Source organism: Eptesicus fuscus, chromosome 14 (genome assembly GCF_027574615.1).
Source record: "Eptesicus fuscus isolate TK198812 chromosome 14, DD_ASM_mEF_20220401, whole genome shotgun sequence".
NCBI classification, from domain to species: Eukaryota; Metazoa; Chordata; class Mammalia; order Chiroptera; family Vespertilionidae; genus Eptesicus; species Eptesicus fuscus.
This window is the reverse complement of record NC_072486.1, coordinates 74,682,615-74,826,793: the sequence shown is the minus strand read 5'-3', so window position 1 is coordinate 74,826,793 and position 144,179 is coordinate 74,682,615. Positions and strand designations below refer to the sequence as shown.

The window sequence follows — 144,179 nt, the reverse complement described above, 5'->3', positions numbered from 1 at the left end:
CATGCTAATGGAGGGACACAATAATCAATAAAATTACAAGTAAGTCTATAGTTATGAATGGATTTAATCTACAGTAAATTCTAAATTTTGTATTAACTCTGACAAAAGTATATCCAAAATAATCAAGGCCTTCCATTAACAACAGAAATTACTGCAGGGACTGTCAGCTCCATAGTTTGTTTGGACTTAGTTTAACATTTATCTCTTAAAAGTGTCATGTTTTCTATTTTTGTCACTTCGTTTATCTGTAAGGATATCTGTGAGGTGTGTGTGTAACATCTATGTAAATTAACTTGACAAAAGGCTTTGGAAGTAGCTAAACGTAGCTAAAAACAGCATCAAGGCTGTATTCCTTAGGGATCTTGTGGATCAAACGGGTTATCCAGTTGAAGAGCAAAGCAGTCTTAATTTTGTCCCAGCTGTTTCCAAAATTCTATTAGCTTTTCCAAATGGGTAATTTCCACAGTCAATTTAAACCAGGTCTTCTTAAAACAAGGTGACAGGATCCTTTAATGAGTGAAAAAAAACAACACCACATTGTTTGTGTCTGAACAACTAGAAAACATAGATTAGAGGAAGCTTACAACCTTCTATAAACTTCAGCAACTTTATAGAATTTCAGCTTTTCAGAAGGTTTAACTCATTTAAATTTTGTAGAAGCAATGATTTGTATTTCTTTTTAAGAATTGCATTCATTTCTTTATCAAATGTAAACATTTAGGACTTGGGCAGTTTATGTCTTCATTTCTTTTCCTAATAACAAACGTACTAAACCAGAAGAAGGAGATGCATCCTGAGTGACTAAGAATTCAAAAGCACGCTGTGGGGATGGTCCCTCTCTGAACCAATCACCTCATGACCATCTTAACTCTGTTTCCCAACCACCCACACTGTTTAGACCAAGAGACATACTCCTCACTTACCCTACTCAGCCCACACATCCTAAATGTTAAGTTATGGATATTCAGGAAAAGCACCAGAAGGGTATGTGGTATTTCTGTGTCAGCTGAGACAAAAGCATTTGACACATCCCGTCAGATGGCATTGACTCAGGCGTTCTAGGCTGCCTTCAATAATGGGATGTGAAGGCAACAGTAAAAGCTAGGTGGGGGGGAAAGTCAAGTTTTACAAATCCACAATTACCAAAGAATTTGAACCTGTCAAAACACCTTTCAAACTTTCTCATAACCTGCTTCCTAAGTTATGATCCCAGAGGAAAATCAGCTGGAGAGAAACGTTCTGCTGTTCATGGTTTGTAGAGGGGTGCAGGTAATCAGGGCCTGGCAATTGATATCGCTCCATAGTATGTACAGTGCAGCATTTGTATAATTTATTTCTTCATACATATTTCATTATTATTAATCATCATAAGTAAGTTGCATCTTTTAATGACAAAGGGGTTGAAGAAATAGGCTGTGTCAGTGTGTGACAGGGCTGCACAGTCATCATTAGGGGGATTTATTATTTTGGAAAAAAGCAAATTAAAAGACTCAGCCCAGTAGTCAAAAGCCCAATTTAGGGTTTATTGTGTAAAAAATGAAATAAAGTGGAAAGAGTTCTTCTGAAACTGTTTAACATAACATGCAATTCAAACAACCTTCTCTCCAAGGCCTTTGGTGCATTCATGCTAGGACAGCAAAGTTCTCTGCCCCAAAATTAGTCCTTTAAAGCTTCATAGTTTAAGCACAACCTGAATACCTTGGCCACAGGAATTCGCAGAAGCATCAGACACTGAGCTCAGTGTTTCTCCTTCAAATAGCAGGATTCTGGTAAGACTCCTTTTACTCCCTTCAGAGGCAATTAATGATTTTGAATATACCTGGGGATTATTAATTCTGAAAGTGACCTCCAAGCTGCATATCACATTTCACTTTAGTCTGAGAGAGAGAGAGAGAGAGAGAGAGAGAGAGAGAGAGATTTTTTAAATGCAGGCAATTTTTATTTTAATATATTTTGCCTGCGAACTGTTCTAGCATCCTTTGGCAAAGAAATAAAAATTTTCAGTCTAGGGAGCTTAAATGTATTATATGAATATTACATTTTTACTTCAAGTGTTTCAAACAGGGGGGGGGGGGCAAATGACATAGAGCGAGCTCAAAGAGCCCATGCGAGACAGGGTGGTGTGGCTCTCTGGCGCGCACCTGGAGAGATGCCCACGGACAGAGGGCCAGTGCACATGAAGGAGCGCTCTCTTTTCAAGGCTGCTCTACGATCACGGGCTCCAGCCCACAAGCTCAGCATGGGCTCAGGTGCTTTTGATTTCTGGTTTGGGTCACAACTGAAGAATGGACAGAATATATCAGCAGTTTTGTAAGGTGACTTCAAACTCTTCCAAAAAAATTGCCCTCTCGCTCAAAATTTAAATATGTATTTCTTACTGGACTGTATAATAGGGTTGACTCTAGACCAATGTTCTCAATCCTAACTGCACATTAGAATCCCCCAGGGAGCTTTTCCAACAGAAGAAATGTCCAGTCCCGCCCAGTATCTGATTTTAATTGATCTGAGGTGAGGCTCAGAAACTTTTTAAAAGCTTTCTGGATGATTCTAATGTGCAAGCCAGGGTTGAGAACAATTTCTCTAAAAACTTAGAATAAGGATGGAAATTATTGTGGTTATTTTTTCAAGTGTATTTCATGTTTTAGCTTGGGCGAGTGAAGAAGGGCATTCATAGATATATTGCAACATCTTGATTCTTAGTGTAGAAAGCTTTGAGAAAATGATTTGTTTACATTCTTTCCATATTCTCTCCCTTTTTAGGTGTTTCTTCACCAAACAAATATTTTTCCCTGTCTCTCCAACACACGCACACACGTACATATACACACAGGCATTTACAAACACTTCTGGTGTCATAATTGCACTTTAAAAACACTAAGAATATATTATCTATGAAAGTGCCTGTTAGTTCTTTCACAATAACCCAAAATCTTATTCTTTCTTTTGCTCCCTTTATTCTTTCTTCACCAAAAACATATTTTTACAGCATCATGTAATTAATTAATTCAGAGATGGGGAAATATTTTTCCATCACATGACAAGAGGAGATGGCAATTGGACACTTTTAAAAACAATACTGAACACAATATTGATGCACCAGCCTAGAATTCAACAACAAGTGGAGGTAAATATCACACAAAAAAATATTTACTCCCCTAAGTAATGCTACCGATTGTAATGAACTTGGGTACTATTTTTGCTTGAGTTATTTTGTCAATTTAATATATTTTTGAGCAATTTAAGTGATCAGAAGTAATTTTATTAGCCAAAGTAAAGAATGAGATGATGTGTGGTTTATATTGGAGGAAAAAATGAATTTCCTAGATTTGTAGAGAAGGAAAGCCCTTTGTAAATCATCAAGTTTATTTGCCTTCACTTTATAAATAAGAAAATTGAGGCCAAAAGAATTACCAGTTTTTCTCATTATTTCTTTGCGTATATTAAGAGCAAAAGCATTTGGCTTCTCTAACAAAAGTGAAGTTTACAAGTTAGAGAGATTTACATTTAAATGACTTGTTTTATTATGAGTGCAAATTAAAGAATATCCAAATGGCTCTGGCACTAAATGTTATACAAATGATCAATTTTATATTTAATAAAGAAAACTAAATACAGATATTTGATAATGTTAATATCAACAAAATTAAAAGTACTTGAAAATGTCTTACAGCCCATGTTGTGTGAAAGTGTTTCTATGTAATTACCTGGAACTCTGAACCTCGTAATAGAGAGAAGGTAAGTGCCTGTGATTGGTCCCCATTATACATCCTGAACCTATCACAACACATCTGATCTTAAAATGGGTTTATAGTAAAAATTACTTTTATCAAAATGTATACTAAAATAAATATTTGATTTTAAATTTATAATGATAAAACGAATTTAATCACAAACATGTTATAAATAGATTCTATGTTCCAACAAATACTGAAATTAAAAAAGATGTGTTTGATATATGATCATATCCTGATTTTTCCCCTGTCATTAATACTAAATGCTCAAGAGTTTGGCACTATATTCCATCCTCCAATTAAACATTTTCATGTCCAAAAGACAGAAACTTCAATACATTGTTACCTAGTGAACATTATTTAAAATATTTTAAGAACTATGCATATCCAGCAGAAGCTTTTATTCAACACCATGAATAAAAGATGTGCTCCTGTTTGCCAGTGAGATTTGGGGAAAGAAGATTAAAACTGCAAAATACCTTGTTCCTTGGATACATAGCTCAAGACTAGAATATAGCTAGAAATACTTAAAAGACCCTGAGATGGTCTTCATCTTGGGGAACCAAATAAGATATCTAGATAAGGTTAAAAGCTTCCCCAGACTCTGCGACACAAATACTGAAATATTTTGAGTAATTTTACATTTAACTGGTAACTGGAACCTACTCAAACATGAATTATTTATTTGGGTGTACAAACAGAACTAGAGTCTTTTGAAAGTCCTTTGGATTTTCAAAAAATGTAGAAATGGCTCAGTATTCTTGCCTCATTTTGGTTTGGAATAGAACCTTGGGCCCTTTCTGAATATACCCAGCCGCCCAAGAGAAGGCTAGCATGAGCCTGGCTTCTGCGAGGAATTGCAACAGAGTCATAAAAAAAATGGGCTTTGGGATTCTACAGATCTGAATCTTGGTTTGAACCCTAATTTCTTTATTAATAAGTTTTAAAATATTGGCTAAATTGTTTAATCTCTGTAAGCCTTAGTTTTCTCATCTGTTAAATAGTAACTGTAACATCTAATTTAAAAGGATTTTTTAAGGGTAAAATAAGATCATGTTATAGAGAGGGCTTCACATAGCACCAGTCATGTAGTAAATACACAATGATTTCACTCTTTCAACAAGTGCTTCTATGGATCAGTAGGGTAGTCTACATAATTTGTAGGAACCCAATGAAAAATGAAAATGTGGGCTTCCTTGTTCAAAAAGCAGGAAAAAGTTCTATTAAAGGTATAAAATATAGAGCATTATCTTTCTTTAGTAATCTCTTTTTTTGATATATCTCAGATTTCATTTCCCCCCAAATTATTGTTCTAAGTAAGAAAAATTAAAATTTTAAATTAACAGCATGAATTTTACCATTCATTCTTATGTACTGCAATACCAATTTTAAATGAAAATATAAGGACATTTAATGCATGTCTGGATTCACAAAAATTAACAATTTGTATATCACAGCTTGTACATGCATATTCAGGGTGGGGCAAAAATAGGCTTACAGTTGTGAGTATGCAAAACACAGAGTTTATTCTTGTATTATTAATTATTGTATTATTTTCCACATGAACAAGTATAACCTACTTTTGCCCCACTCTGTATGTATTTTGTTCTTACAAAAGAAATACTGCACAAAACTCACTCAAACATATTTTACTTCTGTTTTCTATTTACATTTTATATTGTTGACACTATTGCAGGTGTCTGGTATTTTCCATCTCTTTGCCCACCTCCACCCACTCCCTACCACCCTTCCCTTTGCTCTCCCCACACCATTATCCATATCTATGAGTTATGCACATATGTCCTTTAGCTAAATGCTTTACTGTAAATATTTTTCTCTTTTCTGCATCCAGCGCGGCTAGAGAGCGGTCTGGTTCCTGAGTAGGGGCGACGGGGGATTGAGAAAATGAAAGAAAGAGACAGACACAGAGATGTAAGGAAAAAGCTGGGGCCTGGTGGGACCACTGTCCTCTGATGGAGAGACAGGGACCCAGAGCCAATACAGAGTGTTTATTTTATACAGCAAAAAACCAGGAAGTTTTACTAAAAGTCAAGACAAAGGAGATTATGTGCATTCTTGGGTGGGCCTGAGTCATATTCATTCCTGGTGCTTGGCTGGATTTAGATAACGAAACCTACCCCCTGGCGCCTGGGCTGAAGGTCAAGCTGACAACACTCCTGCCTCTGGCTAGGCCTGTTTCCACGAGGTGGCTCTGCCATCGCCACTGGATTCAGCTGACAATAATTAAAGAAATGCTCACGTGCCTTCCCAGGTGCTCTCTACACTTTATCTTCTTTTATCCAGTCTCTCCCACTCCCTTCCTCTCTGACTTTTGTCAGTCTATTCCATGTATCCATGCCTCCTGTTCTATTTTGTTCATCTGTGTTTTCTTCATTAAATTCCACACATTAGTGAGATCATATGGTGTTTGTATTGCTCTGACTAGCTTATTTCACTTAGCATAATACTCTCCAGGTCCATCTGTGTGCTGTTGCAAAAAAATAAGACTCCTATTTTTTATAGCTGCATAGTATTCCATTGTGAAATGTACCACAGTTTTTTATCCACTCATCTACGGATGGACACTTGGGCTGTTTCCAGATCTTGGCTATTGTAATAACACTGCTATGAAGGTAGGTGTGCATATATTCTTTCTGATTGGTGTTTTGAGGTTCTTAGGATAGAAGTGGATTGCTGGGTCAAAAGGAAGTTCTGTTTTTGAGGAAACTCCATACTGTAATCCACAGTGGCTAGACCAGCGTTCCCAACAACGTGTACTAGGGTTACCTTTCCACGCCAATATTTGTTGTTTGTTGATTTGTTGATAGGAGCCATTTTGGCAGGTGTGAGGTGATACCTCTTTGTAGTTTAAAATTGCGTCTCCCTGATGATAAGTGACCTTGAGCATTTTTTCATATGTCAATTGGCCATCTCCTTTTTTTCCTTGGAGACGTGTCTATTCAGGTCCTTTGCCCATTTTTTAATTGGGTTGATTGTCTTCCTGGTGTTGAATTGTATGTTATTTATATATTTTGGAAATTATCCTTTTCATTTTGCTTATGGTTTCTTCTGCTGTGCAAAAGCTTTTTAGTTTAATGTATTCCAATTTGTTGATATTTTTATGTGTTTCCCTTGCCCTAGGTTATATATTAGCAAAAATATTGCTATAAGAGGTCTGAGATTTTAAAGCCTATGTTTCTTGTAAGACTTTCATGGTTTCACAACTTACATTTATCCTTTTTGAGTTATTCTTTTATCTATTTTGAGTTATTCTTGTGAATGGTGTAAGTTGGTGGTCTAGTTTCATTTTTTTGCATGTATATGTCCAATTTTCACAACACCATTTATTAAATTGTTGTAACATTTGCTCTAGATCTAGAAATATGCCATTGATACTTTAATAGGAATTGCGTTGAATCTATAGAATGCTTTGGGTAGTATGGATTATTAAATGATGTTAATTCTAACAACCCATGAACATTGAAAATAGTTTCACTTGTTGGATCTTCCTCTCTTTCTTCAATGTCCCATTTTTATTTATTTATTTATTTATTTATTTATTTATTTATTTATTCATTCATTCATTCATTCATTCATTTATTTATTTATTTATTTTTGAGCACAGGTCTTTTACCTCCTTGCTTAAGTTTATTCCTAGGAACTTTTTTTATGTAATAGTAAATGGGATTGTTTTCTTAATTTATTTTTCTGAAAGTTTGTTATTGGTGAATAAAAATGCCACCAATTTGTGGATATTAATTTTGTATCCTGCTACTTTGCTAAACTCATTCATTAGACTTATGTGTTTTTTTTTTTTGGTGGAGTCTTTAAGATTTTCTAAGTACAATGTTGTGTCATCTGTGAATAATGACAGTTTGACTTCCTCCTTTCCAATTTGGATGCCTTTTATTTCTTCTTCTTTTCTGATCACTGTGGCTAGAACTTCTAGCACTATGTTGAATAAGAGTGGTGAAAGCAGACATCCCTCTATTGTTCCTATTCTTAAGGGAAATACTTTTAGTTTTTGCCCATTGAACATGATATTGACTGTAGGTTTTACATATATGACCTTTATTATGTTGAGGTACAATACCTTTAATCCCACCTTGCTGAGAGTTTTTATCATAAATGGGTGTTGGATTTTGTCAAATGTTTTTTTAGCATCTATTAATATGGTTATGCAATTTTTATCTTTCAATTTGTTTATGTCATATACTAGGGGCCAAGTGCACGAATTTGTGCACCTTAAAAGAAACTGGGCCACAAGGCTGCAGTAGGCACAGGGTGGGTATTGGCCCATCCTCCGTGCCCTCGCCTGGCCCATCCCACCACAGCCCCTCCATCCCCTGTCTGCCAGCAGCCCTGCTCCCGCTGCGGCCGTTGACTGTGTGGAGTGATTGGGGCTGGTGCCAGCAGCAGGTGCGAGTGGGGCCATTGCCTTCAGCAGGTGCGAGTGGTGGCTGCTGCCCCAATCTCCCCTCAGGAGCAGGGGGAGGTGGAGAAGCCCTCAGGGGCGATCAGGGCCAGTAGCCGCCACTCGCACCCGCTGATGGCGCCAAGTGATTGGGACTGGCGCCAGGCACTGGCAGCAGGTACGAGTGGCGGCTCTGGTGCTGGCTGCAGGTGCGAGCGGGGCCAGCACTGGCAGTGGGTGCGAGCAGAGGCTCTGGTGCTGGCAAGTGGGTGTGAGCACCCGGCGGGACCGCCAGAGTGCGGGAGCAAAGAATTTTTAGTAACCACCAGAGGCTCACCTCTATGACAGCAACCAGCGTCCCACCTTGGTCTGGCACCCCCCCCCCCCCCCCCCGCTCACCTGCTCTACCATTCTGCTGCAGCCAATGCCCACCATGTTCCGCACACACCCCCTGGTGGTCAGTGCACGTCATAGCAATTGGTTGTTCAGTTGTTCTGCTTGTTTCACCATTCAGTCTATTTGCATGTTAGCCTTTTATTATATAGGATTACATTCATTGACTTGTGGATATTGTACCAGCCTTATATCTGGGATAAATCCTGTTTGGTCATGGTATATGACCTTTTTAATATATTGCTAAATATGGCTTGCTAATATTTTGTTGAGGATTTTGGCATCTGTGTTCATCATGGATATTCACCTGTGATTATTTTTTTCTTTTTAGTGTCTTTATCTGGTTTTGGAATCATTATACTGTTGGCCCCATAAAAAGAGTTTGGAAGTCTTCCCTGCTCTTGGAATTCTGGGAATAGTTTAAGAAGGATAAATGCTACTTTTCCTTTAAATGTGTGGTAAAATTGGACCGTGAAGCTATCTGGTCCAGGACCTTTGTTTGCAGGGAGTATTTTGATTACTGCTTCAATTTCATTATTTGTTATTGGTCTATTCAGGTTTTCTGATTCTTCCTGATTGAGTTTTGGAAAATTGTATGTTTATAGGAATTTGTCCATTTTGCCCAGGTTTTCCAATTTCTTGGCATATAGTAGTTCATAATATTATCTTACAATCCTGTGTATCTCTGATATCAATCGTTACTTCTCTTTCATTTCCAATTTTATTTATTTGGGTCTTCTCTCTTTATTTCTTGATGAGTCTGACTAAAACTTCATCAGTCTTGTTTATTTTTTCAAAGAATCCACTCTTGGTTTCATTTTTTTTTTTGTATTGTTCTTGTTTTGTTTCTTTTTAGACTCTATGTCATTTATTTATGCTCTGATGTTTATTATTTACTTCCTTCTGTGCACTCTGTGCATCTTTTGTTCTCTTTTTAGTTCTTTTAGATGTAGGGTTAGAATTATTTGTTTGAGTTTTTTTTGTTTTCTTGTTTTTTTGTTTTTGTTTTGTTTTTTGCTTCTTGAGGTAGACCTGCAATGCTATGAACTTCCCTCTCATGACTGCTTTCTCTGTGACCCATAAATTTTTGGTTGTTGTGTGTTCATTTTTTGAAATTCCATGTACTTTTTTATTCCTCCTTGATCTCTTTGGTAACCTATTCATTGTTTAATAACATGCTCTTCAGCCCCCATATGCTTGAGTGTTTTTTAGGCTTTTTTTTTTTTTAATTATCATTGATTTCTAGTTTCATGCCATTATTATCTGAGAAAATGCTTGCTATGATTTCAATCTTCTTGAATTTTTTAAGACTTCTGTGTCCTAACATGTGGTCTTTCTTTGAGGATATTCCATGTGCACATGAGAAGATTGTATATTCTGCTGCTTTGGGATGAAATGTTCTGTTAATATCAATTAAATCCACCTGATCCAGCATATTGTTTAAGGTCACTCTTTTCTGTGTGTGTGTTTTTTTTTTTTTTCTTTCTGGAAAATCCAGTGATGATAGAGGTGTGTTAAGGTTTCCTATTATGACTATATTGCTGCCAATCTCTCACTTAAAGTCCACCAATAATTTTTTTTTATTATCTTTAGGTATTCCTATATTAGGTGCAAGGATTATGTTCTCTTGTTGGATTGATCCTTTTAGTTTTATGTAGTGAGCTACTTTGTCTATTGTCATGGACTTTATTTTAAAGTATTTTTTGTCAGATATGAGTACTGCTACCCAAGCTTTCTTTTTGTTTATTTTCATTTACATGGAATATTTTTCCATCCCTTCATTTCCAGGCTGTGTGAATATTTTCTTCAAAGATGTGTTTGTTGTTTTTGTTTTTTTTTTTTATAGTCAGTATATATATATTTTCTTATTTGTTCAGCCACCTTATGTCTTTTGATTGGAGCATTTAATCCATTTAAGGTTATATTGATAAGTATTCCTTTATTGCCATTTTATTTTTTTTAGTTATACCTATGTTCCTCTCTCTACTTCTTCTTTTTAAAGCAATATCTTTAACACTTCTTGCAATGCTGGTTGAGTGGTAATGAATTCCTTTAGCCTTTTTTGTCTGGGAAGCTCTTTATTTTGTCTTCAATTTTAAATGATATCCTTGCAGGATAGAGTAGTTTTGGTTTCACATCCTTGCTTTTCATTACTTTGAATACTTCATGTCAATGCCTTCTAGCCTGAAGTATCCTATATAATAATAGACTAATATGCAAATTGACCATACCTCCGACACACCCAGAAGCCACGCCCACAAGCCACGCCCGCCATCCAATCAGAGCGAGTATGCAAATTAACCCAAACCAAGATGGCTACAGCCACAGAGAGCAAGGTTCCCTAGGTAACAGAGGAAGCCAAGCTTTCTGCCAGCCGTTGCAGGCCTAAGCCTCCACTCAAGCTACAAAGTTTCAATTATAGAAGGTAAACAAATTCAAACAAATGGCAGCAGAATGGAGCTTGAGAGAGCAGGCCAGGGTTGCTGCTGGCAACAGGGGAAGCAAAGCTTTCCGCACACCCTGGCCGGGCCCACCCGCTTAAGGCAACAAAGTTTCAATTATAACCCCAACACAAATGGATTCGGGCCTCGGAGGGAGCCCCAGGCTTGGCTCTGCTCCAGGCTACAAAGTTTCAGTTGTAGAAGGAAAATAAATTCCAGATACCAGGGTCTCCACTTGCGTCCCAGGGGGCGTGGCCCACCTGCAAACCACCACAGGCCCCTCGCTCAGGCCGCCCAATGCCCCAAGGGAACCCCACCTTGATCAGGGACACCCTTCAGGGCAAACCAGCTGGCCCCCACCCCTGTACCAGGCCTCTATTCTATCTAATAAAAGAGAACTATGCAGATTGATCATCACTGCAACACACAATATAGCTGCCCCCATGTGGTCAAAGATCCTGCCCCCATGTGGACACAAGATGGCCACCACAAGATGGCCAGTAGGAGAGGGCAGTTGGGAGGCACCCGGCCTGCAAGGGAGGGCAGTTGGGAGGCACCCTGCCTGCAAGGGAGGGCAGTTGAGAGGGACCAGGCTTGCAAGGAAGGGCAGTTGAGAGGGATCAGGCCTGCAAGGAAGGGCAGTTGGAGGTGATCAACCCTGCAGGAGAGGGCAGTTAGGGATGACCAGGCCAGCAGAGGAGGGAAGTTGGGGGCAAACAGGCTGGCATGGGAGTGATTAGGGGGTGATCAGGCTGGCAGGCAGAAGCGGTTAGGGGCAATCAGAAAGGCAGGCAGGCAAGCAGTTGGGAGCCAGCAGTCCTGGATTATGAGAGGGATGTCCGACTGCCTGTTTAGGCCCGATCCTAGGGATCGGGCCTAAACGGGCAGTTGGACATCCTTTGAGGGGTCCGAGATTGGAGAGGGTACAGGCTGGGCTGAGGGACAACCCCCCTCCGTGCACGAATTTCGTGCACCGGGCCTCTAGTTTCTGCTGAAAAATCAGCTGACAGTCATATGGGAACTCCCTTGCAGGTAACTAACTGTATTTCTCTTGTTGCCTTTAAGATTCTCTCATTGTCTTTAATTTTGCCATTTTAATTATGATGTGTCTTGGTGTGGGTCTCTTTAGGTTCATCTTGATTGGAACTCTCTGTGCTTTCTGAACTTTTATGATTTTTTCTTCACCAGTTTAGGGAAGTTTTCTATCATTATTTCTTCAGTTTTTCTATACCTTGCTCATTTTTTTCTCCTTCTGATACCCCTATTATGCAAATATTGTTACATTTCATGCTGTCCCCAAATTCCTCTACACTCTTTTCATTTTATTTTTTTAATTCTTTTTTCTTTTTGTTTCTCTTATTGGATGTTTTTTATTCCTTCTCTTCCAAATCACTGATAAATCCATATGCTTCATCCAGCCTGCTTTTAATTCCTTTTAGTGTATTCTTGATGTCAGATATGCTATTCTTCATTTCCGACTGATTATTATTCATGGTTTATATGTCTCTTTTCATGCTGATGTTATTCTGACTAAATTTCTTGTATTTTCCTTTAAGGTCCTTGAAGTTCTCACCAAGTTCCATGAGCATTTTTACAATCATTACTCTGAACTGTACATCTGAACTGTACATCTGATAAAGTGTTTGCTTCCATTTCTTTTAGCTCTTTTTTTTAATTCCTCCTTTTCTTTCATTTTTTTTCCTTTGTCTTCCCTTTTAGCTGTCACTTTGTTTCTACGTTTTAGATAGAATGTCTATGACTCCCCATCTTTGTGGGGTGGCCGTATATAGTAAGTGTCCTGTGGAAACCAGTGGTCCCATCTCTTTGTTCTCCTGAGCTCAATGCTTTAGGAATGTCCCTTGTGAGGCTTATTTGGGCCCTCTTGTTGTAATAGGGTCTTGATTGTTATTGTCCCTTTCATGGGTGGGATCTCCCCTCAGGCAGGCTTAACCTTGACCATGTGTGAGCTGTTCTGCAGTTGCTGACAGAACAAAACCAAAGAGGAAACAAAACAAAAATATACAAAATACCCCAACAACAACATCAACAAAAATAACCACAAAAGAAAAGAGAATTAGGAAAGAGAAAATAGAACAATAATAATATAAGGATAAGAAAGCAAAGAAAGAAGTGGGAAAAAGAATAAAGAATAGGAAATTGAAAATGGTATAAAAATAGAGGAAGGAGCTCAGCCAGTGTGACTCAGTGGTTGAGCATTGACCCATGAACCAGGAGGTCAGGGTTCGATTCCCTGCTCAGAGCACATGCCCAGGTTGCAGGCTCAATCCCCAGTATGGGGCATGCAGGAGGCAGCTGATCAATGATTCTCTCTTATCATTGATGTTTCTATTTTTTTCTCTCTCTCCCTTCCTGCCAGAAATCAATAAAAACTTTTTAAAAAAGAGGGAGGGAAAAAATAAAAAAAGAAAAGGAAGGAGTAAAATGAGAGATATAAAAGAAAAAAAGAGAGAGAAAATAATAACAAAGTAATAAAAAAGAAAATAAGGAAAAATAAAAAGCCAAGTGGGGTTCTTGACAGAGTTTAGTGCCTTCTAGTATCATCCTTTGGATCCTGCTCTTATGCTGACTGAGGCTCTCTGTTTTGTATGCTGGTTCTGTGTCTCCAGGAAGTACTTTGGTGCTAGCCACTGTCAGAAGCTGTCCTGTTCGAAGCTCCAAGTGATCCACAGTTTGTGGCTGCCTCCACAGGGCTTGGCTACCCATGGGATGGGCCAAGCTACCCTCTAAGGCTGGTTTATTAGCAGCACAGGGCCCAGGGGCTGGTCAGCAAATGTAGCTAGGCACCTCAGGATCCACCTTCTCCTGCCTCTGCCTGCCGGCCAGCTGTCAGACTTAACCACCGAAAAAGCTCTTTCTAAAAGGGCTTTTTGTGGATTGGGAGGACTCGACCTCTGGGTCTCCTGTGAGTGGGAGGTGCAGTTCAGAGTTCAGGGGAGATGGTGGGTGTGTTCCCCATCCAGAGTCACACATCTGAGTCTGTCCTGGAATATTTTCCTGGTCTTGGCAGGGCAGAGCCCCTCGTAGATAGTACAATGGGCCTACTGGAAGCCTGGAGCTTCTATCAGCTCTCCTGTGAGTGGGGAGCACCAGTCAGATCCTCAGGAAAGTAGGGGAAATTGTCCCACCCCAAAGCCAGTTACTGATTCTCCCTGAGACTTCCCAGAGACATAGGCATAATCTCTGCTCCTGCCTCCTCAGCAGGGGTAGAGATCCAGGGTGGGGAGAGTGGGATTCCTGAGGGTGGAGTGAGCTGTATCCCTGAGGATGGGGTTAATTGCCTTTCCCCAGGCTGCTGCTGCTGGCAGGGGCTTGCACCTCCCAGGAAAAATGACTGCTGGGGTATGAGGCACGGGACGTCACAAACACAATATGATAATGTGGCAACAAAGAAAAGAGGACAAGTATTTGGAGTGTTTCCTCTGCTCACATGCATGCTCCATTGTCCCACTGTCACTTACAAAACACAAGTTCAAAGATAAAATTATAAATTTCTAGATGCTGACAGTAGAGTATTAAAGCAAGCAGTAGGCCATGTTCAATTGCACAGGTTGTGTATCCATAAAGCCAGCCCTGTGGATCAGGCATGGTTTTATGTGCTGGGATATTGTTCTGAATAGTATAGGCCATGTCCTTTTGTTATAGATCAATGATTGAATGAATATACTTGACTAGAGGCCCAGTGCATGAAATTTGTGCACTGGAGGGGAGGGGTCCCCTCAGCCCGGCCTGTGACCTCTCACAGTCTGGGAGCCCCGCGATCGATCACCCCAAAGTGGTAGGCCCCGCTCACCTGGCTGGGGCTCCGCAATGGATCGCCCCTGCAGAGGGAGGCCCCGCCCACCCACCGCAGCCAGCCAGTCGGTGGCCTGGGCCTCCCTCTTTGGAGCGATCATGGAGCCCCCCGCAGCCCACCCCCCGCCAATTGATTGCCCTGCCGGCCAGTGGCCTGGGCCTCCCTCTGCAGGGCAATCACTGGGCAATGGCTGGGCCCCCGACCAATTGCATGGCACCTGCCTTGGCTGGCCTGGTGCCAGTGGGTGTCATAGCGTGGTCGTCTGGATGGTTGTCCTGCTGTTCAGCTGTTCGGTCAATTTGCATATTATGCTTTTATTATTATGGATTATTATGGATAGGTCACTAAGAAAGACTTTTCTAGAGAGTTGACAATCGAGCTGAGACCTACTTGACAAAAAGTGCTAGACATGCAAGAATATGGAGAAAGCAAATTCCTGGCAGAAGTAACAAACTCCATGTTTCCAACAGGAGAACAAGCTTGGTGAGTTACGTTGCTACTCGTAGTGATGCAGAGTAGCCTGCCAGTGTCTGGAATGAGCACTCAAATGAGCGGTCTGGCACTCAAAGTGTGGTCCCAGGGCCAGGACCATCAGCATTACCTTAGAGCTTATTATAAATGCAGTAATTCTTCCTCTCCTCCTCAGACCTACAGCATGAACATCTGCCTTTTTAGCCACACTCCCCCTCAGTGGTCGGCAAACTCATTAGTCAACAGAGCCAAATATCAACAGTACAACGATTGAAATTTGTTTTGAGAGCCAAATTTTTTAAACTTAAACTTCTTCTAACGCCACTTCTTCAAAATAGACTCACCCAGGCCGTGGTATTTTGTGGAAGAGCCACACTCAAGGGGCCAAAGAGGCGCATGTGGCTCGCGAGCCGCGGTTTGCCGACCACGGGCCTAGGTGATTTGTATGTACACTGAAGTTTAAGAGGCACTGAGCTTGAGGACCACTGTGGCTGAAAGCTAGTGAATTGGAAGTTAAAACTCGATCTTATAGGTTTTATCGACCAGAAAAAGGAGTTTAGCTTTTCTTCTAAGTGTGAAGGAAACTGGAAAATTTTAAAGGGGAGTGCAGATGGGGACAATGACAGTTTTCAAGCTTGAGAATCACCAGGAAGGATAGAAAGATACTAAAAAAATGTGGGAACAATTTACCACTTTGCAAATTGCTCTGAGATGTCTCACTGATGACAATGTTACAGAACAGCCATATAGCTTACCAGAGGATCTTAGACCGCCCATAAATCACATCGTATGCCGTGCCATTGTACCAGTTTGCATTTATATTTCTCCCTTTTCTACTAGCCAAATTTTTTGCATTGTATAAACCATATTTTGACTTTCTTTGCATCTAAGATCCTTGGGAGTGCAATAAATGTTTGTTGTTTTGTATAGATTGAGAAAAATATGAGTTAAAAAAAAACAACAGATTTGGACATAGGATGCAAGTCTGTCCTCACCTCTCCTTCATTTTCTCATGCCTTGAGCACATCAACTTAATGCAGTAGTAGGAGAAAATGCTACATGTTTGAATGTATGACTCCTTAGCTGAATAAAAACATAATTTAAGTATTTTAATACTTTTTAGATGAGACTTACTATAATTCTTTGATACTGTTTTGGAATCAAGCATTTCGTTTCTGAACGGTGGTATAAGAGCCCAGGTGGGCGGTGTTGCAGAATGGCCCAGACGCAAACCATGCAAATAGGAGACACTGCCTTCCTCGTCATCCTCTTCGTTTAGATTTGTCAGAACTCTTTGCCATCTCCTTGGGCTCCTGGCTCTTGAACTCAGAACCCATTCTTGTCTAGAAAACATCAGGAGGCTCTAATGCTGCTACTCCCATTTCTATCCATGGAAATGAACCTCCCTCTGCCCGGAAGAAGGCGCAGGGTCTCATCTGCTATCTTCAGGAGTTTCTGCTAATGGTGAAAGATGACTTAGCTTGCAATCCAGTTCCACGGCCACAGAAAAGATTTTAAGAATTACTATTTTTTTCTTTAGAAAACATGGCAATCCTTCTATTTCTTATTGTTTGATTGACATGCCAAACCTTTCTGGTATCCCAGCTTACCTTATCTGAAATAAGATTACTTTTTTTAAAATTAGTGAATGATTCAATTAGATAGTTTGCATCACATGGTACTATAAGCTTTTATTGTTTAATTGGATTTTAAGGCTGCCAGCATAAAAATAATTTTTAAGAAATTGGCTATCATTTTATTTATTGAGTCTCAGTGCTGAAAGTTCCCTTGTTTATATTAATAAAAACTATATGCCAAGTTTAAAGCTAAATGTAGGTTTGAATCACCCTTTAAAAAAGCAGGCTCTCTTTTCATGTGTAAAAGGTTGGCTTCTTGGCATAGATTCACTTTTGAGCACTAAAATTCATCATTTTAGTAACCTCTGAATAAGTGTCAAACATTACCAGGTATGTTCTGGAACAGTGTGTCAACTATGACTAAGTTAATAGATACTTCTTCCTGCTCTATACATCCATCATCTCTATAGCTGTATCTTCACCAAAGCACTAGGGTTTCTATCCCTTAGTATTCTAGTCACTAGATGCAAGGAGATTTTTTATCAGTTTCATATGAGAAACACAATATTTCTCAGGGAGAAGATCTTTCAGGTGATTAAGAACTGTATTCACTTATTTTGCACATATATAAATAGAAAAAATATTCAGGTGTCTTATCATCCTAGTCATCTGGATTATTACCTTTGCTGTTTGATGCTCATCTGGCTCCTCAAGATTGTATAATCAGGTTTTAAAAATTAGAGAAGTAGAAATTGAATGTATGAGTAGTAAACTCTACAAAATACACGAGGCATCAGAAAATTAACCAATCTCAGCTTGTGTGCATACCATCTGCGTAATATTCCAAGTGAATGAAAGCCATTGTGTCCCATTTACTTAAACAATGGCCACTCTCAGAGCTATCAAATTTGTCTCTTTGTCTTGGGTGACTTGTTAAGCTATTTGGGCTTTGGCACCTTTATTGAGAAATTTTACTGCCAAGGCCATCATGTTAGATTCTGGAGCATGTCTCCTTCTATAGAGGAAAAAGATAAAGCAGTTAGGAGATGTTGTAACAGAATCCAGGCTTGCTTAAATCTTGTGACTTGTAGCTTGGAATTTTGCTTTCATGTCCAAATCCCTGCAGGGATGGAATTGGCTTCCCTGCACCTGGTTTTCACTATTGGGACTTCCCTATGCCCCTTGCCAGGTCAGGCCAATTCCAGTTCACCCACCCTGCCACTTCCCCTCCAGTGTTCATGTGCTCATGCAGGCTTAAGATGATCTGATTCTTAGACTTAGCTCCATCACCTTTGCTAACAGTATTCAGATGCTCCTGTCTTTTGCAGTTCTAGGCTTACCTTCAGTTCCCATTTTCTCACATTAAAAACAACAACCCTCCCCTAGCCGGTTTTGCTCACTGCATAGAGCGTTGGCATGTGGACTGAAGGATCCTTGTTCAATTCTGATCAAGGGCATATGCCTGGGTTATGGGCTCAATCCCCAGTAGTGGGCGTGCAGGGGGCAGCTGATCAATGATTCATTATCATCACTGATGTTTCTATCTCTCTCTTCCTCTCTGTTCCTCTCTGAAATCAATAAAAATATATTTAAAAAACAAACAAACCCTTTGCCTTCTCCCATGATTAGCTCCCTAGCCTCTATTTAACTATATGGATAAAATTGTATATTTTATGTTTTGACTCTGTTCTGGAACATCTTATTACCATCTATGATTAAATTATGATAAGGTAGAGGGTTTCTAATAACTCTACTATAACCCTTGACAAAAATATTATTTTTAAAAGATTTTATTTTTTTGATAGTATATAGACTATTCCATTAGAATATATAATAAAATTGGTATGAAATATAAGTAATACTTTTTATTTTGGATACTTGCTATATACCAGTTATTTTGCTAAGCACTTTTTAAACATTATTAAATTATATAATGTCTTCGACCTCAATAGAATCCTCTGAGGTAGATGCTATTTTTCACATTGTGCAGATGACCCAGAGAGATTGAAACACACACCAAAACCACAATCAGTTAAGTACAGGAAATAATACTTGATCCTCAGTGTATCTAAGACCAAAATGCATGTTCTTATCCACCAATCTACATGTGTGTTTAAAGATATTCTTTCAGATTTATTAGTGGTTTATATTGCTCTCTCCTTCAATGTGATTTTATATATATACATATATATATATATATATATATATATATATATACTAGCGTTCCCGTTGCAGGAAGAATCCTGCAATAGGGTTTCCTGCTGCACTCTACCCTGCCCTGCCTGCTCTCCTCCCTTCTCCCCCGCCCCGCCTTCTCCGCCAGCCCGCCTGCTTTTCTCCCTTCTCCCCCTGCCCTGCCTGCTCTCCTCCCTTCTCCCCAGGTCCTGCCTCCACTCCTTCCTTCTCCTCCACCCCAGCTTGCTTGCTTCTCCACAGCTTTGCTCCCTTCTGCAGCTCTTGGCTTCTTTCTACGCTGTCTTGATATGCAAATTAACCACCATCTTGGTTGGGGTAATTTGCATACCCATCCTGATTGGTTGGTGGGCGTGGCTTGGGTATAGCAAAGGTGCAGTCAATTTGCATATTTGTCTATTATTAGGTAGGATATATATATATATATATATATATATATATATGATTTTTTTTTTTTTTTTACTGTAGACCAGTGATGGCGAACCTATGACACGTGTGTCAGCACTGACATGCATAGCCATTTCTGATGACACGTGGCCACATGCCAAGGATGAAACATTTGCTGCTCCTGAGCATGAAACATTTGCGACTAGAGTCTTGGAGTTAGTTTTTTCCTCAAAGTGACACACTACCCAAGTTATGCTCAGTTTTTTGGCGAAGTTTAACACATCAAGCTCAAAAGGTTGCCCATCACTGCTGTAGACTATGTGCTTTGAAAAAAATCTGGTGGTAAGGTAACAGAGGGGTTAAAGTAATTATATCTAATCATATCTTTCCTGTATTTTATTGAAGACACTGGAAATGAGGTCTATGTTGAAAAGGACATGGACTATTTTTACTTCATACCAAGTACTTCTTCTAAATACCAGAAACAAAAATAACTGGAGTGGATAAACATGTATGTGTTTTTCTTTAAAAAGCATTTATTTTCTGTGTAGATATAAAAATATCCAGACAGTTTGAAATTAAAACAACAATTAACAAAATTAGAAATAAAGACAACAAAAAATAGAGGTTAATGACAGAAATCAAGCACTATACCTAGTACTATAAGCCAAGAGAAAAGGGAAGTCTCTATATATATACTAGAGGCCCAGTGCATGATTGAATCATGAATGTGTAGGGTCCCCTACACACTTTCACTTTCGATCGTGGGGGAGCTGGATGCCTGTCTGCTGGTGTACCAGGCCTTTTGGAAGCCTCAAGCACGGCGGAGGCTTCTGAAAGGCCTAGTGCCGGAGCAGACAGGCACCCAGCTCCCCTGCTTTTGATGGTCCACGGCGGGACATGAGCTCGCTGCCCAAGAGGCCCCTTCTGTTCCACAGCACAGCCATGGCGCAGATGCTGAGCTCGCGCCGCCGCTGGCGACATGAGCTCAGTGTCCCGCTGGCCCAATCGGCTACCCCGGCCACCCTGAGTCCCTCCCCCTGCACCTCCTGCTGGCCCAATCGTGGGTGTAGCGGAGTGATGGTAATTTACATATTACCATTTTATTAGGTAGGATAGATAGATAGATAGATAGATAGATAGATATAGATATATATAGATATAGAGATATAGATATAGATATATATAATTTATATACTAGTGGCCCGGTGCATGAAATTCATGCATGGGGGGGGGGGGCGGGGTGTTCCTCAGCCTGGCCTGCACCTTCTCCAATCTGGGACCCCTTGAAGGATGTCCGACTGCCGGTTTACAGGGATCGGGCCTAAACCAGCAGTCGGACATCCCTCTTGCAATCCGGACTGCTGGGTCCAGCCGCTCCCCTGCCTGCTTGCCTGCCTGATTGCCCCTAACCACTCTGCCTGCCAGCCTGCTTGCCCCCAACTGCCCCCTGCTGGCCTGGTCACTCCAAACTCCGCCCCCCCTGCCGCTGTCATGATCACCTCCAACTGACCCCCACTGATGGCCTGCTCACCCCCAACTGGCCCCCCTGCTGGTCTGCTCACCCCCAATGGCCTCGCCCCTCACCAGCCTGATCACCGACAACTGCCATCCCATCCTGGCCTGATTACCCCTGGCAACCCAAGCCCCTCCATTTTTTCTTTTTTTTTTTTTTCAGCACCTCCTTGAGCAGAGACCAGGGCCAGCTGGAAGCAAGTATCTGGGATTTATTTATCTTCTACAATTGAAACTTTATAGCCTTGAGCAGAGGCCAGAGCCAGCCAGGGCAGGCGGGAAGCTTGGCTTCCCCCATTGCCGGGGGAAGCCCAAGCCTCCTGCTCGCTCCAGCTCCATTGCCACCGCCATCTTAGTTGGGTTAATTTGCATACTTGCTCTGATTGGCTGATGGGTGTAGCAGAGGTATGGTCAACTTGCATGTTTCTCTTTTATTAGATAGGATAGTCTCAAAATGACATATAATTAGACCAAGTGTTTTCTGGTTTTAAGAAGTCATCATGAAGGTTCAGGTAGTTTTCTCTTATGGTGATTAAAGGAGAAGAGCTTATGTTAAATCTCAAAAATATGAAACATGCCTAGCATTCGGTGAGTACCTATTTGTGCATAACTTTATGTGAAGCGCTTTTGTGTTGCTTGAACATATCCTCCCAGGAAATCTCTATAGCATACCTCTATCCTAGCACTTACAGAGATAGTGCTTTTGTTTCTCTATTCTCTGGTAGACTATAAACTCCTGTAATTCAGAGATTTCTTGATCACCTTTTCTTTTCATTTGCATCTCTGTCAAATGTCTGCCTCCTAGAGGAGATCTTTCCTGAGCACGGTTTCTAGAGCATCTTTGTTCCCACAGAGTCACCTGCTCACTCTGTTTTATTTTCTTCATGGTTCCTATCACTTGAATTTATATTGAATTAATTCTTGGTTTTATTGTTTATTTTCTTAATAGTTTACTAAAATACAAGCTTTGAGAACAGGGAATTTGTTAGCCTTGTTCAATAATTTATCCTCAGCCCTGAAGACAATGGCTAACGTATATTATATGTTCAAAATAAATATTGGGTCAGTACATGAATAAATGTTTTTGCACCTAACTCCAGCACAAAGTGTGGTACCTAACAGGTGTTCTAAATATGGTTCCTGAACTGATATGGGTTTCTAAAGTTTCTTACTGGTGTGGAAATTGGGCTCAAGGAGCATAAGTAATTTCCTCAAGGTCACATATTTAAAAGTAAGAATCTAGAACAGGAACCCAGGTCTGCGCACACCTGCAGTGTCACTCAACACTGTTTCAGAGAGCTGAAAGAATAGAATCCGTGCATGTTGACCTCTGGTAATTCAGCTTATTCAAGGGTGAAGTTTAAACAATCGAGAAGAATAGTTCATCTCAAATGAGTCTGACACTAGTAGAGAATGAAAATCAACTCATGCGTTATTTCTTCATGTTACTAACTGAAAGGAGATTCAAAGGTTTTACCAACCAGACAGGTGAGGCAGAATTAATATTCCATGGGAAAAGTTGAAGAACTCAAGGTGAATTTTCTCTCAAAGAAACAGCCCGCTTGCATGTGGAAGTGGGCCAAGTGGGCACCTTTTGGAAGAACTAAGTGTTTTCCTTAAAAGGAGTCTTGAAACTGCTCCAGCTCTTGAAAATATGTATTTGATATAAAATGTTTCATTACTGTATGATATAACAGGGAAAATGCATTTAGTCCTGAAAAAAATTAATAGCACCTATCAATAATGGAAGTGAATCGACAAGAAATAAGTTTATACGTGCCCGGTGAGATGTTTAGTTCTGTCGAAAAGTACTTTATCATTATGGTCAATCAAGACAAGTGGGCTGCAAAATGCAGCCAAAGTAGCTGAACGAATTGGCCTGCTGAGTGAGGTTTTTAATATTGTTTATCTGAATAATAATGTTTACCAAATATACACGTTAATGATTTTTACTAAGCTTTTGTTTCTGACAGTAATTAATAACTACTGTCAGCTGCTTCTGAAAACCTGCTCCTAGTTAGACATAATAAAAAACATACATCAGCAGAGAATGACTCATGATTTCCTGGTGGTGTGGAAATAACATGCTATAGAGTCAGTCCAGCCTAGTTTCAGATTTTGACTGTGCCAGTTACTAAAGGAGAGAAACAGAGGAAGTTACCTCTCTCTGTTTTATAAAGTTGTTCTGAAAAGTAAAGAAAATGATATAGTATGTGAAGCCCAAAGTAGATGGGACTCAATAAGTCTTCTATAACCTGGATACAAGATCCAAAATTATGTTTCACCTGTGGCCCAAGCCATATCACTGGTAGAGGATTTTATCTTCATTTGTATTTCTTCAAGAACATGAAATGGACCCTAATTCAGAGTTCACTGCATGTTTCCAAAATCATCTCTCGGTTCCTCCACTATTTTAATGCTCCCACAGCTTCTCTGATATCTTTCGCTTATCTCTCTTCATCACTCAGATTAAAATAACAAGTAAAAAAAATACTTTTTCTAACCCAGTTCATGTCATTACTTGATTTATTATATTCATGGTTGGTGTCTGCTAAATGCTAAATGCAAGTCACCAGTTGCTTATAGGGAATTTCATTATGACAAACTCCTGCAAAATAAAATTGAATTAATATATTCAGCCTTGAATCCAAAAGTGGGTTGGCTCTAGGGTTGTAGGGAATTCTATTAGAAGATTGAAGAATGGGCTTATTCTGTGCTACTAAAGGCTGGAATACCCTTCCAGCCTGCCATATTCTTCCCAGCATCTTGACCCTGAACTCCATCATTCAAACTTGTTTTAGGTCTGTGGCCACGGTAGCCACAGAGAAAATTGGAGAGATTTCTTTGGGTTGTAAAGAAGTCCAAGTTTGCTTAATAACCTTTGGCTATAATTTGTTTCTTCTTCAACTTTGAAGTAGAACAAGACTTGTCCTTCAAGTTGTGTTCTAATCCCTCAGAATGAAGGGCTTTTGGTGAACACAGGGCTAGAGGACTTTCACTCCCTTACTGATTTGTAGCTATAAATCTTAACCCATATTTATTCTGCTATACACATGTAAAGCCTTGCAAAAAATCAAGTCACAAACACTTTAGGTCAGAGAATCATCACAGTAGTTCCTTACTTAATCTCTGCCATTTCTCAGCATTCAGGATCACTTTTGCAGAATTTGCATTCCTTGAGCTACCCTAACCTTGCATCTCTGCTCCTATCCCAGGCACAGTCTTCTGGTAAGAAGTTGAGACTGTCAGTGGTTCCCAAGCCCGCTTGATTGCAAACCAAAGGTGGTGGCCATGTTCTGGGCTACCCATTTGTCCAGAAGTATGGAGCAACATCCCCAAACCAACTTGAGTAGCCATGACATTGATGTCCTCTCTGTATGAATTTGAGGTTAAAATCAAATTTCATTTCACAACTTCATAATTGAAAATTAAAACTTATATATAATGTCACAAATATCTGTGATTTTCTTCCTAAAAGATTCAGTCTTAGGCATTCTTCTTCCAGAATGCCTAAGACTGAATTGAAATTCCAACAATTGTATGAAGCCTATATTCTTAGAAGCATAACATTTCAATTTTGGACAAGAACACATTTTCACCACAAAATTCCAACAGTAAGGTGGAGGATTTCTCTGGCTTAAATCTAGAAAGCCATATTTTAATCTGAAATAAAGTTAAGCATATGAACTCAAACTCTCCAAGGAACCCCAAAAATGTAAAAGCCGGATCCCAATAAGACCTACCTTTTGTCTTAGCTTATTGAGATATAATTGATATATAACATTGTGCAAGTTTAAAGTGTACAAAATGATAACTTGATACACAAACATATTGTGAAATGATTATCACAATAAGGTTAGTCAATATATATATATATATATTGCCTCACATAATTATAATTATTTCTTTGTGTTATGAGAACATTTAAGATCTATTCTCTTTGCTACTTTTGAGATCATAATAGAGTATTGTTAACTATAATCAGTATGTTGTACATTAGTTCCCCAGAACTTGTTCATCTTATAACTGAAAGTTTGTGACCTTTGACCAACCTTTCCCCTTTACTCCCAGCCCCCAGCCCTGGCAACCACCATTCTACTTTGTTTTTCTCTAAGAGTGTGCTACTTAGTTAAGTCTCCTTCCATCACAATTTACTCCCCTTTTACCCTCTTCTACTTCCCCCCAGGCCCCTTTCCCTCTGGCAATCACTATACTGTTGTCTGTGTCCATGAGTCTTTTTTTTTTTTTAACTTTCTTAATCCCTTCACCCATTTCACTCTGCCCCCAACCCCGCCTCCTCTGACAGTGGTCAATCTGTTCTCTGCATCCATGAATTTTATGTCTCCACACATAAGTGAAATCATATGGTACTTGTCTTTCTCTGACTGACCTATTTCACTTAGCATAATACTCTGCAGGTCCATCCATGAGATCCCACCTTTAAAAGAGTTGTATTTAAGGAAGCACAGTAGGTGCTCTTCCTCCCAGCAGCACCCAGGCCCTTTTCCCCTCCTCATTCCTCTCCCCCATCCCTCAAGAGCCCTTACCCTTCTCTGTAACTTGCTTCCGGAGCCCATTCTTCTACCACTCATTTCTTCTACCTCTATGACTTTCTAAGTAAACATTATATATAAATAAATACATAAATAAAATAAAATAAAAATGCACAATAACATTCTCAAAAGTTCTTCCCTTTGTACTTATCTTTTACCTCATCACCTGCTTCCACTAAGAAATGGTAATACCTGAGATACAAAAAAATGTATAAATGTTCTAAATCTATTTTCTCAATATTTCATATTCTCAAAAAGCAAGGTGATTTCTAACTTCTCTCCCATGAGAACAAGTTCAAAGTCTGTTGTTTTCAACTATTCAGTTCCCACGTTTTTAATCACTCATCCTCCATTGCTCCCAATAGCTTCAGCCAAGGGACAGGAAGGATTTACCACTCTCTAATACAGATAGGGTCTCTTCCTCCTCAGCCAATGACAGACTCAACGTTCTCCTCTTTGCCCTTTCTAGCCAATGTCAGCAATCTCATCTCTCTCTCCTCTCATGCAAACAGACATATGCACGTGTGCACACACACACACACACACACACAGAGTTTATCCTCATGCACAGGCATGCACATATGCAGCACACATGTACATTGCTCAGATATACTGCATTTCCTCTGTGCTGTCCTATTCCTTTCTCACCTATCTTGTATCTCCTTCCTGTTTCTAAGATTGGGCAGTAGTTTCTCTTTCTAGCTATATTTTCTCAATGGGTATTTTAAAAATAGGTTAAAACTTCATGGCTTAATATGAAGGGTCAGGTAATGTATCAGTAATTTTTAAACCCAAATAATTATCAGAATCCCAGTGAATTATCTTGGTAGGTCTACTCTAACAGAATATGTAGTAGGTCTGGTATGAAGTCAGGGTAACTGTATTTAAAAAAAGACTCTACCAGTGATTCTAATGGCCAAAGACAGGGTGTAGAACTGGCAGATGGTAATGTAATATATATATATTACACAATTATTTTTATTAATATTGTAGCCAATAGGAGCAATAGTTGGTGACACTTACCCCTGTGTTGCAAAACAAAATGTTAAACATTCCTCAAGGAAATGTATCCTTATTACAAAAATTTGGGGGAAATCTGAGTTCATCAGTAATAAACAAATTTACTTAAAGCAGGACTGCCCAAATATTTTACTATGCTAATGTTAAATATGTAACTGCAAGAGATATATACATCCTCAAACTTAATTCACTCTGTATCTTTCCCTGTTAAGTTAGCTTTTATTTATTTATTTTTTGTTAATCTTCACCCAAGGATATATTCCCATTGATTTTTAGGGAGAGTGGAAGAGAGAGGGAAAGACAGAGAGAAATATCAATGTGAGAGAAACACATTGATTGGTTGCCTCCTGCACGAGCTTCAACCAGAGCCCAGGCCAGGGAGGAGCCTGCAACCAAGGTATGTGCCCTTAACTGGAATCGAACCCAGGAACCTTTGGTCCACAGGCTGACGCTCTATCCACTGAGCCAAATCAGCTAGGGCAAGTTATTTTTTATTTATTTTGTTTTAGGGAGCTTCTTGGTGGACCAGCATTATGCAGAATACAGTTTGGGGAAGACTACTCTAGGACTGGCTCAGATACTGACAGCATTCTGATGCTGCACATCTGGGTGGGTTATTTGGATCAAAGCTTTTCAATTCTGTTTGCATGTTACAATTACATGAGAACATTTAAAATTCACAGATATCTGGGCCTCACGTGTCATTAGTTTAATCAAAATTTCTAGGAATAAGGCCAGATATTGAAATTTTTAAATAAATACTCGGATGATTCTAATGTGCTGGTGAGGTGGAAAATCATTGCTTAGAAACTGCTAAATATATTCTAAATTATTGGCTACCAATAATGCCTAGCATCTATTGTTAATTTTGTGCCAAGCATTTTCCTCATGTATTCTCTACTAAATCCCCATGGTTATTGTATGAGGCAGATAACACTGTTATCCCCATGTATAGCTTCTAAAACTAAGTCATTAGGGATAAAAAAGAAATTTTCTCAAGGACATGCAAGTAGTAAGTCAGGGAGTCCATATCTAGGTAGTTTGATCCCAGAACTTGAGCATTTAACCATTACACTATATTATCTCCCTAAACTCTTATTTCGGGACACTCTCTATATGCTTAAAGCTAACACATTATCTACTATACTGAAATGCTAACAATAAATCTAATTAGCTTTAATTCTAAGTCCCTCTCCTCACAAAATCAAATACTCTAATATTTTGACCATTGCAAGATATTTTTATATTTTTTAACCTTTTCCATCATAAACTTCTGTACACATAGAACAAAATAAAAGTTGTTTTCCCTCTCACTTCCACTTTTGATGGTGAAATACGGAATTGAATTAGGCCAAACCTTGATGCCAGTAAAAAGGCATTAAAGCTGATTAGGGAGTCAAAATAACTCATCCCTGCTTTCTCATGGGTTGTGAAAATGTTTTTACTGAATTTGCATCAATCAAATATTTTAAAAATCCCTTAATCTAATTATAACTCCCTTTTAATAGCAAATCCTCAGTTGAATGGACTCCAAATAATGGAACTGTTAAGTAACTGGGGACATTTCTTTTAACATTCTATTTCTCCTTCATTGAGAATCAAAGGAAGATCAAACAATTTGAAATCAGAGACCTTCAAAAGGTGCATCACTCCTGTTTCGTCTTCTGAAATACCACTCCACTAATTATCTGCATATTTAAATAATGTTAGTTTTCTTTGGAATCTTTTAGAAACCATCCATCACAGAGCTGGTTGTTAGGATTTCAGAATCAGGAAGACACATGATCTCTTATTTGGTATTTAGGACATGCAAACTTGTATTGTTATTTATTCTCCTTTCTCTCTTAGACATCCACACTGATATTGCAATTAGATATTAAGTCCGAGGGTCTGTACATTCTTTCCCTTTTGATGCTCAGCTCCTAGCAATAAACACATTAAGGATAGTTTGGTGTCGATGAAAGGGATGCAGAACCGATCTCCTGTGCAGCTCTGGCTTCTACAACAACTGTGACATATAAGCATATTGATATTCTTAGTCATTTAAAGGTCATAAATAAATATAAATTATTATTGATATATGTTTACTATGTTATATTTATAATACCTATTAATGTTTATTTAAAATATTTAGAATTAACTTATGGTATTATTCTTTCTCTATATTTACTTTCTGTACTCCCTCTCCAAATTCATATATTGAAGTCCTCACCCCCAGTATCTCAATCTGTGACTTTACCAGGGAATAAAGTCTTTAAAGAGGCAATTAAGTTTAAATGACATCATTACAGTAGGCCCTAATCCTATATGACTGGTGTCCTTATATGAAGAGGAGATTATGATACTGACAGGCATAGAGGAAAGGTCATTTAAAGAGGCTGGCCAACCTAAAGAGGAGAGGGAGAGAGAGAGAGAGAGAGAGAGAGAGAGAGAGAGAGAGAGAGAGAGAGAGAGAAGTATCAATTTTTATTGTTCCACTTATGTATGCATCATTGGTTGGTTTTTGCATGTGCCCTGATGGGGAATGGAACCTGCAACATTGGCCTATTGAGACAATGCTCTAACTAAGTAATCTGGCCAGGGCCCTGCCAACATCTTCATCTAAGACTTCTGACCCTCAGAATTGTGAAAATGTAATTTCTATTGTTCAACTTTGTGGTACTTTGTTATGGCAGCCCTAGCAAACTAATGCAATTAATTTAGTCTATCTCTCTCTTCTTGAGCTGGGATGTCCATTTTTTTCCTGCCCTCAAATACTGGAGCTCCTGGTTCTCAGGACTTCAGACTCTGGAACTTACATCAGTGACACCTTCCCCCAATCCTGTCTCTCTAGAGTTCACTGGACTTCAGACTCAGCTTTCCTCATCCTCAGCTTGCTGGCAGGAGATTGTGCGTCCTCTCAGCCCCCAGAGCCCTGAGAACCAGTTGCTATATACATCTTACGTAAATCTTTATATCCTATTAGTTCTCTTTATCTGGAAATGCAACTCCCAATACTGACTCTTCTCCTAGATTTTGGTCTTGCATTCATTCTCCAAATGCAACCAGAAGGATCACCAATAAGAGCTGACATAATTGTGTCAGTCTCCTGTTCAAAACCTTTTGATGTGGCTGTTAGTTTATTTATTTTTGCTCTTTTAGAAATAACTTTAAGCTCTTTAGATGGCAATAGGGTTCTTCCATCAGCTTCTTTGTTCAACCTCACCTTTCCCCTCTGAAGTCCCTTACTCCAGTCATATCAAGTTGCTTTCAGTTTTATGATGGGTTATATTCCCTTTAGTTCATTGTTGTTTCTTCATAGATAAGAATTTTTCTCCATTGACTATCCTCTATCAGACTCACTTAGGAACCCCTGTTAGGTACTTGGCTATAATCCCATGTTATACTACATGGCCCGCTGTATTTTAATTATCTCTTATCTGCATCTCACCCAATAGACTGTAAGTAATCTGTGTCCTACTCACTTGCAAATACATAGCAACTAACATGTTAGTCATTTCATACATTTCAATGAAATTTTATCTCTCTTTAGTTTTCTTTTCATATTCCTTTAATAGCAATTTATGTCATACCTTCATTGTTTAAATGACTTTAAAAAGTACAGACTTAATACAGATTCTACAGAATATGAAATACTAGATGCCTACCCAATTCTATTAAAAATTTAAAGAAACTCTGATTATAGGGGCCTGAAAAAAAAGTTATAGTTTACTAAAGTTATTTATATGTTACTAAAAACAGAATCTTTCAAAATCTTAAAATATTTCTAAGTTGTGCTATTTCTTTTATTTTTTTTTTCTCCTTGGCAAAATTGTTTTACTTTTCTTATTAAACATAAGATGTAACCACTATTAACTTGATTATATGCTGCAGATGATACAGCTAAAAAAAGATTTTAAGAAGTTATTCTTCTGCCCCTTGATAAGGTTGTACTTAAAGTTTTCCAAAGGCAAATTTGTTTAAAAAGAACCTCAGAATGTATGTTTTAGGTAGAAATAATATAGGATGAGCATTAGCTATAATCAATATTTAAATGAATGTAGAATGTAGGCCATTCAAAAATTTCATTTTGTCAACAAGTGATACTGCTTAACATTGAAAAAATACTGCAATGCATTTTATAGTAGACTCCTGAATAACTTATTTTATATGCTAAAACATTTATGTATACATTTAGATAGCAAAGATAAAATATCGGTCATATTTTTTTCCCACTTGGGAAACTTTAGTACTTCTTTGAGCAAAATGAAAAAAATCTCAGTTTAACAAATAATGTAAGTTTGTAGTTTATTCCAGGATCTGTGACTTTTCCTGTTTAGTTTTTAGCTTACTTGGTTACATAAGCATTGCTTTTCCGTAAAGGTCAGCCAAGAGTAAAGTTATATCTTGCTAAAGGTGAGATATAAACAATGTCTGATCTTACCCTGCAGTTTTTCTTAAATCTTCCACAGAGCTGGGTGAAATTTCGCCGATATTCATAAAAGAAGATTATGTTTTAGAATCTGTATTGTATTATTCAATAAATATTTCAAGGTGTCTGCAAACAAGGATTACAATGGGTATTACATTTCAGGAAACAAGGAAGTAGCAACCTGAGGAATTAAATAAAACAGACATGTTTGATGCTCATATAAACTGTAATTTAAAATAAAATGTGTGTAAACTTCCTTCTCCTTTTGTTTCATTTTCTTGTCATAAGATAATACAGAATAAAATAAAATAAGGCCAAAATAAAAAGAGATTAAAAAGTCAAAATTTGATCTTCACACTGAAGAGTGAGGCCTTTTTTATTTTTATTTTATTTTTTAAATTTAACAGATCTTTATTGTTCAGATTATTATAATTGTTCCTCTTTTTTCCCCCCCATAGTTTCCCTCCACCAGGTTCCTACCACACCCTCTGCCCTTACCTCCCCCTCACTCATCCATAGGTGTACGCTTTTTGTCCAGTCTCTTCCCACACCCCCCACTCCAATTTTCCCCCAAGAATTCTCAGTCCACTCCCTTTCTATGCCCCTGATTCTATTATATTCACCAGTTTATTCTGTTCCTCAGATGTTTTATTCCCTTGGTTTTTAGATTCACTTATTGATAGATACATATTTGTTGTTCATAATTTTTATCTTTACTTTTTTCTTCCTCTTCCTCTTCTTAAAGAATACCTTTCAGCATTTCATATAATTCTGGTTTGGTGATGATGAACTCCTTTAGCTTTTTCTTATCTGTGAAGCTCTTTATCTGACCTTCAATTCTGAATGATAGCTTTGCTGGGTAGAGTACCCTTGGTTGTAGGTTCTTGCTATTCATCACTTTAAGTATTTCTTGCCATTCCCGTCTGGCCTGCATAGTTTCTGTTGAGAAATCAGCTGACAATTGTATGGGTGTTCCCTTGTAGGTAACTAACTGTTTTTCTCTTATTGCTTTTAATATTCTCTCTTTGTCTTTTGCTCTTGGCATTTTAATTATGATGTGCCTTGGTGTGGTCCTCTTTGGATTCCTTTTGTTTGGGGTTCTGTGCACTTCCTGGACTTGTAAGTCTATTTCTTTCACCAGGTGGGGAAGTTTTCGGTCACTATTTCTTCAAATAGGTTTTCTGTATCTTGCTCTCTCTCTTCTTCTGGCACCCCCATAATTCTGATGTTGGTACGCTTGAAGTTGTCCCAGAGGCTCTTACACTATCTTCAACTTTTTGGATTCTTTTTGCTTTTCTAGTTGAGTGTTTTTTGCTTCTTTGTATTTCAAATCTTTGACTTGGTTCTTGCAATCCTCTAGTCTGCTTTTAGGTCTCTGTGTAATATTTTTTCTTTCAGTCAGTGTATGCTTAATTTCTAGTTGATCCTTTTTCATATCCTTGAGGGTCTCATTAAATTTATCGGCCTTTTCTAGGAAATTCTTGAAAAACGTTATAACTGTGGTTTTGAACTCTATATCCAGTCATTTACTTTCCTCCATTTCCTTCATTTGTGACCTGCCTCTTTGTCTCCGCATTTTGGCTGCTTCCCTGAGTTGATGGACTGGCTTTGTGTGCTAGGTGTCCTAGCAGGGCCCAGTAGCTCAGCCTCCCCAGTTACCTGAGGTGGACACTCTTGGTGTGCCCCTTTGTGGGCTGTGTGTGCAGTCTTGTTGTTAAGCCTAGATTGTTGTTAGTATCACTGGGGGGAGTTGACCTCCAGGCCAATTGGCTGTGAGAATTAGCTGTGTCTCCACTGGGAGAGCTTCTATGCTCAGCTTGGATGGGGTGAAGTCTCAGGGCTGAGCAGACAGCCTTGGTTTCCCATCAGCCCCACCCTATAAGGCCCCTGTGTCTCAGTGTCCCATGGCAATGGCTGCACGCACCTCTGAGAGAAGGCTGCCCTCAAATTTTACCTGCTGCCAGACAGTCCAGTTTCTCCCCGAATGAGTCTGGGTACTCAAAGTCTCACCTGGAACTGGATTTCAGTGCAGTCAGGAGGTTTTGTTTCCCTCCCGAACGAGAAAGCTAGCCGCAGGCTTGCTGCCCACCCTCTCCAAGCGCCACAAGTAAGCCAGCCGTGTATTCAACTGCCCACCCTTTTCCCGTGTGCTGGTCTCTGCACCTCTGTCCTCCACAGCTCCTCTGGATCTCAGTGTCCTTTTATCTTTCCTTCTAGTTGTAAAATTTCCACTCAGCCAGCTTTCTGGTGGATCTGGATGATGTCCGCTCTGTCTTCCAGTTGCAGTTTTGAAATTGTTGTGCGAGGCAGCAGTATAGGTGTTTACCTATGCCGCCATCTTTGTTTCTCCCTCCGTGAGGCCTTTTTTAAATTATCAGTGTTAATAGTCGACTATGGTGCCTACATGCAGTTAAAACATCTGGATGAAAAAATGCATGTTTCAACGTCCCTGTGGTGTGTTTCAATGGCACGCTGCAAGTTGGTGCAATTGGAGGCATCTGGACATGATTGGACACTACCATGTCTTTCAACTGAAACTTTGGGTGCAGTATGTATTCAAACATTAGTTTATATTAAAAATAACTAGAATATGTGGAAAAATTCTTGGATTTTCAAAATCATATTCTATTTGTGTCATGATGGGAAAAGAGTTAGTGATCATAAATGAGATTTTGTATCAGCAACAAAACTACAAGAGCCTAGCTGAATGCTCCATCCCAATGTTTCTATCTCTGTTCCTGCAATAGAAAAGTCTGTAACTCGGGCAGCTACTACTAATAACATTGTAATTAACATGGTTATTAATAACAGGAAAGGAGCAAAGGGAAGGCCAGATATTATAGACATGTCATGTGGGCAGCTTCACCAGGAAGCTAAACTTTACACCCCCATGGGTCCAATGGGTGGGATATAGGTGCATGCCCAGTAAAGTTGGTGTGACAGGGAAGGTACTTGCATGTCAGTCACACCTGGGAACAGACCATTGACCATAATAGGTGTGGCCAATGCAAGGGCATGAAATTTGGGATATTTAATCCCATAAACAAAGGAGTTTTCTCTCTTGGTTGACTTCTGGCTCACAAGGCTCTCACACTCCTGCTCCCCTGCATCCTCTCATTTGGCCCACAGCCAAGTGGATCCCACACATACACACAATTGAATGATGGACTGCAACTAACCTGATGCTGAACTGGACCCAGCTGTAACATGAAATGGAAACGCTGGACACTGGCTCTGAATTTAGCCTTACTGAATCCCCAGCTATACTTCTTCTAGAACTGGCTTAAGAGAAATGGGACTTCAGAAACCCAAAGTCCTCCCATGCAAGTCTCAGAAATTTATTTTTCTTAAGATACTGTAAGGAGTCCACCCATAACACTCAGTGGGGAAAGGAATACCTCTATTTCTCCCGCAACACTACTACCTAGAATATCTGATAGCAACTTAAGAGTAATTTTCTTATATTAACCACATATATTTTCATTTTTGAAATAAAAAAATGAGAATTGTTTTCTCTTCTTCAAATGTAGCCTAGACCTTGAGCAAAATAAAACAAAGTACTATCTAGGACCTCTTTTAAGTGTTATTTTCATTGGTGTTTCCTTCTTAGAAGAGTCATATTTTTTCAACTAATCCAGGTCATATTCCAGGCTAGGGTTAAGAGCTCCAAGAAAGACTAATGCTCCTCTTTGAATTTTCTATTTTATTTTATTGTTTATTTCCTAGTGATTTTTTTTAGATAAAATTGAAATATAACATTATTTTAATTTTAGGTTTACATTATAATGATTTGATATTTGTATATATTATAAAATGATCATCATAATAAGTCTAGTTAACATCCGTCTAAGTGTTTTTTATGCAATTAAAGCTTGAGAAGCAAGGTTTATAAAAGTGGTTCTCAGCCAAGGCTTCTAAATAGGATCTCCTGCAGAGTGTCAAAAACTATCATCACCTGTGTTCTTCCCCACAGATCCTGTCAAGCATCAATGTTGGTTTAAGTAAGTGCCCTAAGTGATTGTCAGGTGAGGTAAGGGTTTAGTATGAAGACTTCCTAGTATATTTATGAGAGTTGAGTCCAGACTTTGGTCCATGGGAATGTGACAGTTGTCTGCTGTCAGCACATTTGTCTGAGAAGGTCAGTGCAGTCCAAATTATCTGAGCTGTAGAAGAATTTGGGTGCATCTGTGGAGAAGGCCCCTGACAAAAGAGAAGGAGAAGCTCAAAATTGGTCTCATTGTAGGAGCTCACTGCTCTTGAAACTCTCCTGAGACAAAGGACAGGGAAGGGTGAGCTTTTCTGTATTTCATGCCCCTTGTGCCTGTGGTGCAGTGGTAGCACCTGCAGGGACTGTGCTGAAAACTTTAAAGGCTTATCCTGGAGATAAATATGTACTTTCCTCACATAATCTCACCTGAGAAAGAAAACCAGTGAGGGAAGAGAATTAGTTCACCTTATGTACAAAAATTTACTTATGTAGACGCGTTTGTGTAATTAAAATTAAGTATGTGTAAAAAGTTTAATTTCACAGAAAAGTTTTCTATATGTATTACTGTAATTTTAAATTTATACTGAGTAAGTCTAGTAAATGCATGCATTCACCAGTAGCCAAGAGTACAGTCAAACCTTGGTTCTCAAATGTCTCCCATCTTGAACAATTCCATTCTTGACCAAGCTGTTCACCTAAAAAATGTCTCCCCTGTTGAACAAACTTTGGTTCTCAACCTGACATCCCTTTCATGCTGATACATCAGCATGACAAATAGCATCTTTCAGGCCACAAACAAAGGAGAGAATGTACTTGTAAGGGTCAGTTTACTGCTAAACCTTATGTTGTTAACATCTCAGGAAATTTTACTGTGAAATTTTTGTTGTTTTGCTTTTGCTGCTTTTGAAATGGACGATTACCACGATTTCAAAACACAAAGAGGCCATCAAGAGTGCTAATATTGCTAATGGTGTGAAACAAACAATGATCCCAGGTAACTGAAGAGGTAGACAAACTGCTGTTGATTTGGATAAACAAAAAGGAGTTAGCCCTGGCCAGTGTGGCTCTGTGGTTAGAGTGTTGGCCAGTGCACCAAAGGGTCACAGGTTTGATTCCCAGTCAAGGGCATGTGCTTGGGTTGCAGGTTAGCTCCACACCTTGGTGGGTCGCATGTGGGAGGCAGCCAGTTGATGTGTCTCTCTCACATCAAAGTTTCTTTCTCTCTCCCTCTCCCCCCACTTCCTTCCCTTCCACTTTCTCTGAAAAGCAATGAAAAAAAATATCCTCAGGTGAGGATTGACAACAACAACAAAAAACACACAAACAAACAAAAAAGCAGTTAGCTGGTGACAGCATTTTGGAGGCAATGACATGTGAAAAAGGGAAGATGCTGCATAATGACCTCCTGAAAGACTCCCCTGGCATGAGTGCTGAAAGTGATTCCTTTAAGGCTAGTAGGGGGTGGTTCCATAAACTTAAGAAGTGTTGTGTTTGTTTATAGATTAAACAGTACATTAGACATGCACTGTATAAGGAAGGTTAACAAAGGGAATCATTTGGGGGTCTGGGCAAATTAATTCAATTTACATTATTTCTAATGGGGAAAAAAAATGATTTGGTTTTTGAACAAATAACTTCTCGAACAGCCTACCGAGGTTCCACCGTAAACAAATGCACAAGACTGGGGTATTGCTTAGTGAACATCAGAACATTGGCCTATGCGCATTAAAACTGCTGCAGAAAGTCACTGCATGCGACAACAGAACCAATCACCTTGGGCGATGAGGTGTGATCACATGCTAATCTTTCGCCAAACACTGTTTACAAGCAGTGACACTTGGATTTAAATATGTAGAAAACAGTTGTAGATGTGCAATATTTATGTCAGTGATATTAACACAGTGTTTTTTTCCCCAACAAATGGCTTATTCACTAAGATTTGTTAAAAATAACAGTGAATTAATAACCTGTTAATTTAATTATAAGCAAATCTTGGTTAAAAGCATTTTAAAATTAACAGGGTGTTAATTTTCACATGTGACATATGGACCAGAAATTTTGTCCATTAAATCCAAAGTCCATTATGTAGGGAGCGGCTATAGGGTTAAGCCTCAGACTGACCTGTGGCAGGGCCACACACAAGTGCCAGCTTGGAGGGCAGAGACCTCTTTGCATAATTAAGCTTGACATTATAGCCCTCCCTAGTTCCTTCCTAGGTAGCTAATGAGCTGTGGGAGGTGCAGCAAGTGCTGCCAAAACAAGTGAAACTCACAAGAACATTGTAAACATGTTGACTACTTCCCTTGTTTTGATCTCACTATAAAATAAAGCCTCGGCTTGCAGGCTGGGTCTTTCTGTGTCCTCATCCAGGCACATGAGATCCTCCAAGCCCCAGCTGTATTTTCTTGTCTGTCTTCTTTAATCATTCACCTCCCCTCCTCAGGATCACCGAACCCTTGGCTGTGCTGGCGTGACACACATTAAATCTAAGTTTCCAAAATTGAGGGCTTAATATACTTATAGCTCTGGTGTTCCAGATTAGCAGGTTTCATTTCAACAACTTTGCTGCCTTATTTTTCCATGTGTCTCTTTAGAACACTTCAATCCTATATCCCAGAGCCTTCTATTTTCTCCATTCTGATATGCATTGAGCAATTCCCACAGTTAATTACTACCTAAAATGTACCGTTTCTTACATAGCAACTTGGGGAGGTGTGGATATACAAGCTCTGATGTGGAATGAGGTGGGGTTCTGAAATGCCCATGAAGAAGAAGAATGTGTAGTTGGTAGGTCACATCTGGATGCTCCATCAGGTCTGTGTGGACCAGGATTAAGAAATTACACAGCTAAATAGAATGGCTTTAATCACCCAGAATAACAAAAGAATTTCTGAAAGGGAAGAATAATTAGAAGCAATGGGCTCCTTAGAATGCTAAAGAAAGATAAGCTATTAGAGATTACAGAATATTAGTGCTATATTTAGCTTGACTTTGAATAAAACTGATGTTTTTCATGATTACATTTAAATTATGACTTACTTGTTTTTTTGGACAATGATATCACAACAGTGATATTATTAGGCAATTTGTCCCATTACAGCTGAAGTTAACTTCACTCACATGGTTCATATGCTTTCTGCTAGATTTTTCCATCACTCCTCTTTGTACTTAAAAAAATTACCTAAAAATGTTGTTGAAGGAAATAAATTTATGTTGAAATGTTTAAATGCCATTTGTCTATAAAAAATAAAAGTATTTGTGTGGCCCAAACCACAGATGTGTTGTGGACTTGACTGATAACAGTATCAGTGCACTTGCCCCTGTATAGCTTTACACCTAGATCATTCTCACATCTGATGAGTTATTTACTAAAATAGGATGCTGGTGGCATCCAGTCCTCCCACATTGCCTGTCATTATCTTAGAAAATAAATCATCTTAAATACCCTCAGCTTGGTCTTCGGTTTCTGTTAACCACATTTAAGAGTTGCTAAAAGTAGTTCTCTAGTCTGGTATCTCACAAACCTGTCTCCAGAAAGTCAAGGAGATGCATTTTACAGAATCTATTATAGTTGTTACCATAGACAGTTGAGTGTGCTCAGCTGGGCTCACCACTTTGGAGTGGTGGGTGGAGCAGGGAAGGGGGGCTACTCAGAGGACATAGGTATACTGGGATGCAGGGGTACCCCTCAGACTCCAATCTGCTCCCCCAGATTGGGGAGGGGGGAGACATGTCAGAGACCTAATTAGATTGAGAGCTGCAGCATCTCCAGGCTTCCTGAGAGTAGGTCCTGCAGACCCTCCTCCCACTGACCCTGATACTATAGACCAGTGGTCGGCAAACTGTGGCTCTGTTGACTAATGAGTTTGCCGACCACTGACCTAGACTCTCGATTCCAATAATTACAGGCTGTTGTTGTTCCTTGTGATTAAGCCCCTATCCCAGTGGTCGGCAAACTCATTAGTCAACAGAGCAGCACAGTTTGCCGATCACTGCTGTAGACAGTCAAGGAGTCTCTCCAACTGGCCAAGATGTCACAAAGATAGGTTCTTATACTGAGTGCACTAAATGGTAGAAAAATGAATAGATATGCCCAACAGCTAAAATCTAGCAAGATAATTAGATAGAAAAAAATGAAAGCTCTCCCCTCCTATCCCTGGGCTTGAGCAGGAACAAGAGTTGGTCTTTGGGATGGGAGTCCACTATTCTCCTAGGTCACAGCACCTGAATAAACCTCTTTCCTTTTGCATCAGCACCTGTCTCACAAGTTTGGCTTTCCTTGCAGGCAGACAGCTAAGCCTGCAGTTTCTATTACAGAGTTAACATTAAATTTAACACTTAAGAGACAGTCTAAGAAAAGTACTTTACATATTTATGATTTTGGCCTGTGGATAAGAAGCAAGAAAACAAAGCAGATACATTTAAATTTGAGAAAATATCATTTTTGCCTAGGTACAGTCTTGAAAGTGAAGTTGCTATTTGGGAGGCCAACAGTTTCCATTTATAGTTAATGTAGTAATATTTAAAAATACTATCTTGAAAATCAGCAAGAAAGATTAGTTTTCTCTACGCAAATCCAGAAACTTTACTGGCAATCTCATTTGCCAATTTCTTCACTAATTATAGCCTAACCTACTACAATTAAATTTTAACTTCATGAGGAAATAACTATGTTATTTTTTATATCCATTTTCACCTTTCCTATCTATACTAATAAAAGGGTAATATGCTAATTAGTCCTGATAGACCAGACGTCATTCTGGATGTCCTTCCTGACAAAGCTGGGGACATGGCCAGCCTGCAAACCACCTGTGGCCCCTTGCACAGGCTGGCTCTGCCCCCCAGTGGAAACCCCCCACCCCGATTGGGGGCATGGCCGGCCTGCAAACCACTCACAGCCCCTCGCTCAGGCTGGTCCCACCCCGCAGCGGGGACCCCCCCATCCTGATTGGGGGCATGGTTAGCCTGCAAACTGCCCATGGCCCCTTGCCCTGGCCAGCCCTGCCCCCAGTGGGGACCCCCACCCTGATCCAGGGCCCCCTTCAGGGCAGGACAGCCTGCCCCCACTTGTGCACAGGCCTCTATCCTATATAATAAAAAGGGTAATATGCAAATTGACCCTAACGGTAGAATGACCAGAACAACTGCTGGACCAGTCACTATGAGGCGCTCTGACCACCTCTTGGTCCCTTTCCCCTGGCCAGCGAGTGGGCGGGAACAGCTGACCTCTTGGTCCCTTCCCCCAGCCGTCAGGCAGCAATCACCTGATGGCAAACAGGAAACTGGGGGTGGGTGGTGGGGAGGGGTGGGGCTGGCTGTGGGCAGCTGGGGAAGATGGCCCTGATCGCAGGCCAGGCCTAGGGACTGTACCTGCACACGAATTTCATGTGCCAGGCCCGTAGTAGTGATATAATTTGTGACTTTTAACTGAGAAGATACTATCCAAAAATAAAAATTACATTTCCCTGCTTCTGTTATCTAAGAGTTATCTAGTGTATTTTGATTCTTACGATTTGAATGAAAGGGAGAGTGATAGGTGCAACTTCTGAGATGTTTTCTTATTGAGAGAAGGCATGCTCTCCTTTCTTTTCTATCTTCTGGCTGGCTAAATGGTGGACACGATGGCCAGAGCTGGCACATTCACTTTTGGTCATTGAGATGATCTGGACAAAGTAAGTTATGGTAGAAGAGCAAGATTGAAGAATCCTCGATCCATGACATCTTGAAGTAATGAGTAATGAATCTGAGTCACTGACCTTTGAACTTATTTGTATCTGAATCTTATATGTCTATCTGTATCCATGGTTCTCTACCTTAGCTACTCATTAGTTCCACCAGGGGAGCTTTTAACATAATTAGGTTCCGCCCACACTCAAAAAAGGTTCTACACAGGAATGTCATCTTAAAATGCTACCTGCCATGATACTTACTAATGTGCCTAGCATAAGACATACTAAGTGTAAAGTACTATTTTATAGAAAGTTAAATTTTCCAGCCTTCAGTATGCATGAGCTATTTTATTTAATAATATTAAGAAATTTACAAGACAAAAAGAAAATATAACAATCTTTATATATACAGTACCTTAAGAGTATATAATTATAAGTACATAATTAAACATTAATTGACAGGGGAACAAAGCAATCTTTCAAAGTTATAAATTATTAAATTTGCATTACAGCTTATAAAGTTAAGTACTAAAAGAAATATGGTTTAAATAATTATTTTAATTCAATTTTCTTAGACAATTGGATCATTTTCCAGTAATATAAATCCATATATGGTGTATTATAATAGTTTTTATAATATAGTAGATATAACTTGATTGTATAGACAATTAATTACTTATTGGCTTGATTTTTTAGTGACAGAACTCATCCAAAATCACCAAAAGTCATTATTTAACTTAAAAATTGTTTTTCTAAAATATTGATTTGTAAAAATTTATTATGTACATTATTTCTATTGTGCACTTAAAATGGGGAAACAAAATAAGTTTGAAAATATTTCTAATATAAGAATAAATTGTGTCTCTTTTACTCAATATTTTGAAATTACCATTGGGCTTCTACTGAATACATTAAACTACATGTACATAGAAAGGTAAAAATGTTTATTAATATACTAGAGGCCCAGTGCACAAAACTTGTGCACTGGGGGGTGTCCCTAGCCCAGCCCCTTGGGGGGTGTCCGATTGGGCCTAAACCTGCAGTTGGACATCCCTCTCACAATCTGAGACTGCTGGCTCCTAACCACTCGCCTGCCTGCTTGCCTGATTGCCCCTAACCGCTCCCCTGCCAGCCTGATCGATGCCTAACTGCTCCCCTACTGGCCCGATTGCCCCCAACTACCCTCCCCTGCCAGCTTGGTCTCCCCCAACTGCCCTCCCCTGCTGGCCATCTTGTGGTGGCATCTTGTGACCACATGGTGGCAGCCATCTTGTGATCACATGGGGGTGGCCATCTTGTGTGAGGGTGTGATGGTCAATTTGCATATTACCTCTTTAGTATATAGGATTTGTGAGTCAAACTTCTGTATTACACATAATCCTGGAAGCAAGAGCCTTATAAGTAGAAGTTATCACTCTTTGGAGGAAATTTAACAAACCAAAAGTATTATGTTAAAAGCTTGTCAGAGACCAAAAAGTAGATTTCTTTCAGTTCATCTTGCTTAAAATGTGCTTTTTTTTTTTTTTTTCTGTATCTATAACCTTAGCTCAAAGGCCACTAGGGAAATAGTTCAAATTGCTGATTGTTTTACTGCCGTTTTCACCTTTCTTTTGTATGAAGGTTTCAAATTCTCTTATCAAAAGGCTTCTCTTTTTCCCTTGCCCCATTGTCTACAGTACTCTGACTGGTGTGAAGGCCTGGAGGACAGATGTGGCTCCTTGACTTAAGAACCATCGAGTATTGGAAAGCATGACTTTAGCAGAGCCAAAGAAGGGGGGCAATTTATGTCCTTTATACTTAACTAAGTTCAAGAATCATAATTTGACTTATTTAAGAATCCTGTATAGCCTTGTTTTATAGTTATTCTTACTTTAGGAATTACATTCAACTTTTTAAAATGGATTTTAAAAAGTGATGCTAAGAAAATCCCAGAATTTCTCCAAGGACTGCTTTATCAGAAAATGAAAGCCTTGATGGTCTTAAAAAGTTGCATCCTTCTGGTTGTGAAGGTATTCACATCCTTGTATGAAAGAGGTTTAGCGACAGTAACACTAAATGACCAGCGGCAGTGTCTGTCAGCTAGCATCTAAGAAAAGGGCACTCCGGGCTGCAGCACAGACCCAATGCACTATTCTAGTAGTTGTAAACACTGGAGTTTCAATTGGTGATACTTTGTTTCGACCTTATCTTTCTTACTATCTTAGTCATGAATGATTGTTTTATATAATTCATTTTCTTTTATTTTGAAACTAGAGGCCTGGTGCATGAAATTCATGCACGGGGGAGGGAGGGAGCGGGTGGCGGGGAGGAGCTCAGCCCAGCTTGCACCCTCTCACAGTCTGGGAGTCCTCAGGGGATGTCTGACTGCCCCGGAGGTGGGAGAGGCTCCCACCACCACCGCTGTGTTCGCCAGCCATGAGCCTGGCTTCTGGTGCACTGACCACCAGGGGCCAGCTCCTGCATTGAGCATCTGCCCCCTTGTGGTCAGTGCACATCATAGTGACCAGTCATTCTGCCATTCAGTCAATTTGCATATTAGCCTTTTATTATAGGACTAGAGGCCCAGTGCACGAAATTTGTGCATGGGGGGAGGGGTGTCCCTCAGCCCAGCCTGCACCCTCTCCAATCTGGGACCCCTCGAGGGATGTCCGACTGTCTGTTTAGGCCCAGTGGGATCGGGCCTAAACGGGCAGTCAGACATCCCTCTCACAATCCATGACTGCTGGCTCCCAACTGCTCGCCTGCCTGCCTTCCTGATTGCCCCTAACCGCTTCTGCCTGCCAGCCTGATCACCCCCTAACCACTCCCCTGCCAGCCTGATTGATGCCTAACTGCTCCCTGCCAGCCTGTTTGCCCCTAACTGCCATCCCCTGCAGGCCTGGTCCCCCAACTGCTCTCCACTGCAGTCCTGGGTCCCCCCCATCTGCCCTTCCCTGCATGCCCAGTCACCTCCCACTTCCCTCCTCTGCCGGCCTGGTCCCTCCCAACTGCCGTCCCCTGCTGGCCATCTTGTGTCCACATGGGGGCAGCCATCTTTGACCACATGGGAGCAGCAATCTTGTGTGTTGGAGTGATGGTCAATCTGCATATCACTCTTTTATTAGATAGGATAGAGGCCTGGTGCAGGGGTGGGGGCCGGCTGGTTTGCCCTGAAAGGTGTCCCGGATCAGGGTGGGGGTTCCCTTGGGGCATGGGGTGGCCTGAGTGAGGGGCCTGTGGTGGTTTGCAGGCCGGCCACACCCCCTGGTGACCCAAGCGGAGGCCCTGGTATCTGGGGTTTATTTATCTTCTACAATTGAAACTTTGCAGCCTAGAGCGGAGCCAAGCCTTCTGCTTGCTCCGTGGCGGCAGCCATTTCTCTTAGCACTTATGTATCTTCTATAATTGAAACTTTGTAGCCTTGAGTGGAGGCCTGGGCCAGCCAGGGTGTGCGAAAGCTTGGCTTCCTCCATTGCCGGGGGCAACCCTAGCCACCTGCTCTTTCCAGCTCTGTGGCTGCCGCCATTTTTGTTTGGATTTGTTTACCTTCTATAATTGAAACTTTGTAGCCTTGAGTCGAGGCCTAGGCCAGCAAGGGCAGGCTGAAAGCTTGGCTTCATCCATTGCCTGGGAAACCCAAGCCTCCCTCCTGCTCTCTGTGGCTATAGCCATCTTGGTTGGGTTTATTTGCATATTCGCTCCTGATTGGCTGGTGGGCGTGGCTTGTGGGCATGGCTTGTGGGTATAGTGGAGTGATGGTTAATTTGCATATTACTCTTTTATTAGATAGGATAATTTTATAATCATGCCTTTATAAGGAGCATTCCATCTTTTACTTAAAAATTTTATCTTTTACATATTAGAGGGTTTTCCAAATGCCACCTTCTTGGTTATAGAAAGTCTCAGAAGAGATTTTTCTGCTCTTCAGAGTCTAAAAAATAAAGGCTGTAGATTAAAAAGAGACAGATGACACCAAGTGACGACACAGCACTATGCGCAACATTTTTCTCCTGTTGGTGCTGTTGCAGATTATGGTGTAAATACAAGTGAGCCTTCTAAGCATATATTCTCTTTGCCATCAGGTGTATATAGCCAATAGCATCTTGGGAATACTTCCAATGAATTTTTGTTTGATCCCCTAGGGGAAACTGAGTGAAAAAGCTCATTGTTAGGGGGTAAAAAACTTAGTCATAAACCCCTCTAATATTATTCTGAGATGAATTAACAGCTTTATCAATGTGGAAGTGTGGTGCTATTTTGGTGTAGGCTTACATGTTGAAAGAAATACATAAGGTTTGGAGTTCTCTGAATGTGCCCGTTTCACCTTCCCCAGTACCTTTGCACTTGCCCTTCTTCCTTCCTTCTTTTCCCTGCTCCTGTGGTGAAGTCCTCATCCAGGGTTTTCCTCAGACACATTTGATTCTTCAGATTCCTCTCTCTCCAGATTGGGTTTCGTGCTGCCTTTTGTGTCCTACTTAATAGTATGAGTCACATTATATTTTAAACTTAATTTTACTTGATATTTTTAAAAAAACATATATTTTACTTGATATTTTTTTAAAAAATATATATATTTTATTAATTTCAGAGAGGAAGGGAGAGGGAGAGAGAGAGAGCAACATCAATGATGAGAGAGAATCATTGATAGGCTGTCTCCTGCATGCCCCACACTGGGGATTGAGCCCACAACCTGGGCATGTGCCCTGACTGGGAATTGAACCGTGATCTCCTGGTTCATAGGTTGATGCTCAACCACTGAGCCATGCGGGCTGGGCTTTACTTGATACTTTTACCTACTCTGCTGTTAAGTTCTGTTAGAACAGGGACTTCACTTCTATTTCTACACTCTCTCACAATACTCCATCATTTTTCTTCACTAACCACTACTTGTAGTTACATATTTATGTGCAATTACTTGACTAATGTCTACCTGCCTCAAGACTCTAAAACTTTATGAAGTCCAAGACACATCTGCTTTGCTTTCCATTTTATCCCAGTGTGTAGCAGAGTACCTGACATCTTATAGTTGATCACAATACCTGGTATACCTAGGTTCACTTTCTATGTACCCAGAAAATGCCTTACTATTGTCTATTGCATATGATATGCCCGTTTTCATTTCTGTCTTCACTCATAATGTTCTTTTCTGACATGTGCCACTGTATGCCTTAACATCTCCCTCCCTTCATTCAAAACACAAGCAGCAAAGGACAGTGACAGCAAGGAAATGCCCTGAAGGCCAGTGCCGAAGGCCAGTGCCCCAGGCCATCGGAGTCAGCCAACTGAGAGCTTGGAGGGGAAGGACAAGGAAAGCTAATTCAGCAACAGGAGAGTTTGTGTCCAGTTCTTTGAGTACGCATTTACCACAGAAGATCTTTGAAACCCCTAAGTATAAGATCAGGTGTGCCCTAGCTTCACCACCACTTAAAAATAAAGGGGTCCTTTACATGCCTTATCCAGATGACTGGAGCAAGGAAACTGGTTATAAAGAAACGTAGGCTCTCGGCGCTGGCTCAGTAATGAGCGCACAACAGGACTTTCGCCAAGTCATTTAACTACTCTGGGGCTTTCACACTCTGTGCCTTTGCAGGCATCACCTCTTCTCTCTGGAGTTCCCTAAGCTCTTTGACAAACAAACTTTTTACTCATCAGCAGTAGTCAGCTTGGTGTCACCTTCCCCCTTGAAATAACGTGGACTCGCCCCACCTACGCCTGAACAGTTAGGTGCTGCTTCCTCTGTCCCCCTGTAGGACAGTAATTATTTATGTGACTGTCCCTCTCCCACTCTCCCACGCTGCTCTCTTCCCTCACCTCTAGCCTTACACAGGAGCTCCCAGCCTGTCCGCTAGTGCTGAAATCCTAGTGCTCAGCATATGGTTTTGCATAAACACTCAATATATGTTTGTCGAACCTAATGAATAAACTTTACGTCTTTATATTTCTTCCTATGTACATGGGGCATTTGGGCAAGACGGATAGTTTTCAAATGTTTGAAAAGTGGAAGAACCAGTTTCCTCCATTAAAAATGTAGGGGAAGGACCGCTACATGAGGTGGAAAACAAAGGAAGTGCTCTATTTGAAGAATGCGCTTTTAGAAACCTGTCCACTTGACCTCTTCTCTTCAAACAAAGCACTAGGAGGTAGAAAATACAGTTAAGCACATTGCCCTAGAACCGCAATTGCTCATTTTCCTTGCAGCTATAAAAATGTAATTCTGTAAAAATTATTCTTTCAAGAAGCAATATTTTTTGATGTGAACATTTTTTTTTTTGGTGGAATTTTTCCTAAAATGTAAAGATACTGACCTGCTTCCCTAAACTGAATGCAGCGCTAAGGCAACTGACTCCTTCCTTAATGACTCAGGCCCTCATTAGGAACAGCCACTGCACTGCTTCCCTGAGCTGAATTCACAAAGGCATTCTTATGACGTGTTTATTTTCCTGCATCTTCCATGTCTGTCAACTGTCATTTCTTCTGCTGTCATTTCTTCTGACCTAATAGCTCCCTTAGCTAACCTCTTTTTCTCAAAGCCCCTGAGCCCTAAATTTTCTGTGAGCTGAAACAATAGAAAATAAAGTTTGTTTAGAAGTGTATGTCCCCCCTCTCCTCTTCCCCCTCCTGCCAAATAGTATTGGAGAAAGTCGGTGGCCATCATGTTGGTACTATATGAAGACCATTAAGGTTATTTTAGGTATTTAGAGGCCTAGGGTTATTTTCTGTTTTCTATGTTTTTGGGTTTGGGAGTTTCTCAAAGTCATGCTCCTACATAAATGAGGTCAGTATAGATATGTTTTTTTTTTTGTGTTTTTTTAATAATTAACATTGGTAAAATCTGGGAATAACTGAATGAATGTACCTTAAGTGATTTAAAGCACTTAAACCTTTTGGTTTTTTTTTGGCAGAGCAAACAATAAAATATTTTTGAGCAAAACCCCTAATAAATGTTTATTTACAAATTATACACAAGTACTCTTGAACTGATATGTTATATACATCATAAAACATACTTGAACATAAAAGATACAGTAAGAAATCAAATATAAATGCTCATTCTAATATTTTCTCCTCACATTCCAGATAACTGTTTTGTGTACGTCCTGGGATACATGCACAATCACACACCTCACTGTAGATCTCTGGTTCAGATAACTGTGTAATGATGGTAACCTTGACTTTCCTTAGGCAGATAAGTCTCTGCCCAAGTGAAAATTAACTTAGCTTCTTTTTAAGACATCAAATTATTTGTTTTTCACTCTAGAACATACCATGTGTCCTAGCATATAGAGGCATACAATAAATGTTTGATGAACATTAAATGAGTGAATGATGAAGGTTAAGTAGTCCATAAGGATACTTTCTAAACACTCTAACTAGTTCATTTGCGTGGCTCACGTCAGTCCTCTTTTACAATGGGTTCGCATATTACTGTACCATCATTAGTGTGTGCGTCATTAAGCAGGAATGGCTGTAAGGCACATTGGGGCTTTAATGGCAGAAGGCTTTGAGTCAGGGATCATGCCTTCAGTGGAAGACTGGTCCCCATGCCAGGTTTTTACCAATCCAGATTGCTATAGTATGAGCCATGGCAAACTCTGGCTTAATAAAGACCAACATCATGTGATACCCAGAGGCATCTGGAATGATGGGTAGCACACTGGCAATAGTAGTAATTAAATAACAGTAATTCTCAAAGACAGGCAGATAACAGCATTATGATGTTGGGGAGAGTTTGGAGAAAGGGAGAAGGGCCATTAAGGACACATTTGGTTTGAGATTCAGGGAATAGGTGTGTGTTAGGTCTTCTGCTCTTACACTACACACTCACCTTGGGCTTTTACACTACACCCATAACCTTCTAGCTGGTAAAGTACCATCTATGTGCTCATATTCCAACACTGGTCCAGGAGCCTACGAGATGGTTCCAATTAGCTGTCATGCAGGCACCTCAGACACTCCACCATCTGCATTATTGCCTCAGCAGCTTTCCCCCAAACCTGATTCTCCTGAATGTTTCCATCTCTGTCGGTGGCATTACCACCATCCACCTAGAGGCAGAAACCTGGAAATCATCCTTGATTCTCTAGCTCCCTCATCCTCTACTCAGTCTAGTTGACTCTATTCCCTTTGCCAATATCACCCCTTGCCTCCTAATTGAACACCCAAGCTCCGATCTTGTGCCTCCAAATTATTTTACACATTATACCAGAGTGGCTTTTATAAATAGAAATTTAGATAATATATCCTCCCTGTTCAAATAAGATAATATTCCTCCCTGCTATGCTCTTCTCTTCAACTTCAGCCCCCATCACTCTCCCCCTGGCATTTGATTATCCTCTTTTGGGTATCACCTTTTTTCAGTTCTTCGAAGATGCTAGGCTACCTTCAGAACTCTGGGCTTCTACCCACACCACTATTCTGCCTGAAGCATCTTTTCTCCTCTTTGCCATTCCGCTTCTGGTGTCAGTGGAGATGTTTCTCTGGTTCCTAGATGAGACTACAGCTCTCCACTAGGCGTTATCATAGCATCCCACTACTCCCCTTGGCATCCCATGCAGTGACTGCTGTAAGTGGTTGCACACAAATTTCCCTCTAGACTGTGAGGTGCATGAGGGCAATGGACACATTATCATCTTCACTGCTGCATCCCTAGCACCCCTACAGGGCCCTCAACTTTCATACATGTCTGTTGAATAAAACAATGAGAGGATGAGGGCATTGTGGTGCTCACTGGGAGCCAGGCTAAGTGATTATAGTCAGAAAGACTAAACAAATACAGCAAGGGATGGGGTAAACGGGAAATTTAAGCATAGGTGTCCATACTTAATTCCTGGTGTATCAGATACCAAGCATATGGACTTTAGGTCCTCCCAGAGGGGAGACCTGAGTTTACCTAATGAAGTAGGATAGCCTTGCAGGCAGACAGACTTGAGCTCTAAATTCTAGAGGTACAATCCTGGCAAATTACTGATAGGGCCGATGGAATAATTATGGGGATAATTTGTGCAAAGTGCATGGTTACCTGGTATTTTGATGTGAAATAGTCATTATGCTATGTTCTACATTACCCTTCAAAATGCTTCTGCCGTAAAATAATAATCAGTATCTTTCAGCACCTTTCCTCAAATCTGATATTCTTCTGGATGACATAAGATAATTATTTTATTTAGTTCTAATGGGATCAGATGAAGAGTTGCTTTTATCATTTTCACTTAATGAGGTAACCAAGGCATAGAGAGGTTGATTAACCTGACCAAATTTGCACCGCGAAGCAAGATACAACATTTGACTATCTTGGCAATTCTACCACACAATCCTCATTTGTTCTTAATGCTTTTATTTGAATTTCTTTCTTCCCCATTAAAGGTCAAGATGTTTAAACTTAATGCAAAGAGTATTTATTGAATTGCCTACCATTTGTGTCACCTTAATTACTGTGTGAAGTTGAATGAACAATTATTTATTACTAACTATGATTTTCTCAAGGAGCGCTGTACCTCGTTGATATCCATGGACTTCCACATTGGGGGAAGCAGAGTTGCCACCCCAAAATATTCATGTTGATTATTTTAAGCTGGTTGTTTTACTAAACAAAAGACTCAGAAAGAACTTTGCATCTTCCCCCTAACTGCCTAAAATAATTTAAATAGAAGACCTACTCTAGGAAGGGCACGGTCATCGTAGTGAGCTGCAGTTTAATATGAACTTCGTGTGATAGGGAGGAACCTAGCAAGGCCCATTTGATTGACGTTGCCATGTGTCCAAAGAGTTAAAGATGGTCCAGCAAACAGTTCTTCACCGAACACTTGCTTTCCCATCTTCATATGAATCGCCTTCCTGCCCTTTGAAGTCCCAAACTTCTCTTTACATCTGAAATGGCAGATAGTCCTCTATTGTCCAGTGAGTTCTTGGGTCTCATATTTGTATGGAATCCCCTGATGTCATATGCAATAAATGTGCTCATTTTATCAACCTGTCCCATGTTAATTTCATTGTTAGCTCAGCCGGAAGAACTTAAAAAGGAAGAAGAAGATAATTGTTTCCACCCTACAACATCTTAGTGAGGGGATGAAAACACACACCACGGGGACACTGCTTTCTAGCCCACTCTTCTGGTTGCAGGTTATGCTGCAGTGACCAGTGATGCTTCCTATATGTTTATTCTCCAATCATCTAATGGCAGTGCGTTCACCCTGGGAGTTGTTCTGCTTCCATCAAGCAGGTTCCAAATAGTCCAGGCTCCCAGGCAATTTTTCAGAAGAGTGGAGGCACTTTTATACACACCACTTCTGAAATCTCTAAATAACACATAACGAAAAGGCATTTGTTTGTTATAGGTCATTAGGCAAAATGTCATTGTCTTATAGGAGTATCGTCTGAGTAACTATCCTCAAAAACTTCAAAGGCAGTGTTTTGAAGATTTAACTGAAAGTAAGTTTGACTGCACTGACTCTTTAAAAGTTAAAAAAAAATGGTTCTTCTCAATCAATTGGAATTAATTACAATTTCTTTTTTAGAAATGATATCCTGGGCTACTTAATGAAACACCTAGAAAGATGCATCCAATGTGCATTTTCTTCACTTTTGATAACATTACTGTGAGTCCTCTCTTGTCCTAGAAATTCAAAAAAATGACTTAGTTCTAGCTTTAAACAAATGAATTGCACATTTTATGCAATTCAATAAAGAGCAAAAGTTATCTGAATGTATTATTTAAACACTTTATATCTGCAAATTACTTTATTCTTTTCTTGTCTCATCGGATCAAGCTACAATCAGAACGTTTCCTTTATAAGCGGAGCGTTGATCTGCTATTTGCTTCCAATCACAAGCTTATCTGGCCACACAGAAGTGAGCAGTCCAGGCACTGGACCTGCAATGGGCCTGGCTTGCCTTGGGCCGGGCATCCTCAGCCTTGCCGGCCTGGATGCCTCCAGTGCATTCATGCAACTGCAACTGGTTTTACCAGATCCAGAAACCAGTTTGACCCAAATAAACAAAGAACTGAAAAACAGAATAAAGGGAATTTCAGAGTCACAGATCAAGAGATTATAGACCGAAACTCTGTAACTCTGATTGTACAGCTAGGGGTCAAGGTTACACAACCATACTTTATTCCACCAAAGTTTCATTCCCCCACCCTCCCGCCCCCGAATTCCAGTTGTTCTGGGCTGTGCTGGGAAGAGTAGTTGGGAGACTGGGGGTAGGATGGCTGGGGTGGGGTGTGGGGTGTAAAGGGGTGGGGGAAACTCCTCCTGGGCAGCCCGGGACCCGTGGATTACGCCCTTTCCCTAACCTGCGGAGGAACCCCGCTCTGCCCCCGGCTTCGGCCTCCTGACCCAGGCCGAGTGGGGCGCAAGGGAGCGCGAAGCCGGCCGGGTCGGGGCCGCGGGCCAAGAGTCCCAGGCCTCCGTCCGGATGTGATGAAAGGAGCGCCCGACGAGGAAGTGCTGTGGGAGGCAGGAGTGGAGGCCGGGGTAAAGCGGGCTCCGAGGGAGCGGGGCGCCGCGGGACGGGGCGGGGCCGCGGTCCGGGGGGGCAGCCCGGCCCGAGGCCGCCGCCGCCGCGCTGCGCCGCAGGGAGGGAGGCGGGCGGGACCGGCGGGGGCGACCCCCACCGTCGGGCCCCCGGGGCGAGATGCGAGCTTGGCCGGAGCCTCACTAACTTTTCCGGGCGGAAGAGGAGGAGAAATGGGCTTTGAGCGAGTTGTGGGTGGGAGGATGCCGAGGTAGGTGGTGGTCTCCCGGGCCAGGAGGAGAGGGCTTAGTCCTTCCCCTGGAGTTTCTCCCAAGTCCACTCCCCGCTCCCCTGGAGCACCCCCCTCCCCCCAGCCCCCCAGTAACTTCCTGAGGCTCCGCTGCCGTCAGCTGGCCGGGCGATCCGTTCTTCTCCCTGGTTTCAAATCAAAACTTCCCCGGGGTGGGGTTTGGGGGAGGGCAGCGGAGGGGGAGGGAATGGTGTGCAGGGTGGTGAGCTCGGCGGCAGCAACTCCTTTCCTCCCGTCCAGAAGCGGCCCGGTCCCTGCGCGCAGCGCCGGCGGGGCGGCCAGCTAGGCAGCTGTCGGGGGAGCGGCCCATGTCCGACGCCGGCGAAGCCCTGGGTCCGGGGCCCCGACCGGGGGCCGAAGCTGGCGAGGGCCGCCTGGGCGCCCCGGCCCAGGGTGAGTGCGCGCTCGCAGGTTGCTAGCTTCCTCGCTGCTGTTGCTTTGCACAGTGTGCTCACACATGTACGGATTGGGGTGTGCATGTGTGTGTGTGGACCGGGGTGCGGGGAGGGCTTGTGCCTGCTGGGAGCTGTGAACTTTTGCACAGTGTTCTGTGCGCAAAGCCAGTCCTCCAGGGTCCCTGCCCCGGCCCCGCACCGGATAAGAGGGCGGGATCCCTGGCCCCTCCACTCCCCCTGCCTTTGGCCGTGGAGCGGCGGGATGGCCGGATTGCTTCTTTCTGGAGCTTATGCGTTTAGGGGCCTCGAAGGTGTGAGCTCTGAGACAGTTCTCCGCTGCCACTCTTGAGCTTTCCTGTCTTCAGCAGCCCCAGGCCTGCCCACGTCCCTGCACAAGCACGCGTTCCCTTCATATCTTGCTGTTTCTTGGGGGCCGCTCTGCACCTGGGGTTATAATCCAGGCTTCTGTGCCCAGCTCCTTTGGAATGGCTCATGCATACGTGTTCAACAACTTTTGCTTTAAAATAAATATTCCTTTAAAGAAACACTTTCCAGGAATGAAATAGGTGCTCTGTGTTCTCTGTGAAGTGTAAACACGTACAGTCTATCTGAGAAAAGTCTCTTGTTTCTGAGAAGCCTCCACAACAAGCTTGTAAATAAGGCAGTTGTCTTTCTGTTCTTAAAGGTAACAGCAGGTTTCCAGAGGCGACCATGGAAGAGCAAGGACCTTCCTCCTCTTGAGATATTTTCACCTTAGGGTGGTTTTTATTTAAAGGCTTTTGACATTGACATGAACTCAATGACTTTCCAGAGCTCAAAAACCTACTTTATACTCTTGATGTTAAGTATATGTGATACCTCCCTATCCCCAACAGTAATGGAGTGGGGTCTTTGGCATATTATTTTTAAAGGCAGCAAAAATTGGAAAAGAAGTGAATGGTAAAAGCAGAAGACATCCATGGCTGAGTCAAAAGGTTCTGGCATGTAGGCTGTTAAATTGAATTATGTTTATCATTGTTGTTGTTGTTTTGTGCTTCTAAAGAGGAAGTCGTGTTTTTTGTTTTTTTTTTCTAAACAGATAAAATAGGAGAAAATGAGAGAACTAGAATGAAAAACCAGTTTCCAGAAGCAGCTCCTGTTTTACACATTGTGTTGCCAACACCATCATTTTCCTGCCCTTAGGCAGGTCCCCTGTAGTCAGAGACTCATTGATGGGCTTTTTATGTTCACAGTTCAGCTGTTAATCACTATTGTTAAATAATGCTTCCTTATGTCAAAAATCAGCTTCAAACACTGGAAACACGATTGATTTGGGACTTTTTTGATGTTTACCATGTCCAACTTGAATAGTAGGCATTTTAAAATCACCTAAAAGACCTTACAGTGATACTGGATCTAATTGTGCAGACATCATGCTGTAAGGTATCACATGATCTGACTGGAAGAAGCAGAATGGGCTGAAGACTCATCTTGGCTTCATGCAACACACACAGTATCAGTGTGGAAACTCTTGGGTTCGATTTTAACTGAAAATTGGCTTAACTTAAGCAACAAAATTGTTTTTTAAATTAGTTTTACTTCGAATCACAGCATCCTTTTAAATAGGTATCAATTTAATTGTAACTAGAAGGTAAAGTTGATTTTTTTAAAAATAAAATGATCAGGATCTTGTTAAAATACTGGGTCTCAGGCAGATTTCATAAGGTGTATTGAAAGAAAAAAACATTGTTGAAGAGAGTGGGTAGAGAAAAAGCTGCAAGATGTAGGCTTCCTTGGATGGCTAGGTTGATTTTACTGGTAAGCACTCTGGTGAAGAAGGCTTCCTAGCAGGCAACTCAACTCTTTAGCCCTTCCTCGAATTCTTTTCCCTATGTCCTTGAATTTTTTATCTTTTCTGAAGAATAGCTTAATAATTCTCTGGTAGGATGTGGCTGCTTAGTTAATTGAAATTAATTTTAAAATGACATATTAAAATCAGTGAGAAAAATTGAATGTTTTATAAAACACAATGTCTTTTGCAAAGTTAAATATATGTATGAAGACATATGATATTATGACCTATGCATATGAGCTCTATACTACTGACCAAAGATAGAGAACGGTAAAGTTGAAGGTAATTTTAGGCGGTTCTCTAGTCTGAACTCCCCCTCAAGTCTAGAATTCCTTTCTCCATTCTTTTACGTGGTTAGTTAGAAACCTACAGTGTAGTGCATTCTACATGGAAAAAAAGAGGACATCTGTAATACCTTCAACAATAGCATTATTAGGAAGGTTTCCCTTATTGTGAGCATAGCTCTGTCTCTTTAAAATGTCTACCCTTTCGCTGTGATTCTGCGAGCAAAATTCTATTGCTTTGAAAACATTAAAAATCTTTTTTGTGAATTTGGAAAATGGTTACAGAGCAAGGACATAAGCTCATATACTCCAGTCTGTAAGAGGGAACCAGGATGGGTATCAGAAGATAGGGAGCAGTGGCGATTGTGGGCCCTGGAGAGCTCCTGAGCCAGGAGGAGATACTTTTCAGCTCCAGCTCATCTTTGTCATTTGGGTTAATATTTCCCCACAATAAGCCAGTCAGAGGAAGACAGGTGTCACATGATCTCATCCTGTGTGGAATCTAAAGCACAAAATGAACAGAATAGATCCAGAAACAGAAGCATGGAACAGACTGTGGAATCTCAGAGGGCAGGTGTGTGGGAAGAGATTAACCAGATAACTTATTTGCATATATGCATCACTCATGGACACAGACACTTGGGGCAGGGGGTGGTGAGGGCTAGAAGGGGTCAGTGGGGGAAAAAAGGGACATCTGTAATACTTTCAATGATAAAGGTAAATTAAATAATTTTCAATGTTTCACAAGATACCAGAAATACAGATTTTTATGTAACATATCTCCCTTTTTAAGAGTTGTCAACTAATTAAATGCAATTATTGTCTAAGCCAAGCAAAACAACCACACCTGCAGGCTGCAAACGGCCTCTGAGCAGCTGATTTGTGATCTCTGTTATGGAGAATAAAAAGTAAAGGTACACTTTCAAACTATTTCCCTATTTGTGACTAACTTCTGAAAGATTGATTTGATTTGCCATCTTATGCAAAATAGCTGTGTAAGTATCTTGATAGGTGAAGGACAATTTGGGTCAAATTTATTTTTGTTTTAAGAGAGAATGGATCTTATAAACATGGTTCATCCAAGTGTCATTTTTATTGTTTTAGATTAAGCATCTTAAAGTTAATTTTGCTATCAACACTGAAAATATAAGTAGTTGTTTTATTGATGCTATAGTTATTAGAATCCATATAGTTGAAAAGAACCTTTTAATTAAGTGCTTCATTCATAAATTTGTAACTTGTAACTAGAAGGATCTTTAGAAATAATTTAGTTCAACTGACTCATTTTTTGGAAACGATGCCTGGAGAATTTAAGTGACTTGCCCAAGGTCTCATACCCAGTCACTAGAAACCAGGGTGGAAGCACAAATTGTAAAGTATATTATATGTCATGGTGATAAATGTGGTTGAAGCAGAGAATCAATACAACTTTTCCCAATAGAAGGATGAATTAAAGATAATGGGGTTTGGATACTGTGAATCACTTGAGCCTGTTCCCATCCCAGTACACCCCACCCCCACCTCATTGCATTTGTCAAGACTTAGCCTGTTGGGCTGGAGTGCTGGGATATACTTTAATGTGATAATGTGTGATTTAATGCACTCTTCTCTCCTGGGAGTGTCCTCTGAGATTATTAGGCGGACTTTTCATAGCAGGATGCAAAATGCCAGTGAAGTTAATTAAAAATAATTTAAAATAGAAGCGAGGGAGAAAATCTTCACGTTGAAATTACAGGAGAAGAGATTTGACTTAGAAGCATAGCTGACTTGTCAGGAATTTATAGTGGCTAATCAGATATCCTTTATGAGAAGACTGCTTATTTCACTGGATCCAATGTATGCTTATAATATCTCTATTCTTTATTTATTTATTATTTTGTTTTAAAATATATTTTATTGATTTCTTACAGAGAGGAAGGGAGAAGGATAGAGAGTTAGAAACATCAATGAGAGAGAAACATCGATCAGCTGCCTCCTGCACAGCCCCCACTGGGGATGTGCCTACAACCAAGGTACATGCCCTCGACCGGAATCGAACCTGGGACCTTTCAGTCCGCAGGCCGATGCTCTATCCACTGAGCCAAACCAGTTTCGGCATAATATCTCTATTCTTCTAGTTTTTGTCATATTATTTTATCCTTTTGATTAAGGGTGGTGTTTCTCAAAGTGTGTCATGTTTGGACAACTTCTATCTCTGGTTCTCAGTTGGGGAAGATTATGCCCTCTAGGAGACAATTATCAAAGACTGGAGACAGGTTTTGTGGTCATAACTGGGAATGGGTGGGTGATCCTGGCACCTGGTGGGTAGAGGACAGGGATAATGCTAAACATCTCACACAGACAGGACAGCCCCTCACAACAAAGAATGATCTAGCCCAGAATGTCAGGAGTGTTGAGATATTATCCTAATCTCAAGGCCACTGGAATTGTTGGCTCTGAATTTCCTGGTGGGAGACTCAAGAATCTGCATTTTTTTACAAGTTGCAGGTGCACTTTATTTCTAGTTGATAGTCATTGTTTTAGAGGCTTTTATCTGTAGAAATTGATAGATTTTTAAAAAGTATTCTGTTAGTAGAAAAACGTCAAGAAACTTTAAAAAAGTTCTCTTTTCAAGTTCCAGACTTTAAATCATATCATTCCACGTATGTATATTTTTTATTTGTGTTCCAGCATGTTCATCACATACTCTAATTAAAACATAGTTCTGAGAATTCATCCTTAAAAAGTTTATTTTTAAAATTATATGTACTGAATATGAATATATTTTGAATATTAGCAAAAAATACATAAATAAAAATTAAAAAGGATGAGATAAAAATAATTAGGTAAATAGATTTGTTACTATTTTCTTCTACCACCTAGTAGATATTCTTGTCTTGCCACCCTATACTTCTCTTTGATGATCCCAGTTTTATGGAATAATAAGGAAATAAGTCCCTAATTTGCACATGAGTTGTCATTTGTGAGTTGGAATTTTGGAACCCGGACTGCCTTTTCTCATAGAAACAGAGTGATAAATTATATTCAGTTCCATTATATATCTCAAAGATTGTTGGAATTAAATTGTATTTAGTGTTATATGTTTATAATGATAAATCATAGAGAACATTATACTGGCAACCAAATATTAATAACCAAAAATAAAACTACTAAGTTGAATAGAGACTCTTTTGGAACACTTTTGAATATAGGAGCTTGAGCAAGGACAAGCTTAATTAAAAAACTATAGAAATTTGTCTAGATTTGGAAGATAATTTAGGGGCATTTTCAAGCACCTTAGAACTTATACTCCCAATTCCTTTTTATGTCTAACAGAACTAATGTGCATTTTATAAGGATACTGTGGTTACAAAATTGTAAGGCTTATCAGCTAGGTATATTTCCTTTTGCTAAGAAAAAGAATCACATGGGTAAGAAGAGGATGTAGCTGGGGGAAAAAAAAAACTAAGAGGGGAAGGTGGGAGGGAGGAAGGAAGGAAGTGATTAAAGAAGATGCCTTTAAATTTAAGAAAGTGTTTGGAAAGTTTAAACTGTTTGAGCTGAGAACCATGGAAAAACGTTCTAGAGGATAGCATGATATGAGCTGATCTGGTGGCTGGCATGTTAAGGAAGGAGATGATAGGGTAAAATCTTGAGTTAGATAGGTAGTACTACTAACCTTAAAATAGGTCCTAATACATATTTGTTGAATAAATGATTGGGTAAATGGAGGGCTTGATTGCTGTCCAGAACAAGTGTGAATCAGGGCAGCAAAAGACAATGAAAAGGAACAGTTTTGGGGTCAGGGTGAAGAAGGATGGGAATAGGAAAAGTATATGTGTGTTTGTAACTCACTTGTATTGAGGTTTAATTTTAATATTGATTTGCATCTCTATCATATCCTTTTTGTTTCACTTTACATTGTTGATTTCTACCCTACTGAGATGCTCTATAAATGTTCAGGATCTATCTATCATCTAGCTATCTATCTATCTATCTATCTATCTATCTATCTATCTATCATCTATCTATCTATCTATCTATCATCTATTATCATCTATCTATCTATCTATCTATCTATCTATCTATCTATCTATCTGTCATCATCTCATCTTTCTAGAGAGAGAGGGAAAAGGTAGGGAGAGAGAATGAATGAACCCTGATATATGACGAGTACCCAGAGAAACAGATTGACTAATGGAATCTGGGACTTGCAGGATGATGGGAGAAACACATATATTCACACATACCTATAATACATATGGGCTGATGGTTGCTGTAATAGAGGCACAAAGAAAGCGTGATGGCAGAACATGGGAGAGAAAGCATCTCTAGCTGGGGCATTTGGAAAAACCTCAAGGAAATGTTTAATTTGATTTTGACCTAGAAGCATGGTCATAGGACTCAGCTCTGTGGAAAGAAGTAATTGAAAGCAAGGCTTGGAGGGGATTATTACAGAATGCTAAATACTTCACTGAGAAGTTGTATGGATTGTGTGAAGGAACAGAAAATGGGGTAAAGTTGTAAAGATAGGTTAAAGTCATTTTGAGGATAGTCCTGATTTCCCTGCTGAGGAGTTTGTATATTCTTTCCCTAGGTAGTGGTTGGTAGGCCCTTAAAAGTTCTTGAAAATGGGAAGGACAGAATCAATGTGGGGCTTTTAAGAAAATAAATCTGGTAGCAATTCAAAGGATGATTTTGGAGGGAGACGCAAGAGTAAAGGCAGTGATTATTCAGGGGGATGTTATAATAACCTGAACAGTTCTCCCTGTGTGACTGGAATTGAGAAACCAGATTTAAGAACAATAGCAAAAGTAAGAGCTCTACCTAGCTGTGAGAGCCCGAGAGGGCATTGATTTTTACTTATCCATCTTTGAATTTCCTAAAACTGATCACAGTATCCAAATCATATTGAATTGAATTGATATGGTTGGGCAGGTGGTGAAAAGGCAGAAATATGGGAGATGGTGAAAAGGCAGAAATTTAAGGTAATCTGTAGGCTTGCTTTTCAGCTTGAGTGGAAATGTAGGAGTAGCTGTTGAGTCTTCTTTTGATCATTTTGGTTCCACAGAACTTATCCTAGCCATGATAAGAATACCGTATTTTCCGTTGTATAAGACCACGAGGCGTATAAGATTTTCCTGGGTTAAAAAGTCATTTTATATGCCGGAAAATACAGTAGTCCAATATATCTAATCCATTATATGTAATCCCATCAATATAGTCCAATATACCGTATTTTCCGGCGTATAAAACAGCTTTTTAACCCAGGAAAATCTTATACGTCCAGTTATCTTATACGCCGGAAAGTACGGTAGGCCATGGAAAAAGGGAGTTTGTAACTAGGAGAGTGGTGAGGGTCAAGATCAAAAGAGTTCATCACCAGATAGCTGATGGATTCCCACAAGAGTGAAAGAGAGGACTGAGGTCCATATTTGGGGGAATGACTATACCTTAGAGAGGAGAAGGAAAAGAATAGAGAAGAGTCTATTAGGATTGGTCACAGAAGCATTGGATGTTTAGTGGTCATGGAAGATGAGAGAGTTGTGGTGTTTTAAAGAAGAAACAGTGTATTCTTTTGGATGCGTGGATTTTGAGCATGCTCATCACACATTAATAGAAAGAAAGCCAGGGATAGAGAGAGGTTAAAGGTGAAAGTGCGTGGAGTGGAGCAGTGGCACGGTAGATGTTTTTAAGTGAGAGTAGAATTCTGGGAAGGAATGAGATGAAGAGACAGACCATTCTTAGAAAAGTTGGCAATGTTCCCCTTTGAAATGAGGATGAGAGAAAAGTCTGAGGGATAATCTAGAGAAAATTTGATATGAAAAAGAATATTTAAGGGTGTTAGGATGAGTCAAGAAACTTGAGATGTGTAGAAAAGACCTAGAAGAATGAAGAATTCAGGAGGGATTCAATCTGGGGCAAAAAAAGGGCTGCTCAGTAACACCAAGGGCTTAGCTAGTGGACACGATCAGTACAGTGGATTGCCTCTCAGCAAGGAGCATGCAGGAGCTTAGGAATGGAGGAAAAGAGAATGGAGTTTTGAAGTTTGTGCAAGGTTGGAGGTTGGCAAGGTGGTAGCAGTAGGGGGACAAGGGAGGAGGATCCTGCATGTGTGGGAAGAGTGCGCATGTGCTTAACTGATCTTGTGTTTCAGGCTGCTTGGGAAACCAAAGAAACCACAAGCGCTGTGGGTTAAGGTTTCTGGCCAGCAAGAATCATACCTCGCTGGCCTTGTCTGGTTAGTTCACATTCAAGGACTTAATGTACAGTATAACTGAGTGACCTTCACAGGGCTCCTGGGGAAGCTGTGGAATTTTTGGGTGTGTAAGGGACTTGCCTGTTTCTTTCAACCCTATTTCCTGGATTTTGTTGAAGTGATTTCATGGAAAGGTCTAATAACAGTGTGCAATTATTTGAGTAGCTTTGTAATTTTTTAAAAAAAATACATTGTATTGATTTTAGAGAAAGAGGAAGGGGGGGGGGTGTAGAAATATCTATGTGAGCGAGAAACACCAACTGATTGCCTCCTGCACATATCCTGACTAGGGATCGAACCCTCCACCTGGGTATGTGCCCTGACCAGGAATGGAGCCTGTAACTTTTAGGTACATGGGCTGATGCTCAACCAACTGAACCATTGCGGCCAGAGCAGGAGCATTGTATTTTTATAATAATAAAGGATTAGAGAAGATTATGGAAACATAAATTGACACAATCTAAAATTATGCCATTTGCAAATGGAAAATTACTAGAACAATAACAAAAAGAGAGAAAAAGCAGCCAAGTTGTCTTTCTGAGTTGACTGTAATTATTCTACTTTGTAAAGGCAGGGGATGTGATTTTTTTTTATTTCCAAAAGTCTATGTTCAGTTTGTATTAAAGGAGCACTGATCCAGCACTGACTAGATTCTAAATGTGGCCAGTTTAACTTGGGCGACTTGTTTAATCAGGATTAAAGATGCTGCACCTTGTCCTGTGTCTTGATCAGTTGATGCTTATGCACCAGTGTTTCCCCTTTTGGCTCCCTGTCTCTCTCTTTGTTCCCTCTCTGAACCCTTTGCATTAACACTTTACTGAAGTTACTTAAACTTTCCATACATATTTTTTAACAGTGTACGTACTCTGAGGTAAACTTTTCAGCCTAAACTTTTGAAGTTGAGTCATATTTTCTATATTATAATTCTAATAACTTAGGGTTCACTAAGTAGAAACTATGAAGAGTTATTTTAACATTAATTTCCTTTGTGGTTTCTGCTTGCAGTATACTTCTGTTTTCAGATTCACACCCACGTGTTCTGAAGTAAGATGATTCATATGCATGTGCTTTTTTTGTGTCTGAGTTTTCAGTAGTTTCAGAAATAAAGTCTGAGATAATTTTTCATGCTAGCACGTATAATTTATTATCAACACATTTATCTGAAGGAGAAACCCTGTCAACAACTATTTTTGTGTGTGCCTCCAATGTACAAAGTCTTTTGAAGATTAAAGATGTTTAATACATAGTTTTGCCCACAAGGAATTTATAAACTCGATGAGAGAGAGGATGTACCAAATTAAATTGCAGTCCCTTCTCTAAGTGTCAATTCACTATTACCACAAGAACCGTATGAGAGATTAGTTCATGGCCAGTTGCCAGCTGACTGGTACACAATGGAGCGCATACACGTAGAGGTTGAGAGAGGCTCAGGATGGCAAAAAGAGTTGGTTTTTGTCTGGGTTGAGCTTCTGGTGTTCCCAGCTGAAGAGTACACAGTCTGTAAATGTTTTTGGTTGGGATTATGCAGAGTTGAGCACTAAAATTCAGGCAGACAGGCATCTTTTGGTTGAGCAGGTGACAGGCCCTCTGTAGGTAGGTGGCCCAGTGCCAAAGAACCAGCTTCCTCTAATCACTTTTTCTATTCCTTCTGTTTTTTGGTGGGGGCCAGGCCAGCCCTTGACCTTTTGGGTCTCCATGAACACAGACCTTCGCTGTTCTTATTTCTTCCATCACCCAAGAAACCTGCAGGATTTTAGTAGGGTTTTCTGAGGGTTTGTACTATTTCTCTCTCTCTGAACTGTAAGATGAAATTAGAGAGTATGTAAAAGGTATAGGAGTTGCCACATTAACATGTAGAATGTCAAAATAAACTATATTGGTTTTTCAACAATATGCAAAATGCTTGAGCTAAAGAGTAATGTACTCATGCTTTGTGTCAGGAGAGTGTTTGTGGTTGGAGGAGAACAGGATTGAAACACTGTTAGTGGGTATAGAAAAGGAAGTACAGATTTGAGAAAAATCAAGAAGTTGTAACTAGCAGGATGTCGTACTTGATTATGTTAGAGCAGGGGAAATAAGGGGAAAATAGACTTAAAAATGATTCTGTGAATACCGTTGACTAAGATAGACCAAGATGTGGACCACAGTTGGAGAAATGGGCAGAGACTTAAGAGAAGTGGAGATGAAATTTAGGAAATGTTGATTTTGATTTGCTAAAGATACATTCATGTAGAGTTAAAACGTTGAATCTTTAGGTCAGGACAGGAATCAGGGCTAGGGTCCTGGATCTACAAGTTGTTCTCTTGGAAGTAACGGAACCAGATTACTGAACCAGAGAAGACAGCGTCCCAGAGGGATGGCCCAGAAGGCAAGATGCTGAGTTAGCGAGTTAATGAGGGGCTTCCAGGTTTGGACCTTAGAAAAATTACCGGTAACGGCACAGCCCCTGGCTTCTGATCCATAGTCATCATTCTGAAGTCTAAGAAATACATTTCAATATGCTTCTAATTCTCTTATTGTTACCTTATGTGTGATAAGATTCAAATTGCACCTTTGAAATGCCTTTATAGGTGAACCCCCTTTCGTTCACTTTTGATTTCCTTTGTCCTTCATTCTTATTAACCAGAGGGAAAGAAAGTGTTCTTGGTAAAATCACTTGTTAACTGAGAGGTAACAAAAGTTTTAAAAATTGCGGCACTTAAAACAGTGAGCTAAAGAAGAATGTGTGGTGTCATTTTCAAAAGGGGAAGATGGCCGAGTTCTCAGTTTTCTTTCAGTAATAGAGCTCATTGACTGCAAAGTAAGGGACCTGCCATAGATATGGCAGCTGGATTTCAGCAGGCATTAAGGAGACTCTCATGATAGCTCTCTAGACAAGAGTGATAAGACTGTCCGAAGGCTCTGAAAAACCATTGATCTAATTGAGGGTATTTAACAAAGAGAAGATAAAGACAAAAACAGGAGATCTTTTCTAATGTGAGACTGTCACACAGAGGGGAGATTAGACTTTGAATTGCACAGAGCAAAATATGGTGAATCAGCGAAAACTATAGGGAAGTAGATTTTAGATGATTGCGAAGAAAGTCTTTAAAAAATTAAGTATTCCCAAACTGAAATAAACTGCCTGCTGAGGCTGGTTTCCTTTTCCTGGAAGTACTTATCACTACTCTCCTTGGCTTATTCTTGGGGATGTTGGATGGTGAATGTTTTTATCTGAATTCGTGTTATCAGAGAACTTTATGAGCCCATCAAACTGCAAATTCCATGAGTCTGTGTTTGGTTTTAGCATGAGTATACTTGGTAGACAGAGCAAAACTGAACCTGTAATTGAGAAGGCAGGGGTTTAATATACCTCAGGGTCAGTCACCCTGAAAAAATACTTTTAAGATAAGGAACTTTAGATTTAGATGTAAAAGGTGCAGGGGATTAAGATGACTGACATAATGTGTCTTGGTCCCCATATCAGCCTGCTGTCATTTAGCCTTCCCACTACTTTTTTGAAGTGGAAAGTGCCTAATTCCCCCCTCCTCCCATTTATTTAGAGCTCTTGTTTATTGAGATATTACTTAAACAAATACTGCAGTTTGTACCTATCATATTCATATTCATATTCAATTGCCTATGCATGTAATTTTGTAATTGTTTTTCACTTTGCTGTATATATGACCCACTCCTCTTTACCCACTCCCAACCTTTAAACTAGTTGAATCCAAGTCATTTTTTTTTAATTCTTTTGGATCTAAACACACCATATCTTTTATTTATTCATTTATTTTTTTAAATTCTCACCTGGGGATATGTTTTTATTGATTTTAGAGGGAGAGAGGAAGAGAGAGACATGGATGTGAAAGAGAAACATTGATTGGTTGCCTCCAGTACGTACTCGACATGGGGTGGGTTGAACCTGGATTTCCTGACCAGGAATCAAACCTATGACCTTTTGGTATTCGTGTACAGGACAATGCTCCAGCCAACTGAACCACACTGGCCAGGGCTCTATCAGCTTTTAAAAGCATATGAAGCTCTTTGAAGGAATGCATTTTAGATTCTGCTGTCTTATTTTTCAAAATATTGGTAATAACAATTACTTGATTAATTACATTGATCTAAGCATTTAATTCATTTACAAACATTTACAGTATGTCCGTGATAGAATAGCCTTTTTATATTTATAAAATTATGAAACTTTATGCATATGCTTATTCAGCTGTTAAAACTGCTTTAACTCAACATGTTTTTTGGACACTGAGATTTTAATCTTTTCTAGAACATTAGACAAAGCAGGTAGGTTTTCTTAAAGGTCATTTGGCTTGAGGAACTTTTTATTTATTTTTTGATCAGTGAAGAGGTAAAATTCCAGAGCCTCAGGTCTTCCTGAATGCTGCCTTTTTTTTGGTTTTTTAAAGGTTACATTTGGGAAGCATTTGTAGATTTCCACATTGTTCTGAGCCTCTGGGAAATACAGGCCCAGAGTTTTTAAAAAATGTTTCCCAGATATTTTGGTCTCAGATTGCTTGAGATTTCATAAACCAGAATACACATAAATCATCTGAAATAATGATGGTATTTGAATGGAAGAGTAAAAATGAAATTGCTTAAAGCAACTTTGTTTACAGATAAAAGAGATATGAATATATATTACATAACAAAAATATACATATTATATAGATAACAAATTAGTCTGTCCTAAGTTATCATCAAATATTTAATTGAAGTAGATGAGATCTAACATGCAAAAGGCCCAAAATGTAAACACAAAAAAAGCTGTGTATAGTCCTTTCTATAAGAAATAAAGGTATTTTACACTGATTATATTTTATGAGGTTTCATAAGATTTTATAAGGATAGCTGCTAAGTGCTGTCATTTATATGTCTTTCATGAAGTAAGCATATAAAGTAAGGATAACTATAGAAAATGTATTTGATGACCAGTTTTTGCATTTACACATTCCTTTGCCTAATTTAGTAAAATATTTGAGGTGGCTTATAAGACTACATTTACTAGTAAAAAAAAGATTAAAACAGGAAAATGAAAATATAGGTAGCCTAGGAGATTGAAACTGGGGAAAATCAAAATGTACAAACTTAGACTGTAGGGTCAAAACCACTTATTCAATTTTGTCTGTAAAGTTGAATCAGAATGAAGTGTTTTCTTTGATATGGTTTTCATTGTCCATAAGGAAAAAATAATATGCAGCTTCTTGGAGGAAGCAGTTGTTTCCCTTATATTCAGTCTGGAAACAGCTATGGTTTTTTACTTAGGGATTATGAATAGATACTGCCCTCAACTGCCTCTCACGGATAAATTTATAGTAGGATTTAAAAAGGTGCTTATTGCAGTAACACTTAGTCATAGCAAGTGTGAACCAAGCCTTTATTACATACCAGACACTCTGCTTTCCAGGCATGGTTCCATTTATTTCCACACCCACCTTATGATGTAGGTAATTCTTGTTATTCCCATTGTACAGATGAAGAATCTGACAAAGATGAACTTTCCCAGGATCCATATCTCTAGTGGTGGACCACACCATAATTTCAAGATTCTGTGCTCTTAACCACTTCTCCAGTGCAAAGTACAATTTAGGGATAGTATTTCTGTACAAGAGAACCAAACGAGAGTCTTGTTATTATCAGGAAGGATTCAGATAACTGGACTTTCAAACGACTATATTGTCCTTACTTTTTGGAAAACCTTGGACTATACATAATGTTATACTATATTTGAAAGTTCATTAGTAACTTTGACAAGCTAATTCCATCTTCACTGTCAATTTAAAAACATTTATCTATTGAGGTAATGTATTGGATTGGTTGTCTTACAGAAAAGTTTAGTTTACTGTTTCTACCTACTGTGGGCAGAACTGCAACTAGTTGCAAATTACCTGACAACAGATGCATGTTCCAAATGAAGAATAAGTTCCTAATGAACCAACTCAACTGACTGAAGAACAGAATGTGTTCCCTTTCCTTATAGTTTTGGGGAAGGGCTGAGCATTGCAGTGGGACTTTGTATATTAGGTAGGATATTCAATTAGCTGAACTTGGAAGATCCTTTCCAATTCTGGATGTTAACATCCTGTTTCCAACTGAATATCTATCTCTGAGACCCACTTTTGTATTCTCATCAGTAAAATTAAGCTAACATTTTCTTTATATCATTCATAGTTCTGAAGATCAAATAAATATTATATGTAAAAGTCCTTTGAAAATTGTTAATACTGTAATTGCAAAAATTCATTAATGTATTCTTTCAACCAAAGGAAGTATTTTATTTTTTATTTGTATTTATTTAATAACTGCATACCAGCCGAGTAACTATTCTATGACACATATAATATTTTACACATATTACTATCCAATTTACTTATTTTTAATGTAGTTAGATTTTTCTCTTGTTAATCCTCTTTCAGTTATTGTATTCCCGAGCTGTCTGAGATAAGTGAAATTCTCAAAGTTTTAAATTTGGGTAATGCCAACTAGGTAACATATTATAGAATTTTCAGCTAAATGGAAATTCTACTTACCTGAATCTTTCTCATGCTCCTTCAGCAAGAATAAGCGAGATTGGAAAGAGATTGCTTCTTACCATTCATGCCCTTCTTAAGAAAAATAGCAAAAAATAAAGAGTATCGATCCCGTAAGACAGTCATTTCTGAATAGGACATATTGAATTTAAATTCATCATTTAGAACTCTTTTTCTTTGATTCTTTTGCTTAATTCATGCTTGTCACTTTTAACTCAAATTCAATGCCTTACAAAGGCTTTTCAGTGATTCCCTCTACTCCATTCTAAACGCCCTTCAGCGTAGATATGAAGTTTGGCTCTATTGTTTAGATCTTGTGCCGAGTCAGATTTACAGAATTTTAGAGCGAAGAAAGGCCTCTGTAAGCATCCAGCTCAATGCCCTCATTTCCCCTTTAAGGGAATGAGGCCCAGCCCCAGTCACACAGCTGGTCAGTCTTTGAGCCAGAATTATGACCCAGGTCAGTTTTCATTATCTTTTGTTTTGTAGTTGCTTGATTGTTTTATAGGTATGTTTGGTTTTCCCAGCTAGAGGATTTGTTGCCGGGACAAAACTTTTTTCTTTATCCAAAGATTCTTCTGCACTTCTGTGTTTAGAGTGGGCAAACTAGAATGCCTGGGAGCTAGCCTTTCAGAAGCAAATGCCAGTGATATAAGAGTACACTTTGGTCTAGTGTGCTATTTTAAAAGTGTCTTCGCTTTTCATTTTAATATATCTAAAACTTCTATACTAATAAAAGGGTGATATGCCAATTAGACCGGATAGACCAGATGTCTTCCGGATGTCCTTCCGGACAAAGCCACAGCGGCTGCGAGGGCCGAGGAGGGCTGGCAGCCACAGCGGCCAGAGAGGGAGGCCAGAGGCAGCAGCAGCGGGGTGATGGGGGCAGTGCCTTCCCCTGATTGGCCCAGTCGCCTCCTGCAGAGGGAGGCCAGACTGTGGCATAGGCCTGCTCCTCATGGGGAGCGGGCCTTAGCCATCAGTAGGACATCCCCTGAGGGCTCCCGGACTGTGAGAGGGGGCAGGCCTGGCTGCGGGACCCCCTCCAGTGCACGGATTTTCATGCACCGGGCCTCTAGTATTATATATTCATCTATTAGTACAACTGATTTATATCTCTATTAATTAGTGACTAGATAAAATTGTATCTTCTGATTACTTGGAATACTGTGACAAGAAGCAAGGTTTATATACTGTATATCAATATTTGATAGGCTCTTCTATGTTTTCTCTAATTGTTTAATGCAGAAGAACTTACTTAGAACAAATAACCTACATTTAATCTGGCCAGATATGATAATGACATCCCCGTACCCCCACACCACCCAAATTGAGACTTCTGTGCATTTTTTATGTTTAAAGAGTGCTACAAGAAAGGTAAAAAAAAAAAAAGGCAAAGAGAACCATTGACTTAGACTAGCCCCTAATTGAGATGATGAAGTCTTCCTTTGAAGAGAAAATTGCGAAGTTGTGTAGGAATGCTTGTTGGAGGTATATATAGAAATCTTGTAGAAAGGTGTAGACTGATTTCATGCATCATCGAAATCACTTGCTTGCCTGTAGGATTTGTCTTTCAGGCCCCTGGGGTAATTGAATTGCAACTTTAAACGTCCACAAATCCGGAAAGGAGCTGATTAAACCTGAGGGCCATGGCCTCTGCTTCTGCAATACAGCTGTGACACAGCAAGCCTACAGTGATCGCAGAGATTTGCTATCAGAAACCGCTCTTTCGTCATTGTGATGAGCAGTGGCTGACCTAACCTATTGGAAGTTGTAGTAAGGTTGTTTCTGTGGCTGGACATCATGGTGGCCACCTTACAAGGGTTTATCTATTAGATCTCGTTCTCTCTCCCTACATTTCTTCAATGTTGGATGTAACTGTGCACCATTTATGAGGCTGCAATATAGGTATTTCTTAAATATTAAAGAGAGGTTCATAAAATGACGTACATACATTAGAAAGTCATAGAATAGTCAAGTGCTCACAGAAGTTTCGTTTATAGAGTGGAGAATTGGCAGTGGCCAATTTAAATTTTATACACGGAATCTTTTCTGAGCCTTGCTTTGGGCTGGGTGCTGAGGATTGGAGCAAAAGCCTGACATTTTGAGGCAAGACATTTAGTTTTTAAAGGAGGCAAAGTTGGATAGACTGATGATTGTGATTTAGTAGTAATTACATATCATTTATTATTTCATGAACATAATAAGCTAGAGAATGAGAATGATAGTGTTTTTTTTTTTTTAATTTGAGAAGGATTCTGGGATCACCTAATTCTAGAGTTTCACAAATAAGGAAACTGAAAAATAAAACCAATAACACATGTGATAAACTGTTTCTTAATAAATATTTAGAGCATTAAGAACTTTATTTTCCTCTTAGGAGAGGGTCAGTACTAAATCTGTGTGACAATTTCATTTACTCAATGGAGAATTGAGAGGTTCTCTGTTTAGCACTTGAATATTGGACATGATTCAAATTTAAGTCAAGTGTGTCTAGAGGCTTTACTCATACCTATTCATACCTTTTAGTCAGCAATGCTTCATAATGCCCTGGTTTCATGAATTAATTTTAATGGAATTATATTTGAACAACTCAAAATTATATAATTAATTTCATTCAGCTTCAATTAAAGTTACTAATTGAATAAGCCTACTAGCACGACACCTGGCGGCAGTCAGCTACATAACAGTGATAGCAAATTATGTTGGACTCTGCTGATGAGAGATTTCACATGTACAAGTGGGTTTATATAAAAGCCTTTTCTGTTGATAATCTCAGAAAGACTTTGAGTTGACTGCAGCAGTGCAAAGATATCTGGAGTTGTTTAAAAAAGTAAAGATTTTAATTGAAAATAACAGATCTCAGGAAGATTACATTTTCTCTATGATAATGCTGAGTAAATGTTACATAAATCTAGAACATATTGGTTTAGCATGCTTCTAATTTATATTTTACTGCCATCTGAATATGGTTTTGCTTACTAAAAATACTAAGCATTGAAGACCTTATTTTATTTTTTTAGTTCTTAGCCTCTGGATTTAGTCCTAAGTCGGTGTTCCTCTATTTCCATGTGCTGAAATGTGTTTTGTATCAGAGTTTTTCAGTTGTTGTGAAATCCGCATGGTACATGTGCAGGATTTTTTTTCCTTTCGATGGGAATGTTAATACAGTTGACTAACAACTTCTGTTTGAATCTCTTTCCTTGCTTCCAGGGCTTGACATCATCTAGCTTCTCTTCCTTCTCTGATCCTTTCTAATTGAGCAGACCCCACTTGAGACACTTCTTTTCATATATTCCACTCTTTTGGTGAGCCTAGTCATTTGGTCGGATTTAGCAATCAAGTTTAGGAAAATGACTCTTTCTAGCTATAACTTCATTTGTGATTTGCAAATTCAAATATCCAACACTAAACTCATCCACTAGACTGTAAACTCCACGAAGGCCTGGGTTGCATCTCCTAATTCATTATATCTCCATTGCCCAGCACACTGCCTAAACATCTACTATATATATATATAATTTTTTAAATTCATACATTATTTTCCTGGTCTTCAGGTTTTCTGTCAAATCCACACAAATCCCATCTTCCCAATTATCTGTGCAAGCCTCTGGTTAGTTTCTCACATCTACCCCCTTTCCCATCTTGTTACCCATTTGGTTAAACTCTTATCTACTTCTACTATGCCAAGTCTCCTTTTTTCTCTTTACTCTGTTCTCCCGGTTACTCCCATGCTACAGTGATTTTCAAGGATGTAAGTGCAGTGGAATAACCTAAGCAACCCTCCCCTAAACTGAAATAGAATCTTTGGTGATGGGGCCTAGGAATCTGTTTTTTAAAAAGCGGCCCAAGGGAGTTAGAGTGCAGTCAGGATTGAGAACTACTAGTGTATACAAATTTACTAATCTTCCTAAAGTATGACTCTGATTAGGCAATTCATAAAGCTTCAGTGGCTACTTTTACTCACCTTTCTTGCTTTTAAATTAGATCTAGTTAGTAGATTTCTCACCTAAAAAGATCCATTCTATGTCTCTATTCAAACCTTTATGAACTTATCTCCTAATGGCCCTCTTAGAGTACTTCAGTCCAGAGTTGGAACCTTTGTCCAAGTCTGCTATTGGAGTTTGCCCACGCTCTTTTTCCACCTGGAATGGCTTTTCTCCCATCTTTACTTTTAGAATTCCCACTAATCTTTTAAAGACCATTGTTATGTTTCCAATAAACTGTTCCTTTTCCTTACTTATTGGTGTTCCCTCCTGAGAACCCATAAATCCACATATAGATTCCTCATCCTAAACACCGTTCCTCTCTGAGAATTTATAGCAGAGTCCTTGACTCTTTCCCAGGTTTCTATGAAGACGCTCTGTACCTCCTCACTTCTCCTTCAGCTGCCATCTGACTTTCATCTCTACCCCTCATTGGACGCTCCTCTCCTTTGGTGCTTTCTCTACTGTTCCCACCCTATGGACTTACTCATTTTCATCCTTGATATAACCGTTTCACGTTTCTCTGTCCTGGCAGATCACTTACCATGTTCTGACGATTTGTTTACAATAATCTTGACAGATTATTTTTCCTGTAGACATCTCTGTTTCTTCAGTGCTATGCATGTAGTAGGTGCTCAATAAAAATGTTATTGAGTCAATATGTACGCAACAGTCAGTAGAGTTACTGCTCCCATTTTCTTAAATTTTTGCAGACTCAGAAGCATTTAGGAAAAAAAATCTATAAAATGAAAAAAGTAGAGAAAGATATGCAACATTTAATGATGATGAATATATATTTTTTTATACAGATAAATGTGAAAAAGAAAATACCGAGAGAGATATAACTCATGCTACGAATAGCTGCTTCACACATGGAGAGATGCAAGACCAGTTCATTTGGGGAAATTGTTCAGAGGATGAACTCATCAGAAGTAAGTACTTTTAGAGCAAATTGCAGTGATTTGGGGATATGACTGTGATAATATGCTCTGAGTTAATTGTCCCATATTATTTTGCTGAAAATCTATAAATCAGAATTTTCAGAATTTATCTGAAAGTGTTTTCACTAGAATTTTACAATAATAGGGCTATAAACTAGGATATAAATAATACTCTCAGTTTTCATCCTTTCTTTAGAAGAGAAGAATTTATTGAGCTGTAAATTTTGGACTCAGTTCTTAGAGAGATTTAGACAAAACTTATTTCCTATTTGAGCAGTGACTAAGTGAAAGTCAGACAATTCTAAGTGACTATGAAGCTAAAAAGATAAAGACAGAGCTAAAGGACAATTAGTAATACTTTGGTGATGCCATTTTAGTCCCTGTTCTTGTAAGTCAAATGATTCCAAACTTTTTTTTAATAATTAAAATGTTTATCACTCCTCCTACTTTTTTCTTTTTAAAAAATTCTCTCCCTCTTCCTGAGATTGCTGTGTAGAATGTATACAAAAGCTTTGGCATATTTTCATTTTATTCTGGGAATGTCCGGAAATAGCAGTATCTTTTGGGTGCTAGTCAGAATGCTGATTTCCAGTTGGGTTCTCTCTGGGGCTTAGGTTCTGGTCACTAAGTTCCCTCAGATGGGTTCAAGTGAATTGACCATGTAATGAATTGTTCTCTGTAGTAAGTGAATAAGTATAAAGATCTGCTGTGCCTCACCTGGAAGAGCATAGGAATATATATTTTGGAATTCTCCTTCATTGTAACCACGTTGCCATGTCCTATTCTATTCCCAGCATGGACAGAGGAAAAGAATTCTTTTCTGGAAATCAAGCGTTATTTTTAATTTAATTCTTCACTTCAGACACCCTCATTATATAGACCCTTTCTTGTGTTGCATATTACATTTACTTTGAATCTTTGAATATTTCTTTTCCTCTCTAGAATGCCCATTACCTGTCCTTAACTGAAGAAAGCAGAAACAGGAAAAAACCAACTTAGTAGAAAACATAAAGTAGCAATAAAACACTATTGAAGGAAATATAAAGATTTCAAACAAAAACTCTAAAAGTGAATGTGCTTTAATTTAATTTTAGGACATTTTCTTTTTCTTTTAAAAAATTTTTTGTCTTAGAGAATGGAATGGAAAGGAAATTAGGCTCAGAAATTAGTGAGGAGCGCCCTAGCTGGTTTCGTTCATGGAGAGAGTGTTGGCCCGCAGACTGAGGCGCATTCGGGAGTAACCAGTTGATATGTCTCACTCTCACATCGATGTTTCTCTCTCTGTGTGTGTGTCTCTCCCCCTCCCTTCCACTCTTTCCAAAAATCAGTGGAAAAATATCCTCCAGGTGAGGATTAAAAACAACAACAACAAAAAATTAGTGACGAGCACAATTTATATAGCTTTTTCCAAAGAATCAAATAAACACTATTTCAAGTAAGCGTTTAGTCCCAAAACATTTATATTGATTGTCTTCCATTTAAATGTTGACTCTGCTGTTATGAAACATAGTTTTTTAAGATATTGACAAAATCATATTTTATCTATGATTTCCTAACAACCAGAGAGTTAGTGAGAGCTAGAAGAGGTCTCAGAAACAATTTTATCTCCACCTTGGGGAGCATGATTGTTTTCTCATTTTATTTCATAGTCACAGAATTTTAAGTGTGTGTGTTTCATTTAATTGATTTAATTCCCTACTCTCCCTTCCCAAGACCCACATAAAAAACACACACAAAAAACGTGAATAAGAACTCTTAACACAAAAACTTAAATACAAACACTATTGCATAAGGATTTGGAGAGTCATATTTAATGTGTTAAAAATTTTTGTGCTATTTGATAAAACTTATAGTAACAGAAATTCATACCATAAATGGAATGGATTTAAAAGAAGTACTCTATTGTCAAAATTGATAAAGTGTACAGTGATAAAACATTGTAAATTTCATGAAATAGATTTTTTTTAAAACTTTTTTTATTGAAATGACGAAGCCTGTACCATGGGACACTGGAGAATTTGGGGACAATTGTGTAGTTTCCTACTAATATGCATTGAAGGAATGCAGAGAGAGAGAGAGAGAGAGAGAGATGCATTGCCCCATCTGAGAGGGCTGCTGGGAAAACTGACAGATGAATGGATATTCAAAAGATAATGGCCAATGACAGTAACGCCGCTCCTTCCTGAAACATAAACTGGCAATAATTTCTAAATTTATTTGTGGGTGACATTGGACTCTGAATTCTGTTAACAAATTTAAAAACAACCTATCTTTTTGTTATTTTCCTGGTCACACTTTTCCTGACAAAGGCGATTTTATTGGGTCTACAGGAAGGATTTGGTATCTGCATATCTGGATTTGCTGAAATGGAACATTTATGTCATCTTTAAACCAGACTCAAGTATGGAGAGCATTTGAAAGTTTGATATTGTGATAGCTTCTGCTATTCCAGCTTCTTAATATGAAGCTCTACAAAGCTGCCTGAATTTCCTTCTTTAGCCTTTCCCAGTATTTGGCCCTCTCCATGTAATTTAGTGTTTGTCTCTCTTAACCCTGCAGTTAGGGAGATGTGTGTTTTCCTCTTGGTTCAACATCTGGCACATTTTGCGGGCCCACTGAATCTTTCGTAATAACAATAGGCCCTGGAAAGAAGGCCCTGGCTCAGAGCTGCGTGGGGGAGGAGGGGAACATCTGTGGTGAGTCAGGATCAGACTGGCTCCCGTTCCAGGAGTCCTGTGTGGAGCCCCGAGCACCATGGAAGAGGCAGACAGCTGGCTCTCATGGAACTGATTTCAGTGTTCCCACTGCAGCGTGAGGTTAACTGGATAGAGGGATCAGCAGAAAAATGAGGCCAAGCTGGGGTGTGGGAACATTTTCAAATGCACAACCCACTCTTTTTCCAAGCTTCCATGGGACAACTCAGCTGCATAAGCAAGAAGTGAAGGAGAGTGGCTCTGTTTAATACGACTTCTTTTTCTCTACCTATTCTTGAGCGTGGTTAGTGAGGGCTGACAGCTAACATCACCTTGTCCCGCCTGCCTGCTGCCTGCTTTGTTGGACATTTAAGGCATAATTTATAGGGGACTGTTAGCTGTCAGTATGATGAGGCTGTTTTTACTTTTCTGAGAATAACTGAGCTCTGGAAAGTCAAGGGAGTGGCTGCTTTGGAAATTGTATTCTAATTAAAGGGTGTATTCTCAGGCCTCATAAAGGAGATCCAAGCTGAGAATAATTTCCAAATTATTCTGTGAACTTTAATCCTGACCTCAACTGGACCACCCACTTGTGGCTCATACTTGGTTCCTGCTCCACACAGAAGTTCAGGCTTTGTCTGCCTTCCCTGGTCCTTCTAGAAAACATTGCAGGTGGCAGGCCGGAGGTACTGTGCTCTCAGGGCCTGGAGCCCTAATTGGTTGCCCTTGAGTTGCTAATTTATTAGAATTCTTTCTGGAAGCTATAAATAAAAGAGAGGAAATCCATGTGGAATCAAACATTTCGAATAAATAGGCCACGCATACAATCTGGTCAGGGAATGTGCATTGTGATTCTCTTTCTTATGAAATTTAAATTAAAAAGATAATCCTAACCACTCAAGTTTGTTACAAAAGCAAACACACGAAACACCTAAATTAGGTCAGTAAATAAGTAACAACTAAATTGAAGTTTTGTAAGAAGACTTTATAATTGGAAATTATAATTAGAAAGATTTTATTTTTCATTGTGAACTTTTATTCTTTTTACAGTATACAAGGCTTTCATATTCTGAGAAAATATTTTGCTGTCTAATTTAACTTCTGGAACGGGGATTACATTTTGGGGTTCATAAGGGCATCTTTTAAAGGGAACCCTGGTTAAGACTTTGGCTTTTCTTGTCATATTAGCATATATGACACGGTACATAATTTGGAACTATGCCTTGTTTTAATCATCACTGTGTCTCTGACTTAGTTAAATAAATGTTGCAGAAAAACGGCACCCTCAATTAATATTAATTTTTCTATTTAACCCACAATATGAATAAACTGATAACAGGCAATAGGCAACAATTCGTTTTTTAATTAGACTAGTAAAGGAACAAAAGTAGCATTATGATCTAAGATTTTAGGGGGACTTCTAAGGTAGGAAGGAATGTGTGTGTGTGTGTGTGTGTGTGTGTGTGTGTGTGTGTGTTCCTATGCTTTACTCATAAGCATGTGTAATATTTTCCTTTAATATAGGTCAAATTCTACTTTTCTAATTATTTCCTATATATAGAGAGAGAGCTTGCATTTTCTTTGTTCCTCTTTCTAAAGTGCCTCAGGTCTCTAGCTCAGATTTTTCTAGGTCTTTTTGAAATTTCTTACTATTTAACTTTATCCTTGGACATTGCTTTTATAAAAATGTCTCCTAATTCAAAATGTCATTACTTAACTGCAGAAATTTTCTTGAGCTTCTCTTCTGAAATAAATTTAAATTAAACTATTTTGCTCACCTAATTTTCTCCTTTGTGGTTTTGTAGAATTCCCAAGATCTGAAGCAAAGTTAGAATGTTCTATTTAAATGGTAATCCCCATTCTATTTAACCCATTTATTCATTTTGAGGAGTTTTTAGCTCTCATAATAGTAAGCACTTAATTGGTAGTAGAATGCAAGCCCTCTTTCTCTAATTCACACTTGCCTCCTTTTTATGCATCATGCTTATCACTCGTCCTGCTGCTTGAAACCTTTCTCTTGGCATCCTCTCAACATCAACGGGCTCCGTTGTTGGAAATACTATTATTTCTTTTCCTAGCCTTTGCCAGTTTGCCACTGATCACTCCTCAGTGAATACTGTTTCATCACTTTGGGGAATACCTCCTTTATGTAAAATATTGAACGAAAGGCAAATCCTCAAGCGTGCAATCCATACAGTTAGGGCATTTCTTACTTTGAAGGTAAGGAAAGAATACCAAGAGGTTGGGATTAAATTTTTCAGTGGCTCTCATGTTTGAATGAACATTAGATTAAGTATTACTTGGTTTTCTTTAGAATTAAATTTATGTAAAAGAGACCTTAAACAAGCCCCACCAGATACGTAACACCCAGTAAGACTGGGATACGTAGTTTTTGTGTGACATTTCCTAGGTTATCTAAGATTCTTTCCTAGGTTATCTAAGATTCTTTCTCTAATACTTCATGCTCATTCATTTTAGGAGCCCATCTTGGGAATAAGTCATGTTACTTTCACCTCGGTGTATTTCCCTTCTTCTTTTGTCTCTCAGAAAAAAATTGTTTTTCAGTAATCTGACCAAACAGTTATTTGGCTGTGGTGCAGATTAGTTGACGGTTGCTGTTAAAGAGGATTCTTTAAAAAATATATATATTTTTATTGATTTGAGAGAGGAAAGGAGAGGGAGAGAGAGAGAGGAATATCAATAATGAGAGAGAATCATTGATTGGCTGCCTCCTGCATAGCCCCTACTGGGGATCGAACCCACAACCTTGGCATATGTCTGACAAGGAATTAAACCCTGACCTCCTGGTTCATGGGTTGATGCTCAACCATTGAGCACACCGGCCTGGCAAGAGCAATCTTTAACCATCAATTATTCCTAAATCCAACTCATGGTTAATCATAAACTATTTTTGATAGCTTCCTGTATTTATCTTATTGGTCAAAGACAACCATTAGGCTATGTTCTAGAATGGAGCTCAAGTTTCCTGACATACTTCTTTCTCAGAGTGTATTTTCCATGTCAATCTGGGTTCTGCCCAAATAGCTGGAGAGAACTATTGACCATCTTTTTTTTTTTTTTTTTTAACATCTTAAATTCAGGGTCCTGGAGACCAATGGAAACTAATTGCCAGGACTCAGAACCTGGATGTCTTATGACTATACGTATTGGGCAAGTTGTCTAATGTCTTTGAACTCTACTTCCTCATTTTAAGATGAATGGTACCATTACTTGATACCCCATTGTGATTTTTGAGGATTATACAAGAAAATGCATATTGTACACTTTATTAGTACAGAGCTAAGTGAGCAAATACTCATGAATTTATCAATTTTTGTTATTATTGTTCTTGGACTCAGATATCAGTTTTAAGGTTCTGTGTGTGTGTACACATAAATATATATAATTTCCTTCATCATTCCATTGGGTTATATATCTAGACATGCTAGGTACATAGACCAGGCCTTTCTGAGACCCTTGATAGATATTTATGTCCACAACAAATAGCACAGTGGATACTACATGATTTATGATTAATAAATGATGACTGAAGTGTATTGAATTAATGAGGGGAAGAAAGAGATGTGTTTTACATGTTGCTTCCATTATTTCAGACTTTAAGGTCCTATGACAAAGATTCTAAATCACTACATTTTTCTTCTTATTCCTTCTACCCCTCTTCTTACTCCCAAGCCACATATGGTTTATTCATGTCATTTCAGTACTTATAGATGACCTAATGAAATTAAAGCAAGCAAGCCCTTAGTTTGACTGCTATTCACTGGTCAGGCTATTCTGAAGAGTTATCAGGGAACTGTTAGCAGTGCTCTGGATGACATTCATTGTCTACAGAAGTGGGTAGGAATGACACTTTATCGAGGCCCTTTTTTGAACTCTTAATCTTTGTTTTTCTTTCCTATATGTAAGAAAAATGTTTGAGAGTACTTTAGTTCCATCTCTTCTTCATCTCACCGTTCCCTGCTTACCCCCTACCATCCCATCATCCCACTCTCCTTACTTCTCTCCCTTCTTCCTTTTCATATCTTACTCTGCCTTTCTAATTTGGTTTTTAAATGCTTTGTATACTATAAAGTACAATGTATGCTGTTACTGTTGTTCTTATTATTACTTTTAATGTTATTATTCTAATTTATTACTTTACCATTCACCCTTATCATGAACCATGGCTCATTCAATTTCCAAGCTATATTTTTGTACACTTCGTCAAAGATTTTCAGAATCTTCCTGATACTTCTAAAATTGTTTGATCTTTTTTGGGGGAGAAGAGATGGTATTGAAGTACAAGTGGATGAAAGCTCTGTGAGGAAACCAGATTTATACCTTTCCCATTTGGGAGTTCTTCGAGCCTCAGGGAATAGCTGAGGCCTGGGAATTAGTTTTGAGATCACTCTGAATCTGCTAACCACAGAAAAAATAAATTACATTCAGTGATCACGACCATAAATGCTGCGGTCTAGATAATTTTAGTTCTCAAACCTCAAACTTCCTGGATCTGAACAGTGTGTGAATTTGCACATAAATTATTTTTTGGAGTATATGTTGTTATATTGAAGTTTCAGGATTAGCAGTCGAAATATAACTTTGAAAACTGAATAAAAAATCAGTTGCCTTAAGAGGGAGTACTTACAGTGTGTTTGCACAGTGTTATGGTGGGGACACAGTGATGAACATTAAGGTGTGGTCTCTGCATTCAGTCTGGTGGAAGAGATAGGCAGTTCACCTTGAAGTGGCAATGAGTGCTATGATGGGAAGTGTAGGCTACTGTATGTTCTCATTTGAGAAGCACATATCCTTGTATGAAGGAGGGGTCACAGAAGGTTTTCTGGAGGAAGAGATGTCTATGATGATACCTAAAGGAGTTAGCCAATCCAAGCATAGCATGGGGTGGGGGACAGAGTGTGTTAAGCGAAAAGGACAACACACCTATAGTTTAGAGATAAGAGATAAACTGGCCCGTTTGAGAAGAATTGGAGAAGTTTTTGTAAGCTGGAATGTAAAATGTTAGATGAGGTATGGAGAGAGATGGGAGGGAAAGAATGGGTTAAAGGAAGATGGAAAATGGTGAAGGGATTAGCAACTTAATCAAACTAATATTACAGTTTGGCTATATTTGGGGTGATTACTATTGCAATTGTTAGAAAACAAGAATGGGAAGAACTGAAAACAGGTCTGTCAGCTGGGAGACTTACATTAATCCAGTTGAGAAAGGAAGCTGTCTTGGACTGAGGTAATGGCAGGTAGGATTGCAAGAAGTAGGGGTACAATTCAGTAAGACATAGGGGTTATGGGAATAGCAGTTACTGAATAGGAGGCCAAGATTTTGTTTGAACAAGTGGTAGTTGTGGTAAAAGGACAATGGGGCCACGTATTTAAGGACATTGTTCAAAGGGAGTTTGCTGTGAGAGGTGGTAGAAGTCGGATGGGTAGGGAAGGAAGTAGACACAAGTAGGGTATTACAAGTAAGAAGAAAACCAGAGGGGGTAACAGTCCCTAAAGATTTCTGTACTTTAAGAAACAAAAAGGGTATAGCTACAATAAGGGTATGGCATAAGTGGAAAGAGAAAATGGAGTGTGGTAATTAGAAATATAAATTTAAGATTTCTGAGGTGGAACAAGCCCAGGTGAGGACTAAACCAAGGTATGGACATGAGGTTGGGTGACTGAAATAACCTCTCCTACACCCAGAGTGCTAGATTTGGAAGAGGTTTTGGAGGCTTCATAAAAATTACCATATTTAGCAGGTGCGGAAATAAAAATCTAGATCTTTTGCCTAATCAACATGACTCAAAACAGGTAAATCTGGGGCTTTATCTATCGTGAGTGTGTGTGTGTGTGTGTATGTGTGTGAATCTCTTGGATTCCTCATTAAACCATAATGGTTTTGAAGCCAACCAGTTCTTTGTTGCTTTGCCCTAAGATTAGTCACCTGTTGTAGATGAATGGAATAATAATTTGATCTTCTCTAGAGCTGAGGACCCTGTAAAGAACGAATGATAATACATATTGTTTCAAGCCCTTGGTTTTCTTTATTATAAGATTCTAAAGGGTCTTCACAACTTAGTTCAGTAGCCATACAAGATTGGGATTTTTAGAAAAGATATATCTCATTGTGTGTGTGTGTGTGTGTGTGTGTGTGTGTGTGTGTGTGTGTGTGTCTGTCTTTGTGCTTTTCTTAATGGATGATGTATGTCTCTTCACAATAGTTACCTCTAGGGAGTTATGTAAAATTGAGAACTTATTGGTGAAGAAGACGTTCAATTATTATTCTGTATATTTTATTCTGTTTTGTTGTCTGTTTTTTTGCTCACGAGGTGAATTGTCTTATTATATTAAAAGCAATAATATTGTTAAAAGAAAATTCTCCTAGATAGCAAAAACTACTAGAATGAGGCCCAACTTCTCAAAGCCTCATCTGAACCCAGTCACTTGTGGGAAATGTTTCAGGTCACAGATAAGCCAGGAGATTTCATTTCCTTCAGGTTCTGCATAATTTTGGAGGTGGAGAACAGTGCACAATGAGAATGCAGGGCCCCTTGTTAAAAATGATCAATTTTAAGATGGCAAGAGCGGAACATTAAATGGAGTGCAAGCCTTTCTAAGCACAAACACAGGGCTTGTGGCCATGGAGACAGTGAGGGAGTTAAGGATTCAGAATACCTTGCACACATTTTATAATTGTTTTCAGTAAGTTCCCGAAGTTCAGGAATGAAGGAGTTCTCTCTGGGCTTGGCAAATCAGTTGATTGTAGTCAGAAGCATGAGTAGTTTGTGTAGCTATATGGAGCATCGGCGATGCGGCAAATTCTTGAAGGTAGTGGTTTCTACTTTTGTGCAGCCACAGAAGGGGTGAGACTGTGCTAGCTCCATAGGCTCAGTCGGGAGGGCGACGGGGTGCATCCGAATGAGGAGCATTGGTGGAAGTCCCCCTGCACTCCTCTCAGAAGCTCCATTCTCCCTTTGCCATGGCACAGCTGGGAGTCAATACTACTACCTGTCCAGTGTTTCTTTCAAGGAGTCCTTCAGGACTTGGTGATAAATCCATGCTCCACTAGAAGCTGGATTCTCCCCAGATCCCTGAGTTCTACAGCAAGACACACAAAAGTCAGAGAAATCTCTTTTAAAACCCTTAGTGCTGATATTAGAGGGTTAAATTACATTAAGTGAACAGAGAAGAGAGTGGGTGGAGAAATTGGTTCTGCTGTGGAACATTATTTAATTAAATACATTTTCCATGGTTCTTTAGAACTTGGACTGGGAAATTTAAGAGGGAAAAAAAGATTCCCTCCATCTCAAATTGTAACATATAATTGATTCATGCCGATGTCATTGTTAAAAGACTACACATCTCATCTATGGATGCTGCCCATCATTCCTGTCTTTATGAAAAATATATTAATGTATCATCTATGTAAAGGCCTAGCTTTGCAGGTTATATTCTCCATATTCTTTCAGCCTACGAAGGTGCTGTCATAATCACAAAGGTGATTAATAATGTAGGCAGCAGCCGTGACAATAACACACCCATGGAACAGTGTGATCATGTGTAATTATAATTTTCCTTCAATTTCTTTGAGTTCAGTCCTTCTTATTGCACTTCTCTCATATTCAGTAAATTTTCAAAAATCTCATAGATCTGAATATGAATATTTACTATTAGAAATGTAAAATTAAATCCATATTCCTACAGATTTAAGTTTTCAGTATTTTTTTTTACTTTCGTTAGTTTAAGATGGTTGATTTTTTGGTCTGACTTTACATTTTGAAAGAAGCAGAAGAAAAGCCATTCGGTATTTTTTATTTAAATATTTATAAACTTGCCTTTTAATTTTTAAACAAAAGGAATTATTTTTATATTAAATTTCAAATATTATTTCCCAATGAAATATATATTTAATAAAAATATTTTATAGAGGTTTAAACAATACTGACTTTTGCCATAAAGTCCAAATTTGCTTGGACTAATTCAAGGCGGGGTATACATCTTCAGGCTATAAGATCATCTGACTATTTCAACATTAAATTTGCTCTAGTTGCCAATCTAGTACCTAAAAAGTTGATGTAAAGGGATGCTGGTGGTACATTAATTCCCATGGAAACTGAAAATCAGATGGCAGAACCTTAAATGAGCCACTGTGTTTAGTGTGAAGTGGTGTTGATTGTGATGTTGTTGTAACTCTTTATTCATGCCTCCTCTACCTTCTAGCATAAATTATTTGATCCCTAAGTAATATCTTAATTGTCCTCTTAAGTTAAGAGTTCCCAGTGTTTAATGTAAATTTTTAAATATTTATTTGAAATCACATTGATTCTTGCCTTTCTTAATTCTAAAGACCTTACACCCATTTCACTTTAGCCATCTTATAAATATGGACACACCTTGGACCTTGTTATCACAGAGTTGTGCTCTATTCAAAATTTTGAAATCGGCTATTTACTGTCTCATTTCTTCTGTGCTTTAATAATTATGCCTAATCTTCTTTGTTATTTTCAAACCCTTATTAATTTTTCTCCTTCTTAACTTCATCTGCCTTGGTTTTTTTCATGACCGTCTAAGAGAACCTCAAATGATCTTTCATTATCTCCTAAATTCTATGACCTTATGCCATATCTTCCAAGCTTATTCTGAAACGAAGGTAACAGACCCCACCATCAGTTTGAAGTTCCAAGGGCTGTGGAACACAGAGAAAAAATCCTATATAATAAATTGCTAATATGCAAATCGACCGAACGGCAGAACGACCAATCGCTATGACACACACTGACCACCAGGAGGCAGATGCTTAACGCAGGAGCTGCCCCCTGGTGGTCAGTGTGCTTCCACAGGGGGAGCGCTGCTCAGCCAGAAGCCAGGCTAACGGCTGGCGAGCGCAGCGGTGGTGGTGGGAGCCTCTCCTGCCTCAGCAGCAGCGCTAAGGATGTCTGACTGACGGCTTAGGCCTGCTCCCCACTGTGAGAGGGTGCAGGCCAGGCCGAGGAACACCACCGCCCCCCCCCCCCCCCCCCAGTGCACAAATCTTGTGCACCGGGCCTCTAGTGTTATATAACAGAGGATTAGCTCTAGTATAAATGTGTGTTCTCTAATGGTAACCAAGTCATCTTTACTACTCACCTGTATTTTCATTTCTAGTTAGTTTCCCCTTTTGGTCTATTGTTGCCTTTTGTTGTTATGGCATTGTTTTATAAAGACTCAGATTATATTCTAATTCCTTCATTGCTGAGACATTTAAAGTTATATTACCACCAGCTCCTCGGTACCTGGGTATATTAACACGGGTTCTGGGGCACAGCACATGGCTGATAATATTAGCCCATCTTCATCTCTGCCCTGAAAGGGTTAAATACAACTAAAATAGTCTTTGAACTTGATGCGTCTTTAACTTTTCCCAGTTGACCTCCCTTAGTCCTCACTCTTTCTGTAGCATTTGACAGGATGTGTTTATTGCTTGAATTTTCACCCCTCTTCTGCCACTCTCCTCCCTCTTTCTGCTTCTCAGCTGCACTGGCTTTCTCTCAGTGCCTCCAATGCCCAACGTTTCTTTCTGTTTCTGGGCCTTTGCATACCAGGTCTCCCTCCAGACTTAATTGTCACTTCCAAAAAGAGGCCTTCCCAGACCTCTCAATCTAAAATGAGTTTCTCCATTCCCCATAGAACCCTTTCCTTCCTAGCCATTGTCACAATTTTAAATTTATTTTTGCTATTCCATGACTAATGTCTGTCGGCTTTAAGTTGCATCCCCAGCAATTAGCATCATCCCAGGACCACAGTAAACTTCCAGTAGACCATTTTGGTTGAGTGGCTGTGGGAATAAAATAAATTGTGCTTTTTTTCTCCACTACTTCCCTTTATCAACTTTTGCCATCGCAAAAATGCATCCCTGGCTCTTCCCACGATGCGTCCGGTATTTTCCTTCTCCCAAGCTTCACTCAAGTTACTTGTCTCCTCACATCTCCTGACATATGGGCAGGCCTTCTGTGATTTCCCCCTCATCTGGACTCACAGTGCTTATCTTCATCTCTCCTAAAGGACTCGTTAATTTCACAATTACAGTGCACATTGTGATGGGCCTCTTCCTGTCACTGAGTGGAAGGCCCCTTAGAGGCAGGATTGGCATCTCATTCTGCTCTGTAGCCTGCACAGTGCATAGCCCAGGGCCATGAACAGAGTTTGTTCCTAATACTTACATGTTAATTGTTGAATAAATGAAAATCTGTACCTTTTGACAACGTTTAGCTTCTCTGTAGGAGACTGACAGCTTTGAATTGTTTAAGCTATAGTAAATTGCCTTCAAATGTGGATTGACTATCTTTGTTTCTCTTAAGGAGCTCATTTTCTCAGTCTCCAGTTCATTCATACCAAAGGATGCTTTTTATTAGTAATATTGACAATATTATTACTTAGAGCTTTTTGTAGTTAATGAAAATTTTCAAATTGATGATCTAACTGGGCCTATCAGCACCTTTATCAGGCAGATGGATAAGTATTATCTATAGGTGACACTGAGCTCAGAAAGTCAAGTAGCTGTTCTGCTGCTGCAAGGCTGATATCCTGATCACCCAGCAGTGAGTCTCAAATCAAGGGAATAGAGGGATGAGTAGAGACTTTGTGGTCTCCTAAAGATTGCATTAAAATCACAGGGGAGTTGGCAGTTTTCCCAAAGTATTACCTAATTTAAAGCCCCAAATTCTATCGTATATTTCCCTCGTTCAAATTATTGCCACTCTATCACTATTAATGATGTGACTGTATCCTGCCTTTGTGTTGGGTCAGAAAAAAAATTGGGAAAATTGCAACATATACCATACTCCTTTAGAATTTCATCTTTGTTGTGAGTAATTCAAGGCAATTCCTGCTCTAAATATATTTAATATGTACTTGATATCTTAGAAAAAGGGCTTTTTCGTTTTCAGAACTATTGACTCATTGCCTCCATGAAAACTTGGTCTCATTCCAAGACAGAGAATCTTAGCATCTGCTGTTCTTTTTGTGGTATGAAGGTATACATGTAATCTGTTTCATAATATTGGGAAAATAACTGTTATAATTTGTACTTGGAGCCTTGTTAAATGGCACGAGGTTGGTGGCACATTGAAACTTGATGTAGCTATAGGAATTATTATATTAGGAACATTGATATATTAAACCAAAATCAAGGTTTACTAGTATGTTATATATGAGTCAATTTTTTAAAATTACTTTATTGAGTAAGGTATCACATATTTGTCCTCAAAACCCCCCCCTCCCATTCCCATCCCAAACCCCTCCACACGCATGCCCCCACCCCCCTGTTGTCCGTGATCACTGGTTAGGCTCATATGCAAGCACACAAGTCCTTTGGTTGATCTATCTCCCTTATCCCCACCCTCCCCTACCTTCCCTCTGAGGTCTGACAGTCTGATCGATGCTGTTCTTGTTCTTCAGTCTATGTTGTTCATCTTTTCCCCTAGATGAGTGAGCTCATGTGATACTAGGAATACACTTATAGGAACCGAAAATGAGACAAGCAATAATGGTTATGCTGAGAGGCAAATGAATCAGTCTATAGTGAGTTTCTTTCTGGGCCAACAGTTCTTTTGAGTCCCAGTTTCTATGTCCAACAGTTCTTTGTGTGTACATAACAGCAATGATATTTCAGTTCTGGATGGTGGACAAATGGTGGTAATGGAGGTCCGACCCTCTCTGGTTTGGTCCTGGGCAACCTGCAGCGACGCACAGCTGCTGACTGCTAGTATGGGAAGGCATCGTCAGTGTCTTCCATCTCTGGACTGTTTCTCTTCTGTCTTCATGGCTGGAGCAGTCCTGTCGATTCCTCTCTGTTGCAGGAATCCACATGGTCTCGGAGTTGTTTTCTGAAAATATACAAACATATTCTCGACCAAAAGTTAATAAAGGAATCTTTTCTATAAATTTGACTTGCGATCCTTTTTCATTTTTTGCCCAAACGATTTTCCTTTGGCTTGTTTTGACACCATGTGTGTTTTACCTGGGTGTCTTGTGCTTTCAGCGGCGCACTTTTGGAGGTGAAGGTCTCAGGGTCCGCGCGTCTGCAGCTGGGGTGGCAGGTCTTCTACCAGAGTGGCTGTAGTGTCCAGGTTTGCTTCCGAGACCAGACTGGGTGGTGGCGAGGCTAGGATTCTCGTCTCAAGCAGTTGTGTTCTTCAAGACGGCGGGGTCTCTGTGCCGCTGGTGTCCTCCCTGGAGTGTTTGCAGCGGCCGCCGGGTTTTGCCGTCTAAGACTGCCCGGATTGGAAGCCCCCTGGAAGAACTGCAGGGTCTAACTGTCTCTATTTCACTCACACACACACCCACACACGTCCACACACACCTCTGTCACTCCTTCACTCGATCACACACTCTCCCTCCCTACCTTCCTGCCGGTCCCCATCTTCCAAGTTCTATGAGTCTATTTTTTAAGAATAAAAGTCCTTTTGCCTGAAGAATTATAAATGTCTGCTTCTTTCATCTTCTTTTGACATTCTATCTAGAATTGGAGTAAGCTGTCTCTTTCAGTTAAAAATCTCTGGAATAAGTAGCTTTCTAATCAAGTGTTTGCGGATATATTGGAAAGAATATTTCCTTAACTATTATAGCTAGAGTTTGTTCTTGGAGTAAAGCAAAGTCTCTTGTAATAGAGATACAGTTTACCTAAGAGTCATATTAATAAGTAAAAAAAAGATCAGCTTTTTGAATAATATATGAATTCATATGATATCAGTGGTATCTAGGCATTTGGGACAATACATAATTAGTTTGAATTCCCTTTGAGAGGGAGATGTGGATGTTAAAATAAATTGCTGATGAAGCATATACTTTGGAGAACAGTGTATTTCAAAACTTTGTGCAATATCAGCGATTTCTTTCAATGGTATGGAAGTATAGCATAACACTGAGAAGATTTATTAGGGGCAATTTTAAACCATTCTTACTGTATAAAAGTTTATATTTGCTCACTTAGGAGTAGCTACTAAAAGAAGAAGAATAACACATATTTATAGGCCTGCTGGGAAAACATTAGTGCTGTATAATTGTGGGCACCATTGTTTGCACCCAATAAAACAACAATAATAAATTTCTTGTGTAATAATAATCAGCATCACAATATTGAAGCATTTAAAAGGATTTGGCCATTTAATTATTAAGAATTATTCTTTTACAAAACACTGAATAATGGATCTTCTCTAGAAACATCAGCACTCACAGAGTAAGAAGACTTAGAGTTGTGGAATAAATATATTATGAGGGAGGAAGGGAGGAACAGAGTTTGGAATAAATTCATTTTATTAAGTAAAATTGAAAAAACTGCCTCTCTAGAAGGAATTACTTTTCTATCAGGAATAAATATTCCAAACTAAATTGTTCTTGCACTGTAGAATAGCTAATCATTCTCACCTTGAGGGAGCTCCATCAAAGCTTCCAGTTCTATCGTGGGAAATAGTCTATAATATACACAGTATATGTAGTATAACATGTTATGCAAGCAGTTTACCACCCACTCCGGGGGTTTTGAGACACACAAACAAAATACTGTACCTTCTCATTTTTTGCACTCTGAAATTGGTGCAGTTTATCATTGTGATCTTAAATATGTTCAGAAGTTTTCTTCCTGAGAAACAGCTCATTACTTAGCCAAGGGTGCCATCACTCCTGGCTGAGACTCTTTTTCAGGTTTGTTTATTTGGATAAACATTGGGTACATGATCAGTTCCTTGTCCCCCTTAAGCCTAAATTAAACCAGGGGTTTGTTATAACACTCACTGGAAAGAAGTCTTTAATTTAGTTTGTTTTTCTGATGACATCTACAGTGTTAAAGTAAAAGTATATAAATGGAACAGTTCGAAGAGTGCCTATTTAACCTGCAAAGAGCACAAACGTGTGGGAGTGCTCATTTCCGCATTTAATTTTGTTTTATTTTACTAAAAACTCACAAAAGCCCACTATCACTTCTTGGACCTAAAAAAACAAAACAGGATAACAAAACTCACAGAGTCAGAACCTACAGCTCTGGTAGGCTGAGTAGATGCGATTATAGCATCTATTATATGTCAGCAATGATGACATATTTTAGTGCATGAAACACTGAATTGCAATGAATTGAAAATATGGGTAGTTTATAGTCCTAGAATAGCATTTCTTAGGGAGAAAGTATGATCTTGAACATTTTGGGATGGTTTTACTCTTTTCCCTTTTATTTGCTGGCACAGTGTTGTTTTCACTTCCTTTCATAGTAATACACACGTGGAAATATTTGCGGGTGGTCTATTTCTAAGAGAGGCTTATTATTACATGTGTCTCAGCGACAATGAATCCCTATGGTATTTTTTGGGCAAAATATTAAAACTCAGCCCCTTGGAAAATTATTGTTATTCAGGTAACTTAATTTTTATAAGTCTTCATAAGGGCTGCTTCAACTGAAAGTGTTTCCAGTCAGTCAGGCCTGATGCAATTCATCCTAGTATGCCCTACAATTTTAAAATACTTAGAATCTCACCTCCTGTTAATGACTGTGTATGAAGACCAGAAGAGCTGGAGGTGTCACAGATGACAGGTACAAACATAGCATGGTGCTTTTTTTTCAGTACGGGAAGGTAACACACGTGCCAAGCCAATTAGCTTAACCACCATGTTCTAAATAATAATAAAAAAGCATATGGAGGAAAACTGAAAATGAAATAATGGCCAGAAGCTTGTGTTACTTGTTAGCCAGCTTCTGGTCAGACATAGTAAAAGGGCAGCTTTTTCAACACCAGTGCTTAGAAAAAGGCTGTGTGTGTGTAGTGAGGTGTGAAATGCTATAATTTATATTCTAATCCTGCCTAAAACTTACTTGCCATGGGGCATAGGGTCACTTTTTTCTTAGAGCTTCAACTTCTGCATCTTCAGAATATAGAAGGAGGTACACCTGCTCTCGCTACCTCATGAGGTTGGTAGAGGGTCAAACATGAAAACCTAAATGGAGATGTTAAGACTAAGTATCTAGGTGGATATTAGTGATACACACTGAAGAGAATAACTGTTATCTCAGTTAGAGGGAGACGTACAGGATCACCCTTAGTTATTCCTCGGCAAGAGTGAGACCTCTTCTCTCATTGCATTGTCAGGCTAGCCCAGGGATACTACACGAAGAACCTAGCAGAGAAAAGTAGAGTGTGACCTTTTGGGTTCTCTCCTTGGTTACCCAGGAGTTAGGGGAAAGAGTTGAGGAGTTACATGATCCTAAAGCAAAAACCACAAAACACATCAACAGAGTTTCCCACAAAAACATGAGGAAACAAATGAGACACTGCACTCGTTAGACCATCTTTATTTTTTTATTGTTATACTTTTAATCCTCACCCAAGGATATTTTTTCCATTGATTTTAGAGAGAGTGCAAAAGGGGCGGGGAGGGGAGAGAGAGAGAGAGAGCGAGGCATTGGTGTGAGAGAGTCACATCAGTTGGTTGCCTCCTGCACCTGGTGGCGGGGAACCTGCAACCAAGGTCCGTGCCCTTGACCCTTAGGTGCGGAGGCTGACACTCTAACCACTGAGAACACTGGTCAGGGCGAAGTCTCTTTAATTTAAAATTAATTTTCAATTCTAATATAATGGAATGTTAGATATTAACATATTCAAAAGAATATTGCAAACATCAGGATATCAACCACTCATTTAACAAGTAACATTTTGCCAAATTTTCTTGTTTGCTTTTGAAGAAGAAAACATTTTTCTTCACCATGGGAGATTGAATATATTCCATTCTTTTCGGAAATCACACTTAAATGATAGTAGGTTAATAATAATTTTTAAAATACTTAAATTTAAAGAAAAAGAGAACAGAAAAAGAAAACAATGGCAAATCATAAATGTTAAGTATTTTCTGAAAGATGGAAAGTAGATGGAGAAATAATAACTGACTTTGTAGCAGAAGTCAGAACCTAACTGTTAATGTGACACACGATGGTATACCAAAAGGCTCTAATCTAGAGGCATAAGGCATGTGGAACCTGGGATGAATTTAAGATTAGAGAAACATGTCATTTGAAAGTCTGGGTACAGAAGACTTAGAACATTGGTTCTCCTCCTGCCCCCAAATCTGAGCAGCCATGTTACTCTTACACTGACCCTCACAAGGCACAAGAAAGTGATGCTCAGGAGAAATTTAAACCAGAGGGGCTCCAGACCCTGGGCATCTGGCATAGCAGAGCGTGGGAGCGAGAGGCACCCTGATCACAGGGTGCTCAGTGAAATCGACTGCCTGAATGATGAGACACATACGCAGTCCAGTTCTCTTTTTCCCTTAAACGTTGATGGTCACTATCCAGAAATCGCAAACCAATAGAGAACAATATTTATTTTCATATTCTCTTTTGTTCACTAATATTCCAGTTTTGTAAAAATAAAAAAGAAGAAGAAGCTATTTAATCTTACTTCCTACAGGTTGCCATTGTCACTAGTAGCAGCCCTGAGCCCCTGGCACCTGGCTAAGAGCAGAGGGGCTATGGACCTTGTTACATTAGTAATTGTTGTCTGCAGGTGGACAGAAAAGTGCTCAATCACTAACTCCTTCAGGTTAATCTTTTTCCCCAATGAATGTTCCTATTTAAAGTGTCACACCTTCCACCCTCTTCTACGTTTTTCTCTAGAATAAGAAAATGTTAATAATTATGTCAATAGATATTATCTAGATGGCTTAGATTCTAAACTACAAGACCCCAACAAAGTGGGTGCTTCCATCGATTCCTTGCAGGTTATTTTCTACACGTTGACAGTGAATCACGGACCCATCCTCTTGCAGTATTAAAGCTGGGGAAGGTGCCTGAGAGATCAGTGTGTTCAACCTCTGTGTTTTTTTAGTTGACACATTGAAGCAGCAACAGGTACACAGTTTGTCCAAAGATGCCCAGGTAGTTAGTGGCAGAATCAGGGCTATATTTTTGAAAATGGTCTTTGATTATCAATGAGAACATGTAGTTATCACTTGCAATTTTTGAACCACAATGTGGTTTGTGTGGCATTTGAAAGGCTATATTAATAGAAAATAGTTACTAGAAATTAATAGGAATTTTTAAAGCCCCAGGTAGACAGACTTATTCAATTCACCGTCTAATTGCTCATTTTGTTCTCCCCTAAGAATTTGCCTTTATGATAAAAATTGCTCTTGGTCAGCATTCTATCCATCTGTAGTTCCAGGATTAGAATTATGATTCTCCAGGGTAGTGCACAAGGCAAGAGATAAGGTAATCCCTGGAGAGGGAGTATATTTTTTGAAACCACACAAGGTATCACTAACGGGTGTGTGTTGTTCAAATAAACCCTGTGGAGTTGGAACAAAGTTGAGGGCTACTGGTAGAGAATTGTGTTTTAAATGAATAAAGGCGTCTGTTTTAGGAACTTGGAATTAAAAAAGATGAAGATAAATACAAAACAGAGTGATAGTTTCATTTCTAAAATCAGAGCAGATTCATAAGAATAATAGCAAGATTCCCTCACAACCATTCATTTTACTATTAAAGAACATCAAATAATTCATGCTATTTTCTCGAGCTTCAGAACCATTTTTACCCTATTTCAATATCAATAGATTTGTACTTTGCAGAGAAATGGATGTGTTTCTCTTTTTGAAAGTAATCAAAGGATAAGATTTCTATAAATGTTTCTTAATATTCCAAATTGTGATTATAGTTTACATTTATATGCGATTGATGGCCCTTTTATGTAACTTCCTAGGAACTCTTTTATTGGGAGTGTCTTGATTGACTGTATTCATTTAAGCTGATTTCTGGTCAGTTTATACTGAGAGTGGTCTTGTAAGTAAGTAATTTTTTATAGTAATAGTTTATATGGTAAAGAAGCACAATATCTGGAAGATTATTGACAAGAAGCATTTACAGAAGCACATTTTATTCTTTTCTAATATATTTGTTAATATTTATAATTTTAATTGGGCAGTAAATGTATGGCCATGTAAGTATTCTGTAGCCACACTGGCTTTACAACAGGTTCAATAAATATGCTGACCTGGTCTGCTTCAGGGCATGGCTGGTGTTGTTAGTCTGGCCTGAAAACTGTTACTCATTCTCTTTGAAGGACTCTTCCCCTCAGGTCTCTGTTGAAATGCCATTCCTAGCTACCCAGACCAACATAGTTGGCCTTGCTATTCTTTGTGATAGTAGTACTTTTATAGCATTACCATAATTTCAGATTGTATATCCTGTTTACTATTTGTTTAGTTACATATCTAATACGTTTCTATTTAACTAGTCTTAGCACTATGTCTGATACATAGTAGATGTTCAATAGATATTTGATAAAAGAATGAGTAACACATACAAACATATTTCATATATAATGAACGTTTCGACCCACTCTTTTTCTTCAAGTGCTAAGATCTCTTATAGTTTGGGTTGTTGGTTTTTTAATAGCTCCAGTTATTTATAACTTCCTGTCTACTGTTGCAGAGAGAGTAATAATCTTCTAAATGTTGATGAAATAAACATGAGATCTGTGGTGATGAATAAATATGACATTGTCATTTTTTCAATTCAGTTGAATTCCAAATAATGACTGGCTTTTTAATTGCACAATGCGTGTGGCATAGTTGTTGGGGTTTGGAGGATGGAGAAACTTGGCTAGAGGTTCTAAAATCATCTAGGTTAAACAGAAGTCATTATCAGGGAGGTGTGGGAAAAGGCAATTGTGCATGTGTTTCTCTTGTCTACTTTTCTAGGTAGGTAATAATGTACTTATTAAGATGTATTTAAACGATTGAAATGGTGAGCTGTTGAATAGTATTTTTCCTCCTATTGTTCCTTTATTGATTTTTCTAAGTGACCACTGTTCCAGGTGCTAGAGCAGATACTCAAAAGTGCTGGACACTTGGATATAACACTTACATGTTCATTGAGTGACGGTACAAATGAGTGAATGACATGCTTCTTGCCACAGAGGAGCATATAGTCTTGTGGAGAGGGCAGACCTTGAAACAGTTTTTGTTCTGGGGGCAGAGAAGAAGGAGCTTTGAGGTCAGCATGTGACTCAGTGATGACCAAGGGATGTCTCCTAGTGGCTTTCTGGAAAAGGAATTTTTATATTCTTAAAGGGATGGTTAGAAAGAGTACCGTCCTTTATCAAGGCTGTCATCATCTCTACATGTGCTATCTGGAGTTGCATCAGAGAGTCTTATAACTGTGAGAGGGTAGCCAGATGGGAGCGTTGACATGCCGAGGATGACAGTGAAGACGTTGAACCTGCAAAATTAATCATACTGGAGATTGTTTGTATGATTATACATACATACATGGCCTGTCTTTGGATTTCTTGTTATGTGAGATAATAAATATCTGTAAGCTCTGTGAGGGCAAGGTGTTTGTAAATTTTGTTCACTGTAATATCCTTTATGCCAGGAATGGTGGCCAGCATTATAGCATATACTCAACAAGTCTATCTATATAAAAGCCCAGCGACTGGAACAACTGGTGGCTATGACACGCACTGCGGTAGCCAACCAGCCTGATCCGGGCCCCAATCGGCCCCTCCCCCTGGCCAGCCCCGCTCCCAATCGGCCCCCAAAACCCTGATCAGGACTGGGGCTAGCCAGCCAACTGCCTGCAGCCCCTCCCCCCAGCAGTTCCCTCCCCAGATTCCCCTCCACCCCAATTGAGGGTGGAGCCAGCCAGCCAACTGCCTGTGGCCCCTCCCCTCGCCGCCTGGCCCGATGGGCCCCCATTGGGTGGGCCAGCTGGACCCCACCCTTGCACAAATTCATGCACCAGGCCGATAGTATTTTATAATAACTGTAGTTTGCAGCCAAACTTACCTCGATGGTTTTAGTGGTTTTTAACGTGAAATTAGAAGAAGAGATGTTTGTATAAATAGTCTCACTCGTATTAATATTTAGATATGGTTAATGATTTTGTTCCTTAGTGTTTAGCCACTTCCTGGTGTTGAAGTTTGGGTAACATTTTATTCCCACAGAGGTTAAAATGGCCTTGATACATTGAGGAAGCAATCTAAAATTCACATTCCTCAGATTTTAAAGCAGCCCTGTAATGAGGCAGGAGGGAGAGATTTCATCTCAGGAAAAGACAAGATGAGAATAATGAGCAAATAGTGTAATTGTTACTTACTCACTTATATATTGAAAGCTTTCCATTATCTTTAAGCTGCAATTTATAATAAAATAATTTAATATTTATATATGTGAATATATCTCTGCAGGTTTGGAAAACTTTATTGCACCGTTTTTCTGGATATTGTTATTATATCAGATAAGCAGCATATTCATTACTTCCTTATGCTGGAAACGTGTCAGGATCACCTATCAAGGTTGAACATGATAATTAAGACCATCCCTGTCTTAGAGTCAATTCTTAAAGCTTTACTTGGAATCATAAATTTTCAAATTATGTCAGAAAAACTTCATCTATAATGAGAATTGCTATTAGGACTAAAGCACAAAGGTTTCTTGGTGTCAGACCATATCTTAAAGGAATTTATTGAAGAGTGAAAAGCTATTCTAATAACAAATACTCACCAATGAACTTTGAAGGTTGTGAGCTATACTAAAGCTCTGGGGAATTCATAAGAACAAAATTTACTTTTCTTCTGATTTACCTTGAATAAGTTACTGGAAATAAATTTACTTTTTAAGTGTTAAGGTAGCAATTCATACTTTCCTCTGGCTAATTCCGTATCTTCTGAGGTTTCATCTGCATTTCCGCTGCTCTAACCTCAAGGAGATACCAGTTTTACTTATACATTAAGTTGGATTTACTTTTATTTGTTGGGGGGGGGCGGTGGGGAGGCTTTTAGATATATAATATGGAACTGGCTTTTTTTTCTGATGTTTTCAAAAATGTCACTTAACTAGTATTTTTTATGAATTTCCCTATACATACTGTGCTATCTATAACTTAATCTTTAATTCCCTTGTTATAACAGAAAGAATTTTTGAATCCTTTCTATAACTCCACTATCCACATATTATGCTTTTACAGCAATTCCCTAGACTCATGAAGGTGAAGGATGAAGTTTATAATGGTATTGAATACCAAACTGTTGCTTGATTTATTCAGGAAGGTTGTTATATACTGGGATCAAGTGACAGCTTAAAAGCTGGTATAATTCATCATCATCAGTTAATTTTCACTGGGTGTCCACTGGGTGCTGAACATTGCACAAGGCTCTTTGTCAGCAGGTATGTGCCTGATAAGGTTGATGGAACTCGAAGAAGACGGAACCTTGTCCTTAAGGCGCTCGCTGTATAACAAAGGCAAGTCAGCAAATCCCCAGTGTTGTTAAGCTCTCTATAAAAAATGTATGTAACTAAAAGTACTTTATTTTTTGAAGAGTTGTTGTCACTAAATTTATACTGCTGCCAGAATAATGGGTATGATGTTGGATGGATGAAGAGTAGGTGTTTATTATGGTCTAGTTCTTGGCTGACCAGCACTGACTTTTGTGTGTGTATTTGCATAGACACTTTTTGGGTCTGTACATATACCTTCAAAATATTCCTACTGAGACCCAGTTATCCTTCCAACAAACACATGTGTACTCTGCCTCTCCCTAATGAGAGACAAATGGAAGCCACATCAAGATGATGCGTCAAGAGCTAGTGTTATGCAGTCATTGTTCCAGACTCTGGGTGATGGTATTCTTCTCCTGAAATGATTGGAAAATCTGATCTTGATCAATTTTGGATGTAGCTCTTTATGATCCTGCAACTTATGGCTTAAAACATATCTAATTGATAATGGTGAAGGAAGTGTAGGGTAGGTAGTCCTACTGTAACTTCTCAAGTATAGTACCGGTCTAAGGAATACCCATATTCCCTGGGTAAGGACAGTATAAAAGATGATGTGGCCTTGAACTATCGTCAGCATCTCTTTACTGAGTTTATTCCTTAAACTTGGCCTGGGTTACCCCAGGATTACCTGCTATGCTTTCCCTTGTTGGGTGTACCTCACGGCCATCCCTGAAGAGCTTCAGGAGGCTCTCTTGCAAGGGCCTTAATAGTTCTTTTCTTGTTGGTAATACAGGGTTCGGGGATTAGATTCAGGGGTTGCTTTAGGGTGGAACAATCACAAGCCTTTATTTGCTAAGCTAGGGATTTTTCTAGCACTAGAATTTCTTTAACATCTTTATTAGCATCAATATCCAGATTTTTTTGGACATGGTGGTAGAGGACTTCATTTTCTAGTAACTGCCACCAAAGGTTGTGTCAAATAATGATTTTAGACTGTAGTCCATTGCTTGCCACATTGGTTTCTGAGCTCTGAGCTCCCTGTGCCTCCTTTAGTCTCAATGTACTGGCTTCCTGACACTAGATGTACCTCTGTGAGTGATATGGCTTGACCCAAGGATGGCTGCTCCTTCCCCCGGCTGTATCCCTTGTGAATGAGTTCTATGAACACTGATGGGCAGTGGGCGGGTGAGACACTTGAGAGAGCCTGGAGCTTGAGGCTTCCACAGGTCTTGCATCTCCTTAATATTCCCTATTCCATTTTCAGCACTTCACATTTACCTAATCAGTGCACTGAATTTAGACTGTAAGAAAAAATTTGGCTGCTGAAACTCAGCTAGCATGTCCAATGATATGAACTTTAAAGGTTCCATGTCACGGGCTAGGGCTGTTGCTTATGCTTGTGTATCTGTGAATCGCAGAAAGGCAATTCAGCCCTAGCTCTGCTCACCAAGGCCTGCTCTCAGGCAAGGAAGGTTTTTTGAAATTTGTCACTACAGAGGGCAGTACCTTCTTCAATTTACTTATGTGACTGTTGCTGGTTAGGGATATGTTGCTTGCATTTAAAAACAGCTTTCTTTACTAAAAGTTGCCTACTTTTTTCAGTTGGCTCTTACCTTGGCAAATTAGAATGGAGTTCGTTGTGTACTGAAAGCCATACGAAGTCCAATAGACTAACATGTGAGTAGTTTTCCACAGAGTTACCCTAACGCTCCAGTCTTACTTATTATACACAGGATCTGTGTCCCAAGGACTGATGGCAGCTTGTTTTCTCTAAGTACTTTTCAGACTTTTGCTTGCCCACTAATTGATTCATTCAAAACAAAAGAAATGCCTTTTACATCTTAAAAATATTTGTCCTGAACATGCCCATTATTACCTATGAGAAAACTCAGGAGTGATTCTTCAAAAGACCATTAAGATATTATCCCTTGTCAAATTACCAACTTATAAAATTTTCAGTATGTACAACAGGTTGCTGGAAGATTATTTTTGTGTGCTCTCCTTTTATTGAGTTCATATATTTTCTGTCATACAAAAACACTCTTTAGGCTATTTATTTTCTGTAAGTTATAGGTATATATACATTCATTTAGATATAATTATTATAGAGTTATAAATAATTCTAAGCAGAGGGCAACTTTGACAGTTGAGTCAAAGAACAAAGGATATGCAGCAAATGTAAATTATATATACTAAATATATATAATATATAAATAAAATTTGCAGACAGCAATCCATAATAAAATCTGCTAACGTAAACTGACAATATTCTGTTCTCAAATATATGACTGATAGGCTCATGTAATCCTGATAAATTAACTAGAAACTATAATGTACAATAGCTGACATTAAATAAGGCCAAACTTGTCTTTCATTTGAGGATAAAAACAAGCATTAGATACCACTTCTAGGAATACATCCTAAGAAACCTGAAACACCAATCAGAAAGAATGTATACACTGCTGTGTTCATAGCAGCACGATTTACAATAGCTAAGATCTGGAAACAGCCCAAGTGCCCCATCAATAGATGAGTGGATAAAAAGCTGTGGTACATTTACACCAAAGAAGGATCTCTTATCCTTTCAGACAGCATGGAGGGACCTGGAAAGCAATATGCTAAGTGAAATAAGCCAGTTAGAGAAAGACAAGTATCACATGATCTCACTCATATGTGGAATCTAAAGAACAACATAAACTGATGAACAAAATAGATCCAGAGACATAGAAACATGTAACAGTCGGATGAATCTCAGAGGGAGCGCTTGGTTGGGTGGGTGTGAAGAACTTAAGTGCACATATGCATAACCCATGTATACAGAAAATAGCATGGTAATGGCTGGGCCGGGGGCGGGGGCGCGGGGAACTGCAGCTAGAAGAGGCCGATGGGGAATAAAAGGGGACATCTGTAATACTTTCAACAATAAAAATAAATTAAAAAAAAAACAAGCATTAGAGTAAAGTTATACTTGGAGAAGATAAAGATTTTTGTTATTGGTTTACTGTATAGGGACTTTTCAGTAAGACATGCAAATCTTAAAAGAAAGTCTGACTGAATTTCTTAATCTTTACTTTTGATTTTATTTTTCTATCAAGTCATGATTTTTTCTGAAAAAAAATGAAGGTAATGTTTGTGTATTTATTTGAAACCTGTTCATTTACAAGAGGGTTTGGGTTGCTGTATAGAAAAAAAAGAAAAAAACCCTGATGACACAGAATAAAAAATGAAAGCCAAATAGTAAATCAGAAATAAATGGCAGAAAAGTAGGAAAGGGCAAAAAAAAAAAAAAAATGGTATGGAACTGGGAAGTTAAACCAACCCATTCACATAAGGCCCCCTATCATTTGCTCTCATTTGCCAGTGATGATCCAAATGACCAGGGAGATGAGGTAAGTTTCTCAAGTTCACAGAACCAGGAAACACTGGCCTAGAATTCAGACCATAATAAGTCCGTTCACAGCCTATGCGTGTTCCACCGTCTGTTTGAGGAAAGCAGTTGTGCACATTTTCTTCTGATATAAGTGACCAACTCGCCCATTTTGGTTGGGACTGTCCTCGCTTTAAAACTGAAAGTTCTGCATCCCAGCGCATCCCTTTGTCCCAAGCAATGGATGGTTGGCCACCTACATGGCTTCCTCCCAGCTGTGGTGAGGAGAGAACTTTGAGGGAGTTAGGAAGTTGTCTTCAAATGGCAGAGTAGGCTGAGTACCTTTCCTCCAAACTCCATGGTGCTTTAGCCTCCCTCCGTGATCATCAGCTCCCACATTGTACAGCTGAGCTGCTGCTGGCTGAGTTCTACCACAGTCTGTGGATTTGGGGGTGGCCTTTATTCTGCTACTAATATACTGTGTTGTTTCTTTTTTTTCTTGAGAATGTGGTATTGTTGGGGTCACTTGGGCTAGAGGTAGTTTAAGTAGATGTAAATAGACCATACATGCTTGTCAGAAGGCCTTGGTGGAAGCTGTTAATGTGTTCTAACTGTGAATCCCAGCATTAATCTCATGGCTAAAGAAAGGTGTATTTTTTATTGCACTAGTACAACGTGATCATTCCACGTCGGTGAGAGGCTCTCCTTCCCGCTGACAGACAGATGCCTTCTGTCTGGGTTCTCCAGCTTCCCTTAGATACTGCCCTCAGTTGTGATCACAGCTGAGCTGCTGCCAAGGGCAAGAAAGCAAGCATAGACAGAGCACACTCAAGTTGGAAGGCCAAGAACTAGAAGTGGCAGAAGTAATTTCTGCTTTCATTACTTAGAGCTGTCATGGATACGTGGCTGAACCAAATGCAAGGAAAGCTGGGAAATGGGTCAGCCAAGAGCCCAGAACAATGGCGAGAATGGATTTGTGGGAAAGCTAGTAGTCTCCCCCTTCCAGGTTTGACTTAAACATGCTTAAGTACGTTCTTTTTTTTTTCAAACGCAGAAAAAGGATTGATTCTCCAAACAAGCTCTTAAGTTTTATTGTCTTGTTTTGGGAAGAAGTATCTCCAACCCCTGCCACCAGTGATTTATTCTGCAATAGTGAAAACTGAATTACTGTTGAAATACTATTAGATGTATGATATCATCATAAGAAAATCTCCTCCATCCCGCAATTTCCCAGTCATAGTCACAGAATTTGACTGGTATTCTCAAATTTGTTAATGTTCCCAAAAAGTCACAATTCCAAAATATGTTTAATATATTAATATATACAGTAAATAAAATGAATGTGGGATACAATATCTGATGAAAGAGTTCAGAAGTTCAGAGATAAATACAAAATTTCTGGAAGCCCTTGGAGTGGAACTAAGGAGACAGAGGTAGAAAATGCCTGGAGCTTCCAGACTGTGTAAGTGCTAGGATGCAGGGGCCACTCAGGGACTGCCCACTGAGAAAGGTTTGCAACAAGCTGATGGACAGAGCTGTCCATTAACACATTTGTTTTAGCCTAAATTTACATTACAATAATACAGTTTTATTATATTTGTGCATATTGTACATACATGCATATTATATATATTTATATAATAAAACACTTGTTTTATATGTGTGTATAAATAAATAAAATCTCTACCATTGTGCGTATGTTTGTGTGTGTGTTTGTGTTTGTCTCAGTCTCATAGTGACTACAGAGTAGCAGAGTTACTGGGTACCCAGTAAAAGCTTATAACTATCTTTGGGAAAAATAATTTCAATTTGCACCAAGTCATTTTTACTCCCCTCCCCCCAAATATTCTATTTAGATCATTTTGTTACTGACAATTTTAAACTCTAAGCTTTTAATTTTGATTTTTTTGTACAACGACCTTTTGAAATAAATGGCATAATTCTTTTGTAGTTTTATTAAATTTTATGTAAAGAGACCAGCAGCTGCAGATGATTTGCACATGGTAATAGATTATATGCCATGGAAAAATGTTGCTTTTGTTGCTTCTCCAGTAGGCGCAGTTCCAAGTATAGTTATTACTAAGCTACAATATCACACATTTAAAAAAAAATTATCAAAAGAATTTCATGCTATTGACTCATTACTCCCATATTTATTATTATTATTGAAAATCAGTAGATCTAATTCTATTGGTTTCCTTCCTGATTGAAAACATTTGAACCTAGAAAGCACAGGGTTTCTTAAGACATTTGTAACTATTCATTATGGATCTTAAACTTACAATCATGCTGCATTGTATGAGCAATGATTTAAAAAAATTCTTTACAATACATATGATAATCGGGTTACCAATGCTATCAAGGTTTGAAGATGCTGAATGTTCATATAACTGGTATTTAAATTTTTGATGTGTTTTGCATTTGTTACTGAATATCAAGAATACCTTTTTTTTTTGCCCATATCCAGTAAGTTTAAAATGGGGTCTTTTGTAGAAGCCTCCAGCCTGTTTAGAATGATATAACAGATGCCCGAATGTTCACATATCAAACAAAATGCCAGCTATCTGTAGAAAAAAGGTGTCAAAAAGTTTCTTTGTACCTTTAACGCATGCGATTATGTAGTACAAAATGCAGAGTTTGTAAAATTTCTTGAATATACAGGCTAAAAATGAATAATTCAAAACAAATCTTAAGTTCTACATTCTATTGTCCCTTTATAACGCAGGCAGAAGATAGCAGTGCACTCCCAATAGAGCTGAATTTGCACAAGTTACACCTCTGAAAATGCCAGATGGTCTATGGTCTACTTTTGAGAGCTGTCACATATGTAAAGATTTGAAAAAAGAAAGACAGCTGAATGAGAGCAGTGGATCGTTAAAGGGAGAGCGAGGGTCCCTAGGCATCACTAGTGTTTTAAGAGGCATTGTGTTGTCGTTCCCATATTAGCATGTTGTGTTTTTTTTTTTTTTAAAGCCATACACAACTTTTGCACAATAAGAAAAAGAAATCTGTCTAAAGCCAGGTAGTTATGGTTTTTTTCAATCAGATGTTTTTGTTCTTTATCCGAGAATAAAATCATGTTTCTGACTTTTAGGTGAATTTTACTGTAAGATTCAAATCATATCCATGAAAAATTATCAATGGAAGTGAAAATAAATGTCTGTTGAAATAACTAATATATCTAGGATATATCTAGTTTTGATCTGACTTATATAGTGCATGCATCTGACAAAATCATAAAACTAAGGAAGTTTTAATGTGAAAAAATTAAAAATGAAGAGATAATACTTGGTTACTTGATCATAATACAAACTATAGTAAAAATAATTAGATGACAGTGAAACAAAAATTAATGTACTATTCTTTATCTGCCAACCGAAACAGGTATCATATTGAAAACTGAAAAGTGGGTAAATCATTAAGGATGTGTTTGAATATCACTCCAGCCATATCCGGTAATTTGCATATAGTCAGTTTTGATAGAAAAAGACAGGATCTGTCAGTTTGTCAGTTTTAGAATTTGGTGGCAAGATATAGTTCTCTTTTATTTTTAATTATTGAGAATGTTTAACTATTACATAGTGATTTAAAATTTATCTTAGATTATGGAATATGACAGTACATTTTTGATTGATAAGAAGTCTCCCCAGCACTGGTCAATGACATTTCAACTTAACTGAGCTCTCCGATTGCTTGAGTTATTCTTTTCAGAGAAAAAGTGGCATTCCATTTATTGGCAAGATTACTGGAAAGTGCTCTGAAAAGAACACCAAATTAGTTTTAACTCTCTTTAACTGTCTTCTTTGGCATCCCTTTAAATAAATATGTATAACTAGCTTGATGTTCAATAGCAGTCATTAGGATGTCATTCTCCTTGATACAAGGAGTTACAGGAGCAGCAAATTAATCTCTAGATCAAATGGTTACTCACCCATAAGAAATAGCTCTCCTTTTGCAGATGCCTGGACTGCCAATTTTAGTTATAAGAAGGGTGTGTAGAGCTTCTAAGTAGAGAAGTAACCTTTTCTTCTTTTCATCAGAAGTTAGGAGAAAAACAAAATATATTGATATATTTTACAGCTATTAATTTGTGATATTCACAAATATTTAATTTTTGACAATTATTCTCCTTTGTTCTTTACTAAACAACTGAAAAACGGTAAGAGGGATTCATATATTAGTTTTATAAATCAGGTATTAATGTTAATAGATTATGTGAAACCATGTTTACTAAGTAAAAAAATCAATTTGTCTTTTTCTTGAAATCTGTACATTCATAAATAGAATATTTTGATATTGAAAAAGGACAGAAGTAAACAATGTGTGCTAAAGCCCTACTCAAATGCAAACTGTCCTCTTTGTCAAAAATATATACCAAGTCTTAGCTAGTCCCTAGGTCACAGATAATCATTCATTTTTAGACATAATCAATGCCATGTATAATTGTTGTGGCTTTCACACATTATGTTTTCTAAGTTGAAGAGCTCTTAGTATTCAGACTTAATTTATATTTTTTAACTGTTCATAATCATAAATTAAAAAGACTAATTATAATAGCAGTTTTAGAATCTGAAATTCCAGGAAATTATAAAAGAGGAAATTTTGACAATGAATGTTTTTGTTGTTGCTGTTGTTTTTAACTGAAGAGATGCTTTCATTGATAGCATTGCTTAGGAATGTTAGTAAATGTCGATTTTAATAATTTCATTATTTAACCAGTGTAAACAGATAACTTTTTCTGGGGAGATCAGAGCTCTAAGCTTCAGTACCCAGAATCCATTTTGGCTAATTTAAATGAGAAATAAATCTATTGTCAGCACAGAGATCCTCCCAAGAGTTACCCAGCTAAGGGTTATATTCAGAGGGGCTTCTCTACTGAAAACCTCACTGCCGCACTGTTGGCCCCATGGTCTGCTGGGAAGTGGGCATCAAACGCTGCACCCCACAATATTTCTCTATGGTCCAGCTTTCATACCCGAATCCATTGTTCTTTTCCTTTTATTTCAAAAGATAATGAAGTAGTTAACCATTATGAGGGATAGCGAGATAGTACTTCTATGTCTCTGGCACCAGAAAGAAGATCTGGTACATAGAAAATAATCTACTTTTTCTGCTGAATGAGTGTCAAATTACTTTTTCAGATTTCTAACTTCAATTTTCTTAAAAACAAAACACTCATAAAGTCACTTTTGATGATCCCCTTTCTCATTTTCCTCTTTAGTAAGGATATATTCTCTACATTTATTCTTTTTTAAAATTTATTTTTTTATGTTTTTATCAGAAATATTTTTTTCATTATTGATTAAGGTATTACTTATGTGTCCTTATCACCCAATTACCCCCTGAACCCCCTACTCATACCCTCACCCCCAGTTGTCTGTGTCCATTGGTTAGTCTTATATGCATGCATACAAGTCCTTTGGTTGATCTCTTCTCCTTACCCCCACCCTCCCCTACCTTCCCTCTGAGGTTTGATGGTCTGATTGATGCTTCTCTGTCTCTGGATCTGTTTTTGTTCATAAGTTTATGTTGTTCATTATATTCCATAAATGAGTGAGATCATGTGATATTTATCTTTCTCTGATTGGCTTATTTTGCTTAGCATAATGCTTTCCAGTTCAATCCATGCTGTTGCAAATGGTAAGAATTCCTTCTTTTTTACCGCAGCATAGTATTTATTATTTATGTTACACTAGAGGCCCGGTGCACAAAATTCATGCACTTGGGGGGGGTGTCCCTCAGTCTGGCCTGCACCCTCTTGCAGTCCAGGAACCCTCAGGGGATGTCTGACTGACAGCTTAGGCCTGTGGGGAGTGGGCCTAAGCTATCAGTCGGACATCCTCAGCATTGCTGCGGAGGCGGGAGATGCTCCCGCCACTACCGCTGCGCTCACCAGCCGTGAGCCCGGCTTCTGGCTGAGTGGCACTACCCCTATGGGAACACACTGACCACCAGGGGCCAGCTCCTGCATTGAGCTTCTGCCCCTGGTGGTCAGTGGGTGTCATAGTGACCGGTCGTTCCACTGTTCGGTCGATTTGCATATTAGCCTTTTATTGTATAGGAAAGGATATTTTCCAATCATTATTATGCCCATATGTATCAGTATTTTACTTTCTTTTTGCTTTCATTTTTAGTATCATGGATAAAATTCAAAGCAGTCTGTCACTGAATATATTTGGATTATTTTAAAGTATTAATTTCTTTTTTAACCTGATAAACTTTTCTTGCTTTTTAACTTAGCCCAACCTCAGCGCTTGCCTCAGCTTCAAACTTCAGCACAAGAACCAAGTGAGGAGGACATAGACAAGACAAAGAACTGCCACAAAAGTCTGAGCAATGGAAATGGAATTCACCATGGAGCCAAACATGTGTCTGTGGATAATCGAAGACTTTCAGCACCTGTTTCGCAAAAAATGCATAGAAAAATTCAGTCCAGCTTGTCTGTAAATAGTGATATCAATAAGAAGAGCAAAGTAAATGCAGTCTTTTCCCAAAAGCCAGGCTCCTCACCTGAAGGTAAGTTTGAGATACATACATATTTTGCTTGACCATGTATAAAATCATATTCACTAATAATTATTTTTTCAAGCAAACATACAAGAAGAATCTCACTTATCTGTAAGACAAATGGGAATTTTGGTAAAATGCAGCTTCAATTCCCAAAGGAGAACACTGGCTATGAAAGGAAGCCTGGGCAGCTGACATCCTGCTTATTGTCTGTCTGAGGGAATGGTCATTACTTTATTTTAAAATGTATTTTATTGATTTTTTACAGAGAGGAAGGGAGAGGAAGAGAAAGTTAGAAACTTCGATGAGAGAGAAACATCAATCAGCTGCCTCCTGCACACCCCTTACTGGGGATGTGCCCGCAACCAAGGTACATGCCCTTGACCGGAATCGAACCTGGGACCCTTGAGTCTGCAGGCCGACGCTCTATCCACTGAGCCAAACCGGTTAGGGCTGGTCATTACTTTAACTATAACTTCTAGACCAGTGGTTCCTAACATGGGCCCACGCCCCACAGGGGGGCAATTTGATTTTTAAGGGGGCGATTCGAGAATGAGTTATTAACTGAATTTTTTGCATTTCTTATGGCTCTAGGGGCCTCAAATACAGTATATAAATATGTATTGTGACATATTTATATATTTCAGTTCTCTATTATATGTTTTGAAACTTTATTTGCTATTTTTTCACATCACTTCATATTATGATTTTTTAAAAATAATTTCTTAGTGACTTCTTCCTCAGTACTTCAGCTGTCCTTTCGTTCTTTTATTTTTCCCTTTCATGGATGCCATGTTCTTTGGAAGTTTGTTTAGACAAAGTTAATGGCCTCTTAGGCTTCCTCCAGGTGAATAGGAGTTCACTTTTTGAATAATAAGAATTATATGTTACAGTATGGGGGGGGGGGCATCAGGATTTTTGAGATGCTTAGGTGGGGCATGGCCAAATAAAGGTTGGGAACCACTGTTCTATACTTTTTTTTTTTTAATACCACATTTGCAAATATGAACACAACATTGTGGTGGCATACAAATGTATGTGATTATTTTTTCTGTTCCTGGCTTAATATGTTATTCTGTGGTTCAGAGATAAGATCACCTGCTTGCAGATCAGTTCTTAAATATGCAAAACAAAGCTGGAAAAATATTTGGTAATTTTATTTTCTTGCCAGGGAGAGGGCCAGGTGATCTCTGTTGCTTGACTGACTAGCATCCTCCAGCCACCCACCACATTCCAGACTCACTGTGGTCTGGCCTTCAGCTCCTCTCAGGAACTAGTTTTTACCTCCTTCAACTGGGCCTCATCCTGCACTTGCTCAGATTAAAGTCAGGTTAAATATTATGAGCCTGAGAAACCTTTTCTTTATTATAACATAAACCCATGTGATGACATTGGGTTTATAGTATACAGACTTTTTAAAAATAAAAACGGCTTGCTTAAAAAAGGAATAGTCGTCTCCCACATTGAAGGTTCCAGATCTCTCCTAGTATATCTGTGTTATTCCATTCTTCCTCTTTCCCACTTTCAACAGTTCTTTTTTTTTTTTTTAATATATTTTATTGATTTTTTTACCGAGAGGGAGGGAGAGGGATAGAGAGCTAGAAACATCGATGAGAGAGAAACATCGACCAGCTGCCTCCTGCACACCTCCTACTGGGGATGTGCCCGCAACCAATGTGCATGCCCTTGACAAGAATCGAACCTGGGACCTTTTAATCCGCAGACCAACGCTCTATCCACTGAGCCAAACCGGTTTCGACTTTCAGTAGTTCTTGAGCTTCAAAAAATCTCAAATATTCCACCCGATACATATATATTTTTTTGTTATTCCCTTTACATTTCTATTTTAATTGCCAGGAAATCTTAAATAAGGGAAATTCTGCAGATGTTTCTGTGAAATTGGCTGTGCTTATCTATAGAGATAAATTGAGTTGTAAATAGAAAATTGTACAGAGAGGTACCAGTAATGTGTGGGAGAAAGGATATTACATTTTGGTTACAGGTGTCTCAAATTCAACTGAGGTAAAGTGTTAGGTTGATCAAATAATATGATAATAAAGGGTCTGCGTGGTTCCAGGTCAGTGACACTACTTTCCAAACTAATTAGATTGAAGGGGACGTGATTGACACTTTAAAATTAGTTTGACATGTTAGCTACATGGTCATCTCTGAAGCATAGTTAGGCTGTTAACTAAACTGGATCTCCAAGGAGTTGGGAAGGCAATGCAATTTTCTTGAAAAGATCTTCATTTTTAGGCGATTGGGTGAAATAATTGGATGCAATTGAAATCCACTTGTTTTTTTGCATTTGAATTTGCTTATTATGTCCCAAACCCCTTGTTTTCCATTTGCTATTTATTTATTACAAAGAATAGTAATATTTGCATATCAATCCCACTTGAAATTGCTTATGGCATTTTAATAAAAGTTTTTATTATTTGCTTACTTTTAATATCATGTGTCAATTTATTTCTGATGTAAGAATGCAGCTTCATAAGCTGCATATGAAGAAAGAGGAAAATCAATATATATATGAAATATAGTTCTGTAAACCCTCTTCCTTTTCCCATCTTTGTTTCTCCCTCTTACATACATACTCACGCTTATGGCTCACCACAACTAGATGGATGGGGAAGTCCCTTGTAATCCTGACAGTATCACAAATTCTGTCTCAGTCAGGGCTTAGGGGCATGAGAAGTATGAAGCACAAATGAAGATGACTAAATATATTGTACAGTGTCTATCCATGACTTTGCTATCAAGCTATAGAATTTAGCCAGTTGTAGGTTTATTTCATTTTGATTGCTTGAATCTAGATGAAAATGCCATTGTCCATGTACATATTTACTCAGAGTTTGATGTTTTCTTTTTCTTTGCTGCTATTTAAAGTTGTGACCTGAAATTGTGTTGTTTTTTTCTGATTTTCAGTTTTACAGTTAAGTCTGTTTTCTTGGCAGTGCACTGTAGTTAAACAAACAAGCATAAAACTGGTAGATGGCACATTAAAAGGAAAACAGTCTCAGCTCTGCTGCCAGCTAGCTAGGGGACTTGGGTTTCCTTGGGGATGCTTTTTCTAGAAAATGGTGTGAAAGGTGTGGATTAGGAATCTTCAAAGTAAGTTTCAGTTCCAAGATTCTATGATTCAGCTCTTTCAGCAAAGCTGACTCATGAACTCTACACACAGGTCTCTTGCTGTATAGAATGGGGTCCTTGGTTGAGAAGAAATCTCATACCTGTGGAATAGAATAGGGCAACACCAGAAAGGGTTTTGATGAACAGACATAGGATCTCATTCCAGGACAGCGAGTCTTGAACGGGCTCCAGAGGTGTGGGTACATGGAACAGACTTAAAATCTCAGAGAGGTGGGTGATGGGGGTGCGGGGACGGGAAGAGATTAGACAAAGAACATATATGCATAGCCCATGGACACAGACATTAATGTGGTGAAGGCCTAGGGTGGGGTGGGGTGGGGGCAGGGTGGAAGGGGCAAAGGAGGAGAGTGGGGACACCTGTAATACTGTCAACAATAAAATACAATAACAATGGGGAGATTTAATAGCTAACATTTTCTCAGTTCTATGTTTTTCTTTTTGTTTTACGTTTTTCTTTAGTCTTCATCACCTATGTCTGTTCTTCTTACAGCAAAATGAGCAAATGAATAGTAAAATAATGTTCACTGAGAACTTCAAAATTAGCTAACCATGCCCAGTTTGACCCTGTTTGTTTTTTTCTGAATAAATGGTGTTCCTGGTTACGATTTTGTATTGCACATAAATACTGTTGACAAGTAGAGGGGCATTTTGTGGTTCTGATGATGGAATTACAGAATCAATCATTTCATAGTGTTTTAGTAAGAGCACTAAGGACTTTTTTGCTGACCAAGTTTGGAAAAGACTGCTAAGATATGGTGGGCCCATTGCTTATACAAAGGTAAGGATTGACCCAGCTCCATGATTGAGATAGTGGGTTGGTGACATGTTTTCATATGTCTTTCACTGTAGGTACACTAAGGCTTGAGTACACATAGACTGACGTGTGCTCCATCAGATTCTCTTTTTAAGTTGTCTTGGTTCATGTAGTTAGTTACTTAGATTCATTCTATGTACCAGGTATTGTTCTACCTGCTTTGCTCACATGAAATCATTTAATCCTCCCAACAGCACTGTAATTCTGTGAACAATATGTAATTATCAAATTGTAAATGAGGAAACTGAGGCACAGAGAGGTTAAATGAAGCCACCAAAGTCAATTGGTGTATGATGGAATTGAGATGTAAACCCAGACAAGTCTGGCTCCACAGCCTATGCTACTAACGCCTGATATTTTTGCTTATAAAAATCCTCAGAGAAAGCTAATTTACTGGCCATCCCACCACCACATCAGATATTGGTATTACAACTGTGCGTGAGATAGGGATCTTCTTACTATAGATTTGTCTTGAAGCACTACCTACTAAAATTTTAAAACAATTCTCACACCTATACCTGGGTTTTGTTTTCTTCCCTACTAGACTCTAAAATATTGAAAGACTGGACTGTGTCTAAGTTTTTGTTGTTATTAATTTACAACGATGCCCATTACATTAGCTTCAAAGAGTTTCCCAGGAGTTAGTAAGTGATACATTTTTTATTCCAAATCACTTTATCCTACTCTTCTGTGAAACTAGCACTGAAAAAGAGAATGTGTGCACATGTTCATTTAAAAAATGTTCTTCTAAAAAGTACTTCATATACAGTAGGAAAAAAAAGTACCATGTGGGAAAATACACAATTAAAGGTTTTTAAATTAGTAGATTTCTACTTGTTTTGTTTAATTAAATATTTTCATAATACTTTAATTTTCTGATTGTATCAGCCAGGTGTAGAGTTTTAAGATTAAACGTTTTAAGATTCTTGACCTTTGAAATATACTATACTTGAGGCCCGATTCATGAAGATTTGTGCAAGAATAGGCCTTCCTTCCCCTGGCTGCCGGCACCCGCTTCTCTCCGGCACCTGGGACCTGGGCCTTTGCTCTGGCCGCCGCCTTCTGCCTTCGCTCTGGCCAGAGCCGCCTTCTGCCTTCGCTCTAGCCCTGCTGCCCTCCTGTAGCTTCCTCCACCCCCGTCTCCCCTCTCATAGCAGGCGTCCCGCTCCGCCCTGGCTGCTCCGCGCCTGTGTGTACACACTTGCCCAGAGGCCCGGAATGACCAGGGCGGGGCGGAACGCCTGCGTTGTCACCAATTTGTTGCATATTTCTTCCTTACTGGCTGGGGGTGCCGCCATTTTTGTCACGGAGTGATGGTCATTTTGCATATTCTGTCTTTATAAGATAGGATGACATTGAAATTACCAAGGGTTTTCATTAGGTTCTAAGATACCACAGGAATGACAAATCATAACAAATTTTAGGTGTGCCCGAGCTATACCTAGTTATGTCTAGTCTATATATATAAAGAAGTAATATGCTAATTGGTCCTAACAGTGTCCCATTCACGACCATTCAACAGCCTGCGCACGCAGCAGGAGCTGGTAGGTGGGGACGGGGCTAGGGACTTGCACCACCGAGACATGAGGCTGCTGCCGGGGCAGCCTCCCCGGCGGAGGTGTGCGCAGGCCTGCTGCGCCGCCTGGCCCGGAGGGGGGCATCAGGATGGGCTGCAGCAGCCTCCCCACAGGAGGTGCACGCAGGCCCACCGCACCACCCGGCCTGGAGTGGGGGGAGTCAGGACGGGGACGGGGCCTTGCCGGAGAGCTCTCAGCACTCCTGTGCCAGCGTCTGAAGGTGCGAATTAGGAGGAAGAGCAGATAGGCAGTTAGGGGGAACAGGCCAGGAGGAGAGAGCAGATAGGCAGTTAGGGGGATTAGACAAGGAGGGGAGAGCAGTTAGGGCCATCAGGCTGGCAGGGGAGCAGTTAGGGGCATCAGAAAGGCAGGCAGGTTAGCACTTCAGAGCCAGTGGTTTTGGATTGCGAGAGGGATCCCAGATTGGAGAGGGTGCATGGCCGGATGAGGGACTCCCCCTCCCCGTGCACGAATTTCATGCACCAGGCCCCTAGTAGTTTTATAAAAATTAAATTTCAACAAATATATTTTTTAGAAGAGATTTTATGCTTTTCAGGAATCTTTGATAATATACACTTCATGTTGACAGATTTCGTATTTATAAAGAAATGCATAGCCAATCCCAGCAGTTCATTGCACACAGATTCTGAACAAGAGAATCAGGAATATCATATACACATCAATATCTCATCACACAGAGGCTCTGGAACCAGCCTGCTTGGGTGCAAAAATTGGTTTTACTACTGACTGGTGATATGTCCTTGGGTAGGTTTCTTAACTTCTTTATGTGTCAGTGTCTTATCTATAAACTGGGGATATTATTAGTCCCTACTTCATAGGATTGTTGTGGAGAGGAGTTTAGTTGATATTGCATTTAGCCGAGTTAGAACACAGCCTGGCCCAGAGGAAATATTTGGAATGTTAGCTTCTGTTTTCATCATCATCATTAAGGAGCACACTGGGAGGGGTCAGGAATCTTCACTTCCTTGAGAAGGCAGTGCCTCCATAGAGACCTGAAAGATAAGATTAGGTTAGGGATTTGAGGGAAGCATTCAAGGCTGAAGGAGCTTATGACATAATGTATTTTGCTCAGAGAACCATAAACCATTTGTTGTTGCTAAGAAGCTAAATTAGGAGAAATGAGACTGGAAAGGTAAGAAAGACAGTCCACAGGCAGCCTGGGTTGCCCTGTATTAGGAAGCTGTATAGCTAGATATATATGACATCTGCAAAGGCCATCATTTTATATCTAGTATACTGAATATTTCTTTGAAGCATTATACTTTCTATTCTCTTCATACTGCAGAAATTCTTTAGTTCAATTATGTAAGAATTATTAAAGCCGATGAATTGGTTTTAGACGTATTGACTTTGTGATGCTAACAAGCTCTTTAGGAAGTCTTTGGACTTATGGAGAGACTTAAGCCCAGTCCTTTGATTTTACTGGTTCTTTCTCCTTCCCTTTCTTTAAACTATTCTCTTGGCTTCTAATCTCTGTGATCTTTCTCTGTCTCCTTTTTAAACGTCTCTCTCCCTTCTTTTCAGCGTATTTACTCTTGTGTTCATAGTGTAGCTGTTTTTCACAACATACCATGGGGACAGGCATCATGCCCTCAGTAAGGAGGAGGACAGCCATGACTCTATGGGAGACAGTCTGGATGGGGTGCACAGCCATCAAAGGGATGGGCCACAATGGAGCAGGACAGTGTGAAAAGCCCACTAGGCAGTTCACATACGTCCCGCCCCCTCCTTCCTTGAGAATCACTGGTATAAAATAGTAAAAATATATTTTTTTGACCTAACGGCTTCCTTTTCTTTCCATCATCTACCACTCTGACCTAGCTCCTTGAACTTGAAATTGTGCCTTTGCTGCAAGGCGTAGAGGTCTCTGCACACATGGTTAAGTGACACAGCTGAGTGCCTTTACTTCTTTTTAGACTGGAATGTTCTCATAACTTTCTTAGCCTTCTTGATCTGTGCACATTTTTTGTAGACCGCAACTCAGGCATCATATCTTGATGCCCCAATTTTGGGCTAATTGTCCCTCTTTTGGGTCCCTACAGTACCTGCCACATAGAAAATAATACTAAAGTTGACCTGTTTTTTTTGGTCTTTCTGCACTAAAAACTCTCATTGAAGGCAAAGACTTCGTCTTATTCATCTCTTAATTTCTAGCACACAGCCTAGTACCTGGTTTATAATGAGTGTCCAGTAAATGCCGAAGTAAGAAAGGAATATAAATTGGAGAACATCTATACTTATTCTTTAACATTATGTTTAAAACCTCAGAAAAGCTGAAATCCTCAAAGGGAGGTAAAGGAGAGTGTTAATATTTGAGCTTTAGGAAGGGAAAAAGAAACTCAAATGAGGCAGGATTAGAACTCAGAACTCCTGCTGACCACTCCATTAAGTGTTCTCATTATTCTGTATGTTTTTCAAATATACATTCCCAAATCCTAAAAATACTAGAAAAGTAAAATTGAAATGGAATGATTTATTCTTAGTTTTAGTAGTATGACAAAATCTTATTCATTTTTCCCCATAAAAACTTCTCAGTGTTGTCCTGGCCCCTGTGACTCAGTTATTGAGTATAATCCCATGCACTAAGAGGTTGCTGGCTAGATTCCAGGTCAAGGCATATGCCTGGGTTGCGGGCTTGATCCCAGGGAGGGGCCATGTAGGAAGCAGCCCTCCAATTGATGTTTCTCTCCCTCTCCCTCCAATAAAAATGTATTTAAACAAACAAACAAATAAACAAACTTCTCAGTTTTGCCTGTAACTGTACAAGTATTAGTATCTAGTAGAAGGATAAATAGGACTTTATCATATGACCATTGTATAATAATCTTATCTCCCAGAAACCAATTTTCTGTGACTTTGGCAAGATATGTTGCTGCATTCCTCAGGTACTTATTTTGCTTGGATGATGTTTTGTTTTGTTGTGTTTTCTGAGGCACAGTGTCTTCTATTCTGTGTTAGAATATGTTTAGAATTCTGCTTTCTGATGCAATATTTGCCAGTTCATTGGAAAGGAGGATTTTAGTAAATTTCAGTGATCAGCGAACACACTACGTGGAACAACAGTAGTACAAAGAGTAGGGTGTGTGTATGTGTAGGGAGAACAGTCATAATCAAAGTTGAGTATGTCAAAGTATAAATCATCCTGCAATTATAAATCATAGTTATTTATTTACTTGAAACAGTTAATCATCTCTTCTTAAAAATAAAGAATTTTCCAACCAAAGTATTTATTAGTGGTAAGTGTTAATTTAGGGTTGAAAGTAAATATTTAAAAGCACATCCTTTAGGGAAATAGGCTTACTATATCATTTATGCCCGAGATAGTAAATTATTGTTATACCTATTCATTTGATGAGGAGCAAAAAGAAAAGATTTTATAAGGTTCTGAAGTACATACAATTTAACATTTGTAATATAGAAACACCTCCCAATCTGCCTCAAATCTGAGTGCTTCTTTGATTATATCTCACTTTTGAAGGCTATGTTGAAGAAGAGATAGATGCTATCAGTTATGTATTATGGACTCCACCTTTGGTTTTTGGTTTTGTAGACAAACTGCTTTAGGCCAGTACTTGAAAGTATTTATATTAGCTTAGCATTGACTCAGGAGACGGGTGGGGAGGAAATAGAACAATGGAGACACAGATAGATTGGCCAGGAAGCTTTGGGGTGTGGGGCATCCGAGTGAAGAGACTATTTAGAAACCCAGCTACAGAATAATAGGCTAAATGGAAAGAATGGAACAAATCTTAGGACCCTATTAACACTCTAAGATTGTAATTTTTTTTCTTTGTACAGTGATGAAAGGTTGAGATGATGTTTTTATTAGGTCAAATAGTAATAGGTGGATAGGGCAGTCACGCTTCTGTAGAATGAAAGTTTATTTCAATACAAAGAGCTGTGTCAAGTGTGGGTAATGGAGGTTCTGAAGGTTTTCTTTAGGGTTTCAGGATTGAGTGAAGGGTCTTAACCCAGGGCTAACTCTGAATAGAAGTGGAGCAGCAGTCAGACGTGCATCCGAAGCAGCACTGTCATTAATCTTCTAGCTCAATTAGTTGGGAAAATATAGAAATTAGGAAATTAGGGGGAATAGCTGAATATAGTTTGAGGCCGACCATGAGTTGCATTTTAGACCTGCTCAATTTCAAGTGTGATACACAATCCAAGACCATTTGAAAATAAAAATATACACTGGAGCTTAAACAGGGAGTTAGAAGCAAGCATACTAATTTATATTTGTTTTCATAGAGGGGATGTTGAAATGTAATCTGAATGCGCTTTCCTGAGCAGAGATTTAAGAGGAAAGGTCAGATGGATGAAAGGGCATGACTCAGGGATCACTGGAGGCTAGCCAGTCTGGTGGGGTGGGAATGTGCGTCCAGCTTGAATAGACTTTTCTCCACAGGTGATGTCAGAGTAAGTCGGAGTGAGGCCATGTCACTTATAAAACAGTCTAGGGGAGAGGTCAAAGGGCAAAGAGAGTGGGAAGACTTATCAAGCTGAGAGAAAACAGGTGAGAGAAGAAACAAATTGGAAAGGTCAGTGATGTCATGGATGCCGGGGGGAAAGTGTTTTAAGAAGAACTGGCCCTAATTGGTTTGGCTCAGTGGATAGAGCATCGGCCTGCGGACAGAACCGTCCTGGTTTCGATTCCTGTCAAGGGCACATGTCGTGGTTTCGGGCTCAATCCCCAGTGTGAGGTGTGCAGGAGGCAGTGGATCAATGATTCTCTCTCATCATTGATGTTTCTATCTCTCTCACCCTCACCCTTCCTCTCTGAAATCAATAAAAATATATTTTAAAAAAAAGACTGTACCATATACTGCATCAGATATTGTTGACAGTTTCAGTAGGATGAGTACTGAAATAATTCTATTGGATTTAACAGTGTGGATGTCATTCTGCTACCTAGTTAAGAGCTATTCTCATGGAGAATCCAGAATAATATGGGTTATGGAATGTGTGGAAACACAATGAATAGCTCCAGAAAGGCCAAAGTCCAGGTTGAAAGTATGGGTCAGGGAGGTTGTTTTGTATTATTTTGTTTTAATATGGGAAAGGTTTGAGTGTGTTTAAGAAGGAATTCAGGAAAGAGAGAACATTTGAAGATTTTTAAGAAGGTAATAATATACTTTCTTGACAAGCCAGCATTTTATTTCTTTAGAGTTTAGATATAGAGTTCAATATACTGAATTACGTGAATGCACAGCTATTATCAAAGCAAGAGAACTGAGCAACCAGGGAAGCCTTTACTGAATGGTTAACCTAGATGACTCCACTCTGTGTGGGTTGAGTGGTTGATTAATCTTAGAAGCCTTTGAGTAACTTCTGTGGAATAACTTTGTATGAGGAAATGTAACCTTTAAAATGATTTAAAAGCCTATCTCAAGTCCTACTCCCACCTCATTCCAGGAGCAGTAATTGCATTTGAATGGAAGGCATTGACAGGGCAAGCATTTATGATTCTGAGTTCCAGATTTCTGACTTTGTTTTGGACCACAAGTTGATGGAAACTGATAGCTTCTCATGCTTTAGATTGTTAGGGTCCCTAATTGAATTTAAAAATAGCTTTTACACATAGTGTAGTATTAGAAAGGATATAATACATAAACAAGTAAACAAGCACTTTAAGAGTTAGAAGAAAAAGTGTAGGGAAGATGAATTAGTAAATAACTGCATAATTTAGAGAAATAGAAAACTTAGCTTAATTTAAAAATGTACTTAAAGTAAATTTATGTTTGCTTGTGCAGTGAAAAATAAGCCACATTGAAAAGCTTGAAAGGGTTAAGACTTAACCTATAATAAATTGGAATTTTGATTAATTGTGGTAGTGTCTTACGCAGCGATTCTGTCATTTTTGGTTCATGGGCTTCTTTGAGAATCTGACAAGAGTGTTTAAGAAAGATGGCAACAGAATACTGTTCCTCTTCTGTTGTTTCTGGAAATAACCACAGACGTTGGATACCTTTGATATCTTATTCTAAAGTTAAATATTTCTAAGAATTGAACATTGAAAAGGGGAGCAAATAATAGGGGAGCTGATGAGTCAAGTTTTGATTCCGATCTGAGTGAAGTAGGAAGGCAAAGCCAGCTTTTGAGAAGATAACCCACATGATCTGACTTACCATTTTGGGCATCACCTGCTTTTTGTACCGGCGCACAAGGGCGAAAGAAGGGAGGCCCTGCTGCATGACTCTTGCAGGAATTCAGATGGGAGATGAGAGGGTTGGACCAGGTGGCCGTGGCGAGATGTTGTTGCACATGGATGTTCTTTGAAGGCAGAGTAAGATCAACGGAAGGATGAGATTTCAGTGTGAGAGAAAGACAGGGGTTAAAGATGACTCCAACTTATTTGGCCTGAGCAGCTGAAAGTATGGAGTTGCCATTAACAGAGATAGGCAGACTGTGGGAAGAACAGGGTTTGGAAGGAAGATCAAGAGTTTGGTTTGGAACATGTTGGATTTGAGTTGCCCATTATCTGCTCAAGTGATGATGTGAAATCAGTGGTTGGATAGAGGAGTCTGAGGTTTAGAGGAAAAATCTGCAGCCTGGGACACGTTTTGTGCATCATCAGAGCACAGAATGTTCAGTGGATGGGGTCACCTGGCACTGGGGTTCTCAACCCTGGCATCCTGCATATTTTAATAAGAACTTCTGGGTTTTGTCCCCAGAATGCAATGGAATGGGGCCAAGGCATCGGCTTCCTTTAGAAGCTGCCCACGTGATTCACTCTCATATGTACGCAGAGTTAAAAACTGTCCAGGAAGTAGGTAAAGTTAAATATTTTAAGAACTGAGCCTTGAACTACTCCCATATGTAGAGGTCAGAAAATAAGGAAGAACCATGAAAAAAAATGAGGATGAGTAAACCACGATGGAGAAGGAACCAACAAAGAGGGGCAGCTTAGAAAAAAAGTGTTTCAAGATGGAGGGAATGATCATGTATCAAATGCAAATGAGAAGTCCAATAAGATAAATGAGAAGTGACCACTGATGTCCTATGAAGATCATTGGTGACCTTCATACTTTTTTGTGATGGGGACAAAAGCCTGATTGAAGTGGGTTCCAGAGAGAATGAAAAGAGAGCAGTGAAAGATTACTACAAGTGTAGGCTACTCTGTTCAAGAAGTTTTCCTGAAGAAGAATAGTGAAAGGGCTGTGAGCTAAAGGGGGATGCTTTTAGGGGTAGGATTTTATTGGCTGAGTGTTGCTGGTAATGAGCTCATGAAGGTAAGATATTGATGATACAGGAGAAGGATGTTCTTGAGTAGGCCAGAGGGGCGGAGATACACTATAAAGTGCTCCCTGTTGTAGTTACTGATGTGAAATGACGTCAAATATACTAAAGTTTCTTTTTATTTTAGAAGGTTTTCACCAAGTTACTTCATACTTACAATGATGGCATTAGACATTGCTTAATACTATAATTCTCAAAGAAGGAAGTTTTGAAGAGGAGATACAGGATATTCAGGATGTTTTGAATATTCTGACAAAAACTGGCTGATGACTCATGAGTCTCTTGTAGTTTATGAAGTGTGTACACGAGGAAGTAGTATCAAAGTATTGTTCACTGAGTATAATTTTTGTCTTCAAATATTTGAGGTGACCAGTCACAGTAAAACTTTATCTCAGATGCTCACAATAAATCAGAACATTTTCTTTATGTTTCGTATTTTACTTTACCTAAATTTTATCACTTTAGAAAGAATTAGTTCTATTTTTGAGGATAGAAGAATATAAATGCTGACATTGGCTGATGAACTAAAAAAAATATTGTTGTGTCATCCATACTGTAATTCCTGTCCAAATGCCATGTGTTCAGCCCATGGGCAGTGTAGGAAAGAGAAAATTCAAAATAAGCATAACAGGATTATATTAATGTCCCTTTGTCTTTTACTAAAACTATTTTGGTAATGTTATATTTTATACTTTTTAAATGATTGTCTTCAGTGCCTTCATACATTTCTTACTTTGCCTCCAGTGTTTTACTACAACATTATTTCAATTCCTTTTTGTGTGTGTCCCCTCCGTTATCGCTATATATTCACACTGGCTAAATAGCATAAAAATGTTTAAGAATAGATAATTAGGGAAATATTAACTTTGAACACAGAGTTTTAAAAAAGCTTCTGAAGGAGAAGGAACAAAAAGGTGCCCTTCATGTCTAGGATTATGTTTTGTGCCCTATTCAGAGAAGCTTTCATCTTTGAAGATCTAGCCTGCAAGCCTACTTGTTACTCCACGTATACCTTCTGTATGTCTATCCATCTGTCTGTCTCTCTTCCCCCTTCCCCATATATCCCCAATTCCCACTCCTTCCTCTTCTCATTTCTCTCTTTTTCATACTTTCTCTCCATCCTGATTCATTGCAGTTAGATATTTTGCCTGATTTCATTGAAAAATTTATTACAATTTAGGAGAACCCAAATGGTATTGATTCATGACATCTTCAATAATAATGTTTTCAGATAGATTTATTTGAGTTTGTGTGTTTGAGAGTATGAGGACATAGCTTAAAAGAAATAGCTCTAAAAATCTCTATCTAAGATGGAAGACTTTTTAAATAATTATTTTTTTCTTGATTGAATTATATTGTCATCGTAGTAGAGTTGATTTCTTTCAGAATACATATGTTTTCTTCATTACTTGGCTTTCAAAAGTTATTTTTGTCTCAGTGGATTTTGCTCAGAGGTTAGAGCATTGGCCCACAGACTGAAGGGTTGTGGGTTTGATTCCGGTCAAGGGCACATACCTCCGTTGCAGGCAGGATCCCTGGCAGGCACTTGCGGAATGCAACCAATTGATGTGTCTCGCTCATATTGATGTTTCTCTCTTTCTGTCTCTCCCCCTCCCTTCTACTCTCTCTCTATTAAAAAAAAGGGGGGGGGGGCGGGAATGTCCTCTGGTAAGGATTAACAAAAACAAAAATATTCTCATTCTCAAATAACCTGCCTCACTCCAAAAAATGATTGAAGTGAAAGAGAAATTCTAATTTCACTGAGAAATGTTTTTACTAATTTTAATACTTATATATTATAGTATTAAACTATTATACTTTTGAAAATATTTTATAATTAGTTTAAATCTCAGCTAGTATAGAATAAATTAGGATAGGGGACCTTTTGGTATAAAGTAGTCATATTTCTGAAACACTCTTGCAAGGTGAAATTTTTTATATAGGAGGTTTGTGCATACTATGAAAGATTCATCTTTGTTTTTGTGTCCCCAAGAATGTTGTTTTTCTGTTGTTAGAAGCCTCACCGAAAACAAACATACAGACAGCAACAACCACCACAGGCACTTATGGGATTTGTGGGGGAGGGGGGCGGGGAGGAATTCTAGCATTGGCTTGTCTGAATTGCCATCATAAGTGATGAGCTGTGCCTCAGGAAAACCCCAGAGTGGGGTGGCCCTGATGAAGTGCAGAGGGTTGGGAAACAGCTCCGTAGGAGGGTTTTTATCTTCTTTTCTGCAATTTAAAGTAATATAGTTAGGCCAAAAAAATGTTTATTCCATGAGAAAGCTGTTTATCTGCTTTTGTCAGTTTTAGAGTACTTGCAAACAACATGTTCATAGATTTTGTTAGCTCCGAAATTGTTTGTACAGTAAATTAAAGTGGAGGTATTTATACCTTATAATTTCAATGTCACGATGTCCTGTTTATCTGAGGCTTATGATGGTGCCTTAAAGAAATCAAATAGTGTTAATAGAGAACATGGTTGGAGAGGGAGGGATGTGGCAAGAGTAACAATTCAATCATTGATTCATAAATTAATTCCATAAATAACGGGATATACCTCCTGTGCACCCTTCGCAATCTTTGGTGTCTCATTTTGCTGTAACATTCCATGTGGTTTGTTCTTCTTCATCTTGCCTGGAGTATACGTTAGACTCCTGTGCCCTTTGACCAGGGCCAGGGAGGGCCTCCTGGGCCTTCTCAAGGTGAAGCTTCTCCTGCCTTCAGAGTCCTGTTCCTCCTGCTGGGGATCTGCCCCTTCCTTCATGGGGCCTGCAGAACACTCACTGCTTGGCCTCCGCCCTTTGGACTCTTGCTGTTGTTCCTTAACCCAGCCCTGTGAATACTGTCAGTTTCCTCCTAGTGTGTTTGTTTACTCCCAGGCTACCATGAAGACCTTGTGTCACAGGTGACCTGGCCAACCCTATGGGTCTCTGTAGTATGTTAATGCTAGTAACGAAAGCATTCTGTATGAGGAATTCTGGTTCAAGATTGTGACGTAGGAAAAACCTAAACTCACCTTCTCCCATAGACATCTGTGAAATTACAGCTACATATAGAGCAAATTGTTCTGAAAAATAAAAACCTAAAATCTAGTCAGTTGAATCCTACACATCAAGCAAATGAGAAAAAACAAACAAACAAACAAACACATCATAGCTGGTAGAAGAGGCTGAGACATAATCCTGCCATAAATCCACACTCTGGGGTGATGACCCACAATCAGGAGGGAACTCAAAACCTGGAGTTTCTCTCTAAGGAATGAAGTATGCAAACTACACATTGGGCACCTCAGCTTTTAAGACCGGCACCTGAGAGATGAGCCCCCAAAATACCTACTTTTGAAAAGCACCGGGTCTTGGATCCTTGAGATTCTCGAGGCTGTAGTGAATTGAGAATGTCTCTTCAAGGGCTCACAGGCTTGGACCCACCCCAGGGCCCATCACAGAGCCAGCCAACCGCAAGACACCCAAGACTTAATGTGAAAGAGTCTCACTTGCTCATCTGAACGTGTTGGCCTGAGGGTCAGGGGTTGAACACAATCTAGGTGCCTGCTCAGGTTCTCGCTGAGGATGGGGGCTGGCAGGCATCATCTTTGTGTTCCCTCTCTCTCTCCCCAGCTCATCAACTTAATCCTCCTCAGAGACTTAAGAGGGCAGGCACTATCTTCTTGCTCTTCTGCTACTTTCCATATTATTAGTGTCTTCTGAGAGAAGTGTTAATGTAAAAACAAAAACAAAAAAACAACACATTGAATCCTGTAAAGAATTTTTGTGAGTTTATTGGAGCCAAACTGTCGCAACGAATTGAGCTAATGCTCCGGAGAATGGCAGGTTACATTTGTATTCATACATTGCAATCAAAGGAGGGACATAGGTGGGTTTCATGAATTCATTGGTGATAGATTAAGGAGGTGGGTGGGATGAAGCAAAGTGGGGTGGGGAGGTGGGAGCAGAACTCCTGGGATTGGATAAAAGGTAAAATGATGGACTCACACTTCAGTGGGTGCAGGAGCAATTAACATGATAATGAGGGAATTTGTAGTATCTGTCCTGGCGCCCAGCACAGTTGGTTGTGCCCCAGGGGCTCCAGAAAAAGGGAAGTTACAAGTTGCCCAGACATTTCAAGGGCATGTTATCATAGATGCAAGTCAGATAGGCTCAGTTAAGGTAAAGGCTGACCTTGTCAGTGAAGATACCGGCCTAGGACATAACTGCCCACCATAACTGCTTTCAGTTAAATTTTAATTTCAGACCATCCTTTGTGGTGACTTTAGGTCTCTGAGTTTGCAAGACTGCCAAGCAGGCCTCCCCTGAGCTTGTCAGGTCAGCACGTGGCCCCTTTGGTCCACAGAAGCTTGAACATGTGTCCTGCGCCCTGAGTTTTGCTGCTGCTGCCCAGGGACACCACTTGCTCACCTAGTTCTGGTGGCCCAGGGCTTGAGTTCCTGGGTCCCATTGGACTATAACACCAGAGAGACGGTGCTTGGGCAACTGTCACCTGTAGGGCACGGCACAGATAGAGACTAAAACACTTGCAGTGATTCCAAGAAAGAGGCCTATGTGTTTGACCTGAGCTTTAGCATTGGGCAGCCTTCAGATGTGGCACACAGTGAGGGACCTAATGATACACACTCTGGGGATACAGCCCAGTGGGCGCCATCTTTGAGCTCTTCTCTGCCTTACCCCAGGCCATTGGTAGCCCCTGCAAAGGAAACTACACTCAGATGGTGGTCAGGAGACACCTCTACATCATCTGATCCTGGAAGGCAGTGGGACTTCGGCATGAAGTTCCACAGACTGTATAGATTTGCAAACTTTAAAAGCTGACATTCTGGCTTCCAATCAGTCTGGATCTAGTTGCTGGCAGATCCTCCCCTTTGAGACAGTGACAGGTAGTGGCACGCCTTCTATTAGTGGGAGGGACTGAAATTAAAATAGGTTGGACAACCACAGAGGTGTGAGAGACAGAAGAGACTTGGGGCAGGTTTGTACAAGGAAGTTCAACTCATACATGAGGCTCTTCTTCAGTCTGGGAGAGGTGGCCATTTTATCCATGCATAGAAGTCAACACAGTCAAGGAATATGAAGAAAGAAAGCATATGTTCCAAAAGGGCAAAACCTAAAGATAGTCCTTAATTGAACAGAAATAGGTGGTTTACCTGATAAGAGTTGGGGGAAAAAAAAAAGTAGGTCATAATTTTGCTCACCAATAACTGCAATAAATAAAAAAAATTAAAATGTGACATTAAAAACATAAAAATTAGGGAGAGTAAAAATGTAGAGGTTTAGAATATGTTAAAACTTAAATTGATATCAAATTAAAATAGACTGTTAGAAATATATGTTGTTATATGTAAGCCTTATGCTGACCACAAAGCAAAAACTTATAGTAGATACATAGAAGTAGACACATAGAAAGGAATCTAAGTAAGCCATCAATAAATATTTTAAATGAAAATGGAAACACAACTATGAGCTCATAGATATAAATAGTTGATTGGTAGTCGCCAGAAGTGGGGGTTGAAAGTGGGCAAAATGAGCAAACTTCAAAAGATACAAACTTTCCATTATAAAATAAGCAATGGGGATGTATCTTAAAGCATTGTGAGTATAGTTAATAGTACTGTATTACACATTTTAAAGTTTTTAAGAGAGTAGATCTTAAAGGTTCCCATCACAGGGGAAAAAAATCTATAACTATATATGATGATGAATGTTAACAAGACATTGTGGTAATCATTTCAGTGTTTACAAATATCAAATCGTTATTCAGTATACCTGAAACTAATATAATGTTATAGGTTAGTTACAACTCAATAAAAATAAATAAATAAAAAGTGTCCACTATAGCAGGGATGCTAACTTATAATTATCATTATCACCATCTTTGCAGGATTACCGCAGTGCTTACTTTTTTTAAAAGCTGATTTCTTTTTGTAATGTACACTTGCATAGTATTTAAAAAATAACAATTAAGAGGTGAAACTAAAATGTGATTTGTGAAATAAGCATGGTTGCAAAAAATAAAAATAAGAAAAATATTAAACTAAGCTTCTGGGAGGTATTTCTTAGATAATTTTTATACAAATATATATTTTCACTAAAAGTAAAGGATTCACTTATTATATGCTGTCCTAGCCATAAATGGTATTTTGACCAACTTTAGTAGACTGTTAGACATTTATTCTTTCTAGGAAAATGCTTTCAATATCTAAAGTATTTTTTAATCCAAAATTATATTTAACCTTGTTATTAATAAAACTTTTTGGATTAGAGATACTTCAACTGGCCAACTTTAATACAGTCAGCATTGAATAGGTTCAAGTAAAGTATGGTCTTACTATTTTCCTTTCTAGCTTCCTGAGAAGATAAATGGGTAATAATTTAAATATAGAAACAAGTTATTACTTTTAAATGTTCTGTAGTCAAACACAAGTCTTACTAGTTTTTTTTTCTGAGCAGATTTCTCCTCCACTAAGCTGCACATTCTCTTAGAGTAGCCTCATGCTTCTCTCCTTTTAGGTTCAAGCCTTTATAACCCTCCTTAGGTTAAGACAGAATGGCCCTATTTTGTTGTGGTAATCAGAGTGAATGAAAGAAACGTCTGTAAGTTTCTTGTTGCTATCACAGTAATAACGTCTAGTAAGTACTTACATGATAAATCCTTTATTGAGAACTTTATATGTGTTGTGTCTTTTAATCCTCACCATAATACTATGAGAACAGTTCTATTACCAGCTATTAAATTTGTAATCATAAAGTAAGTATTGTAGCGGTTCAACAAATTAATGTAGGGATTATTTGTACCATCAATATTTTTAGCTTTTCTTTTCCCTCCTGTCTTCCCCCTCGTAGCATGTAAAGTGTTTTATTTATTTTTAATATATTTTTAATGATTTCAGAGAGGAAGGGAGAGAGAGAGAGAGAGAAACATTCATGATAAGAGAGATTCATTGATCAGATGCCTCCTGCATGCCCTCTGCTGGGGATTGAGCCGAAACCTGAGCATGTGCCTCCACCTGGAATCAAACTGTGATCTCCTGGTTCATAGGTTGACACTCAACCACTGAGCTACAACGACTGGGCTGTAGAGTGTTTTAAATAAACACCTCTACTGACTGAACTTTTGCTCCTGTTCAGATTTCTGTGTAAAGCACCTGGGAAACAAAAGGTATCTTGGTATATATGTTATTTTCCTAAACTTTGTAAAATGCAACTCTTCAGAAAAGACTACTTGAATCAGTGCTCTAGTTAGCGCATGCCCCAATTACTGGACCAAACTCTTTGTGAGTTTGGAATATTTAATGAATCAACTGCAGGTCAGGCAGCAGGATAAATGAATAAGAGAAGCAAAGAAGCTGTGCTATCTGCTTACTGTAATTTAAAATATAAATGTACCTCACATAGGAGGAGGATGGATTCTAGAATTTGGACAAGTGATAGGAAATTTACTGAGGAGTCATTTTGTGGGGTCTTGGAGAATGGTGAAATTTTGAGTTTGTTGAAATGAAAGTTAATAGTAAAGATTATTGTTGTTTTCCAACAAGTGTGGTCATCTTTTTTAAAAAATATTTTCTTTTCTTTTGTTAATCCTCACTTAATGATATTTTTCCATTGATTTTTAGAGACAGTGGAAGGGAGAGGAAGAGACAGAGAGAAACATCGATGTGAGAGAGACACACTGATTGGTTGCCTCCTTCACGCACCCCGACCAGGGCCAGGGAACCTGCAGCTGAGCTATGTGCTGTTGACCATAATCAATCCCTGGACCCTTCAGTCTTCGGGCCAATGCTCTATCCACTGAGCCAAACCGGCTGGGGCCAAATGTGATCATCTTTGTTTTGCAGTGCAAATGTAGTTCTCTTTATTTTACCTCCTGACCTAACTCACTTTCTTCAGCAGGTAAGTGGTGATGGTTTTCTGGCTGATGAGCAATGTGCCAGAGGGTTCTGCGTGGGAGGCGCATTTCCAGTTATGCAGGCAGCAGGTCATGCTAGGGCGATCGCCAGATGCTGCGAGTCCTCTGGCTTAGAGACAGGGAGCTACTTGGAGCTGAGCTCCTGCGCTGTCTTAGGAAATATCTCCTGCCCCCACGAGCACTTGAGAAGCAGAACTCCCTGGGGATGTCTGTGTCCCGTTCCTCACAGCTGGCTTTTCCTAGAGGCCATCCACGAACTTAGCCATTCTGGCTGGGATTCAGGACTCCCGAAACCTACTTCTAGCCTGCTTTTTTATTTTGGGTTGAGAAATAACAGTCACAATGGAGCAATATCTGGGAGGGTTGGGCTTCTCTGCACCGTGAGTCAGTCCCCTTGTACCCTTACCAGGCAGATGGGAGCCTTAGCAACTGAAGACCTGGGAACACCTGTGGATTCTCTGTAGTTTTGAAGCTCCAGAGTCAGGTTTTCTCTCAGTGCAATTTCCTAAATTACTAATTACACATTTTCTAATGACTTCGTGTTCTAATCTGTATTGCTTTTTGGCATACTGTTGGCCTCTTCAAAAGGGGAATGAACCTCTGTTTCTCCATATATAGTTTACGTGACAGGGATCTGATTCGGAGTGTATTTTCAAGCGTTCTAAGTCTTAGGAAGTGTTACTTGAGATTAGTCAAGATAAGACACATGCATAGCTGCATTTTTTTAATTTTTTATTTTTTTGCTCAAAAAGGGGCTGTAGGTTATTCTCAGAACTCACTGCTCTTTGACTTCCCTGTACTCCATTGTTTAGTGTCTTTGTTCAAAGAAATTCAAGAGCACGTCATACCACATCTTGAAAGAAGGAAACCAAAGAAATAGAGACGTGTTTAGACTAGAGCTGAGTTTACCCTGCAGAGAATTTTCTGTTGGCTCTTGGACGGGGTTCCTTTTACTATAACAAACTGCTTTCCTCATCTTTTCCTGGTAGTTTTGGCCATATATGATTGGGTAAATCAGTTGGGGATCATTTCATTATTGAACTAACATGCTCTTAAAGAAATGAATCTTCACTCTCATTTTTACACACAGCATAGCCCCTTGGATTAGTCACAGATATTTTCGTCAGTCATCTGAGATGCTGTTTAGGTCCCAGTGGTTACCTTCATTGGTATTGGGAAGCTAGTAGCTGATTTCCAGATATACCAGCTATATGGCTTTAACACTGATGACCTTTTATAAAACCTAAAGATTTTGTTTGGGTTTGTGTCTGCAGTGATTCATAACTTTAAAAAAAATAAACATTGTGCTGAAGATTTCCTTTCATGCTATTCTTTTTTTTTTTTTTTTTTTATCTACTTGGCTGCTGGTATAACCCCCCTCCCCCAAATTTGCAGTAATTTTCCATCTTGTGCTGTGTTCTCTCAGTCGCCCACTAAATTGTGCAGTTCTTGGTTGGCCCAATTTGGGACAAGGGACCTTTTCCTAAAATCTGGTTGGTTTCTCAGAGGTTAAACACTTTTGGCAAAAACTGCAAATGTGACTGAATAAAACCATGAAAACTAAAAACTTCAGTAATGGGGCAAAGAATTATTTCAAACAATGAACTTCATCTCTTTTACAGTTTGTTTCTCTATTTAAGTCTTAGTTTGATAATTCTTATAATCCCGTCTTTGCTTCAAATAAAACCATCATTTTAATGCCTTTTATGTTTTTTGATTCTGCTGGGGGTGGTGGGGATGGTGGTGATAGAAACTTGTAACAACTATTTTTTCTTAGTTTATTTAACTTTTATTACCCCAAGTCACAAATAAACTACTCTTTCTAGAACACAGATGAAAAGAAAGATGTTTCTGACAAGAAATGAAAAGTCAGATTATTGATTTGATATTAGGGATTCATTTTTTTCTTTTTGGTTGTTATATTGAGGTGTTTTTCTACTTATAAAGTACAGGAAATAAAAATTTTGGTAGATGTTTCTGTAAATTCACCTTGTTTCATATCACTTTAATCTCTAGAATGCATTTTGGTTTGTGGTTTTTTAGGGCCTGTTAATAGATTTGGTTTTTCAGAGTAGCCCAAAGTGCTTTTCCAGTAAATTACATAGGAGGTATGTTTAGGTAAGTTGTCTATTTTTTGTAAGTTTTAATATTTACATAAAGAGCTTATTATTTTGAGACCTCTGTCATTTTATCACTCTAGTTTTGCCACTAGAGTTCCTATGTAATTGCAACATTGTTCTTGTTCATATAACTATAGGCCTTAATTTTTATATTTTAATAAGACAGAGTTCTTTCTTTTGATTGTGACATCTCTTTCTTATGTCTGTTTTGACCATGTGACTGGCAGCAATTCATCAACTTTACTCTTACTTGTTGAAGGTTAACATTTACTATCAACTCTTCATTAAAACTGAAATTCAAAGTCACCTTTAGAAAGGAAAGGGACTTGACTCAAGGCCAAAAACAAATCAGCAAGACAAATCAACAGAATGTTTTGGATTTATAACTGATGTCCCCCCAGGAAGATTAAGTATTAGGAGTGACCCCTCCCACCAAGTGGCAGCTGCTACTTATTGCCTCTATGACTTTGATAAATTTCCTAAATTTCCTATATATCTATCTTGGTATTGCTAAAATGGGGATAACTGCTTCTTAGGAATATTATTAGAATTGTATAAATTAATATTTATAAAGACAGAGTTCAGTATAAAGTAAGTTTCTTAAATAGTTTTGTGTTTTTTTAATGAATGAGTGATGAAAACATCACTGCCCCAAGATAACACCTATTTTAATTCTGACAACAGCCAATAAAGACTTTTTCTTCATTAATGCTAGGCTTCCCATGTATGTAAAACCATCACTCATACCTATTAGTTATAGAAATCATGTGTTATAGGAGACAGGCTAGAAAAGGTGTGTTTGATCTATTTAGAGCTAAGAACTTTTTAAAATTTTTCTTTGTTTACTAAAAATACAAAGACAGTAACAGACTAAATTAACTTGTAGATATTGTTGGCTAAATGTAGTAGTTTGGAGAGATTTTATTCTTGGCTTAGGACTTCTGATTTCTGTGTGACAACTGTCATTATTATCTACAATCTGGAAGATATTTTAATTTTCAAAGGAATATAGCCTATGAATGGAATGAGTTGTTTAGTTTGGAATGCCAATTCCACCTCTCTTCATCCGAGACTGTTGATTTCACACCAGTAACACTCAGTCTGTTCCTCCTGTTTACTTACTGGTGTCTTCTCCCTTTCTGTATATAGGTGTGGCTGGACTCCCTTGTTTTGAATCAGACACAAAAACTTTTTATTTCTTTAGGCTACCAAATCTTATTAATGCCTCCTCTTCTTCTCACTAATTTACCAGACGTGTCCATCTGCCACTTCACTCCCTCAGACATCCAACCCCGTATCTCCAGCTAATTACAAGATAATTTGGATTTCTATTGATAACTTCAATTTCTCACTGTCTAAAAATTAATTCATCTGTCTCTTGTCTTTCTAACTGAAAAAGCCACATACTGAGAAAGGACAATCATATTTGACAAAGGCCTGATATCTTGAATATTAAAAACTTTACAAATCAATAAGGAAAAAAAAAGAGGCAAATCAATAGAAAAGTGAGTGGAAAGCATGAACGCTGAACAGCCATTTCAAAGAAGAGGAAACATGAATGACACGGAAACATGAAAAGTGTCCACACTTAGTAGTAAGTAAGTAAAACCTCAGTGGGACACCTGTTCATACTCAACTAATTGGCATGTATGAAATTATGACAGTGTCAAAGACTGGTGAGGATATGCACCCGTGAGCATTTTCATACTTGATTGGTGGGGATAAATTTTGGAGCAGTCATTTGGAAACAAATTTGGAATTACCTAATAAGATTAAACATATGCCCATCCTGTGACCCAGCCATTATCCTGCTACTTATTCAGCATTCATGCTCTAAGAGACTTGCACAGAACTGTTTCAAACAGTCATGTTTAGAATACCAAAACACTGGAAATGACCAAATATTCATAAATAGTATGATGGATAAATCAATGATGGTGCATTAAATCAATGGAATGCTATACGCCTGGAAAATAGGTGGACTAAAGCTACATTAATCAACAAGGGTAAATCCGAAACACATACTTTTGAACAAAAATGCTACTCATAGGACTTTTATGGTGTCATTTTAAAATTACTCAGTTCAAGGTTCTTCAGCGTCAGTTTTTGTAGCCTCCCTCTTTCAGTCTTGAAATACAGCATTCAGCAGAGGAAAAGAAAGTTAAGATCAGAAGTGTGGCTTACTGCCCGTTCAACACTCTTTTCATCATAATAATAATACTGATATTAGGATAAAAGTTTATAAAGAGATAAACCACAGACACGCTCTAGAAACCCAGTACTTTCCAAGGTTATGAATGTGGATTCATGTGGGTGCTTTCCACGTTCTCCTGATATGATCGGCTTCTACTAAAACATCAGGGAAGATGGAGAGAAACCTGCAGACCCTTACAACTCTGTGATCTTTTTCCAGTTGTTCTATAGAACATTGTATGTCAGAGTGGGCCCAGGAATGAAAGGAAAGATTGTTGCGTTCTTTGAAGCCTGAAATTCTACAAACAGCTCTGGAGTTTCTCTTTTGAATTCTTTTCGGACCCTCCTACTTTGCCATCTGGCATTTAGAATATGACCTTGTGTTTGCACATTCCACACTTTTACAAAGTTAGAGACTCTCTATGAAGTTAGAGACTATAGAGAAACGGACATATTCAAGGAGTTGGGGAGCTTATTATGGGATGATCACACAGTTTCCTGAAACTCCTCAGAGGCACTCCGTTTTTAAGCCAAGACTGAAACACAATGGGTGTGACTGGGATGGGGTGGGGCGGCTCCGCATTGCTGCTGCTGCTGCAAGCAGAATGCCCTCCGAAAGCTCGCATTGTGTATAAAATACAGAAAAAGCGAAACACAATACCAACCAACAACACTCAAACCCTGGAAATAGTCCTGGTAAAATTCCACAAGTATTTCTGAAATTGGAAAAAGGTCTTATAACATTGGTCTTAAATAATTTTATGACGCATGTTAAAGTCCTCCAGAAATAGAAAATTTCTTCAACTACTCCTCTCACTTGCCACTAAATTCTAAAGCAGCGATTTTTAACCGGTATGCTGGGAGAATTTTTAAAACATGCAATACCTGACTATTTAGTCAGGGGCACTGACCTTAGATTGTAAAAAAAAAAATAAAAAAGAAAGAAAAATAATGACAACAACCAACACAACAATAGCTGTCCAGTGTGAATGAATCAAAAATGAATCAAAATCATACTTGTTTTTTTATCAGATCAGCAAAAAAATATATTTGTTGGTGTGCAGCAGAAATTTAGTAATTAGTTTATGTAAGCTATGACACGAAAAAGCTTGAAAATCACTATTCTAAAGGAAAGAGGTTTAGAATACGGGGTAGTAAATCTCTAGATTATGATCTCTTTGATTTCTTGCCTTTTTATATCAGTTCGTGACGTTTGCTAAAGATTGTTTCAAAGAGGGATTATTAGAGATGTCTCAGGAAATAATAGAAATGCAAGGTACGTTGCCACCCTGGAGTGGGAAAGCAGTGTCACTGTGTCGTCCTTCACCTTTGTTAAGGGACAAATCTTTGTTAGAAATGGGCAGAACTTGGATTCCAGGAACAATGGTTGCACCTAAACAGAAGTCTCAGTCTTTCTTTAGTTCTTGTGAAACTAAAAATATTTGATACCATGAAATTGGGTCAGTTTTATTGGCAAGTAAAGCATGCTGGTCCCAGCTTAATAGATTTCAATTTAACTATTGATTCAATTATTCAATAATATACTGAATATATCTTTTTTTCTCCCAATTTTTGGAGCAGGTCAGTGGAGCAGTTGAAGGAGTTTTCTTTTTCTGAAAGACTTCAATGTCATGGAATCATTCTAGCCTATGTTATAGAGAGCAGTAGGATATAGGGAAGATGGATATACAGAAAGGGGGACCTAGTACCAAGGATTGTGGCATAGTGTGTGACAGTAATAATCTCACCCACATCCACTCGTGCATGTATAGACAGCTACAACCTTTTTTTTTTTTTTTCCCCATATGGAGTATTAGTTCTAAAGATCATTCATGTAGAATTGAACTTAAGTTTATTTTTTAGCTTTCAGCCTACAAAAGACTTCTAGGAAAGCATATCATTGGGTTCTGGGTTACTTATTTTGACCAAGTTATTATTCAGCCTATTGATGATTTATATATGTTGTGTCCCTCCTTTTTTTCCCACTCTGCGGTCTCTTCCCAATCGAAAATGAAGATTGCTGTGTCCACTGTATCCTGGCCTGCTTGTTCTGTGAATTCCTGACCCTCTGCAACATTGTCCTGGGACAAGCTTCCTGTGGCGTCTGTGCCTCAGAAGCCTGCTGCTGCTGCTGCGGAGAGGAAATGGGCGATGACTGTAACTGCCCTTGTGACATGGACTGTGGCATCATGGACGCCTGTTGTGAATCATCAGACTGTTTGGAAATCTGTATGGAATGCTGTGGGATTTGTTTTCCTTCATAAATATTTATCTTTTGTTTGTGTTAAAACTGGAGAGTGTTTTAAATTTTCCTTTTAAGGAAGAAAAAAAAGCACCTGGTAAGATTTCATGAAACAAGCAACCTAGTATTTGCACTGTTAACTCATTTTAGTAATCTCTGAAAGCCTTTTGCCCCCTCTAACCAAATCTGTATGGTTTACTATGTGAAATTGTAACTACTTTTAAACTCTTTAATAGGACTCAATGACTAAGGGACATTTTGACCAAAAAAAAACCAACAAAAAACAACTAAATATTTTCTCCTTTTCATACATATTTCTATTTCTTTTAATTATTTTCAGAAGGCTTTTGCTCCAAATGTGTTATTTATTCGTGGGTATTAAAAGCAGACTAATTTTGATGTGCATCTATTAATGGTTAACAGTAGACATTTTTACTTTAAAGTAAACTTTGGGAAACAAATTGAAATAGTAGTTGGGCGCCCCAAGTTTATCTTTATGCTCTGTTCTCCACTTTCTGCATTTGCTCAACAGACATTGAGTGCCTACTGGGTGTCATCTGCTGAGATGCAAAGATGACTGTTATTCAGTTTCCACCCACGAGAGAATAGAGTTTGTGGAGAAAAGAGACCTGTAAAAATGAACCACAAGGCATACTGTGGGGATTATGAGAGAGAGAAACTCAAAAGGATATGGGAATGCAATACACAGAAAAGAACAACTAATATCTGCTGGAATGTTCAGAAAGGTTCAAGGAGAATGTGACATTTGAGGAAGCCTCTTAGAATGAGTGATTCATCTGCTGCTGGGGTGAATTATTTGAATTTAGGGCAAAGTTTTAGGTGAATAGCCTGCACTGTGTAGCAATTAAAGAAAAAAAAGACCTTAAGTATGTATTTTCTTTAGTTATAAAACCTATAACTTTAAAAAAAAACACTATAAAATTTAACTAAAATATACATTTTTTACATTAATTTAAAAGTTATGATAAAGTTTTGAATAAAAACAGAAGGCCTTATTTAAAAAACATATTTTCTAAAGAATGTGAAATGCTTTTGACAAATTGCATTTAAATTAGGAGATTTTTAATATTAAACTCCCAGTATTTTTGTTTTGATTTATTCAAAAACTTTCTTTTTTTTTTTTTAACTTGAGAATTGTGTTGTTTTCTAAGGGGGTTCATGGGGATTTTTTTGGTTTGTTTCTTAAGCAATGTTGTATTTTATAAACAGCAAGACCTTCTTCCAATGCAGTGGGAGTCTCGACATCCACTACTGTGATCAACTTCAGTATTGTGATTTTATGTAAAATTAAACGAACATGGCAGGTTATGAAACCTTAAGTGTACCGAAATAAGTCAATTACAAGATTGAGATAGAGACTGTGTTGGGCAGATAAAAGGAAGAGGAAATGTTCACACTACGTGGTCTCCTACATTTGATCTTCCTGAAGTTGTAGTTTGGTTTGATGTAGTGTCATTTCTTGTAGAAATCTTGAAAATATACTTTGGATTAATAGTTATTTTCAGTTTTTCTGGTTGAATATCAAATTAAGAGTAAAAACAAGTGCATATTTTTAGGAAGTTTTTAAGCAAACCTAGCCTTTTAAGAGAAATTTTAAATCTAAAGCATGGCAGTGCTACCTATGGTTTTTCTAGTTTCTACTTATATATTTACCTAGGCTTAAAAAGTAGTTGACTCCCTCGTTTACACACATACACACACTCACAACTTTAAAGTGTCTGGTTTAAATAGAATTCTAGTAAACATCTGTCTTTCTCTTCCTTGACTTTCTCTTCCTTGTGTTTTAGTTGTTACATCAAATATAAGAACATCTTAGTAACCAGAATCTGAATATTTACATGTACCCAGAGTTACCTTAGGCATATACCATATTAGGATGTGTGTCATCTGTGTATTGACCTATAAAGCCTTCTAATGATCTAAAATTATTAAAATATTTCACTTTTTATCCTGCAAAATTTTTCAACCAAGTGGTTCGTCTAATACTTAAATATATTCTGCTACTATTTGCAGTAAAAATATTAGCACTTTTAAAATAATGTTTCTCTGTAACAGAGAACACTAATAGAATCTTTTTTTCATATTTGTACCCATAGTACTTTTCCTCTGTTGTCTACTTTGCAGTCATTCCATAAAGTACCTGGTGTTACTAGGGAAATTAGTGGGGCCAGATTTCCCTGTCACCCGCAGGAGTGGGGTTCCTGGGTACCTCTGCAATGAGCATGTTCAGGAGCCCCCACAGAAGAATGAGATGCGGGAAAAGGCTCTATTTGCAGGGAGTTACGTTCCTTGGGCTCCAAAGTTCCCATGTCCTTAAGCCAGTCCTGAGAAAGGTGCCGCTAGAGTCTTATTCGAGCCAAGGACGTCCGTGTTGCAGCTGATTCTGGCAGAGCTTCAGGCTGGTTAGAGTCCGTTAGTCCATGGGGAGCCCACATGGCCATGGACCACGTGGGCGAGTGCAGGGAAATGGCCCTCTGCACAGGGGTCAGGCACAAACAGCAAGCAAGGGAGGCACACGAGGAAACTCCCTTTGTCTAGGAGTTTAACTCTTCAGGTCTCACGCCTTTGCTGTGGCCATGCCTGTTCTGGCCACTGACTCTCTTCCAGGTGTGACTGACAGCTAAGCACCTCCCCATGTCACCCAGACCTCCCAGACCTCCCTGGGCTTGCATCCAAACTGCCTTTGTTCAGTCCCTTCCCGCTTTGATCTTCCGGGAACACACTCGGAGAGTGTTAAATGACAGCTTCCTAGTAAAGCTGTACTAGTATAAATGGCATGCCTATATCATCTAGTCTTCCCTTAACTCCTTTCCTATTAAATAATTACAATGGTATCACTTGTATTACTTTTTAAAAAACAAATGGGAAACAAATCAAAGTAGGCAATTGTGAAAATAATTTCAATATATTTTAGAATTTCTGTATGTAACATGTTTTGTTGAAGTATATGGCCGTTGTGACTAAGTGATATAGTTTACAGTTATAGACTCAGTCTCTTTTTAAATGTAGAAACAATCTCATTTTTAAACTTGACCTGTATTATTCTGAATACATTATTTTGAAATAAAAATAGGACCTCTTTCTTGTGCTTTAGAATATTTTGTAGATATGTTCTGTTCTATGTAATTGATATGTTAATTGCTATTTGAAAAAATTCAACTGTAATTTTAAAACCTGAGGCTTTTATCATGTTCATTCTCTTTTTGAAGATTTTCTAGTCTCCTTATGTAAATCACACCCATAATGAACTATGAAAAATATCAGTTCAGCTTATAATGCAAATCACAGGTGACATATTGATTTCAAAACATAGTATTCTGTAATAGGTCAAAATGCAAATTTTGTATCTTTTTTTAAAAAGTAACTTGTTTTTATATGTTTGTTTTGGGATTATCTCTCAACTTATAAAAATTAAGGTGGTGTTTTTTTAATTCTCACCCAAAGATATTTTTTCCATTGATTGTTAGAGAGAGGGAAAGAGAGAGAGAAATATTGACGTGAGAGAAACACATCAATTGGTTGCCTCTTGCATAAACCCTGAGGAGCCTGCAAGTGAGGTACATGCCCTTGATCGGAATCGAACCCAGGACCCTTCAGTCCACAGGCGAAGCTAAACCAGCTAGGGCATGGTAATTTTTTTACATTGCTTAGATTAAACGTGAACATTCTATGAAGTTAGGTATTAGATTTAATGAATTTTACCTAAAAGTAAATCATCAGAAATATTCTCATTTAGGGTTTTCAGTTGTCACAATTTTTAAATAGTAGGACTTTTTTTTTTTTTTTTACAGTTAGTATTTAACCTCTTCAAAATTACATAGGAGAAGGCTTTTAATGTCACAATATAATAATTTTGTTCTTGTGTCCTTACAGTATATCAACTATATTCATTTTCTTTACCTGAAGAAGTTGTTTCTCTGAACAGTTCAAGGAGTTATCAAGGAAACCTTAAGAAATAGCATCCCATTTTTAATCCACACAAACCCTATCAGTGCCTTAGATCCTAATGCTATAAACGTCAGAGTCACTGCCTAAAACAAATAAGACTCAAGTCCAGAGGATTCGTGGCTTACTCTCTTGAATTTCAGTTTAAATGCTTAGATTTACCCAACCACCTGATGAATAAGTTTATTTATTAATAATATTAATTTTCAAATTATTCAATGCCTTTATGCCCTTTACAATTACTTGTGATTTGTAGGTCTGTAGGTTTGTTACACCTAATCTGTCAGGCATGATAAAATTTCATCAAGTACTAAAATAGCAATTTTTCTCTTCCTCTACACTAATGTAACCAAGCATACCGTTTTTGTTTTCAAAGGCGGTAAATATATTGATGGGTTTATTCCACACTGTATTTATATTGTTAAATCAAAGATTAGTTACTACAAGGAGGGTCCTTTTAACCATTCCCGTGGCCCACTATAAGCGGGAACTTTTTAGTGGCTTTTCTCTAGGCACCTCAGGAGAGTCCTGTCACCCTCAGGAGGTTTCACACCATGGAAGAAGTGTGGCGCACCCCATGAGAAAATTCTTAGTTTCAACAGTGACGCTACAAATATTTACTTGCTTATTTAAGATTACTTGTCGAGATTTTGGTTACAATGGAAGGGGTTGTGGAGAAGGGATAACATTTTGATCAGCCCTAATGTGGAGGGTTTTTTTTTTTTTTCCCTCTCTCTCCAAAAACTATCACTGATGACTAAATCTACCACGTATCTTCATGTCACAAAATCCCCAAGTGAACAACGGCTGCTCTCTCTACTTTAAAGGACTGGGAATGAAAGTATTGTATAAACGATCAAGTTTTAATGAAGGCAGTAGTTAATCTGGAGGTGAAAGGAATATAAGAAAAGCTACAGCCCAGCCCCACCTAGAAAGCAGGATCTTCAGGCAAGCGGAAATCTGTGCCGGCCCATTCTGTATTGAACTGGGACAACAGTGTGACATTTTCCACAGGGGCTACAGCCCAAGCTGTCAGATGTCAACATGAGTAGCTTCCAACTGACTTTGGCTACTAGTTCTAGTCCCACTGTTTGTTTGGCTGTTATGTCCTCTATCCCTTCCTTACCTTGGTGCTCACTGTGGGATTCCTGATTTAGTTGTGAGGTGACCATGAAGAAATAAGTTTAGATAACCATCCTTTGGCCCATTCCTAATGAGTATTGATATATGTGTTAAAGAAAAAGTATAGCTCTGTAATCAAGTGTTCAGTTCCAGGAAGATCTTTGTGTGAGTTTCGGTTGAGAATGTAATTTTTAGGAAAATGGTGAAAAGCAAATTCAAACAAATTCTAAGTTTAGCTTGGAAATTGAAAAGGTTCTTTAAGTTCTGTCTGATGCATAAAAGGATAGGAAGCAAAGGAATTGCGTTCCAAAGCCAAGAAAGAGAGTGTACAAAGGCAGCTGATTCACTTGACATAGTTCATAGCTTTTTGCGAAGGAATAAAAGCCTGTTGAGCAGGGAACCAAAAGATCTCATTATAGGATGAAGCAAAGACATATTAAAGCTTGTGCACTAGTAACTATGTCTAAAAACAGCCTGCTGTTTTATATTGAACCAATACATTTCTTAACCTGGTAGGTTGCTGTGTAAAGATGTACAGTGTCTGTCTGCTGGTTGCTATGCCAATTACAGACGTGGTTGAGTGGTGTCAAACACCTACAAATAGTTAGGCTCTCAAGCACTCTAGAGTGAAACAAAAGTTTTAAAATGTCATCTCAAAACCTCGAAAGCACAGTGCATGCTGTGTGTCTGACTCTTAGAGTCCTGAGATCACCTTTATTACATAATTTAATGCGGATCCCTCAATCAGAATGCACAGTTCTTTCAAGGATGTGAACAGTGAGTGAGAGATGAGGAGAATACCTTTCAAAAGTAACAACTTCAGATGACAAGGCATCTGTGATCAGCTCTGCAGGAACTGTGTTTTACTGCTATTGAGGCGAAGGAGGGAAATACCCATGAACACATGTTGTATTAGATTTTGTTAGATCATCAAAAAGAATAATTGAGCATATTTACACAATTACACTTCAGTAAACTAATATACCAACTTAAGTGTAATACATATTCTGGTAAAAGGACGTTAAATTGCAACCCCGAAACAATTTGGCTGCTAAGGACTTTTTAACCTAATTATTCAGACATTAATGAATAAAATTAAGAAAACGAAGCAATGCTGAGAATCAGAACTACAGATTAGTTAAAGCAAAGATATGCAATGCATAACAGAATTAAAGCTTTTCTTTTATTCAAACTCAGTGCTTAAAAAAAGAACAAATCCATCATATTGAAATTTGACTTGTAGGTTGACATTAAAAATAATATGAGTAGAATTTTCAGTGGGGTAAGCACAAAACTAGTTCAAGTTGTGTCACTCTCAATTACTGTACTCAGGTGGTATGCCCATTAAAATTCCCACTTGTGGGTTTCGCTCACTATGCAAATGGGATCATTACCTGGAGAATTTAATTGGTTATGACACTGGGAGTAAAACTTTTCCTTTCAAAATAAACCTACTTACACACATTTTCACTAGAAATTTCATATATATATATATATATATATATATATATATATATATATATTTTGTATTGTTTTCCTCTCTAAATATTTACTAAAATTAGACCCCTTCCTCAATTTTCACAAATATTGTAAAGTGGATTCAAATTAATTTGAAATGATTTTGTTTGTTTATGAGGCTAGTTGAAATGAATCTTTTGTAAGTCATACTATCAAAATAGTATAAAAATCTTTTTATCTTTCACACCACCCATCACACACAGGTACATTTTCCTGTAAAGGTTTTCATCATTTAATAGCATACATTTTTTTTCATAATAGTTCTAAATACTTGATTCAAGAGGCTTCTTTCATTTTTCTCTTTTCATTTTTGTCCTTTTAAAAAACAAAGAGCTAAGCTGTTCTCTTGGAAGTATTATAGATAGATGATAGATAGATAGATAGATAGATAGATAGATAGATAGATAGATGATAGATAGAGCGAGAGATAGAGAGATATATAGATGTAGATATAATATTGCTGAGGAGCCATGTCTATAACACTTGCAAGGTCTTTATATGCACTGATAAGATGGGATAATGAAATTAAGCTGATCATCAGAATTAGTTCTAAAGACACTTCCACTAAAAGCCTTGATACAACTGAATTTAAAAAGCACAAGCAACTAGACTTATTGGAGTGATCACTTCTTAGGATATATAAATGTCTAATCACTATGTTATATGCCTGAAACTAATATCAGATGTCAACTGTAACTGAAAAATAAATTTAAAAAATATATATGTTTTTATTGATTTTTGAGAGAGAAAAAGGGAGAGGAAGAGAGAGATAGAAATATCATTCATCAGCCTCCTGCATTCCCCCTATTGGGGATCAACCCTGCAACCTGGGCATGTGCCCTGACTGGAAATGAACCAGTGACCTCTTGGTTCATAGATCGACGCTCAACTGCTGAGCCATACCGGTCTGGCTGAAAAATAAATTTTTAAAAATAAAGAGAACAGACAACAAATCAGTGTGAAAGTATAGCTCTCCATACACCTGTTATCTGTTTCCATTGATTATGGTGATTTCAACTGGAGAAAATCTAAGTTTATAGCTACCCTAACAAGAATATTGATAATGGCTTGAATGTCCAATGAACACTGAAATTGCAGTGTGGTTTAGTGGATATTAAATTGGGCCACCAGAAATTTAGTTCACAGACTCTACCAGCACTTCCCAGAGTTAACTAGAAGTAGGGACAAGATTGCCGTAAGTACTAAAGATATAATCTCAGGGAAGCATGAACGATTTCTTGAAAGAGAGAGCTTTGCAGCCTAAATTGTTATGACTATACCAAGTTGTATGACAAGTATATATGCTTTATCACTAGTTTACCTGGACCTAAAGATATTTTCCTTCAATGTAAAAAGGAATCTTTAAAAAGCATAGAAAAAATAATTTGAAGGGTTATAGAAGAAGAAATACTAGAAATTCACAACCCTACCATTGGGCAGGATTTTCAACATCTGTAACTATGGGACATTTCCTATAGAATATCAAATATGGGTCCAAGTCTCTAACATTCAATTTTCTATGATATTTCTAATTGTGCCCAGAGGATAAAAAGGAGTTGGCACATCCAATAAATATAATCATTTACATGCACGAAGTTCCCTTTGAAGTTAATAGGACCTATGGAAAGGGGAATATGCACCACGCAAACAGAGTTCAGTAGAATCTAGTTCTTTCTTTTTAATATGCAGCGATATTGCAACACATTGGGATTTTCTTACTGCTTATCTCCTCTTTGTATGTGACGTTTAAGCTGGAGTTAAGTGAAGTGCTCCATGTGTAGAGGAAAGATAGCCAAAAAGAGAGGATGTGGTGATTGGCAAACATACTCAGAGGCCAGCTTTTTAAGATAGCATCCAAAAGTGATAGTGCTTGACGTTTGTAGAGCTTGTTTAACTTTTCAAAAGGAAACTATATCCATTTTTTTATTTGATCTTCACAGCCCTATGATTCATCTAGCTTATATATTTTTACTTCCATTTTACAGATGAAAAAACTGGGACAGATTGTGTAACTCCATTTCCTAAAGTAACACAATTCCTGATAGACCCAAGAGACCTGATTTTTATTTCCACATCTTTCCATTTTAATAGTATACTTCTTAAGTTATCTCACATATAACTTAATATAATTAATAGATTTAATCACATCTGCTCACTTTGAAGCTGGGTTGGGGGCATGTGGATCTAAAGTCTCACCTCCCATCTTTCCTACCTTGAGTGGATATCCTGGTTTGGGCTCTTAGGGAGACTAAAATCATAGCTACTGTGCTACTTATCTCATTAAATGCATTGACCCAAAAGTCAATTAACCCGCACTTTCTCTCTGCCCTATGCTTACTTATCAATGACTTGTTTGTTTGTTGTTGTTGTTGTTGTTTTGTTTTGTTTTCAAGCTGGATATGAAGTCAAGAGTTAGATATTCTTCCCAAGACTGTTTGCTGATCATTGTCCACTTCTCCCTACAGACTGGCCCTCTGTCTCTGCCTGCTTTGTGCCAGGCTCCTGTGCATTCTGCTTTCCAGGTGGCTTTAGCTGATGGCAAGTACTGACAGGAAATCAGAAGGTGGGAGGGAGGATAGAGCGAAGTCAACGTATTACTTCCTACCCCCTCCCTGCCAGGCAGTGACTTTTCACAGCTCCATTCCTGCAGATGAGGTGCTCCTGCTCAGCGGTCCCTCTCCCACAGCCACAGCTCCTGCTCAGGCACAGAGAAGTTTCCCACTGTGGCTGGTTCGCAGCACTTCGCATCCCCTTTTGGCTACCTTCCTCTGTAAGCAGTCCTTTTCATTAAACGCTCTTCAGTTAAGCCCTGTGTTTCCTGCCATTACTCTGATTCACGACGAGGTAGTAAGGAAGACCGAGTTTGTGTGTACACAAATGGACATGTTGTCTGAATCCAATCTTCTTACCATGTATTTCTAAGATGTATTAAAATAATGGAAATCCTGGTGGTCTCCTAGATGTTTGTCTCTATAACATGAACAGTTAGTCAAATCTAGTATCACAAGAACTACACTAGACACTCCAGAAATTTGCTTAGCAATTACAGTTTTGATGCTCACACATTTCTGTGCTAAGATTGAACACTATAACAAGTTGGGGTTGGGAGAGGGAAGGAAAGAGGGTATCCAAAATTTATGACTGAGTTTACAAAGCTTTGGGATCCTTAGAGATGATGAGGTTTTCTTTGCTCTCTACAACCTGAAATGATTCAACCATCATAATCACCATAAGCAGTCCCATAGTAGAAAATTGAGCCTGGATATCAATCCTTCCGTATGAATGTAACCGGTAGAAATAAAACAATTTATTATGACATCTATATGCCTTTAGAGTTAAATAGTTCTAGGCTTAAGTAAGTCCAGTATCAACCTTAGACATCCAGTTCAACACTAAGTTAGTAAACTGACACTGTTTTAATTGACACCTCAAATATTCAATCAGTTAGTCGATGAGCATTTACTAGTCACCTTTTTGTGTCATACCATATGCTGGGACTAATGATATCAAGGTGTCCATTGATGAGTTCTCATTTTACAGGGAAAGGAGAAAGAGAAAGAGAGAGAGAGAGAGAATGCACACTGGTTTGATAGAATTAAGAGTTGTAATAGAGACAGGTATACTTGTTATGAGAACAAAGAAGTGAGAGTAAACAAGGCTTGCCTTCTTAAGAGGCAAGAAGGTTTCCCAGAAGAACTATACATTCAAGCTGGGATTTGGAAAAGAATAATATTTATTTGTACATTTTGAAATTGCAGTACTCTGGAGAAGGACAGAGAGGAGAGGGTGATGGGAAGAAGCAGAACCGAGTATAACTCAGCGGCACCACGAATGCCTTGCTGACAGCTTCTGAGCTCTAACGTGTCAGCAATGCAAAGCCTTCTGAGAATGATCATCAAGGAAGTGGTGAGATCAGATTTATATCTTGATAGGGGCAGTGGTATGAATGATAGACGAGTGGGGAT

The 144,179-nt window shown here is 38.8% G+C and overlaps 1 protein-coding gene across 3 annotated transcripts; it reads left to right on the top strand.

The window, feature by feature from the left end:
• The first annotated feature begins 51,923 nt into the window (after window positions 1-51,923).
• On the top strand, window positions 51,924-133,656 carry MDFIC (MyoD family inhibitor domain containing). Of its 3 annotated transcripts, none has more exons than XM_054726226.1 (5): window positions 51,924-52,030; window positions 52,561-52,713; window positions 72,391-72,513; window positions 106,066-106,341; window positions 133,383-133,656. In XM_054726226.1, the coding sequence occupies exons 2-5, from the start codon at window positions 52,629-52,631 to the stop codon at window positions 133,628-133,630; spliced, it is 732 nt and encodes a 243-aa protein (XP_054582201.1). In that variant the 5' UTR covers window positions 51,924-52,030; window positions 52,561-52,628; the 3' UTR covers window positions 133,631-133,656. The 3 variants fall into 3 exon arrangements, with proteins under 3 accessions (XP_054582201.1, XP_008150636.1, XP_054582200.1); XM_008152414.3 differs by lacking the exon at window positions 51,924-52,030 and adding an exon at window positions 52,220-52,281; XM_054726225.1 differs by lacking the exons at window positions 51,924-52,030; window positions 72,391-72,513 and having other exon boundaries at window positions 52,568-52,713.
• Window positions 133,657-144,179: the final 10,523 nt, after the last annotated feature.

What these genes read in the sequence shown, in the direction of transcription:
- MDFIC (XM_054726226.1), top strand. Translation starts at nt 52,629, where the DNA reads ATGTCCGACGCCGGCGAAGCCCTGGGTCCGGGGCCCCGACCGGGGGCC. An exon ending in AGAGGATGAACTCATCAGAA is followed by an intron (nt 72,514 to 106,065) that starts GTAAGTACTTTT and finishes TTTTTAACTTAG; the next exon opens with CCCAACCTCAGCGCTTGCCT. An exon ending in GCCAGGCTCCTCACCTGAAG is followed by an intron (nt 106,342 to 133,382) that starts GTAAGTTTGAGA and finishes TCGAAAATGAAG; the next exon opens with ATTGCTGTGTCCACTGTATC.